At 42.8% G+C, this 118,444-nt stretch overlaps 8 protein-coding genes and 1 non-coding gene across 26 annotated transcripts; 7 read left to right on the top strand and 2 right to left on the bottom strand.

The window, feature by feature from the left end:
- The first annotated feature begins 16,202 nt into the window (after positions 1–16,202).
- On the top strand, positions 16,203–24,993 carry atg9a (ATG9 autophagy related 9 homolog A (S. cerevisiae)). Its single transcript, XM_076107740.1, has 20 exons — positions 16,203–16,369; positions 16,648–16,703; positions 17,287–17,438; positions 17,569–17,612; positions 17,751–17,815; positions 17,928–18,077; positions 18,258–18,399; positions 18,502–18,642; positions 18,774–18,894; positions 19,091–19,266; positions 19,364–19,486; positions 19,739–19,926; positions 20,473–20,626; positions 21,358–21,537; positions 21,714–21,920; positions 22,086–22,321; positions 22,550–22,667; positions 22,820–23,090; positions 23,276–23,424; positions 23,527–24,993. The coding sequence occupies exons 3-20, from the start codon at positions 17,336–17,338 to the stop codon at positions 23,533–23,535; spliced, it is 2,577 nt and encodes an 858-aa protein (XP_075963855.1). The 5' UTR covers positions 16,203–16,369; positions 16,648–16,703; positions 17,287–17,335; the 3' UTR covers positions 23,536–24,993.
- A 301-nt stretch (positions 24,994–25,294) lies between these two features.
- trnak-uuu (transfer RNA lysine (anticodon UUU)) lies at positions 25,295–25,367 on the top strand. The gene has a single exon. It is a non-coding gene; the product is annotated as a tRNA-Lys (tRNA).
- Positions 25,368–25,646: 279 nt separating this feature from the next.
- On the bottom strand, positions 25,647–27,607 carry cunh21orf58 (chromosome unknown C21orf58 homolog). Its single transcript, XM_076107741.1, has 8 exons — positions 27,563–27,607; positions 27,386–27,443; positions 27,144–27,217; positions 26,762–26,909; positions 26,425–26,562; positions 26,211–26,350; positions 25,878–26,109; positions 25,647–25,781 (listed from the first exon to the last, which is right to left on the bottom strand). The coding sequence occupies exons 1-8, from the start codon at positions 27,605–27,607 to the stop codon at positions 25,699–25,701; spliced, it is 918 nt and encodes a 305-aa protein (XP_075963856.1). The 3' UTR covers positions 25,647–25,698.
- Positions 27,608–28,781: 1,174 nt separating this feature from the next.
- pcnt (pericentrin) lies at positions 28,782–61,274 on the top strand. 10 transcript variants are annotated; one of them, XM_076108462.1, is made up of 62 exons: positions 28,782–28,969; positions 29,779–29,808; positions 32,084–32,260; positions 32,611–32,730; positions 33,586–33,732; positions 33,854–34,725; positions 34,813–35,166; positions 35,519–35,927; positions 36,130–36,537; positions 36,632–36,850; positions 37,020–37,115; positions 37,256–37,399; positions 37,672–37,900; positions 38,111–38,190; positions 38,298–38,595; positions 38,720–38,820; positions 39,348–39,459; positions 39,700–39,826; positions 40,049–40,168; positions 40,249–40,327; positions 40,425–40,529; positions 40,811–40,922; positions 41,032–41,072; positions 41,163–41,297; positions 41,404–41,650; positions 41,729–41,879; positions 42,194–42,647; positions 42,735–42,932; positions 43,044–43,115; positions 43,710–43,814; positions 44,132–44,284; positions 45,005–45,151; positions 46,643–46,803; positions 47,033–47,205; positions 47,329–47,510; positions 47,608–47,770; positions 47,891–48,133; positions 48,260–48,289; positions 48,606–48,838; positions 49,093–49,200; positions 49,467–49,487; positions 49,852–50,088; positions 50,174–50,347; positions 50,549–50,701; positions 51,055–51,234; positions 51,343–52,380; positions 53,421–53,591; positions 53,763–53,922; positions 54,165–54,499; positions 54,610–54,712; positions 54,905–55,077; positions 55,165–55,440; positions 55,518–55,675; positions 55,799–55,928; positions 56,136–56,927; positions 57,043–57,243; positions 57,385–57,603; positions 57,903–58,126; positions 58,209–58,288; positions 58,365–58,506; positions 58,611–58,738; positions 60,728–61,274. In XM_076108462.1, the coding sequence occupies exons 1-62, from the start codon at positions 28,922–28,924 to the stop codon at positions 60,769–60,771; spliced, it is 12,522 nt and encodes a 4,173-aa protein (XP_075964577.1). In that variant the 5' UTR covers positions 28,782–28,921; the 3' UTR covers positions 60,772–61,274. The 10 variants fall into 10 exon arrangements, with proteins under 10 accessions (XP_075964577.1, XP_075964576.1, XP_075964575.1 ...); XM_076108461.1 differs by having other exon boundaries at positions 33,583–33,732; XM_076108460.1 differs by having other exon boundaries at positions 32,611–32,739; positions 33,583–33,732.
- Positions 61,275–62,215: 941 nt separating this feature from the next.
- senp2 (SUMO specific peptidase 2) lies at positions 62,216–69,297 on the top strand. Of its 3 annotated transcripts, XM_076108477.1 has the most exons (17): positions 62,218–62,519; positions 63,621–63,682; positions 63,792–63,904; positions 64,452–64,518; positions 64,618–64,699; positions 64,830–64,992; positions 65,523–65,629; positions 65,747–65,829; positions 65,954–66,002; positions 66,082–66,154; positions 66,268–66,414; positions 66,500–66,631; positions 67,266–67,499; positions 67,732–67,811; positions 67,930–68,014; positions 68,104–68,199; positions 68,274–69,297. In XM_076108477.1, exons 1-17 carry the CDS (start codon positions 62,371–62,373, stop codon positions 68,334–68,336), a joined length of 1,785 nt encoding a protein of 594 aa, XP_075964592.1. In that variant the 5' UTR covers positions 62,218–62,370; the 3' UTR covers positions 68,337–69,297. The 3 variants fall into 3 exon arrangements, 2 of the variants coding, with proteins under 2 accessions (XP_075964593.1, XP_075964592.1); XM_076108478.1 differs by lacking the exon at positions 68,104–68,199 and having other exon boundaries at positions 62,216–62,519; XR_012959041.1 differs by lacking the exons at positions 68,104–68,199; positions 68,274–69,297 and having other exon boundaries at positions 62,216–62,519; positions 67,266–67,563; positions 67,930–67,998.
- A 531-nt stretch (positions 69,298–69,828) lies between these two features.
- On the top strand, positions 69,829–73,666 carry LOC142968560 (transformer-2 protein homolog beta-like). Of its 4 annotated transcripts, XM_076108481.1 has the most exons (9): positions 69,829–69,999; positions 70,538–70,579; positions 71,178–71,311; positions 71,458–71,617; positions 71,739–71,927; positions 72,139–72,254; positions 72,372–72,575; positions 72,673–72,743; positions 72,877–73,666. In XM_076108481.1, the coding sequence occupies exons 1-9, from the start codon at positions 69,967–69,969 to the stop codon at positions 72,885–72,887; spliced, it is 960 nt and encodes a 319-aa protein (XP_075964596.1). In that variant the 5' UTR covers positions 69,829–69,966; the 3' UTR covers positions 72,888–73,666. The 4 variants fall into 4 exon arrangements, with proteins under 4 accessions (XP_075964596.1, XP_075964597.1, XP_075964595.1 ...); XM_076108482.1 differs by lacking the exon at positions 70,538–70,579; XM_076108480.1 differs by having other exon boundaries at positions 69,871–70,579.
- A 1,130-nt stretch (positions 73,667–74,796) lies between these two features.
- ola1 (Obg-like ATPase 1) lies at positions 74,797–80,537 on the top strand. The gene is made up of 11 exons (XM_076108479.1): positions 74,797–74,919; positions 75,283–75,380; positions 75,508–75,651; positions 75,755–75,882; positions 76,537–76,712; positions 76,846–76,926; positions 77,672–77,769; positions 77,852–77,992; positions 78,286–78,382; positions 78,841–78,963; positions 79,070–80,537. The coding sequence occupies exons 2-11, from the start codon at positions 75,283–75,285 to the stop codon at positions 79,172–79,174; spliced, it is 1,191 nt and encodes a 396-aa protein (XP_075964594.1). The 5' UTR covers positions 74,797–74,919; the 3' UTR covers positions 79,175–80,537.
- A 1,354-nt stretch (positions 80,538–81,891) lies between these two features.
- Positions 81,892–89,253, top strand: LOC142968557 (transcription factor Sp3-like). 3 transcript variants are annotated; one of them, XM_076108473.1, is made up of 9 exons: positions 81,892–82,061; positions 82,354–82,453; positions 83,081–83,305; positions 83,396–83,974; positions 84,912–85,103; positions 85,224–85,428; positions 85,541–85,730; positions 85,928–86,124; positions 86,982–89,253. In XM_076108473.1, exons 2-9 carry the CDS (start codon positions 82,385–82,387, stop codon positions 87,230–87,232), a joined length of 1,908 nt encoding a protein of 635 aa, XP_075964588.1. In that variant the 5' UTR covers positions 81,892–82,061; positions 82,354–82,384; the 3' UTR covers positions 87,233–89,253. The 3 variants fall into 3 exon arrangements, with proteins under 3 accessions (XP_075964588.1, XP_075964590.1, XP_075964589.1); XM_076108475.1 differs by lacking the exon at positions 82,354–82,453 and having other exon boundaries at positions 81,892–82,021; XM_076108474.1 differs by lacking the exon at positions 82,354–82,453.
- A 1,103-nt stretch (positions 89,254–90,356) lies between these two features.
- Positions 90,357–115,054, bottom strand: uggt1 (UDP-glucose glycoprotein glucosyltransferase 1). 2 transcript variants are annotated; one of them, XM_076108471.1, is made up of 41 exons: positions 114,995–115,054; positions 112,991–113,129; positions 112,593–112,672; positions 112,138–112,268; positions 111,923–112,035; positions 111,661–111,835; positions 110,315–110,411; positions 110,119–110,197; positions 109,705–109,805; positions 107,255–107,354; positions 107,088–107,148; positions 105,678–105,769; positions 105,254–105,404; positions 104,641–104,760; positions 104,467–104,552; positions 103,988–104,123; positions 103,701–103,832; positions 102,955–103,119; positions 102,206–102,326; positions 101,886–101,984; positions 101,646–101,669; positions 101,034–101,128; positions 99,480–99,686; positions 99,148–99,279; positions 98,873–99,003; positions 98,668–98,763; positions 98,271–98,373; positions 98,088–98,167; positions 97,004–97,193; positions 96,634–96,792; positions 96,386–96,471; positions 96,182–96,266; positions 95,826–95,914; positions 94,839–94,943; positions 94,620–94,704; positions 94,008–94,190; positions 93,574–93,734; positions 93,020–93,134; positions 92,387–92,503; positions 91,782–91,926; positions 90,357–91,664 (listed from the first exon to the last, which is right to left on the bottom strand). In XM_076108471.1, the coding sequence occupies exons 1-41, from the start codon at positions 115,023–115,025 to the stop codon at positions 91,645–91,647; spliced, it is 4,617 nt and encodes a 1,538-aa protein (XP_075964586.1). In that variant the 5' UTR covers positions 115,026–115,054; the 3' UTR covers positions 90,357–91,644. The 2 variants fall into 2 exon arrangements, with proteins under 2 accessions (XP_075964586.1, XP_075964587.1); XM_076108472.1 differs by lacking the exon at positions 101,646–101,669.
- Between the last annotated feature and the right edge of the window lie 3,390 nt (positions 115,055–118,444).

The raw sequence follows: 118,444 nt of genomic DNA, 5'->3' as shown, positions 1-118,444 counted from the left end.
AGCAGTATGTTTGTGTATGTGTGTGTGTGTGTGTGTGTGTGTGTGTGTGTGTGTGTCTGATAAAGGCCTTGTTTCTGCTCGGGCGATCACATGGACACTCGTGCCATTTGATTGAGGCATCGCCCCTGAGACAGCGTCTGATGAAGAACCCCCTCCCTCTGAGAGACTCTCACGCCCCAACGATCCCCAAACACAGGATTAATGTCTGCAGGCATACACATGTTCTTAACTTCAAGCTGCAGGTTCAACAGCCCCTCAACTGAGCATCAATACACCTCGTTAAATAAAAGCACACAGACAGCACATACTGTATACAAGGGTCACTCTGAGTCAAGACGTGATCTACTACAGTGATAAATACTATCTCAAATATCCGCGTAAGTGTTTCAGTTGATATGGAAACACGAAAAACAAATTAAGGTAGAGGAATAGAAGAGCAGGGCACAGTCATTTAAGACCAAATAACCCTTTACACTGTGCCATTTTGGGTTGTTTGAGACACAAGTTCACACTCATGACAAAAATACGGTCAAATCTTTGGTCAGTCCAAAGACAGTCTGCAACAAAATCTTGACAGTGTCTGAAATTTTGCCCCAATGTCTAACAATGTGACTGCTGCTACAAGCAACAGACCAACCAGAATACAACACAAAATTACACAAAATACACTGGCTGGTGCAACATTTTGCAAAACAATGTAGGGGGCAAAAACGCATACAAACAAAAACAATGGAGGCGAAGCGAAGAAGGCGTCTGTGGTACTCTAGTGTCCCACAAATCATCAGTTTTTATAATTCCTCCTGAGGGGATCATTGAAGTAAATTCATTCAACAAATGATGAGTCATTTTAATTCAAAGCCACCTCATGGTGACGCCAGAGGGAAAGTCAAGGGATTGCCAAAGTCAGTAGGAGACATCCTCTGGGGACCACGATGTCTGCACAAAATGTCATGTCAACCCATCTCATGGATTCATCAGATATTTCAGTGTGGAACAAAGTGGTGGAATGAGCGACATTACCATCAAATACAGACATATGGCTTGCGGGCTAAAAGGTAGTAAGGATAAAGGTAAAGGAAAAAAGGAAAAAGCAGCACGGTCCCGGAGTAAAATACCAAGTCTTTTAGGGAGTCTCAGGAGAAAGGGACATAAAGAATGACACAAACAGAAAGAGAGAAAAAGAGTAACCCACAGGAACAGAAGCAAGTGTGACAGCCTGGCTATCATCGAGTGAGAGGAGAACAGGGGAGACAGACAGGAGACAGAAACTGGGGGGGAAAGGAACAACTGTTATGAAAGTACATAAAAGTGAGAAAATGGGACCAAAGGTTACCGGAAACTGAGGAATACACAGAATGACACACGGATAAATAAATTATGACAGAAACAGCTGACCAGTCACCAGCTAATGGAAGGAAACTAGAGACCAGCATGGAGCTGGGAGGACACTCTGGAGACTAAAGGTCAGGGGTGCATTTTACGATGAATTTGAATGGCTGTCTCTCTGGCTGGCTGAACTCATTAACTCATTGATTACAGTCACTACTACCACAATGTTAAAACAACAGTGGATACATATCCAGGACTCACTAAACACAACCAGCCATTAATAATTCAACATGATAATGTCTTCAATGCAACTCAGCTGCTTTTCTGTCTCCTTTCTTTTCTGTGTTGTGGCTCTTTCTGAAACCTCCGGCAATGATTCTGGCAAACGAGCATGTATTGTTTTTAACATTACATCTTACAGGAGAGTGGATGTGGGTGTGGTTGTTAAGTGCTTATGTGAGTTAATCAGGCGAGGAGGGGAGGGTCCTCTTGCCAATATGGTTGTTGTCCATCCTGGATGGAGGGCTTGTTTCTGTAGTTGTTGTTATATGGTGCCTTCAAGTGCAGTTGCTGTGATCACGAGATAAGTCCAACTGTTGTGATAGCTTCAAGTTAATATGATATACTGTCATGTTTGTTTTTAGAAAAGAAACCTACAAGCTACTAGTGGCAAAATGAAAAAGGATTACAAGACCATATAAAGCTGCTCACTCGGATGCTACTGTCGAAATGTAAATTATCACAATATCAATGTTTCCAAATTCTCTCAAATGTTTCCTGCCATACTTTTAGATTTAAAGGAACAGTGGGTAGCAATTAAGGGGATCTATGGGCAGAAATGAAATAAAATATTAAAAAGTATGTTTTCTTTAGAGTATTATCACCTGAAAATAAGAATCATTGAGTTTTTGTAAGCTTAGAATGAGCCGTTTATTTATAAAGATGGAGCTGCTCCTCCTCACAGAGCAGCTGACATGTTTTTACAGTAACCCAGAACGGACAAACACAAGACCTTTAACTATGAGACCTCTGTTAAATTCATAGATGCACAAAATTAACTTATAAACAGTAAAATTGTTGTCATCATAACTTCACCTGTTGTGAAGGTCAGGGTTTTGGTGGCTGTAATGGTCTTTCTGTGCACTTGTGGTGTTACAGCCCTGTAAGAAGCATTGGCTCTGATGGAGCCTATCGTATAAGAAGCAGGTTAACTTGTCCGTGTGTGAAAGGGACTCGACAACATCACTGTGATAAAGCTCTCTGATCCGTCTCCTCTGGTGCAGCCCGGCCTGTGTCAGGGACCTAAACTGTGTCAGTAATATTCCATTAAAGGTGATAATACAATCAGGACGGCGAGGCTTTCAGCAGATTATGGCGGCTGGAAGGAGAGTAACAACATGTGTTTGTGTGTGCGGGTGGGTGAGGGTCAGTGTCACCTGTCCTATATGAGTCACATCTGTCACTGAGAGAGATTACAGTTGAAATTTAACTAAAAAAAAAAATATCTGGGGGAATAAAGAAACAATTCTGGACAATTCTATATGTCAATATTTCCAAAACTGATAATTTCGTTGGTAATTGTTTGGTCATTTTCAAGCACCTATTATCTTTTAATCAAAGGTCTTATGGGATGGCTAACTATGATTTTGAGGAGAAAATAATCAGCAGAGAGAGAGAGAGAGTGAGTGCATTAAGTTCCCTGTTTGGCTGCTTTATTATTATTCTGGAAAATATATAAGCTTTAGACAGATAACCTGTCCTCATTTCCAAAACAAACACATGAATGATTTATCCAAAGTAAACCAGATCAGAGTATAATGCTAAATTACAAACAGGGATAAAGGCAGCAGATAGAATCAACTGTTAAGTGTGTGTGTGTGTGTGTGTGTGTGTGTGTGTGTGTGTGTGTGTGTGTGTGTGTGTGTGTGTGTGTGTGTGTGCGTGCGTGTGTGTGCGCGCGAGTGTGTTTGTACAGTGCAAATCCTCTTTGAGAGGCCAGTTTTGAGCAGTCTGCTAATTATCACATTCTCTCTGATCTTGGATTAAACTACAGTCACACACCCCCCACCCCCACCAACACCCTGGCAACAAGACTCCACGGCAATAGTGTGGAAACAGGGCACCATGGAAACAGCCTCTCTCCTATAAGCACTGGTGGATGCTGGGTTCAGGAGGAGAGGATTGTGGGATATGGTGCCCTGTGTTCTTTAATTTGATCTAACTTCATATTTACTTTTATTCTATTTTATATCATTTATTTGTGACTTTGGGTTACACATATACATTTTAATTGACCTCGCTGTGTACAAGGTGGAAAAAGATGAATGTTTTTAGAGATAAATAAAAACGTGGTGATGCAAATTCATGACATTATGAGTCTCAAACCAATCCAAGTTAAAGTCATACTGCAATTTCATTTTAAATAAATACGTTGTAATAAATGATTAATTAATCTTAGAATATCGACAATAAAATGACTATTTTGTCGATCAATTAATCATTTCAGTCAGTGTTTTTCTAACAGAAGGGCCAACAATTTAACGGTTCTAGCTTTTCAGTGTTAGGATTTCCCATTTTTTGTTTTATATCATTGAGCCACTTTTGGGTTTTCGACTGTTGGTCAAACCCAAAAAAAAGACATTTGAAGACGCCACCTTGGGCTTTGAAACGATGAACGTATTAATAGAGGAAGTAATCAGCAGATTAATCAATAAAGAAAAGAATCATTAGGTGAAGCCCTATATACAGTAATCAGTATAGTTTAATCAATCAAACAGGCAACAGTTAAGTGTAACTCCTGCTCTCCAAATTCTAAGAAATCCTTTACTAAAAGAGAAATACTCATTGTTACATTTGCTGTTATTGAACTTTTTGTAGCGATTTATTATGATATAAATGTTCTGATTCTGATATTGCCAAGTTCCATTAGAGCCCTTTTAAAAGAAGAGTAGGATTCTGGGAGATTTAGTTTAATTCACAGACTGTAAAACAGCTTTAATTTGGTTTGACTGAAGCGGAGCTATACTCTCACACCTACACAAGCAGAACAAGCCGGAGAATGAGACAGGAGGGGGAGCAGGAAGGAGAGGAAAGACAGAGCAGGAAAAACGCCAGAAGGAGGAAGGACTGGCAGAGCAGCATCGAAAGAGGTTGGTTGACTGAGATGGAGACGCACTAAGTGTGGCTGCAGGGAGAGAGAGAGAGCATCAGAGGGAAGGGAAAAGAGGAGAGAAAGAGAAAGAGAGAGAGAGAGAGACAGAAGTAAAGCTGATGCAGCTCCTGAGCAGAACAAATGTGTTTGGAGCTGCTGAATATAGGTCACACATCTCCAGTGACTGCTCCCATCCCTCCACTGAACCAGCCTTCCTGCAGCATGCACTTCATACAAAATCATGCATTTTTCTGGAACACAATCTATGGACTGCTAAATTCACGCCTATAAGCGTTTTACATCAAAATGCATTGCACAAAAGAAAGGACTGCATTTTTTACTGCAATTAGATGACGCCATCCGTGGTTCAAGCTCAAACATGGAAGCTGCTTTGAGATTTGCTATTTGTGTAGAGTGTTTCACAGCTTATATCCAATACAGAACGTATATGATTAATATTTTAGTGCTCTTTGCAGGAAAAAAATCAACTCAGTGAGAGAAAGCTCTTATTGCTCTACCACTGTCAGTATGTAGTGGCCACTCAACAAATTGCCTTTGAGTGGTAAATTATTTTTTTTACAGACTGAGGGAAACCAGAGCAAAGAAGAGGAAGAGGAGAGGACTGTGTACTGGCCAAAGACAGGACATAAAGAGAGGCTATAAACAGGCAGATATAATACAGCAACACGGCAGCAGGCTTCAGATAATGTGTCAAAGCTGTTCTTTCCACATTCACACCTGTCTATCTCCCGGTTATTGGCCCATGGTGGTTGTGCACCTGTAGTCCAGACCTATCACACACACACACACACACACACACACACACACACACACAAAATGCCACCCATCTTGCTCAGACACATATATACATGACATCCAGGCCATCTTATGTTAATGAGACATACTTTACACTGTACTGTCATCCGAACACAGAGCACATAATGTCACTGAAACTACCATATTTCAAATCTAACCAAACTAGTTTGAATATGGGGGGATTATACAGTAGACTACTGCCACCTGACATTTCATGCTTGGCTGGTCGGCCAGCTATCATGTTTTCTGCCTGGGTTGAGAGAGAGAGGTCAGCTGTTCACTCTTTCTGGTTTAAAGGATAGAGACAAGTGGAAGAGCGCAGTGGTATGAAATAAAGATTGCAGAGGAATGAAACTAAGTGGATGTTGGACCGACACTTCCCGAGAGAATTGCTTGCTCAGCTCTCCACTGCATGAAGTCAGGTTTCTGGGTATCAGATGTGCAGTTTATACAGGACTGCGGGCCTCAACATCATAACTCAATAAGTCACTCCATTTTCAGGTCTCACATGGGCTTTCAGAGTCTGTCCCTGTTTGCGATGCGGGGTTGGTGATGTGTGGTCTGTGAATCAATGCTATGATCAATATATTACACACAGACTGATGGGAAATGGAGCAGGAAAAATGGCAGTTGCACTTAGCTGTTGCTGCATGATCATCCGAACAGTTGTCATGACTTTTGTTATTGTTAAAATGACACATTATTACATTATTACCAGGATTCAATCTGTTTTGTTCCCCAGCAACAGCCAGAAAATCCAGGACCTCGGACACCAGTGCTTGCCATGGACCTACCCACACATATACCCACACAACCACTCACACACACACACACTGATAAATGGCATGACATCACTGCCAACGTGGAAGGCATTTAAACCCATATCAGATTAACTTAAGAGGGGGGAGGATAAGTAGCTTGGAGAGGACGGATATTGGCATCAAAGTCAGCGGACAAGACAGCGTTGCGTGAGACTGTGTGGATGCATGTGCCACTGAATGGTGCGCGTGGACCGAAACACAAATGAAAGGAGGAAAGAGGTAAGATGGGCTTGCAATGAAGACCCTACATGGAGGGGTAAAGGAATGGAAATACAGAAAACCCATCAGGCTTGGTTTTACAAGCATGAGAATGGTTTGTCAGATGAATCCCAGGATGCTGGAGGTGAAAGCCTGTGAGTTTTTTTTTCCCCAGTAGGCAGTAGAGGAATGCAATGGGCTGAATTAATAACCTCTGATTTATATTCAGTACCGGTTGTTAACCATTTGTCTCAGCTATAGCTTCCATCTACACACACACACACACACACACACACACACACACATATCCCTCCTCCTCCTTCACCCCCTCCTCAATTCTCTCAGCCGTGTTCCGACCCATATACCCACCCATAGATCCCTGATTGACAGCGCACTAAAAAGCACAGAAAGGGTGTCTAAACAGCAGCATGGTGTGGGAGAGCTGTTGCTGTGGGTCAACACGGTCTACCCTCCGTTAACAGATTGTCTTTAATCCGAGAGCCAGCTTTATGGATGCAAAAGCCCGTGTCAGCTCTCGTTTGGCCAATTTATCTGCAGCTCTGCTCTGAATTAATTCACCTAGCCGTCCGGCAGCCGGGCCCTGATGCTCTGCAGTGATAATAAAATAAACCTGGTGTTTGTTTTGAATCGACACATATAGGCATGCGGTTTAGACACAGGCCTATTGCGTGTGGGGGTGTGTTAGGAACTGTGAGGAATGGTTCCAGTCGATGGAGGCAAAGCAACACCTGCCGAAACCAAAAACCGATGGAAATCAAAAGACAAGCAGCAAAAGCATCTTTACACGTTGGGCCGTGCATCGGTGCAAATGCATAGGCAAATGCACGCCGTGAAAGGCTTAATCTGTCATCGGTGTTCAGCTCCATAACAGTGACACATATTCTCCATAGCTTACCTCTGTGAAAAACCCCTCCATCCTCCTTCTCCCTACTCCTCCCAGACGACGCGCGCCCGGCCCCGCAGAGCGCAGACACCGGCTCCGGTCTCGGCTGCACAAATCTCGCCGACGGAAGGGTGAGCGTGTTGGTCGGGATGGGGGAAAAGTAGCGGTGCCTCCGTGTTGGTGTTTCCCATTCACCGAGCGTTTGTCTTCATCTCCGAAATGGCTCAGTTGCTTAAACACACCTCGGCAGCGTCCGGGCTCTATGCGCAAAAAAGCCACATGAGAAAAACCCAAGGAGGCTGTGATGAAAAATTAAAAATGTCCACACCAGGGATCCGTTGGAGGAGCGTTAATTGACGCGCCCCGTGTTTCCAGGTCTTCCTCGTTTCAGCGTTCCAGTGTCTGTGTATGTGTATGTGTGTGTGTCTGTGGATGCGCGTGTGTGCGTGTGTGTGCGTGTGAGAGAGGCTGTGGGTAGGCTATAGTGCGTTCGGTTGAGCGAGAGGACCAGTCCGGGGGCAGAGTGAGCTTGACGCTGCCCACCTCACACACCGACGGGGCGGTGCAGACACAGCCTCCTCCAATGCAAACCACACGCATTCAGCTCACACACACACACACACACACACACACACACACACACACACACACACACACACACACACACACAGGGCAAATGAAGGGTAGTATAGGTTTTAAGGTTTTGTCAACGCTGACCACATCTGGAGTTTTTTTCTTCTTCAATCTGAAAAGTATTGAGGTAAAAAAAAAACTGGATCAGTGCAGTAGTCACCATGTGTAAAGCCTTCCAGCGGGGAATAAGTTGCTTTGGTGGGTGACTACTAGAATAAATGAAAGAGCCCAATTACAGTTGTTGATCATGAAATGAACCAGATTGTCTATCAGCAGCAAAAACAGGGGAAAGAGGATTTATGCAAAAGGAAAATGTGATTTTTTTCTCTCAACTTTCTAAAAATAGTGTAACCACATATGCATCTGCCTTTGTGCCATTCATTTATACCTAATTTGCCTTTTTAGGTATTTAATCCAATGTCTTGTCTGACCTCTGATCTTCTGAAAAAGAGCTGCAGAGCACCCGAACCAAACTTCATATATTAATAAATGAACAACTAAAGCTGCTGACTCACAAAGTTGTGAACCATTCATTGTCAATAGTCATACAACTTCTAAACCCTATAAAGGTTGATTTGTCATAAGGTGGTACAGCATTATGACCCCTACATGCCTACTTTTGCATGTATAATATACATTAGAAGTGATTCTTGAAGGATAAAATTATTAATGTTGACAAGTTGGCTTGAGTGAATATTAATATGTAACAACACAGAGAAAGAAATCCTCCTATCACTGACTGAATTGATGTCTAAATTAACCATGAGGCAAGAGCTGTCAGCAGTATTCATGTGTATCAAAAGAGAGCCTACAGTTGCATAGGAGAAGGAGGCTTGGTTACAGGGTTAGTCAGAGCCCCTGTAGGGTGAAAAATGATATCTCACAATACACACACACATACACAGACACATATATGCACACAGGATCAGAACAGCAGGGGGAAAAAAAACAAAATCAAGGAACATAACACACAATGTCCCCAAAGACACCAGTTTGTATGAATGAGCTAGAAATGGATAGACAGCTGGTTTATGTGATGTGGACCGTGTGTGGTTTTATTCTCCTCTTCAGAAGGCCAAGCTGAGGGGGCCAGGTGCAGCCATCAGGAGCCCAGTGGGGTGAGGCCTCTCTGGGGTAAAGCATTGTGAAGCTCAGCCTGTTCCCCCTGGAGCCCTGGAGGCATAGAGGGGGCCTCCTGTATGCATGCCTGGAAGTATTATTTGATGTGGCCCCCCCCATCTTCATCAGGGAGACATTTCAAAAGCTTTAGCCTCGACTACCCCATCTGTTGGGCTAAACACACACACAAACACTCAGGAAATGAGACCCGATCTTTATAATCTTTAATATGAAGTGGCTTTAAGGGAGAACTCCTATAGTAAACTTGCAGCAGAACAGACCATGAACACACATCATACACTCATGCTCACTCTAAACTGTAGGAAAGGTTGTCTTAAACGGGAGGAGTGGTGTATAAATATAAACCAGTATAACAGAAATCCCCCGTCCAGTTGGTCACCAAACCCAAAGATATTTTGGTGTTTCATTGTTAGAGAATGTCTATAGTCACTGTAGATATTCAGTAACATGCACTAAAAACAATTGCCAATGTTATATTGCAGTGGTGCATTCAGGTACCAGAGGCAGTTTGTTGACACAGGACTAACAGGGATTACAGCATTGTCAGCTTGATTAGGTGGCCTGCAGCGGCGCTTACGATTCATAATGGACTCTCAAATTATATCTCTCTTGTTTTCTCAGAAGTGTTTCTTTTCAAATTGAATGAGGCCTCGCTCTGAAGGCCGCTGACATCATTGGCCATTTTGTGAGAAAAGTGGGGATTAATGTTCTGCCTGTATTGGAAAAATTTTGATTAGACAATGCATTTACTGTATAAACCAGTCATGATACAGGCTACACACAAAATCCTAAATGCACCACAATCTGTAAGCAAATGTACATGCTTAACTATGTTTATTTTAAGCATTTTGTTTTAAATCAATGAGAGTGGTTTATCACACCGGAACCATTCAGATCATGTTAAGTAGAGCTGAAACGATTAGTTGATTAATCAAACAACTGATTACTTTGATAACTGTTAGATCAGTGAGTGAGAGCATTTCTGTTGCTCTCAGTCACTGATCTCAACATGGCGACGGCTGAGCTAGCGGCTCACAGCAAACGGTGCAAACAGCGCTAACAGTGCAAACAGTGCAAACAGCGCTAACAGTGTTTACCTGAGTGGAAACCGGAGGGTGTGTGCTACGCTTCCCAGATGACGCTGTGGGTCGGGACAGCGTTATCAGCTGTAAGAGCGCAGTGCAGAGCGGCGGCTGTGAGCTAGCCAGTGGGGCACACTAACATGCAATAGCATGCACTAAAAGCATGCAAGGCCCAGCTATGTCAACAAACCAAGGCACAGCTGGGATTACAATTTACACATAGTGTGAGAGCGACTTCATACTCCACTAAATAGCAAATAGTTGTTTGCTGCTATATTACTGCTCTGACTCCCTTTAAATTGCACCTTTTAAAAATAAATATGTTAACTAAAAGTTGGCAAAACTTTTGAATACCCTTCATGTTGTCTGCACTAAACCCCACTCGACTGGTACTCCAGGATGTATGAAACAAATGTACTGAACATATTTTTGATCTATATGAAAGTCAATAGCATACCGAATGCAACGGACACAAATTTGCACAGAAAAATCCCTGGAGTGGAAAGAGGGAGGTTGTGCTAAAAGCCATCGACCCAACTCATCTAACATGCACACGTATACAGGAACACACACACATGCATTGAAAAATGCATTTAAATACACAGACATAAGAAAGTCTGGGCTATTAAATTCTCATTACTTTGACAACACCAGGACTGTGTGACCCTCAGCTGTGAATTGTGGGACAGATTTTGTTCCCTGCGAGTCAAGAGCAGAACTCTGCTTACTCATCTGACCACAGCTCTCTGTCCCTCTCTCTTTCTCCTTGATGTCTCCTTCTCCTCTTACTGTTACACTTAATGTGTGTGGGGGGTGTGAATCAGAGAGAAGTGTGTGTTGTGGACAGATCATCAATAGGTCCCTCTGGTTCTCCAAGTGAAAACGCAGACAGATTACCGAAGAGCTCAACGCTGAGCCCACCCATCGCACAGTACTTCATCTGTACGTACACATCTATGGAACTGACAAACAACACTTACATACAGTTAAGAAGCATATCATTTAACACATGTTTCTGGTAACTGGTGGGTGAGTGGGTGCATGTCATATGTTGCAAGCGGTAATATGCGTCACTCACAATGTCACAGCCAATCAGTTTTATATCCGCGGCATCCATAAATCTCTCCTCATTTATTAACCTCTGTCTCTTTCAGTCGCCCCCTCCTCTGTGACCCGACGCTCTCCCTGCAGACACATCTGTTTATGGCTGTCTGAGAGGACACGCTGAATCAAAGGGATGCAGAGAAACTCAGTGTGACCTGATCATCAACCTTACTTTGTACTGGTTAACTGGTAAAATGGGACAATTCAAAGTAAGGCCTGGGGGCTAAATTTCAACAAGCTCTGTTTTGTTTTTTACAATGGTCCCAGAGATACAAAGATGCTTTGTTTGGTCTTATATACTTAAATATATGTATAAATACCCCCCATCAAATATACATTAAAGGATTCCCCTTGCTATATATTAAAAATAATCAAATATTTAATGGTTGATACCCTTCTTCATTCTTATATTAATCTACCAAGTTACTAAACTGGCAGTGCAAGACAAACTATGTTATAACAATCACTGCAGCAGCTTTATTAAAACATGTTTTCATTCATCTACATTAGGGTTTGTGACACGTTTCCCAGTGACACACAAACACACATAAACTCTCACACTCTTGAGGAAATGTAATATCGAGCAGATGAGGTTACTTAGTCTCTAATTTAATTTACTTTGAATGACTCAATATTAAACTTCTGCCGGCAGAGGCCAAACACTTCTGTTCGCAACAGTATGTTTCCACACCAGTCACTCAGATTCTCATCACATTAAATTAAAACAAAGCATTAAAGCACAAACACTTTTATACCACCTTTAAAGAGAGCTTCTCTAATAGTCCAATTATGGATAGAATATCATACCAGCTGAATCCCTCCGTTGGAGTTATGTTTGATCAAATTAAATTGCTCTTGTAAACTGATGGAGCAATAACATCCACCCAAGAATGCAAACAGGGGCAAACTGCTAGCCTGACTCCGTTCAAAGACAACATCCGCCTACCTGGCTGGACACAGTCACTTCCTGGAGTCTCCCCTGGACTGTCTTTGTGCAACGCTAAGCTAAACGGCTATTTCGTCACTCTTCTTATCTAACTCTCTGGAGGATGTTCCCCAAAATGTCCCACTATTCATTTAAGGGAAGCAACTCTATATATTGTTTAGTGTTTCTGTTATTTTTTTCCACCAGACAGTTTTTATCTGTCCTCACATGCCATCATCTTCCTCTGTATTGATTATCAACTAAACTGTTGATCTTGGCCTTTAACTTTTTTGTCTAGTGAGCAAGTCTGATGGACATCTGCATGTCTGGATGCCCAACTTTACTTCATTTATGATGCATTTAACAGTGATACAGTAACAAGAGAGTAAGGGCAGAGAGACAAAGCGAACATCGAGGCGTACAAAGATCTGAATTGTTGATTTTTAAGTTAAAATAGTAAATCATTGCAATAAATAGAAAAACAAACATTATTTTAATATTGCTACTCTATATTAAAAAGGTGGAAAAAGTGGGGAAAAAAGAATACAAAGATGCTCAGCCACTGTGGTGCTTGTGAGGGACAATCCATAAAGTGGTGTCAGAGTTCACCCCCCCGGGACAAGTAGGCTATACTGAACGAGACAATGATTCATACATTCATGTCTGATGCACACCTCCCCCCACACACACAGACACACAAACACACACTCTCAGAGAGTGATATGATGTCACCCGATGTGCATGACCCATGCAACACACTTGGCTCTGGATTCAAAATTGAATCACATTTCTCAGAATAAATGAGGATGAAGAAGGTCATTTTGGAAAGAAAGTTACTGACCAGTCGACTTTTTAAAGGGAACAAAATGTAGGTGCTCAAGTTATAATTACTATCAGCAGACCGTGAAGTGTGCATTATTGCTCCTATCCGAAGACAGCGGTGTACTTTTTCAAAAAACTCATTTGGCCAACAGTGCTATATCAGCAAACTATAAATGAGAGTTTGACCTCCTCTCCTTACAGGTAATCCCTATTTCCTTCACACACACATACAGACAAAAACAATCTAACTTTGTCAAACATCTCCAGTTAAATACAACCCGGACAGGAAATTGTTATTAAACTGATTCCTTCTGTGTGTGCGTGGGTCTGTGTGTATGTGTGTGCGTGTTATTTTCTGTCCACAAGTGTCCAAAACATCTTTCAGGTGAAATAAGGGACCACAAAGGTTGTGCAATATGGGGTAATATAAATATGGCAATAAACATAAGACCTCCTTCCACATCAATGTTCAGGTTTGGAAAATTGCAGGTTAATAATATAGCTGATAATCACACCGGACTGATTGACAACATTTTCAGGTGGCATATTTCAGGGACCACCATTAAGCTTATGTTCCTAGTAGGATCTTTAGAAACTTAGGGGTTTTACGGGAATAAACACAAATAGGTGGTATTTTGAGGCTGGTTGATATTAGTGCCTATCCAATAGTTTTGCTTTGGAGGATATAGAAGGCTTTGAAACAGTAGACTGCCATGCTGGGACATTGAGACACTAGACTGAACAAATGACATATGAAAAATAAAAGATTTCGATAAAAATGTAGGGGTCAGAAGACTCAGAATTCCTAAAATCCTGAGTGCGGTAACTATAAATTGATATAATTTAGATAACAACTGAATCATGATTTGCCTAATCAAAAAATAATTCCTCAAAATGATAACAGCAATAGATTAAAACAGTAATCTCTTGAATATTTGCCAAGCCCTACAGGAAGTGGGACAATTAGGGCTATGCTGGAAAACCGCCCCAGGGGTACCAGCAGCGAGAGGAAGACAAGCAACGATTACATTTTCATTTTCAAGGAGTCCAATGTTGCACTCTGTGTAAATTGTTTGTGCATGTGTGTGTATAGATTCCATACATGCTGTGTTGAGTTCACATGGGTGCAAGCCCAGGAAGGAGCTTGATCTGATTATATAGAGAGATGACATCATCCTGATTCCCTTTTCCCTGCCCCCCATCCCGGCACCCCCACCTGCCACACCCCACCCTACCCCTGCTATCCCAGCACCACCCATGGCAGCATGACAGCACGTCTTTGGACCAAATTAGCTGTCAATGCAACCCCCTAATTCCCAACAGACAGTGGGGTAATTTAATCAGCCAGCTATATAGCCTCCAGCAGAGTACTATCATGCTCACACACACACATACAGACACAACAGTCCAGAATCATAACATACAACACAAGTTATTCACAATGAGTGTCGCAACGGAAAGAAAAGAAAAAAGTAATTTAGTGGAGAAAGAAGTGGATGAGCTCTAACTCTAGTTTTAGCTTCCTTTTAGATCTGGAAAACTCAAACTATCTTATTTTTCAATTATCTATAATATGTCAATGCAATACTTTTTGGTTGTATTTTGTCTTTTGTAATCAGGAAAAAGGGCAAAAATGTTTTAGCTCAGTCAGGCCAGAAAAGTAATCCCAACATCTTTAGATTATCTGTAACAACTGCAATTTTACCCTTTACTTTTCCTGTACAAACGTCAACAAATTAAGTGAATTAACATAAAGTGAAGCAATGGAAGCACAGTCTAACAAGAGGCTGAGGTGAGAAACTTTGAGATATACATTACTTTTATATCTCAGTTACTGTTTGTGGTTTATCAGCTATTGAGCTCGGTTGAGACAGACTTTTTCAACTGGATTAAACTGTATGAAGCCTAATCCTAATCAGAACAGATTAAATTGCCCAGATCACTATAATAACTGGATTACACAGACTACCCCCTGCCTCAAGACACCCCTGCCCTTTTTTTAAAAAGCTGCACCCACACATACACACAAACAAACAGACACACTGTCAGAACAGGTTACATGATGGAAAATAAAGAAAATTAGAGAGGAGGGGCGAGAAAGAGATTGAAAAATGTATTGTGGAGGTGTTAAAGAAAGACAGATATAGCACAGAGAGCTGCCAACCTGTCAGACTGTTAGCATTAATGACTTTGTGTGCAATGAGCATATATGTTTGCGTGTTTGTTTGTCTTTTTGTTTGTGTGGACTGACTAGCCAGGTGTTTGTGTGTGAAAAACACACTTATATTCATCAGAGCAACATAAGGTGAGCTTGGCTTTGCAAAGCATCATCTTGGTGCTATGGAGTCATCTACATCTGCCCATTTACTGTATGCTCAAAGAAATATGATGCACAGGCAAAGCTTTAAGAGATCACATTATTTGGTATTAATAACAAAACATATAGAGGCCATGCTGCTCTTTTAATTCTCAACTTCTCAATCTGAGTCTGAATCTCAATATTTGCCAAGAACGTTATTAGGATCTTTAGTTGGTGTGCTCTCAGCTTCATTTGACATAGAAATAATGTATTTAAAAAATGTTTAAGTAGCAGAAACTAGCAGACATATTATCCATGGTAATGGCTGCTGTTCATTTTGGACATAGTATATTTTAGGCCTCTACAGCAAAAATACACAGTAATCACAAATTGAAGGTCCTTAAATCAATTAATTTGTGGAAGTGTATCAACTGACTACTGTCTCTATTTTCCTTATATTGCTATATTGCTTGAAAAGTTTCAGATATTAGAGGAAATAATTCGAATAAAATAAAGAGTTACCATTATTTTAATTTCTTTCAGTGCATACTGTATATGATAATGTTGTTCAGCTGATCAAAAGTCATGTTCTAAAGACTCCTTTTAAGATGTAAAACAACAATAGATGACAAAAATCAATTAAAAATCTGTGTAATAACAGGAATTGTCCCACGTTATTGTTTTTAATGTACATGTAGAATCCTCATGTAGCAGCATCACCAAGAGTACACTTGCAGTATGACAGAACCGTATTGTAGTGCTACTTAAAACGGCCAGGCGGTGGTAGTAAACACCCATTTAATTAGACAAATCACTGTAACTGAGGAGCCCGTCGAGGAGGCCCATCACGCAAGGCGTGTCGGTCCATATATACAAAACACGAATCCAAGAGCCCGCCTCTGACCGCACCTGATTGGTTGGCTCTTCTTACCGTTAGGGAACTCTCTTTCTGATTGGATAACCTCCCTTTCCCCACAGCTATGACAGACGTCACACGGCTAGCTGTTTCGAAAATGAAACTGGCTCGTGTATGACTCCCGACTTCGAGAGGCTGCCAAAGAAAAACGAAAACGAGACGGGTATTAGATTTTAAAAAAAAAAAAAAAAAATCCCGGGATAGGCTGCGGAGGTGGAGGAACCTAACGGTAAGAACTCCATGCGGCGACATGTTTTTTTGAGAGGGAGGCAGGCCCGTGCTGTCAAAACCACGACAACAACAACACCTGAATCGGTTCTCCTGTGTCGTCTTCGTACTCTGACGTGTTAATTTCCTGTTTCAAATAACCCCCAAACGTTCATCTCGTTTTTAGGTTTAGCCTCGTGCTGTACTGCACTGCCTCCGAAAATAAATATGACATAAAGCTCCGGTCCTACAGTCTGTTATGGTCCTAGAAAATGTCTCTTCCTCTTTTTTTTTTTACAGCTGGTAATGTTGAGTAAATACCACAGCTGGAGAGGACGTACTGCACTGCAATGGAGGTAAGATAATTTCTGATTCTGACATACACCATAGCTCTGCTTTGAGACAGCATATGTATGTTAGACGTGTCCCCAGTTAATAGATCTTTCAATGATCTAGTATCTCTTCCCACCTACAGTAAAGACTAACTTACATGTATAACGATAGTCCCTGATTTGTGGTGTAAGGACAGTTATCACACCATAAGATTTAGATGTTTCTGTTGTGTAAGCCAAAATAAGATGCTTCTTAACACTGTTGTTGTACTTCATTCCTGTTGGGTGCCATTGTTTTGTCATCATTGTGTTGTATATATTGTTTGTACTCTAAACCATGTAATCTTGGTCTTGAGTCAATACAATCTGTTGAGTCTCTTTTGGAACTTTGGTGGTTTCATGAGAGGCTGTGGTCTGTACTACATGTTTTCCATAATACAGGGCGTAAGTATTGAATGAGTTGATTATTGACATATCATATGAGGTGTAAACCTTTCTCCTAAGGCCTCTTTTCTTCCCCTCCTCTTCCTCGTCCTGTTTACTCGTATGTGTTCCTTCATCCCTCTTGTCCTCCCCTCATCTCTCCCTGACGTTCTCTGGCCTCTAGTCTGTAGCAGTGGGCTCCGCTACCTGGTGAGACGTAAGCTGCCGTCACTATGGCGCACTTTGACACAGAGTACCAGCGACTGGAGGCGTCCTACAGCGACTCTCCGCCTGGAGAAGAGAACCTGCTGATGCACGTGCCTGAGGGAGCCAAATGTATGACATGCGAACGCAAATCACAAACAAATCATGAAGTTATCACACACACATAACACACACATTACACTGATAGTGATGGCTAACTAACAACAACACTGTTACTAATGTTGTAATACATATTTTGCAGCCCAATGGCACCATATAGAAAACCTGGACCTGTTTTTCCAGAGAATATCCTTTTTACGTGGATTTGGCATGTGTTCCTAATGTGTTGTGTCCTTAATGTCCATGATGCATGAATTGTTGCTTTTAATACAAATTGTGTTGCTAACCTCAGATACATTCACAATATTCCTTAACATCCGTTACGTCTATAATCTGCACCAGAAGAATGGATTCACCTGTATGCTGCTGGGAGAGATCTTTGAGCTGGTGTATGTATCCTATCCATCAGGAACTATGTTTTTGTGTCTGTCTGTAAGAAGTCCGTATATGGCAGAGCTTGATGTAGCACCTTCTCTCCTCTTTCTCTCTTTCTCCTTGCAGTCAATTGCTGTTTGTGGTCGGCTTCACGGTGTTCCTGGCTAACTGTGTGGACTATGACATACTCTTCGCCAACAAGTTTGTAAATCACACCGATTCATCTAAAGTCACCTTGCCCGATGCCTTCCTCCCGGTGGATGTCTGCAGTGCCCGGTGAGTGTGACACTGTCATTTAGTCAATGATTATTTCTTGTGTTGTGATTGTGTTTGTGAGATAAAGAACCATCGACACTCAAACATGAATGTTTAAGATGTTCTCAGTATGTCGGGAGACCTTAATGCAGTTGGATGTATACGTCTTTGAATTATAAAAGTGAATATCTTCTCCCGCAGGATCCGAGACAATGCGTTTGTGATCTTCGTGTTGATAATCTCTGGGGTGTTTTGGCTACATCGCCTGGTCAAATTCATCTACAACGTCTGCTGCTACTGGGAGATCCGATCCTTCTACATCAACGCACTCAAGATGACCATGGTGAGACAGACAAAGACGTTTGTTTTAGAAGGGTATTGAATATTTTATTTGCTGGCATTGTTTACATTTATTGTACCAACTGGTGCTTTTTTTACTTTTCAGTCAGAACTTCCCTATGCAACATGGCAGGAGGTTCAGGCCCGGATAGTGGAGATCCAGAAGGAGCACCAGATCTGCATCCATAAAAAAGAGCTGACAGAGCTTGACATTTACCACCGCATCCTCCGCTTTAAAAACTACATGGTTTGTCCGCTTGTGATGACATCTTAATCCCACTGTTTGGTTTCTGAACTATTCATGTCTGATGCGGCTACTTGCAAACACAACAGAACAGTGTGACCTCAAACCAAAACGTTCTTCCTGCACTTCTCAAGGTGGCCATGGTGAATAAATCACTCCTTCCTGTGCGATTTCGACTTCCTGCACTTGGGGAGTCTGTGTTCTACACCCGGGGTCTCAAATACAACTTTGAGCTCATCTTCTTTTGGGGGCCAGGTGCGTCCGTGTTGACGATGTGATTAATTTTCTATGCACAGCATGTGTTTGTCTGTCTTTCTATGGTGTCATATTCAGGTGAAAGGAACCATTTGCATGCACACGCTTATATATTTGCCTATTTGTCAAGGTTTAGAATTACAAAGGAGCATTCTCTTTTACTTCCCTTTGGTTTTTATCCTTGGTTGCTCTGTAGGCTCTCTGTTTGAGAACGAGTGGAGCCTGAAATCAGAGTACAAGAGAGGAGGTAACAGGCTTGAGCTGGCCGACAGGCTAGCATCCCGTATCCTGTGGATTGGGGTTGCCAACCTGCTGCTGTGTCCAGTCATTCTGGTGTGGCAGATTCTCTACGCCTTCTTTAGTTATACAGAGGTAAGTGGTTCACATACACACACACAAAACCTTCTACATTTTATGTTCTCATTTAGTGCTCCAGACAATAGTTTGTTGTGTGTGTGTGTGTGCCTAGGTGATCAAGCGAGAGCCTGGTTCTCTGGGAGCGAGGTGCTGGTCTCTGTATGGTCGATGTTACCTGCGGCACTTTAATGAGTTGGACCATGAGCTCATGTCACGCCTCAGCAAAGGATACAAGGTCAGATGAGATGGTAGCTTGTCTCCTGCCACCAGTTGATGCTCCTTAGTTGCTTGTCCTCTGATACATTTTATAAACATGTCCTCTACGTGGCAGTGCAAAAACATCACTTAACAATAACATGGTTTTGTATTAATATCTTGCTCTTAATACTGATACCGGTGCCTCTCATCAACTGCCTGTAAAGTTAATAATTAAATCTACTTCCTCCCGTTTCTCTTCCTCTTCCTTTGTTCCTTTTGTTTCCTTCAGCCTGCATCCAAGTATATGAACTGTTTCCTCTCGCCACTGCTGACGGTGGTTGCCAAAAATGTAGCGTTTTTTGCCGGGTCTCTTCTGGCCGTCCTCATCGCCCTGACTATCTATGACGAGGACGTTCTCGCGGTGGAACATGTCCTCTCATCGATCACTCTGCTCGGAGTGTGTATCACAGTCTGCAGGTAGGGGAGTAATGTCACCCAGTTAGTCCGTCGGCTTTTCTGATACAACTAAAAAAAGATAGTACAAACATATAATTATATCATTGTTAAGTGTTAAGTTATTACCATCGTCACCATAAAACTGAACATCAGAATCAGAATATTAGACACAAATCTTTAACTACGTGGGATGTTCGGGCTGTTAACAATTAGCCATTTCTTTATTGCCCTTTTCAAAGCTACCCAGACTCGTAATCCCTTTAATGCTCTCCTGCAGCTTATTCTGCTCTATAACGGATGAGTATAAGAGGGTTTCCTTCCTTAAGTAGCTCTCAACTATCTGAAATCTTTTAAAACCTCTTGATTGAAATAATTAGATATTTGGGAACAAGAAAACCCAGTTCTATATCTGTATAATTTTATTTTGTACATTCAACAATCCAAGATATTCAAGAGCCTATCCGACAGGATTATTTATCAAGCACTTTTCCACAAACTAGTTAAATATTTAACCTCTTTAAGTTGTAAGACTTCTTCTCCATCACCTCTGTGTCTCTGTCTCTTCAGATCATTTATCCCAGATAAGCACATGGTGTTTTGTCCTGAGCAGCTGTTGAGGGTTATCCTGGCTCATATCCACTACATGCCTGACCACTGGCAGGGCAATGCACATGGATATGAGACTCGTGACCAGTTCTCCCAGCTCTTCCAGTACAAAGCAGTGAGTATGGATACTGAACTGGGAATAAATATCAAGAGTAATCACACGGGAAGTAACTTATCGAAACTGTGTTTTATACATGGTAGACATTTTAACATGTCATAACACGAAAAATATGAGGTGTAATTAATTAACATTAATGGTGGATGTAATCCTTTTAGATAATGCCGGTTTCAGTTTCCCTGCTAGTGTGTGAACTGGCTCATGGACATGGCTGTCTGGGACAGTTATAAATGCATTCAAGCCATCAATAATGTTATTACTTACACTATGACAACTCAAAATGCCTGCTGTGAAAAAGACATAGTTATTTTGTCAAATCCTCTCTGAACATCTATTTCTATAACTGCTATTTTTCTAGAGAATATTATCTGAGTACACACAGCTTCTTTTCTCTAATTACCCTCATTCTGTTATTTGCATTCATATCTAAAGAGAGTAAAACTAAAGATTTCTGCTGTTGGCTCTGAAGAAGATCCACTGAAGCAGTAGTGTTATTCTGAGGAAGCACCTTGTATTTGTTAAGGGAAGAGATTCCCTCTACACTCTCAGATTGTCTACACTGTCCAGATTTTGAATCTTAAATCATGAAGTCAGTTCCTCAAGATTTCATTTACATAACACACTCAACTTGCGAATCAGAGGCTCAGGATACCGTTGGTGTGATTGCTGAACCCTACTCGGCTACCTGAGTGTACAGTGTCAACCTTTCCCCGCTGTTTTTCCTCAAGGTGTTTATTCTAGAGGAGCTGATGAGTCCAGTCGTGACCCCAATCATCCTGATCTTCTCTCTGAGGAGGAAGTCTCTGGAGATCATTGATTTCTTCAGGAACTTCACTGTGGAGGTGGTCGGGGTAGGAGACACTTGTTCCTTTGCCCAGATGGACATCAGGCAGCACGGACACCCTGCGGTGAGGGACGGCCACATGAAGTGCAGCCACACAGACATACACCGATTGAAAACGCACTTGAAAAATACCCGAATGACTTATCTTTAGACTGTGTGACATGCATTAGATTGAAATACAAGTGAAATAAGAGTCAAGTGTGTGCATCTGTGGGTTGACCCTCCCTCCTCCCTCTGTAGTGGATGTCAGCGGGGAAGACAGAGGCGTCTATCTACCAACAGGCAGAGGATGGGAAGACAGAGTTGTCTCTGATGCACTTTGCCATCACCAACCCCCAGTGGCAGCCTCCCCAGGAGACCACACACTTCATCAGCCAGTTGAAAGAGCGAGTTCACAGAGAGGCCACAGGGGCAGACACACATCCACTCTCACTGTCCGAGTCTGAGGTACAGGGATAAACCAACATTCATGCTTCAGTATCACAGTGGTCATAAGTTAAATTCCATCGTTTATAGAGGCTAAATTTGAGTTACTCTCTCGTCTCTTGCCCTTCTCTCTCTCTCTCTCTCTCTCTCTCTCTCTCTCTCTCTCTCTCTCTCTCTCTCTTGCAGCCAAGGAGCCTCATTGCAAACCTTTTGGTGGGTCCCTCCACACTGACCTCCATTCACTTCGGCAGAGATGGCTCTTTGAGCATCTCTGCAGCAGCAGCTGGCTTAAGCGATGGGGCATCTGCCTTACGCTCCCTTTCCCCAATCAGCAGTAGTCTTCACCTGAGAGGCAGCTTAAGTGCAGCTCACAGGGCTTCGGGCAACACGTCTACCATGAGCAAAGCAATGGCAGGCTCTGGGTGAGAACATTCTCCTTCTGAATCATGCCCCAACTTCATTCCTTTTGAGGCTACATCTTTCTGTACAACACTAAATATGAACTGGAGGCTAACTCACAGTTCAAAGTGCAAAATATCGTTATATCCTAGTTTAAACCTTAATTTATAAGCAATACTCTCATCTTCTCATCCCTATCTCCTCCTTTGTGTCCACATTTTCTCCTCTTTTTTGCATTTTCTCCTCTATAGGACGGATGCCCGGACTGTGAGCTCAGGCAGCAGTGCATGGGAGGGTCAACTCACCAGTTTGTTCCTGTCTGAGTACGCCTCCACTGAGATGAGCATCCACGCACTCTACATGCATGAGGTAATTGGGAGTGAGCGTGTGTGGGGAACAGAGTAGAGGACAAAACTGAATGAAGTTTGTGTTGCCACATTTGTCTTCTCATATATCTCCCCAAACTTCTCCGTCTTTGGTCCTACCCATTCTTCCTCCTCTCTATTTTTTCCCCCCTGTAGCTACACAAGCAGCAGTCCCGTGGCGAGCTATCCCGTCACACGTGGCACAGGCAGGAGAGCGACGAAAGCAGTGACAGCATCCCTGATGAAGTGAGGAGCGAACCCAACCCACACTCCAGACATTTCCCTCGCTCACACACTTTCCCCACCACAGTTCCCAGTCCCAGTGCCATTCCCACGTCAGCTTCAGCCATCGGCAGTACCACCCTGGGCCGGGAGGGGGCGTCATCACACAGCAGCGGCCAGCGGCGTCATAGTGGATACCCCACAGGTACCCATCTTTTTGATTGTCTCTCCATCTTTCACACCACATACATTTGAATGTAATTCTTTTAAATGTCATTTTTTTGTAAATATTTTTGAATGACTTCTGTGCCATACAAAAAGCCCATCATCCAAACGTTCTTCTTAAGAAGTACTTTTCAACTCCGCTGTCTGTGCCCTTCTGTTTTCCAGACTCTTTTGGTGCAGGGGGGAAAGTAGTGAGGTCAGCCCGTGGTGTGCCCATGGGAGGGTGGGCAGAGGAGGGTCAGGCGGCACCGCGGCGCCACGACACACTACCAGAGGAGAGCTCGGAGGATGACATGCCTCCTTACATACACAAGGTGAATGCTGTATGTGTGTGATTGGAAGGACGATGTTAATTTGCCTGATGGCACTGAAAGTATAATTTAAATATATTTTTTTTCCTCCTTCTCTCACTTTAGATTACATAACCGAGCTATGTGAATGAGTATCAGCGTCCCACAACTCCACAGATATCCAGATACACATCCTCGTCCCTGACCTTAACCTTTTCCCAGGACTTACCGTCTGATCTGACGCAGATGGAGATGGACATGTGCAAGAGCGGTGCACCGTGATTCCTACAAACACTTAACGGGGGAATTCACCTGGTCAAGTTACGACTGATGCCACCATCCACCATTCAAAGATACTATATGACTTACTACATGCCTAAACAGGGTAAATATCGGAATTGTGGATCAGAAGAGGACCTACAGGATCAAGTTATTTATAATAGCCATCGATACCATCAGATTACGCTACGCTCTTTTATAATGTCAAAAGATTACATCATCAAAGTGCATGTATTACTGAAACGTGTGAACACTTCATTCTTTGCACTGTGCCGCTGTAGAAAAATACATACCAATTTGCTCACAATGTGATCATAATAATCCTAATTGTGCTATCTGTATTTTTCCCTCTTTTACAAATCAGATGACATGAGAGGTGAAATTTGAAGAATGTATGATGTCTCTCTAACAATACCAGCATTCACCAAAATGTGTTGAGAACGATGCTGGTAACACAATGACTTTCATTTTGGGAATCTGTTATTGTACCAGTAGCGGGAGGCTATGTGTCCCACCCTGTGCTCTGTATTTCAGCTGACATTCTGCCTCTTCGCAAAACATATGAAGGCCTCTAATTGTATCAAAATCACCTGACATTTTGGAACACGATTTAAACCCTGAGGGATTTCTGGATTTCTTTCTGCATGTATTGCATAACACAGTTCATGTGAATTTTCTCAAATGTTCAGAAACTTTTCCAGAGTCTAGCTCAGTTTGCACAGATTCTTGTTCAGAATATATACTTGTACAGCGTAGATCTCGTGCACTGTGTAAATATATATTATCAGATTACGTCACACAACAATCATTCAGTTTAATTAAATAATCAAATTTACACAATTAAAAGGCCAACATGTTGTGATGTGTAGTCAGACGTGCTGTATGCAAACACATTCTAATCTGATTTAACCCGGGGTTTTTATTGTTTACCGGTCATTGTTTTTCAAAAAGACAAGGCTATTTCAAGCATGTATATTGACTTCTGTGCGATACAAAATACCCTCAAGCACAAGTGCATGACCATCATAAACACATTCTTTTAAAGAGTTGGAACTCACCCCCCAAGAAGAATGACCATCCTCCACATCCTGTTAATTAACAGCATGACTTTCCCCCGTTCTCATTGTTGTCATTAAGCTGCAATTCTTTAAAAGAAGAATTATGCACTTTAATAATCTGTTAATGGAGAGGGTGTCACTTAACTTGGATTATTTGTATGTTTTTGTAAGTATGTATAACTTAATTATTTTATTTATCAAAGGGATGTGCCATGATGATTGACCGTTGTGAATAAAGTTTTGGTACAGCTGTAAATTCCTCAATTAAAGACAAAGCAATGGTGCAATGATTTAGTGTAGACTGAAAAAGTAACTGCCAAGATAAAATGACACGGATAGTGACTTGACTGAATATGCATAATATTTAGTTGCATTTCACATTGGCGTTAGCTTAGCCTAAGTTAGCATACGGCGGCTAACTAGGTTACTGTGGGTCGCTAGCTACTGTTAGCTGCTAACAACGCTTATAAGGCATTTATTGATGGAATGTCATGCAAAGAAGATTAGTTTTATTATGTATTGTGTTCTTATAACGTCTAATATCTTTCTCGGTCGAAGCCCGGATAGCTCAGTCGGTAGAGCATCAGACTTTTAATCTGAGGGTCCAGGGTTCAAGTCCCTGTTCGGGCGATAGTATTTTTCTCTTGCGTCCCATCTCCATTTTAGGAGATCTCTGTAGGTAGAGCATCCAGAGCATCGGACATCTATTCCTGGCCAGGGTCAAGGGTTCAAAACCCGTTTCGGGTGACTATACTTTTTCTCCTGCGTCCCATCTCCAATTGCTCTATGAAGGAACTCTCAATATTAATTTAACAACTATTGTGCTATACATATCACTTTGACCAAACGTTACTTCATTTTCGAATTGCTTTATTTAATGTTAATTGTTAGAATATCGCGTTAATATTTTTAAACTTTTTTTTGTTCCTTTTAAGATTTATGTTTGACCAGTCTTATGCAGTCAGGGCTTCACTTCCGAGGTCTCTCTGTGCCAAGCAGTTTGAGTTTGAGACAACGGGGCACTCTCAGAGAGAAATCTGAGTCCTGCAAAAACACACACATAAAATAGTTTTTGTCAGTAAAAATGTATTGGTTGAAATACTAGACACAAAATACCTGTGTGCTCTCAGTGAACCTTACGCATTGAGTGGTGGGAGTGTGAGAGGGGCTGTTTCGAGGGTAGATGTCCTCCTGCTTGTCCTGTTAGGACAGATGACACCTCTGGTGGCCATGTAGGGTGGCTGATGGGAGGCAGCTGTGGTGCTGCAGGGGTAGTACCATAGTGATGATGATGATGATGATGATGATGTACAGCACTTCCTCTTGGTTTAACATCTGGCCTGACAAAAATGTGGTTTCCCTGGTAACTATCCTGAAAATACAGATTTGGGACTTTCTTGAGAGACAGCGATGACAATTTTTGTAAAGGGTCAGAGTTAAGGCTTTGAGAGGGTGTTGTGTGTTTTTGTGTACCTGCCCAAGATATGTAGTTTGAGGGGCACAGTAACAGGGCACTCCAGGTGGCAACATAGGAGGCATGGCTTTCAGCATCATATTGTGCATTATGGTCTGGTGCATCTGGGCATTTTGCATCAGCATCAATTCCACCATGTCTATCAGAAAAATACACACATATTTGAATACAGCGATATTTAAATAAGATAGTGTTCTGTTTGCTGTTGCATACCCTCTTTGATGCTGCCTGAGCGTAGTGCCGGGTAGGGAATCTGAGTAATCAGAGGCTGATGTTGTGGCAGCTGTTGTATTATGGAGGCAGGCTGCTGGGGTATAGCTGCAGAGAGAGATAAAGGCGGGGGGGGGGGGGAATAATTGCATATTTTGCATATTTAATTTGCACTATTCTTACACCACTTGAACTCATTGTAAGTCAGTCTGCTATGGCAGTGTCAGTATAAATAACATGTAAAAGGAAATAATAGGGCTAAAAATAGAAGCGAAGAAGGGGATCGGGAGGAGGAGTAGAAGATTAAATACACTTAACAGACCACATAGAAACAGCAGATCTGGGGATTGGGGTGTTTTTGAGATTAATGCAGAGTGTCTCTGGTGGAGTGGGAGCGGTGGAAGGGAAGTGAAGAAATGTGACTTGCACTTTTTGTGTGACCCTCCCCAGGTGTGAGGTCTGTTGAGGTCCTCTAATATGTGCTGCTCCTATACACAAAAGATACCAAATGCCAACAAAACACTAACAATTACACGCTTCACACAATGACAAGACATGGGAAAAACATTAGTTAATTGTTCTAACTTATTGGGAATATCTTCCTCTAGTTTTGTAGTCTTCATCTTACTGTCTGAATGTATGGCACGTAAGAAATTATATAAATACATTAATAAATACAAGTTTGTATTCCATGAATACAAAGATAAATATTTTGTACAAACCCTGAGTCTTTTCAGTAGGTCCTGCTTTCGCCTCAGTGCACATTGCAGTTGATCTAGATGTCCATCATAACTCCCTGAACACAAAATCAAATTCTCTCAGAAACTTTCCCCTCTTGCTCAAATATCTTGGTGTGAAAATAAAATGTCTTCTACTTTTTTCATTTTATAACAGGTTCATTTGACCACTGAGTGTATTTAAAGTATGTTATAATATATTTTTCACTTGCCATGGGAATTCATACTTGCAGACTGAGTAGACTCTGCTTTATCGTCCATATTGTGCTTTTCATTTTCCAGTCTCTAGAAATGTAAAGAATATTTAAGATTCAAATTAAGATTTTGATATAACATTCTCAAGAAAAGCAGAACAAAAATGAAGTTGAACTATTTTCACTTGAGAATGCTAAATGACCAATTACCTTCTCCAGCTGTTTTAGTTTGAGTCTCGTCATTTGATCAACCATACATGTGCCATGCTAAAAGATTACACAAGTGTTATTTTAAGATTTTCTGCGTGCTGGAATGAACATGATTGAAATACTAGACAAACATGCAATGCAAGTATATGCTTTTAAAGTCTAATTTACCTGAAATCTTGGCATTTGGAGTCACACAGACTTGGTGTGTTTATTTGAGTCAAGACTAAAGCCAGACAGTGGTTGCCTGGGGACACACCTGTTTACTTGAGTAACTATTTGGTTTCTATGCTGAGAAAGAGAAGAGGGAGTAAGACTTTCAACATCATATATCCTCGCCTAATTCGTTTAAATTCCATTTGCTATTGATTGTATTTTTTTTTAAAGACTGGCCATGTAAAGCCCAGGCTACAGTGCCCAAATGAGGTACAGTCACGCACTGTAAATTATCAGATATATATATTCTGCTAAGTTAGGCCTATATTCCGAATTTCTTTCAACTAGAAAGATATGGATAATGAATGGTGGTAACTTTTCAACACATTTTTAAGACGTACTTTATTGCAAACACACCTCAGTTGCCATAAACTACGCTGTTCCATCGTCATAGAAGCTCATCAGACAGTGGAGGACTCCGTAAATTGCCCACTGCAATAAGACTTTATAATAAATCACCTCTGGCCAAATCAATCACACAACTATAACACCGTTACACTGTTGTTTGTTTAGTTGAATCTTAAAAACTTTGCACTACTTTGCACTACTACTATTGTTAGTTAGTTAAATTAATATTATTCTATTTTATTGTATATATTGTGCATTTTTATATTATAATTGTTTTCCTCTGCTATTTTTATTGCAGTAACGATCTATCTATCTATCTATCTATCTATCTATCTATCTATCTATCTATCTATCTATCTATCTATCTATCTATCTATCTAATTTCACTTTCAAAACAAAGAAGTGAGTGGAGGCATGGTTTGTATTGGCCTATCCTGATTGGCTATAAAATCCGTCAATCCGAGATTGGTGATTTGACGCAGCCATTTGATTGGTCGACTTGACTAGTTTTTGAACGACGTTCAAGAGATTGGAATATATTTAACCAACGCGAACACCATTGGCTGAATATGTGGAATGTAGTAATTTGATTGGTCCGGCCGTTCAGAAGAACTCGATAAGGGCGGAGCTTAGATGCCTTGGCGGCCATATTGAATGTTGTCTGTTGACAGTTGAGTTCTAAAGGAAGCTCAAGATTTTGTTTTAGCCAACTTATGCTACAAGTGAAGGTCTGGTGTGCTTTTAACTTGAATTAGGACGTATGTCCTATACTTTTAACTGTTTGATTCAAGACAAGAGATGGATGACGATGAACGGCAGAGGAAAATAGAAGCTGGAAGAGCGACGGTTTGTTGCTAATATTTAACGCACGCTAACACTGAATGCTAGCAGTTAGGTTAACGATAGCCAACTCTTTTGTCATAGCTTTGTCATAGTTTGTCCAGTGTTGACTACACCCACCTCCAACATGTCGTACGTTTGGTTTATCGTTGCTTAGATAATATTTGCCCGTTAAGTTACAAGTAACGTTACACGTAACTTTATTCATTTGCCGCGCTTATGCTGCGGGTTGATCATTAGCTGAGATTGCACTGAGCTAACGATAACAATAATATTTATGGGGCAGCGTTACTAACATATATCTAGCTATATAACTATATCTATATAGTTAATGAGTTTAATCACTTCTTAGTTCATGTACACTGAGTCCAGCAGGTACAGAAAGATTTGTTTCTCACCTGTAAAATAGTTAATGTTGCAGTTTCAGCCTTTTAAAACAATAAAATGACAATTTACAATCCCAATGTTAGATGTTGACCTTTTCTCATTATTTTCTTTTAAGCTTCCCACAGCTTTTTAGAAAGATAGTATATAACACTTACAAGAGCAGATGGCATTATGTTCTTAAGATATAGTGTTACTTCGGTTGGAGGCCATATTAGTAATGGGCCAATAATTAAGAATGGCCTCCCCTGTATTGATAACCAGGCCACGTTTAAAACTGCTACCTTACTAACGTGTTCAGAGTGTCTTATTGAATTGTATTTCTTTGATTTTTGTAGTTCACTTCCAGCTCATTGTAGGCCTCTTTCAAAACGTATGTGCATCAATATGATGCATAATATCAACTGAACCACTGATATTCCTTACGACAGAAATCCTCAAATATGCCCAGACGCCAGTTGGTAAGTATAGAAACTGGTGACTGGCAGAGACGTTCGACTTTGTCATGGGATCGTGGGTTAATGGACATTATTTCTTTGTGATTTAGGTCTTCTTGCTTTTTGTTTTGTTGTTTCTCTTGGCTGGGAAATCAGTGCCTTCTTCTTCTTCTTCTTCTTCTTTTATATTGGCTTTCAGTTTTCCGAGATTAAAAGAATGACTCTCAACACAGATGATCAAGACTGTAACCTTGAAAGCAAATCATGTTTTTGCATTTGCAAATTTCAATGTCTAATGTAGTTGCGCACCTCGCATGCACTGTCATGCTGGTTGCAGGCCATCAGGTGGTGCAGTGAGCCCATGAGATTTGGCTTCAAGGTTCAACACCATGCACTTGCACTTCACATGAATGGTGTTGCTATGGCAATGCAGTGCTGTCAGTTGCCTTTACTGTATTGGGTGCACTAAAAAGCTCAGATTTTTATTTTTCCCTCCCAATGCAAGGCATGTATGTATACAAATTACACACGCGGACAGACCGACAAACAAACATACATAAGATACTGTGAGGAGTCTTGGTGTTGACATTGTTGAGAACACACAAGAAGCCTTCAGTAACATCCGATGTGGCCACAATGAGCTGCATCTAGCCGGTTAGTCAGACTCTCAGAAACGGCCTTGGGCTAAACAATGCTCATCTGGCTAATATGTCTCTCTGAGACGTGATGTGTGTTGTGGCAGGCGGGCGGAGGCGGTGGACAGGGTGATGGAAGGACATGAAGGGTGGGGCTTTAAGGGATAATGGGTATAACCGCAGATGAAACAATGGGAGGTGGGAAGAGATTAAAGTGTGGTGGAGTTGAGGGAATGATTGTTTTTTACGCAAAGCTTTTTGGTTTTTGGAGTCAAAAGAGGAAGATGGTATGGTGGTGGATGCATCGAGTGGCGCTAAACGGGAGAACAAAGCAAATCCAGAATGTGGTTTTATAACATGTCATCGGAATAAACATCGGCTCAAATGCACACGGTGTTGTCATGCACCTGCATGTGACTCATCACACAAAGCAACAAGTAGCTCTCCCGGTGCCATGCAATCTCGGTTGGTATTGAGCATGCACACACACACAGATGCTGGAGCCCTGTCTCCTCCTCTCCATGTGAATGCATCTCCCAGTCTCCACCCTCTTCCTCTTAGCCGAGACACATGCCAGCCCCTATCCAGAGTTTGTGGATCCCTCTGCACTGTAACGTTGTGGCTGTGGCAGGGAGTTTGAGGATGAGGAGGTTAGCACAGTGTGCTGTTTGCCTACAGACTGCAAGATCTACATCTGGACTGCCCTGATGAGAAATAATGGGACAGGTCTGACCACCGGCAAGAAAGGAAATCGATGGTTGACTGTCAGTTATTGATGGAGGGATTCACGAGGGTCTCTGTCACAATGTGGACGGCTGTAATCTGATTTTAAGCTGCTTAAAGAAGAGAAATCGGCTGTGAGAGAGAGAGAGATAGAAAAGAGGAATGTGTTGCAAAGAGAAACTGCCTGAGATGGATTTCTACCAAATCAGTCCTTCTGGAATTCAAGCAAAATATCGTGACTTGTTTGGGGATGATGTTTTTCACTGTGAATGAACTTTTTGGGTGCAATTTCTTGATATATTTTTTCCCCCTCATGTCTTCAGAGAGGACTTTGTGATCCCTCAAAAAAAAAAACTCCTGTTAACCAGTTTCCCCGTCTCTGACTTTGACTTTTCTACATGTCAGAAAATGAAAAGACAGACATGGATGTGTACTTTGTAAACTCTTTGAACCTTGTTCTCTTTCTGCCGGGCTGAGAGGCTGTCCAATGTGTGTCACTAAAATCTGCACGTCTCATGGGTTTGACGTAGCTCTCTGGAGATTTGAGAATATTTAGCATCGTCGCCTCATTTTAAACCTGGATACCTTGTCAAGCAATGGTGAAGCCTATTTTTGGTATGAGTTTGGGATTTCTTCTTGCTTCATTGGGCACCGTCTTTTTTTTTTTTTTTTGCTGCACAACTCTGACTCATCAAATCTATGCCAAATCTATTTTTCTTTTCCAAAGCGGGGACTACCAACAACTTGTACTCTTATGTATTTATACTTTGCACAATGATTTCAGAATGATGCTTTTGTAACTTTTTTAAACTGAGGAGATAAATCTGGAATCCAGTTGTCTCTCCGCCTTGACCCCTGAGCTCCACCATGCTGATAGTGTGGTGGTGCTCAGTGGTCCTGACCTATGTGTCCGTCTACCTCTCGCTGTCCTTCCTGCGCAGCTTGCTAGCTTCCGACAGAAGCGGGCGAAAGGCGACGGTGCGGGGGCGCCGAAAAAGACGCAGAAGAGGAAGGGCAAGGCTGTCTCGCAGAATGACGGAGCGACGCAAGGCCGAGCCGTAGAACCGGCGCTGTCCTCGGCCAATGACGTGGAGCTGAGCGAGAAGACCGATCACGAGGTAACACAACTAATCAAGATTATCGGTCATGCATCATTGATAGTTACAGAAGAAACCATTAATTCACAGCTGGTCGTTTCCACTGCTTTACTGTTCACAGGTCACACTGCCTGACCTCCAGTGTCTGCTCACTGTATGTTTTAACAAGTGGTCCGTGCCCCCCCCCCCCCTGCTCAGTTAACATACATTATAGAAATGGGTCACTAACCATTACGTTGCCTGTGGGGCATGTTGTCATAGCAACCTGGTCAGGATTAACCGTGGCACTATTAACTGCAACATTAGATTACGCATGGATTGCAATGACAACAACAAAAACAATGTAATTCTAAAACTATTTCATCCTTTAGGAACCCCAGAACCAACCACCGAAGGATCCGCCCCCCCCCACCCTGGAGCCAAGATCGTCCGCTGTGAATGATTTGAGAGAAGGCGAACTAGTTGCACTCACTGGCAAAGAGCAGCTCAAGGTATACAGAGTATGTTTATACATTTACAGAGGATATCTTGCTTTTTTTTTTTAGGGTATGATAGCATTTTCCATAGTGCATGTTGAAGCATTGGAATACTTTTATGTCCTCTACGTAGTTCCTTTTGGCTTTTTTCTGGCTGTTGCTGTCAAAGACTCAACTGGGCTTAGGTATGACTCTAAATGACGAGCAAAAGGGAAGCATGAAGATGGGTTTAATGTCTTGAACGCATACTTGGCATTATGATCTCTGAATTCTCACATTGCAAACTGGTCTGTGAACTTATTCGATAAATCAGTGTTCCTGTTTACATTTCGTGATGAAGTGTGTTGAGATTTGTTTGGAGTAATTTGTCTTCATGCTTTGTTTACCCATAAGACGATGTGAGTTTTGGTGTGGTATTGCTGTGTGTACGATTTAAGATGGTGTGTGTGTGTATACGTGTTTCGTGTCATCAGCAACCCATGGGGAATGTAACTGTCTGCTCTTCTGCATGGCTGCTTGGCTGCACTGATCTAAAAATACTGCATAGCTCCCTTATATTATGTATGTGTTTCGAGGAATGAGTTTAAACTAGGTGTTTTAAAAAGCCTAAAGTTATGTTATGTGAATTAGGGCTGCACAGTTAATTCATTTTCAATTTATATTTATCAATATGACCTACTGCAATTGATATATCACAGGAGGTGAAATGTGTGTCAAAATACCATTTCATCTTAAATATTGTCATGCTGCTGAGTGGCCTACTCATCATATACTCGAGCATCTTTGTTTGGTGCAGACCCCCGCACTTGTACTCTTTAAGTGTTTATGTGCTTATAAAAACAACTCATACATGTATTCCACTTGCAGCAGCTCCAGCAGGCTGTGGAGAAGCGTAATGAGATAATTGCTCGGCTCAGCTCCAACCTGCTGGAGGCGCTAGCCAGCAGAGACCAGGTTCAACTGGAGGCTCAGTCGCTTGCTGGACAGATTCAGGCGCTGCAGAGACAGCTCCAGCAGGTCCGTGCCACTCAAAGCATGAATCTGTGTGCAGCACTTCAGGATTATTGTTGATATGCACGTCACCATTCATGTGCACAGCAACTGAACTTGCGTCTTCTCTGAATTGTCTTTCACACAGACCAGTGTAGAGTTTCTGCGCATCAAAAGTCAGTCGGGGGCTGAAGTCCTCAACACCCCACAACAGCATGGCCATTGCTTCCAAGATGCAGACCTCAATCAAAAGGAGGCACCATTGGAGGAATCGGGGAGTGCAGGTCCTGGCTTCCAGTCGAGTGTTGAAGGCTTTAGCACTGGCAATGGCGGTGAGACCGGCACTGTTTTACACAAATTGAGGGCCGAGCTGGTAGAAGAAAGGCAGAATTGCCAACGTTTGTGTGCTGAACTAGTGGAGGAGACGGAGAAACACCAACATGTGCTTTCTTTACTGGATAAGGAGAGGAAAGACAGGGAAGAGGAGCTACAAGACCTCCAGGCCCAGTTAAGCTCAGTCCAGACTCAGTGCCTCGAGATGCAGCAGTACAAAGAGGAGAAGGAGAAGCTGAACAGAGAAGTGCTCGAGCTGAGGAACAGGCTTCAGGAGGAAGACGACACAGAGAGGAGATTTAGTGAGGAGGTGGCCAGCTCTGCTCTTTGTCTCCAGAGACGGGAGGAGGAGATGCAGAAGCTCAAAGAGGAGCTGGAGGGAGTCAGGCAGCTGTTGGAGGAGAGGGAGAAAGAACTGAAGTTTAGAGAGGAAGAGGTCATCGGACTCAAAGCTTCGAAGAATAGGCAGAACCAAGCAAAAGCTGGTTTCAGTTGTGAGGAGAAGATGAGCACAGATGAGGCCAATCTGGAGAGCGGACCTGTGGAGGACAGCACGAATGTGTCGTTACTGGGAGATATTCTGATGGAGCGCTACCTGTCTGCAGCTCCTCCTGCACTCTCTCACTCTTCATTGGTCAATGAAAGCTTTGAACACTGCAATCAGCTGGACTGCTCTGCAGACTACAGGTTAGAGAAATGCTAATTGCTAATGGTGTTTGTGTGTTGTTTAGGCTAGTTTAATCCCCTTATGTGTCTCTGTGACTCTCTTCACAGTTTTGAGCTGAACAGTGAGGTGTTGGGAGATGAGCCTCTGTTGTCGATTTCAAACCGTTTCCCCGAAGAAAGCGTCAACCTCCAAAACACGTCTACCCCGCGGTGCTCGCCTGGCATTCCTGTGGAGGAAAATTCTCATCCTTGGCTTCATGACTCCTCTTCCGGCGAGCTGGAGACGAGTAAATTCTCTGAGCGGCAGTTTGAGGAAACTGAGGAAACTGACCTGGAAAAGGAGCTGCTGAATCAGCAGTGTGGGGAGCTCCGTGAGGAGCTGCTTCTCAAGGACAGGGACCTGAATGTGTTGAGGGAGGAAGTCATCAACAGTGCTGAGGAGCTGGAGGAGGCCAGGAGCAGGTAATGAAGTTAATTAGGGAAGGTGGTTCTTTTCTTTTCTCTGTTAAATGTGTTTGTATTAAGTTTTCATCTTGTGTTTTTTATAATATTATAAATGAAGTATTTATTGGTCTTTTCTCCACCAAGTAAAAAAAAAAACATTCTTGGTTCATTTAAAGAAAAATGAAAAAAAGTATTGCCACTGGTAAATGGCATTAAATTAAATTGTGACAATTATCTTAAAATCTGTTAACCTTTTTTCAAACTCATCTACAAGTTCTAAAGTGACCCTACGTTTCCATAAGTTGCTCAAAGCTATTCTACAATTTGAATCAACTTGATAATGTTTTTAAAACTCTCTTTGTACGGTCAGGTGGGCCCAAGTAACAGAAGAGCTAAAGCAGGCTCTCTGGGAACTTGAAGAAGAGAAGGATACGAGGAGACACGTAGAGGAGGAGATGAACTTGAAAGCCCACGATCAAGACAACCTGAAGAACAAACTCAGTGCCTTAATGGAAGAAAGAAAAAAAGAGAATGCAGTGATGTTGTTTGGAAAGGAGGCTGCTGAAACCTCCCTGCTGGGTCCTGCTACCTCTCCAACAGAAGGGGGAAATAAACCGGTAGGGGAGCTGAAAAATGAGCAGGAGAAGGAGGCTGCACTCCCGTCTCATCAAAAACAGCAGGAGCTGCTGTTTTTGTCTCTGCAGGAGATGAAGCAGCCTGAAATCTCTGCCAAACAGAGTCCGGAGCTCAGCCACGACAGCCGGCTGCAAACCCTACAGGTACACCAGTATGATGAGTGGGTTTGTGTCAACAGTTTTATAGAAATGTAAACATGCTAGTCTCTGTATGCAGCAGTTGATTTTGACCCCTAACTCACTAACGATTAATGGAAAGAATACTTTACTGCAGCAGCAGTAGTTTGAAATGGAAGCGGCAATAAGAAAAATTACTATAATGTTCCCTTTCTTCCTTTCCCCGAAGGCTCAATGTGAACTTCTCATGTCGGAGCTAGAGGAGACAAAAACAACGCACAAAACCATAACCGCCTTACTGGGTCAAAGGACTATGAAGCTGGACGAAACATTAAAGGAGCTCGAAACGACTCGCGCGCAGGTTGTAAATATTAGAACAGAAGTTGAAAGATTGCGGGAAGAGCTGGAGAAGAGCCAGGGCAGTCTGGACGATGCTGAAAAGGAGAAGCATGAACTGGAGTCTCAGATCTTCTGTCTGAGACAAAACCTGGCCAACCTGGAGGAGGCCCACGCCCAGGAGAGAGAGGAGCAGAGGAGAAAAGAGGAGGAGATGGATGACCGGATTAAGAAGATGGAACAAGTCTTAGAGGAGGAACTGGAACAGTTTGAGAACATGCTAAAAGTGAAGGATGTTGAGGTGAGATATATGATGTGACACCAGTTGATTTATTTTTCTATTGTTTACACTACTGTCAAGAGATCAAAATGATGTGCAAAATTGATTTTTACAGTTGGTCGAGGAGAAGGAGAAATGGGAGGAAGAGAGACAGGAGAAGGAGAACGAGCTCCTCGATGTGAGGCAACACCTGGAGGAGCAGCGGATGGAAAGGCAGGAGGAGGTGAAGGCTCTCCTGGAGAAGCAGCTCGCGGCTGTTGAGGAGGCTGCAGAAAGGCTCGAGACATTTCACCAACAGCAGATAAAAGATATGATGGAGAAACATCAACAAGAGGTGGGATTTAACAACCTCCGTGTAGCTGGATACAGATTGATCATCATTACATTTAAAATGAACAGAATAATAATAGGACTTTGCCGCATTAGTGGTGCTAAACTCTTTGTTGGATTGCCTTATAAGTCTTGTAATTTCCTTGATATGTTTATCTCCATAAATTCTTTAGATTTCTGAGTCCAACAATCATCTGCAGTCTGAACTGCTGAAGCAGAAAGCTATTATGGAGGAAGAACAGAAGAGACAGATCAGCCTAATCAAACAGGTATCGGAATTGATGAGTCCGAACACTTCACTCTAAGATAGACGTACTACGGTGGAATATCCCTTCGTTAGTTAGCATTTTTAGCATTAGCATTTATTGTATTTTCAGCTCGTCACTTCTGCCATTGTGTCTTTCCCCAGGTGACTGAACGTGAGCACGAGAGGATGGTTTCAGAGCTGACTGCCAAACACGATGAGGAGCTTAGTCACGTGAGGATGGAGGTGTCCTTGGAGCTGAGGGAGAGCATGGAGGCGGCCCACCAGGCTGAACTGCAGCAGGCACAGGTATATTACGATATACTGTGTGTGCACACGGCACCAAACATCTTCAGCCGATGCTTATATCTGTTTCCTCACAGTCAAGGGAATTAGAATGAATTTAGGGGCTTAGGAATTCAACTTGTACTCAATTGGCATGGGGGATAAGGGTGTCTGTTAAATGTTAATGTAACGCAACTGTCTTTTACCCCAAACATGCAGTCACTACTAGACTTTATACTTTATATACCTTTTTTACTTACATTTACCTTTTACGTTATACTTTTCATTACCTTTAGGTCCAAAAGAACAGCGAGCTTGAAGCCTTGCGTCTGTGCCTCACTAACGTCCGCACGTCCCAGCTGGAGCAGGAGACGTCTCTCACCAAGGTCTCTTCCTCCCCGAGGGAGACCTTCGCCCAGGAAAGTGCCCTTCTGCAGGCCCGGCATCAATTAGAACTGGACCAGATCAGACGGCAGAACCAGGAGCAGCAGGAGAGACTGTGCGAGCTGCACCAACAAGACATGAGTGAGTGCTTTTTCCTGTTGTTCAGTCGGTGTTCTTTTGTCTTTTACATGTCCCTGTAGGTGCACTCAACATGTGTGCCATTATGGGTGTGGGTGAGTCACCCTTATTCTTTAGAAAACATGTTCAGGGCAAAGTAGAGCACAATGACGGATGTAACCTTCAAATTCTTTGACGTGGGTGAATCTTTTCATTTGCTTTGTGTCTGTTCAGATGAGTTGAAGCAGCAGTGGGAGACTCGTGTTGCTCTGGAGAGAGCGGTCATGGAGGAGGAGCAGGCCAAAGAGATACAGGTCATTTCATTACTGTTAATCGAATGCTATTCAAACATCTGTACTGCTATTTCATTATTTAGCATATTTAGGACGTTTTACCATCTTTAATTCATCGTGGTCATCAGGCTCTGAGGTCACAGTGGGATAAGGAAGCAGAGAGCACCCAGTCGAACCTCCAGACAACTCTCTCAGAGACCCAGAGCAGCCTTACTGCCACCCACACGGAGCTCGCCAGCACCCGTGTCTGCCTCACCCAGACCAACAAAGCTCTAACTGAAGCCCAGACAGCTTTGTCCCAGACCCAGTCAGAGCTGCGGGAGTCATGGACCCGGCTCCAGGAACACCAGGCCTCCAGTAAGGAGCAGAACCAACAACTGGAGGAGGAGCTGAAACAAGCCTGGGCTGACAGAGATGCTGCTGCCCGTGAGTTGCCTACTTTCACTAAGGCTGCACAATCTAAATTCATTATTTTAATAATGAAAACGTACCATTTCAATCTATCTTCTGCATGGAAATAATAATTAAATGTTGTTGTTTTTTTGCTTAGGTGCTCTGGAGGAGCTGGTTTCTAGTCATAACGCATTGCTGAAGGAGAAAGAGCAGCAAGTATTCCACCTAGAGGAGAAGAAACAGCAACTGCACCTAGAGGTGAGTTCACTCAAACACATTAACATGTTGTTAAGTTGCCATTTATTTCTCATTTCAGTCCACAGGCCCCAACATTAAATAATGGAACTTCATGTTTTTTTCATTTTATAGACCTTAAGCAGGCATCAATCTATAAATGATAGGAAATTTAAAAATCTTAAACAATACAGTAAGTTTACAGCAGCTGTGGTTCCATTCACATATTTTTATGCACATTTTTAAGTATCAAATAAGATAAGATGTGTGGTAACCGCAAAATTTGATAAAACTTCCTAAATTGCGCATAAAGGTTTTTACGCTTCCTTGAGGTGGTTTTTACCTTTTATTTTATTTTATAGAAAAGGAAATAATACGTCAAATGGTTTATAGAAATGGTTTTGCCGAATAAATTCTGAGGTAGCGAACATTTAAACAGCACGACTGATCCGTTGTTTCTGCTGTCGCCATCTTCACTTAATATATTCATCTTGCGCTTTATAATTGAAGGGAAACGCACCTTGTAACAACGATTCCTCTCTGTAAACTAGGTTTCACACCTTCAAGAGGAGAAGACCTCGCTAAAAGAGAGGTCGGAACAAGAAGTAGGTCAGCTGTGGACCCAGCTGGAGAGCATGAGGACCAGTCGCCAGGAGTTGGGAGGTGAGATTGACGCAGCTTGACATCTGCTTGACGATGCTGTATTTTAATCTACTACATGTCTTTAAATACTTACAGTTAAGATATTCAAAATGTTCCATGAACAAGGAGTATAAAACATGTTGCGTTACTAACAATGGCTTTTGTCTGTAATGTGATATGACACACAGAGGAACATTTAACTTCATTCCAGTTACTGTGCCCTTACCTTTTTCTTTGTTGTCTAACCTTATTTCCTCACAGAGCTGAAGGAGCAGCTGCTCGCTCGCTCATCTCGTGTCGATGACATTGAGCGCCTGAAGACTGAGTTTAATGAACAGAAACGGGAAATCAAAGAGCAGAATGAGGCTGAGCTGGAAAGCCTGAGGAGGTATGAGAGCACAAAGGAGACACACACACACACACACACACAGTCTGGACGCATCATTGCCTACCTGCCTGTCCAGGTTTGAAATGTGATGCTTTAGAATAGAAACTGATATTAAAACTGTGGTGGTGTATCCTTTTTGTGGTTTGCGTTTTGGCCACAGTCTACAACATTTGTCAATTACCCCATGCCAGTCATACATGCTTTACCTTCATCCTCCTTTAGGTACTTCGAGCAGAGAATGCGGGCAACAGAGGAGAGCTACAGAGAAGAAATTGCTTTGCTTCAGCTGAGGCTGGTGGAAAGTGCCTTGGAAGAGTCCGTGCTTAAAACAGCAGATGACAGGTAGATCAGTATATAATACCAGATGCATGGACTACAAACTTGGATTAAATTCTTTTAATAATGTTACATTGTGGTTTCAGTTTCATATCTCAAGGCCAAGCTGAAGAGGAAAAAGATCATGTGCTCTCCGATACTGGCCTCAAACTGGAGAAACGCAAAGTATGTACATACTAAGTTTTAATTTTTCTGCACAATTTTGGCTGCATTTGTTTCTTGATCACAAGGTAACTTAAGTGTCGTGTTATTTCTCACTCAGGAAGCGCTCGATTGTTTGCACCTTCAGCTGGTGGAGAAACACACAATGGAGCTTGCCAATCTAGAATCTTCTATGGCTCTTTCCTTTAAGGAAGAGCTGCGACAGGTCAGACTTCAAGCTTTGATGCCTCCATTTACACAAAAACACAATACAAACCTCATATGTGAGAGGCTCTTGGCACACAAATGCTCCCCGTTGAAGGCAAAGGGAAACGTTGTCGTCATAGTTTTCAATATTGTTTGAATATGGGATATTTTTGTGCATTTAGTTTTATTACATAAAAACAGAAATAGTTGCCAAAAATGTCCGACAAGCAGTTCTGTTGGATTACACTGGCCCTTTTACTCTCTCACTTACTTGTTTTTACATTATTACTCATGCTTTAGGTGCGCTCAGACGTCACTGACCAGTACTATGAGGAGCTGCAGGAGAAGATGACTCGTCATGCCCTGGAGCTAGAGCAAATTAGAGCCAAACTTTCTGACCGTCATTTACAAGGTACTTCACTCTCTCAAACACACACGCACACAATTTTACAAACAATACAATCATGGTATTGAGAAGTTTCTACAGTTAAGTAACGACTCCTCAAATGTTCTTGTCGCAGAGCTTACCAGAGTTCGTTCAGAGGCAGAACAGCAGGTTGAGGTGAGATTTGAGGAAAGACGATCAGATAATCTTTACAATAAATTACATATAATGGTCTATATAATGCAAGATTGTGTTGATTTTATTCAGGCGGCGGTAGAACAGAGGATGTGGTGTCACACTGAGGAGCTGCAGACCAGGCTGACCATCATCCACACTCTGGAGAACAGACTGTCTGCCTTGAGTAAGCAACAGGATGCAGAAATGCAAAGGAACACACAAAAGGTACGCACTTGTATACAACACTGCATTCCAGAAAGGTGCAAATATACTGACGGCTATATAGAAGGACATGTGTTACTTATGTATACGTTCCTGTCAACTCCTGCAGCTGAAACAGGAGTTTGCTGGGGAGCTCGTTCATCTCGAGGAAGCTCTGAAACAGGAGAGGGTGCATGTTCAGGACGAGATGAAGAGGCTGAGAGAAGAGCTCCACGAGGAGCACGAAGCTCAGCTCTCTGCTCTTCAGTCAAACCTTCACAGAGAGACGGCGAAGGAGACGTCACGCCTTGAAAAAGCACTTCACGAGGAGGAGGAGAAGCTAAAGTCTCTACAGGCCGCACTGGACAATGATGAGAGTAAGATCATTTTATAAGACTCACGTGGGTTTTCAGTTGACTCTCTAGCTTCTAACACGGGTGTGTTTTGTCTTTTAGGCCCACAGGTCCTGATGGTGCGTCAGAGACTGGAGGCCCAGTATGACGGTGAGCTACAACGGGAAAAGAGCTGCATGGCTGCAGAACTCAAGGAGCTTACTGCTCTCCTCCAGGAGCAAGGGGAAGAGCGGCTACGCCAAGCACAACACAGGTGAGCTCTATGGAGGCTCAAGATCCTGAAGTCTTGACTGTAGCTGGAGGTCAATGGACTCCTACACACGAGTCATGTTTGTATTTGAGGAAAAGAATATCCAACATTTCAGCGACAGTGCTGCTATTATGGTCTGAAAAGTGAATGTTCTGCACCAAGTCACTGTGGACTGGTGTGTTTTTCCTGAAATCACAATAAAATCACCTTCAAGTTTCATCTCCATGACCCTTGAAAATGCTTTCTATTGAATGATTTGTGGTCTTTTTTTTTTTTTTTTTTTTTTTTTTTTTTTTTTTTTTTTTTTGTGTGTTCAGGTTCCAAGAGGAAAAAGCAGCGTTGGAACAGAATTTGGCCCAAAAATCTGAAATCTCTCTGGCAGAGCTACAGAAAAAACATCAAACTGAACTGGAACACGAGAGAGAAACACTTCTGAACAAACACTCCCAAGAGAAGCACGCACTCGATGCCAAACACAAAGCACAACAAGAATCACTTGGTGCCAGTCACAGAGATCGGCTTACAGCTACTGCCGCTGAACTTGAATCCAAACACAAAGCGGAGCTTGTCGCCTTAGAAGCAGCCCTCGATTCCAAACGAAAGGCTGATCTTGAAAGTCTGGAGGCCGTTTTGCAGGAAACCAGTCAGGCTCAGCTCGAGGCTTTAGAAGCCGAGTTGTCTCGCAAACACCAGGAAGAGGGGGATGAACTGGAAAAGAGGATGCTGGGTAATATGGACACTTTGGAGGCCACGTACCTGAAGGAAGTGCAAGTAAGGACACAGAAATACAATGCTGTCGTTGTTGTTCTAGGATTTAAAAGTACTTTTGAATGCCATCGTCTTTCTTTTTCAAATCAGACGCTGCGTGATGAAATGGTGCAACTTGAAGATAGACATCGTCAAGACATGACTCTCCAGAAGTCCCAACATAAGCAGATAATGGAGCGCCATGGAGCAGAGCAGCTGTCCGTCAGAGAGGAACTGAGGAAAGAGCTGGCTCAGGTGCACATGGAGAAGTTTACTGCCATGGCAGCAGAGCTCAGCCACGTTCACAAGGTGAGAAGGAAAGATTGGCTGGTGGTATAACAGGCATCAGTCAGATTATCGGTCAATAAGCAGAAATACAGATCTAAAAATGCTCTTATTTTTCACAATTTGTTCTTCCAGACTGAGCTGGCTGCTCAAAAAGAGGCCTTAGATACAGAACACTGCAAAGCGCTGGAGACTCTTAAGAAGCAGGTATTTACCCAATCGTCCCGACACTACCTTTGTTTTCTAATCTCTTTAAAAGCCCACATTTTAATTATCTTCCCATGAGGACACTGATGAAAATGGCTCATTAGTTTGAAGTTACCATGCTGATATAAATAGGAAATATTGATTATTTAGTTTTATTTGAACTGATCCAAACATTCAATGTCTTATTTGGATTTTTGCAGCATTGTAATAAAGTATCTTATATTAGGTATTTGATCCACTGGATTTATCAAACTTCCTCCTGGTTATTGTATCTATAAATAGTTTTTAAATTGGTTTTAGAAACTTGTATATAATTAGGTAAATTGGTAATGCAACGTGAAATGACATCACAAAAAATGACAGCTCATATGTGATATTGCAAACCCCTAAGCTGGCGTTAATTAGTCTAATAAATCAATCTTCCCGAAAGCTTTTGAAACTGAATTTTAGAGATAACCTGTTCGATTCCTTGATCATTTCATCACATTTCCTTTCCTATGGTAAATGTTGCCTTTTTTCAATCCTATTCCTTTCATGTTGTTTTGATGTTCAGCAAGATTTGATGCGTCTTTGCATCCTGTACACTTATCTCAGGTTTTGGAAGTGGAGCAACAACACAGCACTGCTCTTCAGGAGCTCTCGCATACCTACACTGCTGAGAAAGAGCAACTCATTGCACAGCAACAGCTCCAGCTCCAGGTGTGTGTATGTGTGTGTGTCGAGCATGAGGGAGCATCACGCTACCTCTTTGTGTGTGTGTTTGAATTTGTATTTTTTTACAGCGTGAGTTGACATCCAGTGCTCTGCCTGGCGAGTAGCCTCGTCTCTGTGGCTCTTACAGCCCATTGGAGAAGGGATTACACTGAATTATTCTCCATCTTTCATAATGGTGTCTTTGTGTGAGGCAAAGAGTATTTATTTGTTTTGTTTTTTTCTGAGATGCACTCTGAATCTGAACATTTGACCCAACTGCATATTGTGGTATTAAACAAACCCATGACATGTGGCTGCTCCAGGAGTTGAGGGCCGTCTCTGCGCGGGAATTGGAGGCATGTCGCAGGGAGCTGGAAGAGGAGTCATTAAGGCAACGTCAGCACTTCCTAGAGGAGGTGGAGCTCCTCAAAGTCCAATCAGAGGAGAGACTGCAGGACAGGATTAATCAACTGAAGGTAAAAGAGGAAAAAGATGACAGTGTGGATAGCTTCGAAGCTTCCTTATGATTAAGTGCTTTAGTATTTGAACATCTATTAGGCAGCCATGTTGCTTACATATAATCATCCTTTTTTTTGTGGAAAATATGATCTTTGTTGTGGAGTTATTTGACTTTGAGTGCCTGTTTAAAACAACATTATGTAATATCGCTGGATTATTGAGAGCTGTAGTGTGTGTGTGTGTGTGTGTGTGTGTGTGTGTGCGTGCGTGTGTGTGTGCATGCATGCTGTGGCACTGCCCTCTCTAAGCTCCAGCTGCACCAGTTCATTCCTAGGCATAGCTCTTGGTTGGACTCCCACTGGAGCTTTATTCAAACCCAGTTTCCACATAATCCCTCCATCATCATATATGTAGAAGTGTTCTTGTCCATCTGTCTCTCTGAATCTGTCCTGGGCTGTGGGTGTGTTTGTGTTACTGCCATCTACAGTGGCTAAATGGGATGGATCTAAGCTTTTTATCCTCGGATGCAGAAGGTTTTAAGGCTGAAGGTACTTTTTTTTTTCAGGCATTTGGCATTTGACCATCTGAAATGTGCAAGCCAGTAGTCAGCCAGTGAGACATGGCCGGAGATCTCTTTTAGCTGAGGAATAAATGAGCCAACACTGGACTGCAGCTTTTTAGGATGGTGATCTGCATCTTTTAATTGATGTACCAACATCACTGCTTTTTGTTTGAAGACGGAATTTGAAGAGCAGAAGGAGGCGGAGCTTGAGGACCTGAAGCGGAGCGTCACATCTGAACAGGAGGAGAAGGAGCAGAGCTACACGGGCAAAATGAGTCAGCTCACTATCCAGCTGCAGCAACTGGACGCTGTGGTGGCCCAGGTACCTGACGCACACACACATGCATACATTACCTACCCAGTCTAGTGGTTTTATAGGTTTTACGATTCTTTGTGCAAATAAAAATGAAATAAATAAACTGGCACCAGCAGCTTCACTTTGCTGGGGGACAAGATTGGACAGGCCTGAGAAGAATGTGTTGCATCATGGGTGTTGAGGCTCAAAGGATGAAATGAATGAAAATAATTGGTGCATTAGAAGTTATAGGGAATTAGAAGCTGTAAATACAATAAAGACAGCCTGGGAATTCAGAGTGAAGAGAGAATAATGCTGCTAAGGCATCCATAGGGTAGTTTTTCTTTGCATGAGATTACGTCTTTAAAAAAAAAATAGATTGTCGTATCGATGAAACTCTAATCTGGTGTGATTCGTGGTCCTGCTCTCTTGGTCTACTAGTTGGGTAATCGATTAATCGTTGGAATACTGGAACTTTAAACTGTTTACCATCTCTTTGGTTACTAATCGTTATACCCAGTAAAGCCTACGTTTATTTTTCCAAAAGACAGTTTATGGTTTTATCGGGACTGACTTCATAAATCAATGTGGGATTTCTCGTACTTACCTACACGTCTCCTAACTCTGTAAATCCATATTAGATGTTGGCACAATCGGCAATAATGTGACGTGTGTGTGCATCCGTTTCCATGGCACCTTCCTGGCTTGGCTCTCGATAGTGAGATATTACCCCCCCCCCCCCCCCCCCCCCCCATGAGGTTAGCAAAGGGAAGCTTAAGAGGGGTTGGGAGGGTGCTGTTGTCAGGGCAACAACATTGTTTTGTTGAGGCAGGTGGCTGCATGAGAAGTGTTTGATGGTTTGTGGGAGAGGGAATAAGAGAGGGAAGAAGACGTGGTGAGAGGAGAGGGAACAAGAGAGGGAAGAAGACGTGGTGAGAGGAGAGGGAACAAGAGAGGGAAGAAGACGTGGTGAGAGGAGAGGGAACAAGAGAGGGAAGAAGACTTGGTGAGAGGAGAGGGAACAAGAGAGGGAAGAAGACTTGGTGAGAGGAGAGGGAACAAGAGAGGGAAGAAGACGTGGTGAGAGGAGAGGGAAGAAGACGTGGTGAGAGGAGAGGGAACAAGAGAGGGAAGAAGACGAGGAGAGGGAGCGAATGAAGCGGTCGAGGAACGAAAGGTGAGATGAACTGAGCTTCAGAGACCTGGAAGAAAACTGGGAGAACGTGCAGAAGTTGTGCCTCAAGCAGACACTGACGTGGAGATTAACCAGAGTACGTCTGCCAACAATGCCTGATGATCACAGCCAGCGTGTGTGTGTATATGTGGGCTATAGGCTGGTTTTAATGGAGGAGGAGTGTGTTTTGTGTCTCATAGCTGATGTGATTTTGGTGCTGGTTATTGTCTCTGGCTCACGTGGATGTCTTTAACAAGTCATAGCACAGGTGGGAGAGGTGCAGGTAATAGGTGTGTGTGTTAAGTGTTGGTAGAATTAACCGCTAGCTCTGTCCCCGTTTCCAGCTGCGAGCAGAAGTTGGCTGTCTGCAGGGGGAGTTAGAAGGGAAGCGCTCAGAGATGGAGACTCTGGACACTCTCCTCCAACGAAGGGAGCGAGAGAGTCAAGAGGGAGGCAACCTTCTGAACATGCTCACTAGTGACTTGCAGACTGCTAAAGAGGAAAGGTAAGTGGTGTTGTGGACATTGTTCCGTGTTTGTAGCATTTACAGCTGGGTGAATTGTATACTTAATGGTGAGAACACCAGCTATCAGTTAATATTAGTTTTTGTTTTTTTTAACTTAAAATTGTATTAAGGTGAGAATCTGTTTTGACTTTATTGGAAACATCCAGACGCCGGTGTGTTAAATGTAGAAAGTGATTAGTTTGCACATGTGTCGCTTGTGCTTTCCCAGACGTAAACTGCACAAGGCCAATGAAAAACTGAGGAAGGTGCTGATTGAGATGATTCGCAGCACCATTACAACAGAAGACCTGATTGGACAAAAGATCAGTGCCAGAGCCCAAACATCTGAGCAGGCGACCCGTCAGAGGAGCTCAACGGGGAACAAAGATGCACAAGAATCCGGTTTGTTGGCATTCTATGCTTTATCTTATGCTCTAGTTTTTGTTAGAGATACAGATATACATAAACATTTAGTTCTTCAGACACCATGGGGCAATGATTACTTTTGACTTATTCATTTCGTAGGTATTTCAGTGGCGGACGTGTCTTCAGAAGACATGGAGCTGACCCAGCTGCTCTGTGAGAGCCTGCTGGTTTCAGATACTCAGATCAGTCCTGGGGGAGAAGAAGCGGCTCTGAACGCCTGCAGCCGACTGCGTCACACAGTCGAAACACTACTGGAACTGCTCAACCAGGCCAACGCACAGGTAAAGGATGCAGAGAGCTCCACACAAAACCCCCCCCCCCCCCTTTCTTCTTTATGGCATTGTCCGCTTTCTAACGGTGAGTTTCTAACCTCTCCAGCTGGAGCAGACTCATGATGTCCACCTTTCTCTGGAGGAGAAGTTCTCTCAGGGCAGAGACGACTCCGCCCAACTTATTGAGCAGCACAAGCTCCTGATGGAGCAGCTTGATCAGGAGGCGAAGCTGAAGAGTAAACTCCAGCTGGAACTTCACAAGGCAGAGGGTGAGCACTAGATACTTGTTTGCTCTGTTACAGTAGTTAATCCACTGACTGTTGCCACACTGTTGTTCCTCTGCCTATCCTAAAATTTCACCAAAACCTTTTTCCTTTGCATGTGTTCAGGGCTTCTGGAGGGCTATGTAGCAGAGAAAGCACTCCTAGAGGAGTCTCTGCAGCAAAAGGAGGTACAAGAGGAAAGACTAGCGGAGGAGCTGGAGGACCTGAAGGTGAAGCTGCACCAGATGCAGGTCCTCCCCACAGAGCTGGACAACCTCAGACTGAAGCTTCAGGAGCTCAGTGAGGAGCACACGCTGCTCCTCCGGCAGAAGGAGCACCTCTCCGCTGGTCTGGGGGAGAGGGAGAAAGGTGAGCGGGAGCGAGCGTGGAGTCATGCGTCTCTTGTCTTGCGTAAACATATTACATGACCTCTTTAGTGCGCTTGACCACACACTTATAATAATGTCTGTGCTCAGATGTGTCTTCTCTCCGTAGGCCGTTGGCTCAATTTAGATCCTGACGCAGGTTTGTGGGTCAGAGTGGAGTGTGATGAGGGGGTTGGGATGAATATGTGGTACATTTGCCGTGCTGTGTGAAGTGGCTGTTTGTGCCAGTAGTTTGTAGCAAAGACTCTTTTGAGTGCTGTGTCTTTTTTTTCTTTTTTTTACCTCTTACACAATGTTCTTGTTCAGAGCTGTCAAACTGAATGCATTCAATGCTTTTTTCAGGAAGAAAGGCACAGGATGTGTAATATGTATTTAACTCCTCTATTGTCTCCCCGGCTCTGTGTATATTTGCATTGACACAATTGCCCTAACATACCCGTTTTTTATTTTTCAAGCTCTGCTGGCAGAGACGGAGCATTTAACCCAGGATAGGCTGGACTTGCAGCGGCAGGCAGAGAAGGACCACAGCTCTCTGTCGCTGCACCTCAGGGCTCTGGAGAGGGAGCTGGAGGAGCAGGAAACGAAGGGCCTGGAGACGGAGCAGCACCACAAAACCCACACCGAAGACCTCAACCAGCACGTCCAAGCACTCGAGAAGCAGCTGAAACACGACAGGCAATTTATAGAAGTGAGTTTTTACAAATTAAAATAAATATTGCTTTAAATATCCTTTTTTTTAAATTTCATGTAAAGTGCAATTCTTTATAAATCTTTCGTTTGTCCCTTTAATTTGCAGTCATCTGAACACTTCCTATTATGATCTTGCATTCTCGCTTCACTTACTTCCTATTGTTTATTCGAGTGTCACAGCAGGGCATTTCTCATGTTGCTGCTTAAAGTTGCAGATGCAATCTTTCACATCACTTGTTCCTGTGTGTATAGGAGCAGGCTGTGGAGCGTGAACACGAGAGAGACGAGTTCCAGCAGGAGATCCGAAGCCTGGAGGCCCAACTCAGACAGTCGTCCAGCGTGGATAACAAAGGACACAGGGTGAGGCCCATTCATTTGTTAGCAAAGTATATACAGTAATATTTCGCATCTGGACAATATCTCACAAAACGCTTGTGTTTCTAGATAAAGAGTGCATTGCATTTGCAGTGTGTGCGTGTGTGTATTTGATGTGTCTATGACATTGCTCATGGGATTATGAAGCATACGTGCAGTACTTACAGAGGTTGAAGTGATGAATGCATTGTTTATGTCATGAGCCTGACTTTTGCCATGTGTTTATCCCTGTGCTCAACGGATTGCTGTAGTTTCAGGACTTGGTTCTGCAGGTATGAGATCTAACCGTAGCATACTTCTCCTAGCTCCTCTGACTCTTTTGCATGGTGTGTATTGTACATCATTAATCCATGCAATCACCCATGGATTAATTTTCACTGCTTATTTGTGCTCGTCATGTGTTCTACATTCATTCCTGTTCAATCCTTCGTTTGTTAATATTCATTCGCTTCTGTTTCGCACTCCATTTGTCTTTCACCTACGTGTCACTGCTCTCTGGAATGGCTTAACTTCCATGTTTGGTACCGGAGGCTGCAGATCTGGAATGGCTAATTTATCTACAAATGTAGTTTTCACTCCACTTAAAACTAGAAACTTGTCATCTGAAATGATGCCCCCCCCCCTCTGTCTCTGCAGGTGGAGAGTCTACAAGCTATCATTAAAGACAAGACCGATGACCACGCCTCCTTGCTTGCATCCAATCAGCAAACCCAGCGCGACCTTACAGAGCGCAATGAGGAGATAGACAAGCTAGCCGGACGAATCCGAGAACTAGAGCAAGCTCTGCTGAACAGCGCTGAGAGTCACGGATCCATCAGTCACCTGGAGCAAGAGCTCCAGAAAGCAAAGTTGAGAGAACAGGAGCTCACACAAGTAAGAAGATTGTACATTTGAACTTAACAGTCACTCTTAATATACCGCCGTTCTTTGTCCTCACAAACATACTCCCTTCTGTCAGGATAAGCAGGCACTGGAGCAGCAGCAGCTGTCCAACAGGCTTCAGATCTCCGCCCTGCAGTCCAAAGTGGATGAGACGAGACACTGTTACCATGAAAACACGCGCGACCCCACTCAGGAGCTCAGCGATGCGCTGGACACCGCGCAACAGAGCCTGCAGAGCAAAGAGCAAGAGGTCTGTAAGATTCTACCCAAAGCCAGTGTTTTGGGCTGATGAGTGCCGGTTGTTTGCATTTGGCTGCAGCGCCACCTATTGGTACAAATGTGTATGCAAACTTGATCCGTCTTTTTAAAAGTCACCACGAGGGAAAGACACTTTTTAACCCACCACCATAAACTGTGTTGCTTCTATATTTAATAAGTAATGTCTTTGCAGGTCGAGGTCCTGCTTGGCCAACTGGAGACGGTGCAGAGGGACCTAAGCCTCAAGGAGGTTGAACTAAAACACCTCGCACTACAGCTGGAGCTACTGACCAATCAGAATGCAGCTCAGGTTGACGAGTTCCAAGAACAGATTGCTGCCCTAAAGGTCAGCGCTATTTCATTATTTTGGTCAATTTTGAAAAAAAATTTAAAGCTGCTTTTTAAGCGCTCCTTCTCTGAGTTTATTTCTGTACCCCTGCCCAAAACGCATCTTTTTTCCAATTAGACAGACTATTGGAGATCTTACTTGACTAAAGGCACTTATGTATTTTGGAAAAGTCCCCTTCCGTATTTGTAATTGTATTTATCCATTTATAATCCCCCGAGAATATTTTTAGTTTTTCCTCTCATCTTTATTCTCTCCTAATAGTTAATAAAACAAGAAAGAACCGAAAAAAATCAGCTTAAAACTTACAATATAACTTAGAATTGAACTGGTTTGTACAACTCTGCTTGCAGGAAAATGTGTCCGCTCTCACCATACTCAAGGAGGAGCAGGAGGAACAAAGCGAGGTGGAGGACACAGAGGAAGAGACGCTCTCCTCAGCATTTCTCCAGGACAAGAATCAGGAGATCGACCAGCTCAACACGGAGATCCAAAAACTGGAACAGGAGTTGGAGAACACCGGGGACAACAAGGTCAGAATATGTGCACACAGAAGACATGCAGACTCTGTGGAAGTGCCCACAGTTTATGAGGAAAATTATAATTGTCTCATTAATTGTTCTCGTCTTTCTGATAAAAAGGCTTTGGAGGCGGAGCTTGAGGATCTGCGCTCACAGGTGGAACACCTTCGGTCTGAAGTCACGAGAGTGCGTCAGGACAAACGGGAAGAAGAGGAGCGCCTTCACGAGGTCATCAGCACGCTGCAGGCCGAACTCGCCACATTAGGCCCCAACCTGCATGAAGTCAGTGACTCTCAGGACGGTGACAGCATTAACCCCTCGCCGGCTCCCAGCCCCGAACCGGACCACTATACCATCCAGGGACAGGCGAGGAGGGGAGGGACGAACAGCCTGAAGCAAGAGCTCAGCCTGAAGCAAGAGCTCAGTCTGAGTCGCTCTGCCTCGTCGCGTTCCCTCCGATCTCGTCTCAAGGCCCTCCAGACTCAGCTGGAGACCGCGGTGGCAGAGAAGGACGGACTGGAGCGATTACTGCTCACCCAGGAGGAAGATTTCAGTGGACACGGGGAGGAGTTCGGAAAGAGGCTGACAGCTGAGCGGGAGAGGGCAGATGAACTCCAAGGTGTCCTCGCTGTCAAGGAAGCTGAGCTGGAGGAAGTCAAAGCCCGGAAAGAAGAAGAGACGGGGAAGAGGAAACTATCTGAAGAGGAGAGGGACAGTTGCGAAATTCAAGAGATGAGCGCACTGCATGAGAAGAATGTCCGCCTCAGCTCTCTGGTTATGGAACTCCAAAAGAATGAACAGGAGAGCGTGACCGAGATCGAGAGTCTAAAATCAAAAGAGCAGGAAATGCAAACCGAAATAGAAGTCCTTCGAGAAACCAGTCTCACTCTTGAGAGACAAGTCCAGGAGGTTAGGGCCGAGATGGTGGACATGGAGGCACTGGTTGCTGAGGAAAGGACAAAGCTGAAAACCCTCAAGACCGTGATGGGAGAGCTTTCTGCTGAACGGGAGGCACTGAGGAGGAGGGAGCGGCAACTCCAGGAGGAAATCGAAAGGCTCAGGCAGGAAGTGGCTTCCATGAGAGCCTGTATCCAGGACCTGATGGGTCGACTCAGTGAGAAGGAAACCAGTCAAGAAGAGGCTCAAAAGGAAGTGCTGGTGAGTGTCAATGCAAGATGCAAATGTACAGTAATATTTCAAATGCATATGCGTGACCTCCTTTTAACTTCCTCATTGAATTATAGGCCTTTCAATAAAGGGAATAAATATCTAGAAAATAAATTGATAACCTAATATTTTGATGGTGTAAAAAGGTTTGTTTACATCATTTCTAAGTTTATAAACACACTTTTATTTTCAGTTTCCGTAATTATGTCTCTGAATATAAATTTCTTAAAATGTATGTGGTAAATGCACTGGCTGTGCTTTTTAAAATCTGGTCATGAGAACCAGAACAATTCCTTTTCTTCAGCCTGTGCTCCAGTTTTAAAGTCATTCAGAAAACTTGGTAAACCTTCATCAACAGGCCTGATGTGCAGAGAGCAAATATCTTGCTGCTCTTTTTTTTGCTAGCGTACAGCTGTGCTAGCGACTGCAGGCGAAACCACATCTGGTTGTAGTTAACTGCCGTAACACCGTCACATCGCCGCGTCACTCCCGAGACTGCAGGCTCTTACTAACACGGAGGAAGTGACCTTAAAATGAGGAAGCAGCAGGAAAATCTTTGTTAGCTCTGTTTTGGTTTCTTTAAACCTCCAATGCACTTTATTTTTCTTTTTTTTTGTGTGATAACTTGGCAGGATGTGGTAAGGACACGTTCTAGTCGTTAAAAAAGGCTGCAAAGCATTTGTTGGGCTGCTGCACGGCTTTGCACTCGTCTGATTTTGATGAGTTGATAGTTGTTTGTAGCAAATGTAGCCATTGTTGTCGTTATGTGTACTAAAGAGGTTTCTAGCGGTATATAAAGGAATGAGTCGGAGTTAAAACACAGCATGTACATGTGGTACTCGTTAAATAGGTATTTACTTTGCAAATCTGCAAATCGGTTGTTGCTCTTATGTAAACCGTAGTTTTTCCAGGAAAAACAGAATGCTATGAACAAAATAAAGTTAGAAAATGGTGTGGATATATATATGTGGATGCAGGGTTTCATGAATACTAAGAAAGGCTGCTAATGAGAATGTTCCTCTTTGTCTCAGACCCATGCTGAGGTGACTCTGGCTAAAGCAGACGCTGCCTTGAGACAGAGGGAGGCTGAACTCGCCAGACTGAAGGAGGAGCATCGGGCTCTGAGTGCCGAGCTGACTGCGCTGAAACAGGATCTGAGTACCAGCTCAGAGAGGGCTGAGAAACTACACGAGGAGGGACAGGTGGGAACATATGAAAACTGAACAGAGTATTAGATACAAGTTGTAAAGCAGTGAGAGTAGATCTGTCTTTCTCTACGGATCCACTGTTTGTTGTGAGACCTAAAATCATGGCGGTAGTGGATTGAGTGTAATAAGCTGTATTTTAATGTTCAATGTATTTCTATCTGTCAGACCAAAGACCGTGCCTTAGTCGACCTGGAGACTGATAACCAGCGGCTGAAGGCGGAGCTTCGAGGTTTACAGGAAGACCTGGCTGCACTGGAAGAGGAACTATCCTATCAGCAAAGAGAACTACAACAACACCGACACCAGCAAGGATACCCGCAGAAGGGTGAGCACTTAGCAGTGCTGCAAACATGTACTCTGCTGTTATATTTGATGGCACATTCACACCAATGACATAGAAGTAATTGACCACCTATTTAGCATGTGCATCCTCGTCTGCATGCACAAGATGGACAAAATGTAGAAAAACAGCCCCATAGTGCTATTAGAGGGTCTAAAACTCTTTTACCTCTGTGGCATCACAACAGTAACAGGTTCTCATAATGATTTATTTTCTTCATCCATCAGATATTTCCCACAGATCTTTTGAGGATGTTGTGAGCGACTCTCGTGACGAAGCCTCTCTGAGCTCTCCCGAGGTTTTAAGGAGACTCGAATGCGCCGAAGACAGAATCCCAGAACGGTTCCACGGCTCGGCTCTCGGCTCTCGTCTGTCCGACTTCAGCGACCTGAACAGCACAGGCCTGGACCTCCACCAGGTCAAGAGCTCACCCAGGGTGGTGATGGAGCCTCCACACTCCAGGACCATCACACCAGATCCAGCCACACAGAGCACCCACTCCCCAGGCTCCGTGTCGGTGTCTGACAACTTCTCCATGCTCGACTCGCTGGACACTGATAAAGTACATTAGTCTAAAACTTCCACACATGCTTCCTTTGTGGCATTTGGTCATTTCGTTGGTTCAAATCTGGTTAAATATTTGATTAATGTTTTGTAATTCTTTTTTCTTAGGTGCGTGAATTGGAAGAACTTGATCTAACAGCACCTCCTTCCTCCCTGGGCTCCGAATCCTCCTTGTCTGCACCAGAATGGGCCAGTGATGGATATGGCAGCAGTGAGTATTACCTCTAGTTTATTTATTTTTTATAGTTTTTGGACAAAATTGGGTTTCATGGCAGAGAGAAATAAGATAGATAAGGCTTTGGCTACATAGACGATGCTTGTTTAGTTGCATCAATTAATTATTCTTTTCTTTTCATTGGCAATTGATCTACTTAACTCTTCTGTTTTCCTCTTGTGCTTTTAGATGTGAGTTCAGAATTGGGTGCGAGGCTGAGAGTAGAGCTGGAACAGACTGAAAGGCTGGACGCTCAGTTTCTTGAGTATCTCCACTGCCGAGGAATGAACCCCACAGTCAACACCGACAGTGCTGCAGGCAGTATGAGCTACAGTGATGACCTGTTGTCACCTGAGCTTCAGGTAGGCTTCAATTGAACTTGGCAGTAATTCTATTGATTTCACAATATGCCTAGACTTTACTCGGTTTCCTTCTCCGTCTTCCTGCAGGGTCTGTTGAAGAAGGTGTATCAAGAAAGCTGCCGAATTCTCACATTGTCCCAACGCCGCGCCGCGTCCTCAACGCAACCTCATGTCTCGGACTTGAGAGCCTTCTCGTTGAGTCAGAGAGAGCATCGTTCTGAAGATGGCGCCATCACACTGGACCAGCGGGACAACGCCTCCTCCAACCCCCCCATGAGCTGGCAGCAGGAGAAGAGGGCGCTGCAGGAGACTGTGATTGCTCTCCGAGAGCTGCTCTGTCGAATGGCCCAGAGACACACACGCGTGAGTTTCTGTGGTTTTTAAAGAGACATTGAAATTGAAATCTTTACTTGCTGATCACCTTCTTCTTTCTGCCTCAGACTGACTACAGAGATGAAGATGACGGGCACAGAGATCAGCTCCAAACCGACGGACAGGGTGACTCCCACCTGAGGACTGAGCTGGAGGAGAGCCAGAAACAACTGAAATGTGCTCATGACACTCAGCAAGAGCAGAAGAACAAAATGCAGTCAGTCAGGTATGTTAAGTATTTAAGTATTGGTGTTGCTAGTATGAACTTTCGCTCTCTTCTCCATGTTTCTGTTACACTCACACAAACATGTAAAAGTCAGGTTTGGGTTGTGCTTTTTTCCCCCTTCAGGATGGCTGTAGAAGAGGGTGAGGAAGCGTTGACACGGGAGCAGATGAGAGTCCAGGAGCTTCAACAACAACTGGAGCAGGAGAGAGCTCTGAGTCTCCGTAAGGACAGAGAGGAGGAGGAAAGGAGAGAGGTAAGACGAGGACCTAACGCATGCATACTGACTGTACTGTCTATTTTCATATAAAAGTTGGTGTTCAAATTATGAAATAATTGCCGTGAGCCAGCACGAACATTTGAAGGCCGGTCATACAGATTGAGAGGTGTGGAATTACGTGTCGTCAACTAAAACAGCACATAGTAATTTTACTGACAGATGACTCGCCTCTTCCCTCTCCAGGCTGTGCAGGTTTCCTCTGAGCAGCAGAGGTCAGAGGTCACTGCTCTTAAGGGTCAGGTGGAACAGGAGAGGGTGGCCTGCAGCAACCTCAGACGGGAGCTTCAGATTGAACAGTCCCGCAGTGTGCTGCTGGAGAAACGCCTAGAAGACACCCAGAAGGAGCTGGAAGATGAACGCCAACTTTCTGCTCACCAACGAGAGCTCAACTTGCAAGACAAGACTCTTCTTGAGCGCCTCCTGACTGAAGCACAATCTTGCCAAGTAGAAATTCACTCCAAGCTCGAAAATGCTGGCAGGAAGTTGGAGGAAGAGAGAGACCGTTACTCCAGGCAGGTGGGTGAACTCTGCCGCAGACACGAGGCGGATGCCGCCAGAGACGGGAAGTTCCTCTCCGACATGCGTGCCCAGCTGGAGCAGGAGCGAAGGCAGGGGGAGGAGCTGGTAGTTGAGATGGACAAACTGAGAGCTGAGCTACTGCAGAGCAGGAGGAAATGGGAAGAGGAGGACAGAACGAGGAGGGTGGAGCTGCAGAGGGAGCAGGAGGCCGCCGCTCGACATCGTGTAGCTATGGAGACCTCGAAGGAGCAGAAACGGGAAACCAGCTGTGCTTTAGAGATGGAGCGAGAGCGGTCCAAGCGCCACGGGGTGGAACTGGCCGAGCTGAAGGAGAGACTGCGACTGCTGAAGGACAAAGAGAGGGAGAGGGAGGACCAGTGGGAGAGAGAGAAGAGGAAGGAGAAGCAAGAGCAGATGGAGAGGGAGCGACGACAGGACAGGACCAACAGCAAACTGGTAAAATATCATCAACCTACTTCTTTACTTTGCTCAATGCCTTGACAAATGCAATGTTTTAAGAAAGTTCTGGATACACACGAACACGCTTCCTTTCAAACATTTCTGACTTTAGTGCGAGTTGGAGCTGTTGAGGCAACAGGACCAGCAGCGCATGCAGGAGCTACAGCACACTCTGGTAGAGCTGGAACGAGAGGAGAGAGAGATGGCTGCTCAGAGGCTGTCTGGACGACCCACAGGGCAGCATCACACGGCCGCATCTTCACAGCATCGCCAAAGCGACTTCCAGGCCGGCAGTGTGCAACTAAACCAGCAGGTACACAAGTGGTTATTACACGAACACCACAGGACAACCAAAACTTAGTGCTGTGCCACAAAACCCTGTAGTTTATCACTGTTGGATGAACGTAAACTCACTGGGCCGTTTGTAAAGTTCAATGTACTTTTCTCGCCGTAGACATCGTCCGTGCCGTCGTCCCCCAGTCTGCCGGAAAGGTTGCTGAAGGAGAACTCTGAACTTACAGAGCGAGTGACGTCCCTGAGTCAGGAGAGAGCCGCCCTCAAACACACACTCGCCTGCACGGAGCGACAGCTGCGGCGCACAGAGAACGAGCTCGCTAAGCTCACCACCGAAACTGAGAACAGGCCCATCAATGATGTGACCAGCAACAGCAAGGTCAGTACGAAACACATTGTACATATTTTTAATAAGCTGTCCAGGAACAGATTTGACCAGAATAATCACTGCAGGGTTTTCTGTACTGTTGATGGAAGTTATTAGCCCCCCCCCCCCCTGAGAGATTTCTTGTTTTGAGTAGTAATGAAAAGGTGCAGGGGGCCAACTTTGGTGAATCCAAATTATTTAATGACTATGTTGGCTTAACTGTAAAAATCAAATTCCAATGTCAACTTGAACACCCGACTGTAACGCTGATATACAATATCATACAACCTGTGTGTTGTATTGTTTTTCAGATGCAGCGCTTGTATGAGCGCTACCTCCGCGCCGAGAGCTTCAGGAAAGCTCTGGTGTACCAGAAGCGTTACCTGCTGCTGCTGGTGGGAGATTTCCAGCAGTGTGAGCGGGACACACTGTGTCTCATCGCTCGCATGGGGGCCCGGCCGGCCCCCCCACTCTCCCACAACAGACCCCTCGGACGATTTAGGGCTGCCGTTCGAGTCGTCATCGCTGTCTTGAGGTAGGGAGCTTCCCAAGATGGAAAGATTCAGGACTTAACTCGGACTCGTCTATGGATAACACTAATCTCACCTTATTTTCAGAATGAAGTTCCTGACCAGGAAATGGCAGAGAGCAATCAGAAGATTATCTGTATCTGGGACCGTCAATGGGCATGCTCAAGGTCAGCTCAGTGAACACGTTTAATGATGCCATGTGTGTATGAGTGGGTGGATGTTTAATCTTAACGTCTCTTACAGGGTCTAAAGCTGAAGTTTTAAGGCAACAACATCCAAGATTAAAGTTCAACTCGCCACCAAACAGAGACAGCAGTGCCGTCCACAGAGACACGGTGTCGGCTCTTGTTCCACCCACAAAATCACCCTTCAGGTTGCACAACAGGTTCGGGCTCTTTCTTAAACTCTCCATTGTTAAGTGGATGTCTTCACAAATATTTGAATGAAATTCCTGTCATTTTTCATCATTGAGCTGTCTTCTCTCCACAGGGTTTACTCCAGCACCAGTCTGGGCTCAGAGCATTCAGGAGGAACGTCTGAGGATCCAGAGAGATCTCTGACAGAATACATCCACCATCTAGAGAAAGTCCAGCAACGGTTGGTGGGAGCGAGACAAGGTGAACAGCATTAAGTATAAGGAAGGGGAAACTGGTGGATTTCAGCACAAAGGTGGATGGCATTTTGGTGCAGACTGGAAACACAGGGTGTCGGGTGAACACTGAGTCCATTCATCGGTTATAAGATTGGGGGGGACCTCTTGGGTTTCATTCATTGCACTCTAGTCCATGTTTGTGTTTACAATGTATCAGTGATTGGGCCTGAGCAGCGAACAGTTAGGTTAGACATTATACTGGTGATGGTGATGGTGATCCCACTCCAAAAACAGCCAAATTATGAAGCACACCTTCTTGGGTTCTGAGCCCCATAATTATAGTTGTAGCGAGTGATATCACACTGGGAGATGTTACAGGGCACTGGGTTTATGTTTTATAGCTCTTATGCCGAGATCAGACCACACATCAGCCTGGTGAGGGCTCAAACGAATAAAAAAAGATCCAGAATATATCAGAGCCACTAACAAGTCCTACAACTTGCCCTGTGACATTGCCCCAAAGGAGCACAAACGGCTCTAAACATGGCAAAGTGAGGAATTATGTCTTTCACTCCTGGGTCACAAGCATTATACCAAATTAAGACACAAATATTGTGTAGTCTGATCCCAGCATAAGATGCATGTCTCTTAATTCGGTCACTAATATTCCAGAAAGTTTTTTTTTTTTTCCATTGATCAGAGAAATATACACAGAAAATACACTACTGGTGACAGAGTTCATTACAAGACTACGAAAAACATTTATTAAATCCCACAAAACCTGTGTGCTCTGTCATCTCCCAACCCTAGTGAGCGAGACTCATTTAGCCCCGCCCCCTAAAGATGAAAGGAGGATACAGTCAGCCTGTTCCCCTGATATGATTGGTTATCGGCAGCGCTGGCTGCAGGAGAATAGGACGTGGCTGTACCTGAGCTGCTTGTCGCCCCTTTACCTGAATGGTCCAGGTGAGTGTGAGTGTAAAAATACTCACTCCACCAAATGTCAAAGCAGCGTGATACACCTCTCAGAACGGGTGCTTTCCATCGTTCACTGGGGGCACTAGCGGTGGTAGCACTCTGGTCTGACACATGCATGCCCTGCATGTTTATGATCCCCCTATATTTATGTTAAAAGTCCATTGTCTTCAGATTGCACATGTAGAACTCATTTTTAAATGTTTTATGCAGACTTATCCAGCCCGCTATTTGTTTCAGTGCATGTCAGAATGATTCAGTCAATTAACATGGTTTAAAATTTAGTTATAAACATAATGTTCACATACTTTGGACGTTATGATCGTGCAACAGGTATTAAATTGCATACTATGTGGTATTCAAAAAGTCTTTTGGTATTTGATTTAACTCGGTGAACCCTTCAGAAACCCTGAGAAATGAATGCCGGACTGATTTGGTTCATAGCCCAAGTTTTAACGAACCACTGCTCCCTTTTAACAGCAGTAACGTGCAATGCTTGCTCTATTAAAAAGCTCTACCGTAGCTGATTCACTGTGAGGGATTACCTGTAAACCTGGTTTCATACATACAGACATGAACTGAAACGGTAGGAAAAAAAGGCATTAAAAAGATAATCCTGTAAATTTAAATATTACTCATACTTTGACTGAGACATTCAAACACCCCATTGTAATCCTCTAACGCTACAATAACAAAAACCTGCAGGACATTTACACTGAAGTACGACGGACTGTCACGTGTGACTCTTCTCTTCACATGTTTGGTTTTATAGAACTGAATATTTAATCTGGTGATGATATTTGGGGGTTCTGCTAACCTCCATTAGCAATATTTACTGATGTTTAAATTAACTTTAAGTGTTAAAGATTTTGGCAGTAGAGGCAGATATTAACCCTAAAAAGATGTAACGGCTAATGTGTTTTTTTCATGAAAATCGTTGCTACCATCAGCGGTAGTTTTGTCTTTAACTTTACGATAGTTTGTGTGGATTTTATTTGTCTAAACTCTGGATGCTAATCACCTTGTTTTGTTCTTTTAGGTTCGTCTGCTTTCCAGCACGACCCGAAGTTATCCGACCATTGATTGAATGAATGAACGTCTGCATATCGTTCCAAAACTGTAGAAAACTGAAATATGTAGAAAGGAATATTGTGTTACCTTTTTTTAAAGAATTGATTTTTATAATTAAATTATTTTTCAATATTTTCTATTGTCATTTTTCTATTCTCTGTACAATAGTGTTTGAAGGTCAGCTTGAGATGTTGCAAGAACAAATGATTTTTCTTTATTTTAAATGTTATTTTTTTTATTGTCTTTATATTTTGTGCTTGTAAATACAACTGATGATCATTTTACATTTGTCCAAATTTGCACTGATTTTTCTTTCTTTCTGTAAATCCATGATTAACAAAGATAGTGAGCACATTATTGCATAAAGTTGAACAATATTTGTTTTTTGTATTCTCCATGTTTCTACCATAAAGTTGATAAATATTTTAAATGTGTAATGAAGGTGTAAAGACTGTTTGTTTTATGGCACCTCATTATTGAATTATATCCTGAAGTATAAAATTCTTCATATTAGATGTTTGATTGTTGTGTGCTATTTATTTAGTTAACCTTAATACGGGATAAACTAACATAAATACTACTTTTATACAAATACTCTGACCGTTACAATAACGGCAACAGAGCAGAATGTTTATGTCCAGTAACGGATAAAGATAAAATCTGTACACGCTCATTGTTGGGATGATAAAACTACAAATACTCATGGGAAGTCACATTTATGAGATGGTAAGTCATTTTCATTCCAAAAATAATGAGATAATTGTAAAGAGTTGCCATTTGTGGCACTTGGAAATGACCGGTAATGGAAAATGTAAACTATGCTTTTGGTGTCTCATTTTTACATCTTTACTAAAGATTTCATTCGACTTTTTATGATTTTATTTATTTTTTAATACAAGATCAACCAAAACACAGAAAATGATCTTGAGTAGATAATGAGAATAAATTACATTTAAATCTTACTCCAAACCTATACAGTCAAATTAATCAGGTTTGTATTTGAATCAAATTACTAAGCTGCTTTATCAGTTATTTAGTAAAAATACATAATTTTTACTCCTAATTTAGATTTATCAATGAGTGTTTAATATCTTCATATTTTATTTTCCTGAAACGGGCTTGCCTTGATTTTTTTTTTTTACTGATTACTCTTGTTTGTAATTAAAATGTAATCAACAATATCCTCCCCATTTATTAGTTTGTTTTCTTGAGCATTACGGAGATATATAACAGATCAACATCTGAGAAGCTCAGCAGCAGCCAGGTAGTTTGACCTGACGCTGACGCTCTTTAAACTCTCGATCAGGGGGTTCGTTTGTTTATGAAGTCAGCAGAAGCCGCTGTGTGGCGTTCCTCCATTTATTGTCTTCCATTCCGATTATACTTTATAACTCCGCCCACTCTGTTTTCCTGTAGGCGCGTAAAACGTTCGCACCACGTGAGACATCAACACATGATGACGCACATCCTTCGAATATCAGCACAGTGCTGCTAACGGCTAAAGCTAACGAGCCAAACGGCGGGCGGTGTGTCGTAGATCGGTGTTTGACGTCTTTATCTGTGGTGAAATTAGTCCTGGACCGCGATACACTTATCTCGTATTTGTCTGGGATGTATGGATGGATAGTGGACGGAATCTCGTCGCTGTTTGAGCCCGTTACGGGGAAAGGTAACGTGAGCGAGGAGGTACCTACGCGACCTGGCGTGGAAGCGCGAGCGCAGGAGAGCCACAGCAGACCAGCGAAACGGAACTACCAGAGGTCGGTGGTTGAAGATCAGAGACTGTTTATTTATTTACGGATTCGATTAACGTTATGTCAAATTATGTATCCAGTCACAATGAGGAGGTTATTGACTATAACGTTAAGTCATTTAAGACAAGCTAGCTCTTGTTAACCGTGTGAATAGATATATAGTTAGATACTTTATTAATCAATTTTATAACAGAGTAAAAAAATATCAAATGCACAATATATACAATAAGAATAACAGTAAAGTATTAGATATAAAATGCACAATATATACAATGAAATAGAATAATATTAAATTAACTAAACAGTAGTGCAAAGATTTAACCAAACAATAACCAGTAACATAAAATAGTGATGTGACATTCAGTTAATTTATATGAAACGTCCATATTGAAACACCTAAAGAATATATTTAATATTAGCTTGCTTTAACTTCTTAAAGGCACAGACAGCCACCCAAATGACATGTCATGTCACCCTAGCTACACTCCAGCACCTAACGTTAGGTGATGCTAATGGAGTCACATTTAAATGATGCTAATGCAGTCAAATACAACAGACCTGCAATATATTATGGCCTTCATGGTCATTTACGAGGCTGCAGTTCATGGTGTTGATATCGGCCAACACAGGGTGTTTTGGAGGCTGTAGTTCATGGTACAGTTGAATTGTATTATATTGTCGCCCCAATATATATCAGAGAGGTATAACAATGCGTTTAGATACATTTCACATTGACAGAATTGGCAACTGTTTTGAATATTGCCTAATCACGAAGATTAAACATTCTCTGTTTTGAACCTCTCAAAAGTGAGGTTTAGCTGCTTTTCTCTGTTCTTTGACACTGAAACTGAATATCTTTGGGTTTTGGACAAGACAAGATGTTTGAAGACGTCCCAGATAAACGTTGCAGGTTACTCAATAAAGACAATCATTAGTTGTAGACAGGTGTACCTAACGAAGTAGACGCTTAATATTCAAAATATAAGATAGGCGCAAATTAAAACGAACCCAAATCTGTCATCACGTTGTTGATGTAACGTTACCGAGTCAGAAATATTGTGATATTGTCAATATCCCTCATCTCAAACTGAGTTCTTCTTGTTGCAGTGTTGATGTTGCAGACGGTGTTTGCCAGAGTGACCAGGTAGAGGCGAAAAGACGGCGGCGAGGTTTGTTTCAAGAAACAGATTATCCTCATATTAATGAAGTCTCGCACAGAAGGAAGACTGTTGTTGATTTGGGGCGTCCTGTGTGTGTGTGTGTGTGTGTGTGTGTCAGATGTAGTCATCAGCTTTGTGAAGAAGACGGTGGCCGGAGTAGCAAACCTGCTCAGGCTGAAGAACCCGCTGACGACCAAGTGTGAGAAGCCCGGACATTATGAAGACAGGCAGGTTTGTGCTCCGACTCCCTCGTCGCACATGTGCATTTGTGTCCAATAGCCAAATCCAGAGTTATTTTTCGTGCTGCCATTCATGTGAATGAGCCCTAGGGAATGAACTACTACTAGTGCTTTTTGAGCCGTTTTGGCTTCATGCGCCACTGAACAATTTTAATAAGAATCGACGGTAGCCGTCCAACACTGTATCCGGTTCTCTGTATACATCCACGATGCACGGCTGCTAAAAATGTTCAGTTCACATCTTGTCTTGTAAATATCAATCGTAGTGCTCACACTCTGTACTTAAATGCTTCCTGGGTGACCACAATTGAACACTTCTGGATAGAGGTGTTGCTATATTTAGTATGTAGTACAGCATGAACATAACTGTCCAGCTAACTCACATTTGTAGCGTGCTTAAAACTGTTTTGTATCCTGTAGAGTTTGGACACGTATATCAGTAACAGGGAGTAAGCACAATTTAAGTTTGATTTACTGTTACGTCTGTGATTTGTATCGTCTATCTTTTTAATTGCTCTGCGTTTCCTGTTGGGATGCAGCCTGTTACTCTGATGGGGATCGATGAGCTCCACACCTCATGGCTGAACAGTACTGAGTGGAGAATGAGTAAGTGAGGACGGCTGTGATTTATGTCTCTTTGTTTCAGTTGCACTCTTTGCTGAGTGGTCCTCTCATCCCTTTATCCCCGTTGTGATTTGTCCTCAGGTAAACCAGTAGCCGGAGTGAATGACAGGAGCGGGAAGAATCCCTTTCAGAACTCCTCGCCTCCTTTAATGAGGAAATACAGGCAAGTCACGGTCCAGTTCCCTTCACTCATCCAATATGCTGTGATGATACCTACAGGGCTGTATAACCATCAGTATCACCTTTTAAAAAAAATGCTTCTTTGCTAATGTACATAACCTTTTTGAATCCAGCGGAGCAGGGCTGTCTGCGGGGCTCCCCGACAGGGAGAGGAGAGGCTCCCTGCAGCTGCTTCCCTCCAGACCTGCTCTGAGGGTGGGAACCACTAACCCCGATCTGAGCTGCAATGGCTTTGGGCACCACCGCTGCTTCAAGCCCAGTCTAACTGTGGAAGAGGTAAAACAGTCCTCAGGTTTTTATCTGTTGGGTTTACATAAGGATACTTTACAAACTGGCATCGTTTGTACAATTTTTTTATTTGTTTAGAAGTCTTTAAAATCACGACTGATGCTACGTTTTTTGAGGCCGGCACTGAAAAATCTATATTATTTAACATAAATGCATAAATAATCTTGATATGGATCGATCCCTTAGATTTGTTTTTGGGAGGGGAAACAATTAGATTAAATTAAATTACCTCAAACCCAGGTTGGCATTTCTTTACTGCAATTCCTTGTTAATTATTGGCCAATTTATACACCGATACAATATATCAGCAACAAGCTAATATAGTCTGATTTATCTTTAGTTAGATTATAAAGGGTTGTTGAAACAGACAAGAAGTCCCGTAGAATAGATTCACCCTTTTTTGAGTACAGTTACCAGTTAACTACATGCTTATGTAGTTTATGGTATATTCACCACTAATCATGCTTTCTGTACCACTTGACTTTGTCGGTGATCATGTATTTGGGTTCTCCCTTCAGGCCATAAAGCAGAACAATAAAGAGCACTACAGGCGTCTGCTGGAGATGGTCTCAGAGAAGTACAGCAAAAGCCAACCACTACCCTTCAACCAAACAAAACCGCAAGAGTGAGTACAACCCCATTGTTCATGTGGAGTATTTAGATATGTCATGAAGGTCCATTTAACAGCTCACTGTCGGACATGAGCTACTCTCATATAGCTCCTTTCTCCTTTTCCTCCCAGTGAGTCGCTTTCACAGGTTGATTACAAAACTGCTGCTTCAGGAAAAGCCTTTGAATCAGTGTCCAGGAAGACGGGATACACGGGTAAGAATCATCTGCATCTGTAAATGTATTTGTTTGTGATGGGTGGTTTTATGTGATGTTTATATTTCTGAGTAGTAGTTGTAGAATTAAGTTATAATTATATCCTACTTGTCCCTTTGAACAGCTTCCCCAAGCGTGTTTACATGGAGAAATGCATCTGCACCCAAGGACAGGTTAGTGTAGTAACGTGTGTGTGTGTATATACAGTATGTTGATTTAATCTGCTTATTGTTCTAAATGATTCATTTCCAGGTGGGGTAGCTTGACGTTTAGTAAGACTTTCAGTGGATTTCTTGAGGACACACAGCCTGTTAGATGTGCTAAGGTAGTCATTTATCTCGCTCATTCATGACACGTCAAAGCACCGTTTGAGTTATGATTATTGGTGGAAACAGAAGTTTGTTACTTCCGTCTGTTTATGTCGACCCGTGAGTACAGCAGAAACAGGCAGAAGATTTGGACCTTTCCACAGAAGTAGCAACTCGCCTCAATCTAGTGGACCGAGAGACTCCTGCTGTCAGTCTCCCAGACACACATTCTGCACATACAAGGCACAGTGATGAGGACATACCCAGGCTGACCAAGGTGAGGTGGTGTTGTCAGTCACCGTGTTGAAGAACCTGTGCTGACAATTTCTTTTCTTGAATGTGTTCGTCGTCTTTGTGTGTAGGAAATGGCAGCGGAGGTGAGTAGTGCTCTGGCTCAGAGCGATCCCAACCTTGTTCTCAGTGCAGCTTTCAAACTACGCATCACACAGAGAGACCTGGCCACTCTGCAGGAAGGCGGCTGGCTCAACGATGAGGTAGGTGCTAGGAGTCAGTGCGGCCGTTTGAACTGGACAAGGAAGCTCTCACGTTTTGTAGGATAATCGCTTGCTCAGTGTCCGAGTCAACCAATTGGGCTGTTCACACACAGAGCAGCGAAGGTCCTCGGCCGGCCTACAATCTTCAGTGATAGTTTAATGCGTCTGGTCTATTTCCTCCATGTGCTGCGAGTAAAGCTGGCAAGAAAACACATTGATGATCTGCTACAAAAGATATATATTATACGTGATTATACATGATCTCATTCTGATGAATAACATATGCATCCCATGCACGCTTTGACTCTCCTCCCCGCTGCTCTCTTAGAGTTTCAATTACCCCGGTTCCCCTCTCACATTATCAAATTTCAAAAATCTATCTTCGATATTTATTAGAAAGGACCTCGACATAGCTCTATGCTTTGGAGCAGTCCTGCCTCCAGTGAGATCCTGGCGTTAATCTTATTTGGGCTCACCCGTAATGTAATGCCGACTGGCAACATACTGTATCATCCATGTGCTTAAATTAATAAAGAAGCAGTCCCATTTTCTCAGTGAAAAGTAAGAGATAATAAATCATGTATTATGTGTAAAAGATGTATTGTATTGTGCCTCATCTGTTTCATTTACCAAGGTGATTAACTTCTACCTGTCCCTGGTTGTGGAGCGAGGCTCCGGTGAAGCAGCAGCAGCAGCAGGATTGAAAATCTACTCGTTCAGCACCTTCTTCTTCCCGAAGCTGCGAGGTGGAGGAGGCGGGCAGGCCGGAGGACACACGGCTGTGAAGCGCTGGACCAAGGCTGTCGACCTTTTCCTCTACGACCTCATCCTGGTCCCTCTGCACCTTGGCGTCCACTGGGCAATGGCTGTGAGTCAGAACCACAACCACTATACATGTTTGTTGCCATGTCACAATCCTCCTTTTTCAGTCGGTGAGTCTTCACAGTGCCTTAATTGCTTTAGCAGTTTTCATCCAAGAATTGGGGGGAAACTTGTGTTTTGATAATCAATTAATGACTTTGTCACTTTAATTATAAGTATTTCCTTTCCAAGGAAGGTTGATTATGCGTCATATTTAAAAAAATGTTCTCTCTTTCCAGGTAATTGATTTTAAGTCAAAGACGGTGAGGTCATATGACTCGATGGGACAGAGGCACGAGGACGTCTGTAGTCTTTTACTGTGAGTCCTCATTGTGTTCTTAAGCTTTCATTATCGGGCCTTTTTTAAATACCTTTTAAAAAACCATAGGTCGCCCTATATTCTTGCATAATGAATCATCAATATTCTCCTTTTCCAGACTCTACCTTAGAGAGGAGCACAAAGCAAAGAAAGGCAGAGAGCTGGACAGCCCCAAATGGACCGTTGGAAGCTTGAGGCCCGCTGTAAGTAAAACTGAGATGAATGACTTATCACTAAATAGAATATTTGTACTGTGAGATGAATGCTTTGTACACTGCTCATGCCTCTGTAGGAGATTCCCCAGCAGAAGAATGGCAGTGACTGTGGCGTTTTTGTCTGTAAATATGCTGACTATATCGCAAAAGGAAGGCCTCTCACCTTTAGACAGGTGAACACTTTATATTCACCTAATATAGTGACACTTAAATAAACACAGAGTAACATTGTTCTCTTTGTCTACAGTGCCACATGCCTCTCTTCAGGAAATTGATGATTTGGGAAATCCTCAATCAGAAACTGCAATAGAGGATCGCAACAATCTCAATGAACGCCTAACAACAGTGACTCTCTAAACGGGAGCAACATCTGTGTACAGTGACTACATGGTGAAGAAAAATAAATGAATGGGCCAAAGAAGTGGACTCAACTGACAGAAATCTAACCCAGTGTAGCTGTTCTTGTCTGGAGAAATGATAACACTAGTCTTAAGAGGTAGTTATGTCGGGGACGTATTGACACTTTGTAATCTCTGAGTTGTAATTGGAGACATTATCGGGATGGAAGAAGTGTAGGTATTACACAACACGTTAGCACTACTGACTGAATGGCTTTTTTTATTGACTTTGGATTGTTGGGTTTTTCTGTTTGAAGTTCTGCCGGAAGTGCCTTCAGCCCTTTAACACTGAACTCAACTTAGAGCAATGCTTTTGCATATTTTTGGAAATTGCTTGGTCACATACAACTCCAAAGCCTGATTTAGAATTTGTTAAATTGGATTGTTGCAGTGATATGTTCTTTTCCAATTATGATCAACAGAGTGGACAGCAACTAACTATTATGTTATTTAATCATGAAACTCAATCTCTCTGTAAAATAGACAATGAAAATCAAAATACCTCCTTTCCGGTCCCCTTTTGAGACAAAATATGCATGGTTGAATGCTTGTAGTATGATTGTTTTGCTATTATTTATGACTTGACTGGATAAGAAAGTGTTTTGGAATGTGTTTATTGTTTGTTTTTCTCCATGTGAGTGGAGCATTAATAGTTGTTTCCCCACATGTAACTTAAGGCGCTGTTACTTCTGTGAATCTTTTCCATGAGCATATTGCAAGAGGCTACTTAGGGCTATTACATCTGCTTACAGTATAGTATACTGCATAGCACTCTACTGTACACACATGCATGTTTGAGTTCATGCTTTAAAAATGTGATTTTTCTTTTTTTTCTTCTCCCTGTAATAAAGTATTTCGTTTTGATATATTAAATGACTCCTGCAGTGCTACTAAAGGCTTCATCTGGAGCAGGATGGTGTCTGCTAAAGTCTATATTACAATAAATTGTCACATTTACTCTAAATATTACATTACAGAGAGCGAGCACGCAATTTCTACAACTTCTGAGAATCATTATGGGGCAATAAACCTGCAGTAAAAGGTTCTCCTTTGTATTTTATACAATACCCCAGTGTGTATTTGTATGTTGCATAACTGTATTATGTGAGATCTGCATACACCTCGCGAGAGCGAGTTCATCAGGCCGATTTGTCATTTTTATGGAAAATTCTCGATTTTTCCTTCAATGACTTCCGTGTAATGTGACCCAGCGTTTCTTACAGTGTAGATATGAAACGTCCCAAAATGGCATTTTTTTTTTGCTCAACAAATATATTATTAAACTTAGTTAATACTTATTTATTCGGCCTTTATATAACATGCTTTTCGATCAAATAAATGTTAGAGCGAAATTTTCAGCTTTTATTGTGAAAAACCAGAGCAGGAAACCGACTGCTTCGCTGACGTTACGTCATTAGTCGACTTAAGGCTAGCTCGTGCAGAGCCAACGTTTGCTGCGCGCTAAATTTTTGCGGGCGATACAGTTGAATAACTCTTGTTTACCACGTGCTTTTTGCTCATCTGCCGCCTAGTAATAATAACATGAGCGACACCGAGAAAGAGTTCAGGGAGCAGGTGAGTTGTGATTAGAAGTTGAGCTAACAGCTAGCTAGCTTAGATGTTAGCTGCGTCTGCAGGTCAGTTAATGGCAGTAAATACGTTTTGATAACAGGCCTCAAACCTGAGTGAAATGTGTCTATATAGCGTTTATTTGAGTAACGTTGACTAGAACAGTAGTTAGTGTTTAGTAAATGTTAAAAAAGATATAACGTTGAAGCCTACGGCCTACAAAGCATAGCAGAGATGTAACGTTAGCCACCCGTGCGCTTGCTTTGCTACTTTTAACTTACTGACTTGTTACGTAACCTTAACTATAGAAATATTGACTGCCGGTAAACATTAAATAATGACTACAAGTCAATATTTAATGGCTGTAATGTTCATATTTGTATCCGTACAAAGTCATTTAGGTCCAGTCAAGCTAACCTAGACGTGTAACGTTATTCAGCTAAGCTAATGTATGTTGTTTTTCCTGTTTTTTTATTTATTTGTGTACCTTTTGGCTCTTACAGAAACCAACTTGCCTTATCACCCTTGTTTGTTCTTTGTTAAGGTTGAGGTTGGAAGAAAGAAAAAGGCGGAAGACGTGTCAGATGTGAAGTTGTTATTATTTGCCGCTGATGGTGTTGATGCATGCTAATGTATTGGATGCTGAAAAGAAGCAATCAAGATCTGTCCCCACTACTAGTGTTGTAATGGCAGATGGTAAATGGGGGAAGAGGAGGAAAAAGAAGTCATTATGTCAAACTGAAGAAAGAAGAAATGAAGGGTTGTTATGAAGTTAAAGAAGTTATGAAGTTAAGATCAGAAGTATACCAGGGTATGATTAATTTTCCTAACAGGATTTCCTATGCTACTCTTTTTCATCCTGTTTCTTTCTCTTAAGCATGAGCATTTTGTTTTCTCTCTATCAGAAACGTCACTGGTCAATCCCTCCAAACCTTCTAGGTTTTACTTTTTGTGCAATCTTGTCTTCAGCTAAATTACGTAATATATTATTTAATTATGTATTGCTTTTTATGACCTCTTTATAAACACATTCCTAAAAAAAGTGTAGTGTCAAACCTGTGATGAAATGTCATGAACTCTCTCTGAAGATGTAGAGGTCAACGCTGTCACCTCCTGGCCCTTTTATTTATTTGGCACACAATTGGCTTTAGAGGGTTTCTTATTTTGGTGTCTTGTCTGCCCAGGACTCGCAGCCTGGCTCTAGGAGTGCGTCCCCTCGGGGCTCAGCAAAATCCACCAGCCACTCACCAGCACGCTCTAAAGAAGGCTCCCGCCGCTCCAGGTCGAGATCCCGATCTCGATCCAGATCCAAATCCAGGTGAGATGGTTTTCATGTGCGTATGAAGGAGGTGTTTTCAAAGTTAGTGTGGGGTATGTGGACTCTTAATCTACATTTTATAAAGCTTTTGTACACGTGACACAAGTACATTACATACTCGGAGTTAAGTTAATGTCCGTCCACAGGTCCCGTTCCCATCGAAGCTCACGCAAGCATTATTCTCGCTCCCGCTCCCGCTCCCACCGACACCGGTCCAGGAGCCGTTCTCGTAGCTGGGAGTACCGCCGGCATAGGAGCCATAGCCGCTCCCCCATGTCAAATCGTCGCAGACACATTGGAAACAGGGTATATATATTCTCTCTGGTCAGACACCCAGGTTGCTGATTTGCTTCAGAAAAGCAGGATTCTTTGCAGTGATGTGACGGGTCATTTGCCCGCAATATTTTTACACTCCTCTCTTTAACAGGCCAACCCAGACCCACACAACTGTCTGGGTGTGTTTGGACTGAGTCTCTACACCACGGAGAGAGATCTGAGGGAGGTTTTCTCTAAATACGGCCCTTTGAGTGCCGTCAACATTGTTTATGACCAGCAGTCGCGTCGCTCAAGAGGCTTTGCCTTTGTCTACTTTGAAAACTGTCAGGACTCCAAGGAGGTGAGGAGGATAAAACAGAGATATCACAGAGATCATTTTTATAATGTTGACTCTATGCATTCAATAGACCATGTCTTACACATGTATCTGTATAAAAAGGGGATTTGACTGAAGTCTGTGCAATGCATTGCATTCAGGGCAACGGTTAAACATGACAACTATTTATCTTATTCGGAAAAAAAAGTCTCCTAACTGTTGTTGTGGGTTTTAGGCCAAGGAGCGTGCTAATGGGATGGAACTTGATGGGCGCAGGATCCGAGTGGATTTCTCCATCACAAAACGAGCCCATACACCCACTCCTGGAATCTACATGGGACGTCCCACATAGTGAGTGTTTCTTAACCCACGCATCTTTGTCTTTGGGGACATTTTCTAGAAGCTACTGTGCGTGTGTGTGTGGTATCTTACAAGGTGTCACTGACGTTTATTCTGTGTGTTTTACAGCGGCGGTGGCGGTGGTGGTGGAGGTGGTGGCGGCGGCGGCGGTGGCGGCGGCGGCGGCAGCGGTAGCGGCAGTGGTGGTAGCAGTAGTGGTGGTTCATCACGACGGCCCTCGAAGGACTGTGACCGGGGCTACGACAGAGGTTATGACCGGAGTTATGATCGTGACTATGATCGCTATGAAGACAGAGAGTACAAATCATACAGGTAAGTTGTTCTCCCCGTAGCCTGTTTGTCATATTAGTCTCTGATTAATGGTTAACAGTCTAAAGGAAAGTGCTGCGGTTTTGTTTTCCCTCTACAGACGCAGATCTCCGTCTCCTTACTACAGCAGGGGGTACCGCTCACGATCCCGGTCCCGGTCCTACTCGCCACGTATGCTTAAACCATTTTTCTATCATTACACCGCTGGGCTATATTGACATATTTATAGTATATATGAAATTAAGATATTTATGTAACCTTCTGAGTCTGGCACTTAATCTCTTCCCCTGTCTTTTTTTCACAGGTCACTACTGAGCAGTTGGAGAAGAAGGCTACAGTTTCAGTGTTATTGTTCAGATGCTTTCTTTTTCTTGACTTTTTATGTTTTGTTTTATTTGCTTTGTTTTTAGATAATGTATGTTATATGAATTCTGGATTTGTTTATGTATTGAAGGTCTAAAAAAATGTCAGTGGTGAATTTATCATAACCAAATTTGTAGGCAAACTCGTGAAAAACCTAAAATTTCAGATAATAGGTTCAAGTGAAAATGAGCAACGCTTCAGATCTGCACCAAAAACAACCTGTGATGTTATTTTTGGGTATCCTAACAGCTGAAACAGAAAATGAAAACTTGTTTGCTAAATACAGAAAGGGCTGGGTTGTTTATGCTCAGCTCAGACTTGTTTTTATTCAAGCAGGATTTTCTTTGGCAGTTATATTATAGTTTCTAACTTTGCTGTTTGTACATAGCTGTCAAGATCCCAGTTTGCACGTATTTAATGTTTTAAATACCAACTCTTCTATTTATTTTTGTGTTTTTCCGGAGGAAAGTTCTTTTTTTGGGGTGTTGTACATACACAAAATGATACTTTGGTCAGTTGTTCTGTTGTCTAGTGACAGTTTGTAGTATACTGTGATGGCCGCATTGCCCCGTGGTTTTAGATGCAGGTATTGTACCATGAAGTCCCATCACACAGTTTATTTGGTGTGTTTTTTTTCTTGACAAATAAATAAAAAATATTCTGCTTAGACATTACGCATGCACCCTGATTTGAGTGATCTTCCATAATAAAGCCGTTTTGTCACAATTTGAGTTTTCTACAGAATTGGGTATTTTATGAAATGTATATTCAGGCTATCCTGGATACATAAATCATTTTGGTAATATAAATACTGCATAAATCAGATGGTTCAGTGACTACCTTCAAGCTGCCCATGTACTGTCTTTAATGCTCTGTCAACGTCCCAGAGGACATTTGCTTTCTGTTTTGGCCGCAGTGAGACAGTTTGAGTTTTAGTTTTTAGCGACAGACTCAAATATAAAATATAATGTGAGGCAATTATCTGAAAGATTGTTTACACTACACTCAATAGAAAAAGATGTGTGATACGATGAAAAGCTCCAGCACAGCTTCATGGAACAATATTTTGTCATAGACAGTTTCCAATATCAAGAATATACTTCCGTTCTGAAATGTTTGTTTGTCTGAACACGAGCCTATTATGTATTGGTATGTTATTATGCTGTTATGTCTGTGTGCATGTCCTTTAACATCTCCGTCACCACGGAAAGAGCGGCAGTAAAGTAAACTGAAAAGATATAAACCCGACGATTCCCAAATGTGCTTAAGAACGGTAAGATTTTACATGTGTAATATGCTTTTTTTTAAAGTTAAATATTTAGTATAAAATAACAAAAAAATAAAATGATTGACAAGATATACAAAGAATTTAAATATTTGCAGCACATACAGAACAGTTAGAATGATGCACATACACACAAAATAAAGATTAAAGGTCAATTACCTTACAAAAAAAGTTTTCTAATAGGTGTTAACTTTTTTTGTTACATTTGAAGAGAAAATTATAAAACATGGGAGTTAACTCGAACATGTCTGTTTATTAATAACAAATGTGACATAAAATAATGAAATTTAGGGCTCTGTCATCTGGATTTGCATAGTAAAATAAGATATATAAAATATCTTTAAGGTTAAAAGAAACAGGGCGCCTGTTTGCTCCCCGGGCGCCTGTCATTGGCAGCCCACTGCTCCCTATATACAGGGATGGGTCAAATGCAGAGACAAATTTCCCCTTCCGGGATCAATATAGTATAATAAATTAAGATTAAATTAAAAAATTTAAACAATTAAATTAATAAACAGGTCTGTCCAACGTAACTTCATGTAGTCTGTCAGCGCACTTCTCTCCGACCAATCACAGATCACTTCCGGTTAAACACTTCCGGTTTGATCCAGCACTTGCCTTTCCACCCAAGCGGCTGGTGTGTGCAGATATCAGAGGAGTGAATACCACGTTGACCAGTGGCTAAAAATAGACATTAAGGTACTAAAAGAGTAGTTTTTCAGCTAATTAACTTTTAGTGTTATTTGTAAATACTGGGAAATACAGACGGTAGTGTTTGTTTAGTTAAATATTCTAGCTAACAAGTAGCTAGGAGTGGTCTCAGGTAACCACTAGCTTACGTTAGCATGCTGTTTTTGAATGAGCATATGACTGGAGCCAGTCTGTGACTGGAGCCGCCTCAACACGCCTTAAGTGGAGGTAGTTGAACAGGAATGAGCTACTTGGTGATACATGTCCATACGTAACTTTTAGCCGTAGCGAGATGTTGTTACGTTACAAATAAACCTGGCTTTAGTGAAATGTTTTGACATGGGGTAACGGTGTAACTTGTCACTCTCGCAGATGCCACCAAAAAAGGCAGAAGCCCCCAAAGAGCCTACATTGATTGGACGATTTGGAACCTCACTGAAGATTGGAATTGTGGGATTACCTAATGTTGGGTATGTACATGAAATAAGTAATGGATGTAAGCTAAGCAGTATGTTATGTGAGTGAATGAACAGATTCATCATTTAGGGTTGATTATTGCACTGCTGTTGACACTCTCCTGACTCTCCGTCTACGCAGGAAATCCACCTTTTTCAACGTGCTGACCAAAAGCCAAGCTGCTGCAGAGAACTTCCCATTCTGCACAATCGACCCAAATGAGAGCCGGGTACCGGTGCCCGATGAGCGCTTTGATTTCCTCTGCCAATACCACAAACCAGCCAGGTCTGTGTTATGTCCTTACAGCTGATTGGTTGTTGTTGTTTTTGTCCATGGATTTCTGTCTCATCAACAATCCCTCCTTGTCTGGCTGCTTTTGTTTCTTTAGTAAGGTTCCAGCTTTCCTGAACGTCGTGGACATTGCTGGTCTGGTGAAGGGAGCTCACGCAGGACAGGGACTCGGAAACGCCTTTCTCTCCCACATCAGTGCCTGTGACGGCATCTTCCACATGACTCGTGAGTTGTCAATACTACTGCCTGCAGCTTCTGTCTAGTAACAACTGAGGAGAGGGGACAGGTGTTAGTTGAAGATAATTTGTTATGCCCGTGGACCAGACAGGATGATATATTCTGTTCTATACCAAGTTTTCTAACTTTTGGTCGAACTCGTAATTTGCCTTTTTTATTGTCAGATCTCATAGTTCCTGATTATAATACAATTTCAGACCATTTTATTGAAGCAATTGGCTTTTTATGGCTGCTTTTATTGAGACAACTTTTAACATTTGAGGACTGATGAAATGGAGTGAATGGGTCGGTAGAGACGCATGTTTTACTTTTCTCGAAGTGATGTATAAAATAAATATTGTTTTGGTTTCAGTTCAGAACATTTAAACAACATCCAGTCCAAGTGGAAGCTTTTACATTTGTGATTGGCCTGTCGTGTAAAATCAGAGTCAGAGATGATGCAAAATAGATTTTTCAGACCAATATGAAGTTTATACATTATAGCATTTGTAGAATTTAGGTTTTACCTGGGTGCACACTCTGATTTAAAAGTGTTAGGGATCAACAAAATAGCTTTAGGAAATACTTACATGGTCATACATACCGACTGAACTGCTCAGGGTTTTGGACTTCACCTGTCGTCGCTTGTGTTTTTTTTTTTAGGTGCGTTCGACGATGAGGATATTATCCACGTGGAGGGTAACGTTGACCCGGTGAGGGACATTGAGATCATCCACGAAGAGCTGCGACTAAAGGACGAGGAAAATATTCCTCCGATCCTGGACAAACTGGAGAAAATGGCCGTCAGAGGAGGTGACAAAAAACTCAAGCCCGAATATGTAAGTATGTATATATGTTTGTGCGATGCATATGTTGCCCTGTGTCACGATGCGTCGCAATTGGGGGATAAAGGAGATGATAACCCTGCACTCAGTCTGCAGACTTAAGTTAATCTGCTGCTTCTTGCTGCAGGATATCATGATTAAGGTAAAGAACTGGATAATGGAGGAGAAGAAACACGTCCGATTTTACCCTGACTGGAACGACAAAGAGGTAATGATTTGTGTGTGTGTGTGTGTGTGTGCTTGAATTAGTGTGTGTTAGGCTTGTGTGTCTATAAGTGTTTGGTGTAATTAGGGCTGTACCCAATGTCATTTTTTACATTCAAAGCTTCTATTGAGGTTTTCAAATAAGGCTTTAAATGTCTGTTGTCATCATCCTAAAAAAAAGTCCTCAAACATGATCCTCAATTTGAATGTGTGATCCATCGGATTAACTGTGTTCGTCTTTCTTTTTTATTATATCATCTTTCTTTAACTTCTTTTCTCGCTAGTGGGTTCCTCCATTTGTGTCCGGTGAGCCGATGAGCAAAACAGCTTTTGACCAAAGTGAAAGTTTTGTAACGGCAACAAATATCAATTGTTGGATCCCAGGAGTCTGAAAACAATTCTCCGCTGCTACCACTGGAATCTAATTCTACAAATAGTATAATACTAATAATATTAGTGTCCACTGATCTTCATGTTCAAATGGAATTAATAGAATGAGGGGGGGGGGGAAGCTGCGCAACATTTGAATGTTAAGATAGGATTTTAAAGTTAATGTTATGAATGAAGCTTTGAAATATTCGGTACAGCCCTTTTGTGTGTTTTTGTCTTTTGATTGTTGTAACTTTGTTGTCGGCTTGTTGTCCTGATGGACAGAGTAGTCTGACTGCTCATCACTGCATCAGGAGGTTGTACATGATGTCATTAGTAGGGTGTCCCCTGAGCTGTACCCTTTAACATTCTCTCCACAGATTGAGGTGTTGAACAAATACCTGCTTCTGACATCCAAGCCCATGATCTACCTGGTTAACCTCTCGGAGAAGGATTACATCAGGAAAAAGAACAAGTGGTGGGTTTGCGTTCACCTGCCCGTTGTGCATAAGTACATGTTGCAGCCATTGTTTGAACACCCTGCTGCCTGTTCTTCTCAGGTTGGCGAAAATCAAGGAGTGGGTGGACGCCCATGACCCCGGTGCTCTGGTGATTCCCGTGAGTGGAGCTGTGGAGTCTAAAATGCAGGACATGGACGAGGAGGAGAAGAATAAGTACTGCGAGGAAATGAAGACGCAGAGGTGAGACATGAACTCGCAGTGTATCGTAAACCAGGTGGAGAAATAGTCCCTTAGGGCTTTGTTGATGAATCTCTCAATTATTATCATTATCACTTGTTTGCAGCTAATATCAATGTTATTAATTACTCCGGTGTTTTCCTTGCTGTGACAAATCAAAGTCTGCACCATTTTATAATTCAGTTTGAAGATACAATAACAGATAATAACAGATGCTTTTATCATTGAATGCACCTTTTTTATTGGACGCATGTCTGCTTGAGCTGCTCCATCGTGACTTCTCTCTGTGTTTCTAGTGTTTTGACCAAAATAATCAAAACGGGCTACGCAGCACTACAGCTGGAGTACTTCTTCACAGCCGGACCAGACGAGGTGCGAGCGTGGACCATCAGGGTGAGTGCTGGGAAATAAATAACCCGTCTTTTAAGATCATTATTACCGTATGTTCTCAAAAGTCAGTGTTTTATTTCAAAATCCTCTTCATTGTTGTTTGAAAGCGTAATTTACAGTTGAAGACATTTTCTGTAAAATGATCATTTTGTCAAAATAAAGTTATTAGCAAACAAATATATGAATTAACTTATTTATAATAGGAAGAGCTCTTGTTGTCAAATGGGAATATCACATATTTATGATGAGTTGTGGGACAAATAATTCTCTCGTGTATTATATGTTTACAATGATGTGAGTATGTTTCTACACATTAACTGGTGTGTAGCATTGAGTGATTTAAACATCCTGGAAATTCGCGCCACGTTTGCATTCTTATCTGTGATAAAATTCTTCAAGGTTGCAGTGTGTTGAGATATTCTGAGTTAATCTCTGGTTATCTTCTTTATTTGCTGCAACAGAAAGGGACCAGGGCTCCTCAAGCTGCAGGAAAGATCCACACTGACTTTGAGAAAGGCTTCATCATGGCGGAGGTGATGAAGTACATTGACTTCAAAGAGGAGGGCAGTGAGAATGCAGCCAAGGTGTGTGTGTTTTTATAGAGCCTCGTTTAAAGCTTGAACTGGGACTGAATTTCTGCCAATAAAAACCGCTCTTGAATACAATTTTTAAATGTGTCCTCTCTTACAGGCGGCTGGGAAATACAGGCAACTGGGCAGGAACTACATGGTGGAGGACGGCGACATTATCTTTTTCAAATTCAACACGCCCAACGCACCTAAAAAGAAGCTGTGAGACCACACGATCACCAGAGGGAGAACTCGGAATACTGTTTAGTTTGCAAAGAGCTACACTGTGTGCTGGTTTTCATGTTTATCTTTTGAATTCAGAGGATCAGCTCAGCAGTTATTCACTCAACTGGCCTCACAGATCTGAATCAATTGGAATTTTTTCAATATAAAAACATTTCTACACAAGCATAGCTGTAATATTTGGCACCTTCTGTACCAGTCAAATATTTTTGAAAAGATTATATTCTAGCTTTCATGGTCCCAACGGAGAACAGGTATAACTGAACTGAGAAATGTATCATTTCTGATTTTATAGGAAATGGCCAATTAAGAAACTAACGGAACACAAACTGCATGTTGCTTTATGATTGATGCTGTCCATGTGTTTTTAATATGCATCAGAGTATCACAGCTTGTCCCCTTTTCTAGACGCTTTTTTTAAACATTCAAGCAAGAATCAAAGTCTTTTTTTTTTATCTTTAGGAAGATATTTGATCCCTCCAACAATACCAGCTTGCCTTTCTGTCATTACTCGACAATTACCTTCATGATGACTGCTAATTAATTGGCGAGCTCTCGCATCATATCGACACGCTTTATTTCAGCTCGGCGTGCTCGATCTGTAAATCAGCTCCTATATCATACAAAAGTAATAAACAGTGCCACCGTAAGTGATAATATACAGCATGTGTTGTTTGGTACAGGCGCCTAATCAGCATTAATTAAGTAACGGACATCATAAATGAGTCTACGGTGTTTTTCCCTGGAATTAAAAGGACATGAACTATTTTCTTAGTTAATTCATGCCTTTTCCCTCAATTCAACTTTCTGCTATTCACGATTAAGTCATAATTCCTTTTCCAATTATGCTGAAAATGATACATACCTTTGACTGGTGCTGTGTTACCTATTAAGATAAAATGAAAAGCCATCGCTCAGTGTGGCATTTCAGGACAGAACTGTGCTGTATTCTGAGGGGAAGGATATTATTATTTTAGAAAGAGCAAAGCAGGCATCCCTGACAATGCAGAATAAGACGCCCGAATGGATCATTTTATTATACACACTGCTTTTATTGACTTTGGTTTGGGTTGGTTAAAAAAAAAGGACAACATTCACATTATGAAGTTCACGCTGTGTCAAGAGATGAGGCTTCAGTGTAAACCAGCTCTGTGGATCTTCTGGGCTGCACAGCTTCACAATGCTTCTTGTTTCATCTTTCTGCCGCCACAGTGTGAATGTCTTTATTTTCAAGAGTCCCCTCATTTAACATCTCGTGGATAGAAAATGGACCTAAATGAGCCCAGATACAATAAATGTCATCCTCGTCAATATGCATGTGTCAATAAAAGGAGACAAACCTGTCATTGCTTTGTGTCTTTCTACTTTTTCCTCACGCTGGAGGCTAAAGTCACAACATGAGAGAATGAATGGACTGTAAAAACTATAGAAATATAATAGTAATGTTATTAACAGTTTAATTATGATCACTTAATAAATTTATATATTTAAACAAGCTGTGAAGAACGGAATAACCCAATTTGTCTTTACTGATGCAGTAATAAGCTTCAAGTAAGACATATAACCCATCTGTCTTATGTAGTGATCACACATTTGCCAATTATATTTTCTTATTTAAATGTTAAATCAATTCCATTTTAAAATGGAATTGCAAAAGGGGCATTATCATTTTCATTTTATGTACTTGTGTCTGCCTGTTTTAAAACAATCTCGCCACAAAATCCACTCAGTCGCTATTCTGGAGCCTTCGATCATATCAGCAGATGAAGATGTAGATGTTGAAATTTGTGTCAATTCCATTTCTGGTTGATTTATAAATTATATTTGAGTGAAAACAATGAAATTGTGCTTCAGGTTTAGTCTGGAGTCTCTGTTGTTTTAGGTTTAGGTTTAGGGTCCTTGGACAGAGGATGTTGAATGCCGTACAGGTTGTAAAGCCCTCTGAGGCTAATTTGTAATTTGTGATATTGGGCAATACAGATGTAATGTAATTTAATTTGTCGATGCATGAGCTTCAAGCTGTCAGAACTGTGTACATAATTCAATTTTTAGTGACTACAGCGTTCCAGGAATATCACCACAAACATATTATACTGCAAATACTTAAATATTGCCATACTTTCACCAGTGGGTAACTGTGTCATAGATCATGACTTATTCAATGAAGATCTTCTGAGATTGACACTTTTAGGACTTCTTATACAAGTTGATTTTTAAACGTTGAGATTCAACGTTTCATGTGATTGTTTAAATTCAAAAGTATTTACAATTTCATGAGATAACTTTTGAAAAATGCCTCGTTGTAGAAATGGAGGCCAAATGACAATTTACAGTGATCACAGAACTTTAAACGCTAAATCGTCTATTGCACGTTATGTGTAATGGCGAAAAGAAAACAGTATACATCTTAATTTTACATTAAAGTAATTAAAATAAATGGTGTAATTTCCACAGAAACGCCGCTGTTTAACAAGTATCTCAGTTGGGGGATTTTAACAACTGCATTCCTTCTCTTCACACGCTCAACAAACAGGAAACACACGTCCTATAAAAAGTGAGTGACGTTTCAGTTAGCCAATGACGTCCCCCGTACCCCTAGTTTAGCCAATCGCTTTAGAGAAGAAGGGCGGGACGTCCTGAAATGTGATGCAAATTCGAGCGTCAAGCCTGTTAGTCCCGCCCTTTTGTGTTTCCCGCACCGTCAATCAAAATAGAAAAAAATCGACCCGAATTCACCGATCAACACTAGCCCGCCTTTGATAAAATAATCATGTTTGGAGTTTAGTTTACCCGATAATCCTCCCGGTTACTACCACTCACGCTATGACCGGTACGTAAACGTTTACCGCATCGAAGCGTGCAACTAATCGGTGAGTTTGTGCAACCTACAGCGAAGCATGCTGCGTCTTTTTTATCTTTTTTGCTCTGCTGCTAACTAGCTAGATATGGTTAGCTAACGGAGCTAGCTGGCTAGCAACGAAGTTGACAAAGTAAACACGTCAATCTGGGCCGAAATTGCCACAGAATCTGCGCTGCGAAGTTGAGTTTCACAGTCAGCTCCTTTCGGACTGCAGAGTGGGGATGCTTTGCGAGCTTTTCTGTCAGGCAGGAGTTGAACATTACAGAGTTTTGCTGAGTTCCCCCCCCCTGTCTCTCTGCTAGCGCCAGAGCAGCCTCTCTGAAACAAGGAGAAATGGCGTCCGCGGACGTGGACAGCAGTCAAAGCGAGTTTCTGCAACCCGGCGGCGCAGCGGAAACACAGGTATCCCGACATTTTCGAGCTCGTCTTACTCGCTCGCTCGCTTTCGATTGCTGGGTTGTGTTTTTTGAGAGCATGAAGTTCACACGTTTTAAAAATTTGATGGCATGGGGTGAACGCCGTACACTTCCTGTGTTCCCCTCAATAACGGCCACCCACTTTACCCCTGTAAAACCCGCCCATAGTGGGTAGGACACTGAAGTCAGTCACTTGGGTCGGCTCGCTGGATAGATAGCCGGTTTACCTTACCGGGGTGTGATACTACTGCAGGGAAAGCGTCCGTAATCACAACAGTAGCGTTCAATTGTGTTGTAATAGCTGCCCATCCCCCACACCCATGCACTCGGTCATTTCTGAGCCTGTTATCTACACTCCGTGTGTTGGTGGTTGCTTCGAGGTTGTGGCTGTTGCATCGTTTGCATCAGCACAAATCCTATATGCCCCCCCCCCCCAATCACTATGATTTACTCTCTTTGATGTAGCAGCACAATCTCTGAATCCACAACTGCTTTTCAGAAAAATAGCCCGGCTGATTCTCCTTCTTTCCCCCTGTGATCTAATCTAAAGCTGAGTCTTCTTGTTGAAGTGTGATCTGTTCTTGTTAATCTTTGTGTACAATTTGACTCCCAGACCACAGACATGTCTGCCATTCAGCTGACGGGTTCAGACCGATGGGAGGTGTTAACGCCCGTCTCAACCGGGAAGGAAGATCAAGGAATTGTCCACATTCAGAACTCTGGGATTGTCACCTCAAACGGGCAGTACATGCACATTGGTCTCCCCAACCAGCCCATTTATGTCACAGCATCCGGGAATGAGGCTGCACACAATGGAGTGTCAGGCATTCAGTATCAGGTAAAAAAAGAGACAGAAACAACATGTTGGATACTGTGTGTGTTCTGTTACGGCAAAGATCTTGATCACAACGATGGTTCATTCTTCCAGGTCATCCCCCAAATCCAAAATGCAGATGGGACCCTCACAGGATTCACACAGGGACTGGACGATGGCACAGGTCAGATCCACCTCCTCCAAGATGGCGGCCAGGGCAGCATTGGAATCAGCTGTGCCACGACGTCGACCACAGACCTTCTGACGCAGGCAGGGCACGTACAGTCGATCCAAGGCGTCTCGCTGGCCGGGGGGTCGGCGTACACCGGCACAGTAGGGCTGCCCGGCAACATAACGTTCGTCCCTATAAACAGTCTGGATCTGGAGTCTCTGGGGCTGACCGGAGCGCAGTCGGTCCCCATCGCAACGGGGGTAACGGCTGAAGGGCAGCTGATCATGGGCGGCCAGACGCTGGACGGTCACGGCCAGGACACTGGCGTCAAGCAGGTGACGGTGAGCGCCGCAAACCACGAACTCTACGTGCCAACCACCACGCCCTCCTCTAACTCCTCCCATCTTCCGGAGACCATCGACGGTACCGGGGTCCTGACCCAAGCAACCGCCGTGTCTGCGGGCGTGTCCGACCCGTCCTCGGAGAACTTCAACTCCCACAACCACCTGCAGCAAATCCAGGTCAGAGTGTGTGTCTTTCACGCCACGTCATGTGTATGTTTAGTCAGGTCTGCGTGCTTTAAGGCAGTGGTTCCCAGACCGGGATTTATTTTATTTCTTTGCGATATGCTCGACACGCTTACCTCCTCCGGACTCTAAGGACGGGGAGGTACCCGGGTTATCGGCCGATTAATCGGCTACCGGCCTTTTCCTATCATCTTTGTATCGGCCGCGCCATTGTGTGATTCTGTTTGAAGACGCAATAACAGAGAGACCGAATCGCAGACGTGAGGCTTTTTATCATTGAATGCACTTTTCTTTTTTTAAAGATACGTGTTTGCTTGAACTGCTCCATCATGGCTCGTCTGTGTGTAGTATAGTTATTGTATCGTTCTTTAAAAATCTGAAAGTAACCTTTTAAAAGTCAAGTCTTAAATCTAGAAATCACCAGCCTCAGCGATGAGGGCTATTAAGTAGACAATGATTTGATTTAAGGGGCCTAACAAGTCAAATGTTTGGAAAACATTGCTTTAAGACACCAATAGAGCTTATTGTGTCACTGTGTATTTAACCTCAGTGTGTCTATGTATCCAGAGTTTTACACGCTTACATGGCCGGCCCACCTAGATTTGGCTCATAATAGGGATTAGTTTGTTTTGTAACTGCGTAACTACAATTGAAAGTTCAGACTGTACTTCAATCGTCGTCACATGTCGGCTTGTGAATGCATTGCTGTTGTGCAACAACCTCTCCAGTGTTTCGGAGCTCCCCGCCCTGAGGCTCCACAGCCACAAATCAGTTCTTTGCTCGTGGTGAAATGCTCTAGCTTGCAATTTCTGAACACGATTAAGACTAAACTATCCACTGTACCGTTGAACCAGGACCTCCTGCATCGAAACATGACATGAGTGCGGCTCCCTTAGCCTTTTTGTGTGTAATTGTATTTTATTTTCTGCAGGTCTCATCCTCACACGCCACCACTCTCTCGCAGCCCATCCTGCAGCTGTGTGGGGACAGTCAGGTTCAGGGTCAGGACCTGAATGCAGGAGGTCAGACTCTACAGAGCGTGCAGCTGGTCAACCCGGGGACCTTCCTCATCCAGGCCCAAACCGTCACCGCTACCGGACAGATCCAGTGGCAGACCTTCCAGGTAACCCGATCAGGACCGTTTGGGAAGCGGCCTACAGAAGTTGTTGAGGTCTCGTTCTGTGAAAGATGTCAGATTACTAACAGGCATCTCATCTCATCTCATCTCTCTCTCTCCGTATAGGTTCAAGGTGTCCAGTCACTCCAGGGGCTTCAGCTGCCCCAGGGGCAGGGGCAGGCCCAGCAGCTGACCCTAGCCCCGGTCCACACCCTCCCTCTGGGTCAGACGGGCCAGGTCAGCCTGCCCAACCTCCAGACAGTCACGGTGAACTCTGTGACACAAAGCGGAGTTCAGTACACACAGGCGGAGGACGCAAACAGTCCAGCTGGTATGGGGAACACCTGCACATGCTGTACTCTCACACATAATGTATTCATTTGAATTATTGCATCTCTTAAAGAGGCCCTAAATCTTCACCTTCTTCTTCTTCCCTGCTGCAGGCATCCAGATAAAGGAGGAACCGGACTCCGAGGAGTGGCAGCTGAGTGGGAACTCCACGCTGAACCCCAGCGACCTGAACAACCTGCGCGTTCAGATCGGAGACGAGGACATGGATATGCAGGGCGGGGAGGGCAAGAGGCTCCGCAGGGTCGCCTGCACCTGCCCCAACTGCAAAGAGTCCGGAGGAAGGTGGGCATGTCGGGAAAACACACACACACACACGTTACAGATACCAGGAGGGGCTGGTGATCAGCTCACCGTTAACCAGCTTTACATTTCTGTGTTGAAGCGGTTCAGCGGTTTTCTGCCTTTTGCATTCATTTATATCACAGTATTTGCGTTTTTGTACTCATTTTGCGTCCCCCCCCCCCCCCGGCCTTCCACAGAGGTTCGGGCACGGGGAAGAAGAAGCAGCACATCTGCCACATCGCCGGCTGCGGGAAGGTCTACGGGAAGACGTCTCATCTTCGAGCTCACCTGCGCTGGCACAGCGGAGAGAGACCCTTCGTCTGCAACTGGATGTTCTGCGGGAAGAGGTTCACCAGGAGCGACGAGCTGCAGAGACACAGGAGGACACACACAGGTGAGACACTTTTATGAACCGCCTCGTAACACGGTTATACAGCTTCATGTCTGGAGCTAGTTATACGTGGTGAGTTCATGTTGGATGAGTGACATCAAACCATTGAATTGTTGCTTTCTGTCCATGATACAAACTTTAAAGGCACATATTCATTTTTTTCGGAGATGTTTCTGTTGTTTGACTGCAGTTAAAACATAACAGATCCCACAATATATTTCATATTTGTCTGCAACTGGTTTTGATTACACACTGTTCAGTGATGAGAGGTGTCGAGCATCATCTGTGAAGTGAGAAAATGAAAACTTGCTCTAATGCTGCCCAGGAAGTCTGGAGCGCCGAACACTTCATTTCTTGTATAATGGGGATAAAAATAAAAAAAAAAGCTATGCACCAATATTTGGTGGAATTGTTTTAATTTATGTTAAGAAAAATGCATAATGAAGACCCCTTCGCCCCAAATTTAAGAAATCCCAGAATTTTCGTACTTGCCTTGTGTTCTGTGTGTTGTCTGGATAAATCACAGTAACCAGCACACTGTCTCTACACAGACACGTTGCTGTTGAGTGTTTGTCAATGTGATCTTTTAATAGTTGGAGCCTCACATGGAGCCTTTCCATACAAAGACACACATTGTTCTTTAACTGTTTACGATCTGAGAAGATAAACTCGTCAGTGCTCTCTGGTGTCACCTTTTTCTAAATGACCCCTCAGCAGATTTTGGGCTTCTCTGCACCGCCATTGATTGTTCCTTATTGGCCAACATATGAACTGATTGAATTGACCGGCCCGCTTATATCAGTAGTTGTTGATGTGTGTTATCTTGTCTTGACATTTGTTTGTTTCCGCCGCTCTCTCAGGAGAGAAGAAGTTTGTGTGCACAGAATGCTCCAAGAGGTTCATGCGGAGCGACCACCTGGCCAAGCACATAAAGACTCACCAGAATAAAAAAGGCATGGTCCCATCCTCCACGTCTCCGCCCACCTCCGACACCGTCATCACCGCTGACGGAACCACACTCATCCTCCAGACCGCCACCCACGACCTCCTGGCCAATCAGGAGATCCCATTGCAGCTGGTCACCGTGGCGTCCGGTGAGGTCATGGAATGAGGGCGTGAATTTGGGTGGGTTTATTTTGAGAACTGGCCTATCACAGGGACCTCTTGGGCTTTTCTCTTTCCCCTCTAACCTTTTTTTTTTTTTTTTTGTTTGTTTTTTACATATGAATATATACGTAAATATATATGACAAATATATATATTTTAAGAGTTATCATGACTTTATGTTTGTTTTTTGCCGTCTTTTTATAGGTGGGCAAAAAGAATAACATTAAAATGTGGTTGCTATTTACACATGTACATACACGTACGTACACACACACACACACACACACACACACACACACACATACATGCATTAACACTCAACATGAATACTCAACACAATGAAATGCCTTATTTTGTATCATAATCTTGTATAAAATGCTGGAAGTGCATGTGTTTTTTAAGCTTTGCAGATGATGTAACTGTACCGGAGATAAATGTGTTTGTGAAATGGCGATGATGAGGAGGAGTTTGTGAAAGAGAGAAAGGGAAGTAGTGAACTTCTCTGGGATGATTGGATTTTTGTCGCTGGAGAGTTCTGACAAAACCAGCGCTGCTTCCACGCTGAACTGTTGCACTGCTGCTGCTGCCGCCACGACCTAAAAGTGGTAGTTTTTAAAGGAATAGTTCAAGATTTTTGGGATAAATGGTTTAGATGAGAAGATCGCCACCACTCTCCTGTCTGCATGGTAAATATGAAGCGACTGGAATTGGGGAAACGGCTAGCCTGGCTGACAGAATCTGTCCGTCAGCACCTCTAAAACGTCACAACTCCAACACGTAGCTTGTTTGATTAAAAGGTACAATATGCAACGATCTCCTTTAAAACGATGTATAGACTGGAGCGTGCGGTGGTGTCTGTATCTGCAGAGACCCGGCCCTCGGCCTGTATTTTCTCTTCTTCTTTGGTGTCTGGACGTGTTCTTATTCCCAGGTCAAACACTGCCGCTATGTCACACAATCGAGGTACACAGGCAGGCAGACGGGTGCCTTGGTCTTCGCGACACCATCATACACAGCATACAGCCACGTGAGTGCTATCACTCGTATCATCTCGCTCTTAAGAAAGCAAATAAGCGTATTTCCCCCCCAAATTTTGAACTTTCACTTTGATGAACCCCGCAGCAGGGCGCTGACACCGATGTCATAGTGTAGTGTGTGCCGCTTCAAGCAGAGCAGGAGGTTCAGCTGGTGGTCAGAGTAGGAACTGATCAGAAGTTGTCGTTTTCCACCTGGAGGAGGTGAAAATAGATGCAAGCCGCTCTGAAAAACAAAAAGGGCAACTTCTTCCAGCATCTGGTCAGTGTGAACAGAATGTCTCATCTTGTCTTCACGAGCACACCGTCCGCTGTGCTTGTCCACGTCAAAAAAAAAAAAAAAGTCTTTTTTTCTTTCTTTTCATATTTTTGTTGTAAATTCACGTTGTATATCAGTTTCCTGTGTCTCGTCACCAATCTGCACGTCGTCTAAGCCGATGCCACACGATGGTGACCGCAGCAGGGCGGAGCGGTCGCCTCTGTGCTCCTGCGGGGCTCTTCGTTGCCATTGTCGGCTGCACGTGGCTGCAGGGGGATGCACACGCACCGACGTTGCCGTGTGGAGAAAACAAATGCAACAAATCATAAAGCCCGCCCCACCCGAGGGTGTGCTTGTCATCGGACATTCCAGTTGGACACCAGATGATGTGGGATTAGTTTCGCAATAACGGCCCTGTTTTAATTGTGGACGGCTGTCACTCAAGTCAAAAGGAAAACAATCAATCATGCCATTTGTTGTTTTTTGTTCTTATTTTATTTTAATTAATGTAATCCCTTTCCTCAGTTTGTCCTCGTTTGTAGCATTCATTTACATGTATATTATCTTATTTTCACATTGTTTATAGAAGCCATTACTTAGTTAACTGAATTTGTTGTATCAAAACCTTATTTTAAGTGATTTTTTTAAAGAATTGGTGTAAAAATTGAATGTTACCTTTTGTAAAACCTTTTTTCAAATGGATCACAATAAAAGTCTGAAACCTTCCAATAACGGGTTTTGTGTGAGTCGAGGAAAGCGTCGCGGTACCTCCCACACAGAAGAGTGAACCTAATCTACGCCACACGGAGGGTTACACTTTTAAGATTTATTTTTGCATTTAAAGCCGGAATCAAACCGCGATACGATCTGCATCCTAACGACTGAATCAACAGGACGCCGCTAGCGTTGCATGTGCAGAAAAACACAAGTTCCTAACCTGCTTTCAGGCGTATGTACGACATCAACAAACCCAGCTTGTTCTGCATGTTTTAATTTGATTTTAAACTGGATGAAACGGTTAAATTATGTGAAAGTATATACTTCATGTTCAATGACTTTTATATAACACTTTTTTTTTTCATGAACTTTCTTATGACATACTATGCTGTGACTTTTTAAAATATTTTAAAATATTTTTACGCGACATACTATACTAGGATTTGTTAGACTTTTTTGATAACATCTTATATTATGATTGTTTTCATGAAAATGTTATGACAAACCATAGTGTGACTTTATTCATGAAATTCTTGACACAATATACGATGACATTTTTGATGCCTTACAATACTACGATTGTTTTTAATGAAACTTATGACATACTGTGCTTTAACTTTGTATGACAATTTATACTGACTTTATGACATTTTAAAATCTCTTCATCCATTTATTATAGTTAGCTAACTATTTCAACCTCTTATCAATTATCTATCATTATCTTTTGACCTAATTCAACAGTTAGCCTAACTTAAAGGTAAAGGCTAACTTATTCAACCCGTCATTCATTACATTAAGCTCATTTCAACTGTTTATCCAATACTTATATATTGCAGCCATGTAGCCGCTACTATTAGCTAACCACTTCACCCATCATCTTTAGCCAACTGTTTATCCATCACTGTCCGCTGGTCATGTCTCTCATACTTTCACATGCAACGCACGGTGTTCAGGTGTTACAGCCTGTTTAAATGAATTGCGTCTGTCCAGTTTTACCACGTACTCTGTGGCACTGCAGAGGTCCCCTTTGGGGTTAGTTTGCACATTCATAAACATTAAGTAAAGAAATATCTTTAGGCAAATACCTTAAAACATGCATGAATCGGTGCCACACTGGATCACTTCTTAATTGGGGATCTTTATTTAACAAAAAGTGAAACAGGATGATCCTGACAAATCAACAGATGTGTAACCAAGAAACAAAAAGTTTAACATTTTTCAGCTCAACTCTAACATCATGGCGACTCCTCCCTCACAGTACCACAAACACTCCCGCGTCTTCACGTTTGTATTTTATGCTGCAACCCACACGAGCTTCAAACATCTTTCCCTGAGAGTCACAGTGACGTTTAGCATCCAGAATAAACGGGGGATTCAATCGAGCCTGCTGGTCTCGTGCTTCATCTTTATGTCAAATACCAGATGATGAGTGTAAACATAACAGTGATCCCATACATGTTCCCTTTAAGTGTTGTGGAGTTTAGGTTGGGCACTAACCATCTCCTACAGTTTGAGGGGATTCATAAAAAGATGACTCGTGGATCCCCCCCCTGGACATAATGTATATGTTGATAGGACCTACATTTGTAAGACTTGCCTATTATTTCAGCATTTTATGGGCTTCCCAATTTATAATTCGTGGTAAACTACAAATAAACAAACAGATAATTGTGAGGTGATGAATAACGGGATCATAGTTCCCTGCATGTGACACCCTTCTGATTATAAGTGATTTTGCATTAATTTGCGATGCGGATATAAACCCCTGAACTTATTAATGTCATGATATTGACTTCAAACATCTTGCCCAGCTCTGGTATTAAGGTGTGAAATGTATTGAAGGTGAACTATCAATGATTGTTCTCCTTCATATGAACTCAGTCTAATTGTAAACCTTAACCAATTTAGAGGAAGGCCTAATAGCTTTGTTTTTTTCCCCGTGACTGAACAGAAATCCCTCCCAACAACACACGTTTCAGAACAAAACCCAAAGTTAACCAGCAGTGAGATCTTCTACGGTCCTTCTTCCCCTTTGTGCTTTAAATCACGGGCCACACCAGAATCCCAATCAGTGCAAACGTACAGACTGACTTCTATCACAGGGGGAATAAAACTAGACTGAAAAATATTAATGATTCGCTTCACAAAAGACATTCTCACCACTTGCGCACACACACGCACACACACACACACGCACACACACACACACGCACACACACAGAACAATCTCTTAAACCCGACTCCTCTTCACACGTTATAAAAAGAACAAAAAAACAAAACCGTCTCAACCATTTAGCGCTGGTTTGTGGTCAGTCCGTCAGCAGTCTGCCAAGGCAGGAGAGGAACCTCTTTAAACTCTTTAAACAGAGTCCAGTTCACCACCTCATCACAGCCGCTGCAGGATCCTCACAACTCTGTGTGGACGTCTGGACAGAGAGACAAAGAAACGACGTGTCAAGTGGACGAGTGTGTTCGGGTTAGAACAGACGTGTGTTCTTTCTATTTCAGCCCATATTTACTGGAGTGTTGGGCGTGTTCAGTACCTGTGTCTTGCGGTGTTTTCGTGTGGTTTACTTTCTCCTTGACTCTGGTCTGCAGACGTTTAATCTCCTGGTCATAGTCGGTCCACTCGGCCACGATCCTCACCGCGGCGTGCAGCTTGGGCTCTTTGGTCATGGGGTTGTTACACTGAAATCAGGAACATTGAGCTGTGTTACTACTTGGTTTGGTAATCTCTCAACAGGTGAGAAGAACAATGCTGCATCTTGTGTTGCAAATAATCGTCCTCTGCTCCAGCCTCTGTGATTTCAGATTATCTTCAAAATAACTTTTCAGCTCAACAAACACTATTTAGCATCTAACCCAAAGTTGAACCCTAAACATATTGTTCAATGAAAGATTTGCTGTTTTTGTATCTGAATCACTTGATTTTTGAACTCATGCACAGACTCGGTACTCTATAACTTCCTCTCAGTCGGCCTGTCTGCCCTCTAGTGGCTGTTCGGAGGCGTGACGCTCTCTTCACTCGGTAACACAGCTGAACTGTGCAGGGAGCTACAGATCTACGACACTGTGTCTTCTGTCTTTTCTTTGAGCGTTTCGTCCCGATCCTATCGCCGACGTCTCCGGACAGACAAACTGTTGTTACCAGGTCTATCGTCTTGGCGCTCTTCTTGGTGCTGTCATCGCACCAGGTCTCACACCACAGCCACTCCTGAGGCAGAGACTTGATGGGCACCTGGTGGATCATGTTGTTGGGCAGATCCTGAAAAAAAAAAAAGACGGACAATGAGACTAACGATGGCGGCAAAGACGGGAACTCTTTTAGTTGTTACAGTGATGTCTTTGTTTGAATCAAACCAGGAAACAGCACGTTAAAGCTTTAGATTCATTTAACTTTGTCAAACCTTTAAAATCATGATATCAAGGTTGATCTATAATATGCAGACAAGCATCAAAAAAAAAAAAAAAAAAGCATCTTCTTAATTTACCCCCCCCTCTCATTCTGCTGCCCTGACATAAATACATTTAATAATAATAATGTCAAGGACATTAGAGACTGATGGCTGCTGTACGATGCATTCACGTTGTGTTGTCATAAAATCATAAGCAGAGGCACAAAAAGGTTCACATAGGTGAAGGTTTTCACTACCTTCTCAAAACCACACACAAAAAGATTAAAGGCAACAAACGTGTCCTTTAAAAACAGCCTCATTCTTTACAATCAGATCCCAAATGCACAGTGAGATGAAATATGTGGACAGCGAGTGAGAAGCCGGACCTGGTCGAGGTTTGAAAGGCTGTTGGGGTCCTGGCTGAGCCCCTGGTACTGTCCTCTGAGTCGATCTCCTGCAGCTATCTTCCTGAACTTCTTCAGGTCGACCACGTACAGCGCACTGCAGAGGGTGAACAACGGGAGCACGTGACATAAGCATGAAAGTATGAAAAATGTATTCAATAAGAGAGTAAAGGCCGTCCTTCACCAGGGGCGATTTCTTTTAACTGTTGATTTTGTCATGAATGCTGTCACACAGAACACACAGAACACACAGAACACACAGAACACACAGAACACAAGGTCCATTTGTCGGAGCTTTCACATCTACCAATCACATTGTGCGGAACGGGGGACAAAGGCAGCAGAGATCCACTCCTACCGTTGTTACCTTTCACAATAAAAGCCTTAGACAATATTTGCAGGAGAGTATTTTGCACTTTAGTGTCGTTCATTTTGACGTGCGCTCGTTGTAACAGCCTTAAGAGCGCGTCTGTGTGTGCGAGGGACGTTTCAGGGAAACTATTAGAACTCGGCTGCGCTGTCGGAGTCGTGTGTACCTGATGTGGTATCTGCGTCCAGCGAGGTGGCTCGCCCAGTAGCCGGACTTCCAGAAGCGGTAGCCGTCCATCTCCCTCCGGCTCTCACAGAACGGAGTGTAACCGTACGGAGCTCCCTCCAGGTCGAAGTCACGCAGCTCCTTCAGGTCTGTTCGCACAATCTGAAGGAGAGAGAAGGAGACATGAGACAGAAAGAAACATGAGACAGTTCAACATTTTACCAGATCTAATCATAAAACTTGCAATTTTCTGAAATGTTTGGATAACTTTAGTTCAAAGGAAGTCCAGAAATTATAACTAGTGCTGTCTTTTTCACATTTATCAGTTGATAGTTTATTAATTTTTATTGCATCAGCTTGCAATCTGAAAAGTAAATAAAAAAGAACAAATATTTGGACGGATGAAACACGTTGTACGTCTCGGCGCGAGCTAACCTGGTCAGCGTCCACAAACAGGAACTTGTCGACAGCGAGAGGAAACAGCACATCCAGGAACAGGATCTTGTAGCCCCAGATGATCCTCTGCTTCTCGGTCTGTTGGTGTAGCCAGCGAGGCCACTTGTACTGGACCAGCTCGTACTGGAAACCATACTGCTGTGCCATGTGGGGGATGAACTCCTGCAAAATGGCCACACAACAAAAACAGGCCTTTATACCATGATTTGAGCCGATCGCCTGCATTCATTGAACTACAGCTATTAAGGAGTTAACTATGGAAACGAGCTGAGTGGGAATCTGAGATACGAAACAATCTGTGACTTTAACAAATAAAAAGCCAGAAAGCGAAGCGTATTGCAGGAAAATGAGGCTTAAAACTTAAAACAGTCACATAAACAGGGGTGATGATGATGATGAACGAGCCAAGAAGAGCCCTGAAGTCTCCTCGTTCGTCAGGAGATTTCCTTCAGAATCTAATCCCTGCTTCATGTTTCACCTTGATTTTCAGATCTTCTGTTTGAAGCTCACATCACTGACTGACTGAGAAAATCTCCTAAATGATAATATGCCAGCTCGTTCCCCCCCCCCCCCCAAGTAAATAAATCCTACCTTAAACGTCGGGGACAGGTAGTTCTTGAGGAACCAGAACTTGACGGGAGTTTTGGTGTTTTTCAGAACCGACAGCATCATAATCCTGAGAGGAAAGGAAGGATAATAATACTGGTGGCAACAGAACCGGGAGAACAAAGGCGCTCAAATGAAGCTCAGCTTTGATCTATTTTGGTTGATACAACAAACCCCTCCTCTCCTCACATCTCTGACGCTCACCTGAGGAAGCGCTCGTACAGATGCCCCGAGGCCACGGAGAAGATGTTGATCACGTCGTCCTTCTCCGGCTTCAGCTCCTCCGTCTTGACTCCACCTGTGAACCCTCTGAAAGACAAAAATACCAAATGTTATAGTTTTAAATAGATTCAATCTTTAAATCCAAAGAATTAATTGTTTGGGCCCTGTTTCAGAGAGCAGGTTCAGTGAGACTAGGAGTTAGTTAACCCTGAGGTGAGATGAGGGAAACTCTGGGGTTTCAATTACAGAAAGAAACCAAAATCTAAAGTTACTGCTTTATTTTGCCTTCACATTCAACAATTACATCGGAGTCAAATCACCTGATGTCAGCGATCGAACATAATCCCTATAACACTGGAGACTATATGTTAATATTTCCGAGTGTGGTGCAGCTGTAGGACGTAGTTTGAAAGCGAGTCAAGATCCAATTAGATGTCTGACATTTAAAATCCACTGTATTTTAAATCATCCAAAACATTATTACTGGATCAGATTGTGAGTTTACAATCACGTCTCTCGTGTCTATTAATAATAATAATAATAATAATAATAATAATATGTATATTTGACATCTTCAACTATATTTTAAATTTTCAGTTGCTGGCCTTTGTGTGTTTTTCCCCTCATCAGATTAAAGCTGAACAAACATATTTAATATGTAACGTCTGGCCTGAGACATTGTCAGATTCCACCACTTCATAATCTGGTAGATAATGAATTATTAAACAATACTGAATAAAACGTGAATGTGTTAACTTATAAACACCCTCTCTGACTAAAAGATAGATGTGCACAGTCCACATATAAATGCATTAATATCTCTGCGTCCACTGGATTCAAATGTAGCCTCTGACTCTTATTTACATATTTATTGAACAAACTCTGATCAGCTGTTCTGGAACCGAAAAGTTTTCAATCTCAGGGTTAATCTGAGAGTTAGTAACGAGACATTTTGAATCAAAGCTGCACCTGGTCAGAGATTTCCAGAAGCCGGTGTCGTTCTCCTCGGTCACGTCGCTCAGCAGCTCCTCGTTGAACTTGTCTGGTTTCTTCTGGACCTGATCGACAAACAATTTGAACCCCGATTAGCTGAACAACCAAAGTTAAACGTGTGATTAATCCACGTGATGCAGCGATTAAACAATATCTTCTCTAGCTCAGATTCTATGGAGAACCAAAACGGTGTCGTCGTACGAAAGATACATTTTCAAAATAAACAAAAATATCTAGAAATTAGACTAGAAATAAGTAAAGACCTTCTGGTAAACATTACAGTAAGCAACACAAGTTTCAGGCTTTTATACCAGACAGTCAGGTAAACGCACCTTGACTTTTATGATCCGGCTCTTGAAGTTGTTCAGCACGACTACAATGTCATCGGACTCCGCTGGAGAGTCCGTGCCGTCATGGCTGCAACAGAAGAAAGACGAGGACAGGACAACAGGAGGTTAACATCTAGTTTGTAGATCAAAGACTACTAAGGCATTGTAACTCTCCGACACCATAGAGCCAGTTTTCCATGTTCTCACCTGTAAATCTTGTAGATTTCATCAGAGCGTCCTTTCCTCATCTTCAGGATCCAGGCGCCCGGGTTTGCCTTCAGCTGAAAGTAACCCTGAAGAGCAGAAGACAAGAGATTAACAGCGTTTGTGACTAGAATAATAAATCTAGAAAATAAGCTGTGTTCCATCTACAAAAGCATAAAAATGTATCAACAAACTGTAAAAATCAGCCACTTTCTGCTCTAGAAGTGTTCTGAGACTCATCGGTAGCTCACCAGGTTCGCCATGACTATTGTGTCCATGATGACGGGCTCGGAGGCGGTTCCCAGGGTGAACTGGAGGCCTCGTGGCGGCTGGCCGGAGCTGACGTCAAAACAATGGCCTTCCAACAAAAGGTGCTCCAACTCGTACTCTGCAGCTACAATGTTCTCCACCTGCAGGAACATGGAGTCCAGACAAGCAAAGTAAGTAGAACAATATCAGTTAAACCCGCTGATGACTGATGACACTTTAAAACACGAACCATTGGAGCAGCGGTAAAACATTGGTTCAGAGAGCAGGATAGAGCGGGGAGATAACGTCAGACTTTTAAATATTTCACACATGTCGATGCTGATGGGACCCAGACAGAACTCGTTGCTTTACCTCCTCCAGGTAGATGTTGTCCAGGTCGTACCGGGTGTGCACAGACTCCACCATCCAGCTCTCGGGAGTGTTGATGTTCAGGGTGAAGAGAGGAGACTGAGGCATGTCCAGGAACTTGGCCAGAGGGCCGGCGGAGAAACTACCGTCGGCCTGAAACGCCACCTCGGGCTCCAACACGTGGCGGTAAAAACTGGAAGAATGTTTACACTCAATGTTACCCACCAAAACACATCGTGTACCTGAGGAATTCAACAACTGAGCAAACTCCATCCAACTCCAAAAAGACAGTATTATGTGTTTGAAAACTCTGGAAAAGAGTTTGGTGAAAATAGTTTTAAAACTGGTTTTGTTTCCCCACTAGAGCTGCAATGATTAGTCAATCAATTATTCAAATCGACAGAAATATAATCTCCAGTAATTAAACTTTTTTTTTTGATAATCTATAAATCGGTTAAGTAACAAATCCCCAAATGGTAGAAAATGATGCTGTTCTCTGTTCGAGATCATATAAAAGTGAATATCTGACAAAACAAGACATTTGAAGACCTCACGTTGGACTTTGAGGAACTGGGATGGACATTTTTTATTACTTAATTCGGACATTTTTTTAAAACCAAACGATTAATTTATCAATCTAGAAAAGAACTGGCAGATTATTGATAATGAAAATGATTGTTAGTTGCAGCCCGAGTCCACACAGATCCAATACAATTATGTTTCCTGCTGCAAGAGCACAGTAATTAATTAATTAGATCAATTACAGTAATTACGTTATTAATCACAATTTAAAGCAAACAAGCTCTTCATGTGACTCTGATATCTGATAAATGACTTCTGTAAAACAGACTGAAAAGAAAAATAGGAACATTGCAAAACAAGAGCTTCTGATTATACACCAGAGTCCCTGTGAGTCAGTAGAAATACAACATGTTTAAACTAGTGTGTGCACTTTCAACTATATAGTTAAAATAAAAATGTATCCGGACTATAAATACGGCATAAAATAAGCACATTAAGAACGGTAAACCTCTAGCCAGAGAAAGCAGGGACACACGTATATATTGGACCAAGGTTCAGTTCTCACCTCTTGAGCGGCATTTCTGACAGTTTGGATTGGCAGTTCATAAAGACCCGTAAGTTGACGTTTACCAGCTGCGTCAGAACCTGCAGGAGGGAAGACGGTCAGGTGAGACATAACATCTGGACAGGGTCGAATAAATCAACTGGACCGATCAGTGAGAAAGACTGAAGACAAGATTCAACCCACCAACAGGAGAGGAGCTAGTTTCTGTGCGTCTCTGGTTACGGGATCTACCACGGCGACGACATCGAAGTACACCTCTCCCTCCTTTGGGCGGATCTTCACAGCACTGACAAAAAAACAGCAAATCAACGGTGAAGTGACGCAAACACAAACTACAGATTGTTTAATGCTGTTGCTGGCTGCAGAGGACACACTGATTTCAACTATTTATTCTGCATTCACAAAAAATGCAAAGCGACAAATACAGCATTTGCCTTTTTATTTTATAATTATTTGCCAAAAAGAGAAACAACACAGCAAAATACATTGCAAAAACCTCACGACCCTGCGGGAAAACAGGGTCTCCCCTCAGGCAAGAAGGCTTGCTTGTAATAATTATGCGCATGTAATGCTACTTTACCTGTATCGGTCATTGGCAAAGTCATACTCTACCCGGGCCTCTCCCTTAGGCTGAGAGGAGAGCAGAGAGTCCACCTTCATCACAAGGTCGCTGGCCCTAAAAGAAACTCGGCATTAAAATTCATCAACACACCGCAAGAATCGAAAAACTCAAGATTCAAACCTTGTGAAAAACTACATATATGCAATGACGGTAAATAAAATACCGGTCTTCCTCGATCCCAAATTGTTGGACTTTGCTTTTGATTCGCTCTCCAGATGTTTTCAGGATGATGCTCTCCAGAAGCAGGAAGTCATCCTGGTTGAACAGCTCGTCTTCCTCCAGTGGGCCGATAATCTGTAAACAGGAAACAAAGGTGTTGATTGGATTGCTACAGTAACTGTGGTTAAAAAAAAAAGGCAGATTTGATCCATAAATACAAACGATATTTGTTCAGGATGTGACCATATATTCAGTGTAAGAAACGAGACTGTGACTCACTCTTCCGTTGCTGATGACTGCATTTTGTCCTTTCTTCAGTTTGAGCACGTCTCGGCAGTAGGCCGCGTGGGAGCGCAGGAAGTCAAATTTGGGACCCTCGTATGCATCCTTGAACAATGACACATCCATACCCTGAAGGACAAAAACAAACAAAAACTTGTAAGCAGCGGATAAAAGGGAAAATTAAGAGTCAAAATGAGGGATAAATGTTGTTTATCAAGTCAGGAAGCCGGACGAGGGCGACGTGTTTCAACAGAGACGACAGAATGAAACATGATCATTGTGATTCATGACCCTGAATAGATGAATGAAGCCGTCCGCCTCCCTCTCACCCCGACAGCGAACTCCCCGACGTCGACTCCCTTCTCCAGGGCAGCGGCGGTCTCGTCTTTCGCCAACTTGGTGATGAAGTTCTTGGCATTGTTGGCGGACTGCGTCTGCATGGCGGCCCAGATGGCTCGGGCCACGCGGCTCGTCTCGGCGGACGGAGCGGCGGACGGGTTGTTGATCATCCCCAGTCGGACGTTGTTGCTGGTTTTCTGTCGTGGAGCGAGTGTGAGTGTTAGCGAACGATCTGTCACGGCTCTGAGAGCAGAATAACAAAACAGCTGATCTTTCCAAACACATAATGACACTTTGAGATATTCTGGTCAAGGCCCTTCACAAGCGTGCCCCCGTTGGCATCTTTCTGAACTTCTTCATGGGCGCTCACCCTCCCCGTACTTTCAGATCCTCTTGAGCTGCTCGCCACACCATCTGTTCGCTCGACCACCATGGAGACTAGAGCCTTCAGCTGTTCTGCCCCTCGTCTTTAGAGCTCTCTCCCATCAGACAGTCACAATAAATATCTCTCCACCTTCAAATCATGTTTTAAAACTCACCTTTTCAAACTGGGATATTCAGTCAGATTTTGTCTCTACATTGAGTTTTGCACTGGTGACAATTTTTCAGTATTAACTTATTATTTTAACTGTGCCTGTAAGGTATTATTATTATCATCAAGGTGTTCCTTATTTAATTACAATATACACCGACACTGTCACAGCTTAAATCCTACAGTTTGCAGGATAGTCGGGCTAAGAGGTGTGGTTAAAATCAACACCGCAAAATGAATAACAATATTATTCCATCCTCATTATTAAGGCAAATGTATGTACGTCACATAGGTTATTAATCAATCCTTTGATTACCGTATTTTCCGCACTATAAAGCGCACCGGATTATAAGGCGCACCTTCAATGAATGGCCTATTTTAGAACTGTTTTTATATATAGGGCGCACCGGATTATAAGGCGCATAGAATAGAATAGCGTCGTAAGCGTGTCTCTTGAAAGGTGCCATTTTGGGGTCTTTATACACACAAGTGGTGTTGGACTAGGAGTAAGCACAGTACCGGTGTTTACCGCGGTGCGGCTTTGTAGTTTACCAGTCGTACTGAAACATTTTGACAGAGCGCCGTGTACAACCAGTATGGATCAACCAATTAACCAATTGATCCATATATAAGGCGCTCCGGATTACAAGGCGCACTGTCGTTTTTTGAGAAAATTAAAGGCTTTTAAGTGCGCCTTATAGTGCGGAAAATACGGTACTTTAGAATTAGATAAATTCTTCATTTGTGTGTTTGATCTGTACAGAAACTGAAGTGTAAGAACACACGGTGGTTTTACGGAGACGGGGTGTTTTTAGCAAGACCTTTTTGGCCCATCATCCAGGAACCAGAACTTTACGTCGTTACTGTTCAGCTTTTGACGGAGGAATTTGTTTGAAATCATTCATTTGGACAAGAATATTTCAGAGAGAAATATGTTCATTGTCTCGACAATAAAACTACAATAATAAACCGAAGGTCCCGCCTACAGAGACAGTATAAAAAGATGTCGTACCATGTGTCTGATGGCGTCATAAAGGAGCTGACGTCCCGAGGGCTTGTCAAAGTCTGCGACCACCCAGAAGGTCACAGGGCGGACGTAGCCATCATCTGACAACCACAAAGGAATAAACAGGCGGTCAGAATAAATGAACGAGGTGTGGCGACACATGAGGCTAAGGAGATGGGCCACCATGTTTTGGTGGAGATAAAGTCTCTATGTGGGTAGCATACTTAGCTGCAAGAATAAAACATGAAATAGTATCTATGTTCTTGGTATAATCTGCTCCCAAAATCTTCACACTTGAATTTTCTCTCATCTATCTCATTCTCCATGCAGCTGGAACTAAATGACACATGCTCTCCTAAAAATTAAAGAAAAAAGCTATGTTAGAACTTAGTGAGCAGTTACGTAAACATATTTTGCGATGCTTATATTTCAGATTTCCTAATACACAATCATCACATGCTTGATTAGTAATTAGTTTCCTTTGAGAAATGAAACAGATGGGAGAGTAGTGGCGGATTCACCAACCAATCTAAACACTGCCAGCAGCGCAGTGCACAGAGAACAGAAAGAAAAAAAGTGATGAGGAGCAGGAGTGATGCGGAGGAAAAGTGTGATTACCATGCCTGTTGGTGGTGGTCATCCCTGATGTAGGGACATTTTTAAAATCACATGAACAGGAGGAAGAGGAGGAGGAGGAGAGGACAGAAGGAGAATACACGAAGATAGATTTTAGACTTGAAGGTGACTAAATTATCTTCACTAGAAACAACAACAACAAAAAACTGCACAAGCATTCTCATTCAGAGTTTGTTTGTTATACAGCCAGCTGTCTCGCGAGGCCGTCCTGTACACCGTTACCTTTCTTAGTCATGTAGTTCATGCTGTTGGCCACAGCGGTGCTCTTCTCTTTGGTGTCGAGAGTCGAGAAGCGAGTGTAATCATCTACAAAGTAATTGTCTGCAAGAAGAGAAAAAAATGGGATTAACTGAAACTCATGTAGCAAAAAATATGCCAAAGATCATATTTTCTAAGACTGCCAAGATGTACACGTGTGAATGTGTACTCGTAGCAAAGCTACTACCTGTATACGTTTGTGTCTGGAAAATATCTGATCATTAGGTAGAAATAATGGCTGAACAACATTAGTCCATATATACATAGTACATATGTGTACTTACTGGTATCAGACAGATCCAGGTATGTTCTGCTGGTGGACAGCACTCTGGGGTTGATGCGAGGAACAACGTTGGGCTGATTCATGATATAGTCCACGACGTCATGATCTGTGGCCAGCTCCCCCTGCGAGCCACAAGAGCACACAATCAGGATGTTAAAGGAACGCAGACACAAACGTCACACGTTGAATATATCTTCAACTACTGATTACTTGTGTATCCGCCGAAAAGTTTTCCTCCAACAAGTTTGGATTAAACATTAAAAATGAGGAAAAACGAGACTGACGACTAAGAAGATGTTCACCCCTTGAACTGGTACAGCGACTGAACTAAACTCTGCCGCTGGAACTGTGCTTCAAGGAGTAACAACAATTCAAACATTTGGCTCCTCAGAGTGCTGGACTGGCATTAAAACAGGAAATCACGGCAGATGGCATTCTGACAGAGATCTAGCTCAACAGAAACATGATCAATCACGAGAATCCAAGAGAGTCTACTTCCCAAACAAATCACCTGGAGCTATTCTACTCGTTTCATTTTTCTTTCAACTTTGTTGCAAATTAAAAAACTAATTCGCACATACAGCCACTGGTATTATCACTCTCAGTAAACACGCAAGTTGTTCCTTGTTCTTAAGTAACTTGTTGATGAGAGTAAACCATTTTTAATAGAGTTAAATCAGGTGATAATGAAACCCTCACACTGTATAACTAAGTGTGCGTGTAGGTGTGTGTGTGTGCGCTCTAACTGACCAGGTAGACGGCTCTCTGGTAGAGGGAGGTGGTCTCCAGGATCTTCTGCATGGTGACCGTCTCCAGTTCGTCCGGTTCCAGCTGCTCCCGCTGGTAAGGTATGCCGTTGTACATGACCACGGGCAGCGGGCCCACCCCCGTCTGCTGGTAGTACGCACCCGCTTCCTGAAAGAGGAGAAAGAACAAGGTGTGAGGAACATTACACCGGTTCTCAAGTCTCTCCAAGTCCGAAAACTAATTTTAAATGATACTGTACTAGGACCAAGAGCTCTTATCTGACTCGTGCCTGCAGTTCAAAACACAGGGAAGATGCATTTTGTCACTACACACTACACATCCTTGGAATAACATCCTAGATGATCTTATGTGCGTCCAACTAAGATTCGTCCACTGTTGCCTGTACAATAATGTGTCTACTTGTTGTTGTTTTTTTTTTAAATTTATTGTTCTCATTTTTAAAAGGAACAGTTTGACATTTTGGAGATGTATTTCCCTTTCTGCCGTAGAATTACATCGGAAGATCGATACCACTCTCATCTCTGTGCAGTAGATGTGAAGCTAAAGCAAGCAGGCTTGGCTTAGCACAACCACTGGAACCAGGGGGGGGGGGAACACCTCAATTGACACCATTTTAAGGTTAAAACCTCTGAAGCTCACCAATTAACACATCATAACACGCATCATTAATCTGTACACGAACATAAATGTAACCACAGCAGAGCGACATCACATTCAGCCCGTCTCACCTTCCTGTTGCTGTCGTAGCTTGAATCGGCTCCCAGGACGCTGCTGACCTCCACATAGGGGAACCTCTTCTCCAGCACCTTCACCACATCCCCAACACTCAGCTTTCCACCGATAGCCACCTGGTTAAATATCTAGAAGGACATGAGGAAATAGGAACCGAAGGAACAGAAGAGGGTGCAGAATATGAGTTAGACAAAAGTAACACAACGTTACCATTTCTTAGAGCAAAACTTGAGTTTGTGTTTTTACAAGAACCCGTTCTCCATCAGTGTTCAGGTCGACTCACCGAGATGACAGCTTCAAATGCACTCTGACTGTCCACCTCGTCGCTGATGTAGTTGTAGGCTCGGACCAGCGCCACACCTGGATCCTGCATGCCGTCTATGTCATCTTCATCCGACACCACAAACACCAGCCCGATCCTAAAACACACGACAAATGAAGTTTCTAAAAAAAAAAAAAACAGACTCGTGTGTGTTTATTGGACGGTTAAAATGCAGAGCGTGTGCGCCGTCTGCTTCATCAGCATTCAAACAAGCTGACCGTCCCAAGACGCCACATGCGGGGAGGTATCAAAGGTCTCCTCACCAGCTGCCTGACGAAACTCCTAAATTAAAATGGATTTTAACAACCCGCATGACTGCAACTGTTCTGCTGTAAAGCAATTAAACATGTAATGGAATCTATTCTAAAAGCCACTAAAATATCCACGTCTAATCTCCGGATAGTTTACAGCTCACCGCATCCCCGACGACACCAACAAACCTGAGTGGGATGTTGTTTGCGTAGAACATCTCTGCAACACTCAGCAGCTCAACAGTGTTCTCCTGAGTTGGGTCCAGAATGATCACCTGCAATTCCCACACACACACACACACACGTTAATGATTCAGATCCATTTGGATTCACAAGGGGTTGATTATTCAGGTGTGGACGGACCAGATTGTGGAAGTTCTTGCGGATCTGCCTGATGACTCCGGGGAAGGTCGGTCGGAGCAGCTCCTGCACGTTGTAAGGCCACGAGCTATACTTGTGGTCCGTTTCCAAGTTGTTAATCCACTAAAAAAGGAAAGGAAACTTTAGGAGATGTTTGAAAGCAGCACCATGAGCCCAACAGCAGGTCAGTGTCAATAACAAATTATTTTACTGCAGCTAGTTAAAAACTAGAGCTGCAAATTAATGACAGTTTTCACTGTCTATTAATCTTTCTTATATCATTCTCAGTTAAGTGATTTATTTCTGAATCTATGTAATTTTTGCTTCAAGAATGACTTAAACAATGAGCTGATTATCCAGTGCTGGAAAGTAACTAAGTACGCTTGTTGAAGTAGAGTACGTAAGTACAGCTTTGAGGAATTTGAGTATTTCCGTTTTCTTCTACCTCATACTTCTAATCCACTAGAACTCCGTGGCAAACGTTGCATTACAGAGTTGCAGCAGCTCAAGGATTTCCAGGACATGTGGGAACAAGAACTGACGCAGTAAAACACAACCGTGCATCAGTGTCTCGGTAAGGCTGCTAATTTTTGGTTTTGGCGTTGTGATCTCTTACACTGATGGCGGGGTTACGGATGTCGACAGCGTAGTCGGAGTCAGACGGCTGGACGTTGAGCTTCAGGATGTCGTGGATGTAGGGCGTGTCGATGTGCAGGGAGCGCAGACCCTCCATCACCCTCGCCTCACTGCGCAGCACCTCAAACACACTGCAGGGGACAGAGTGTGGTCCTCTACAGTTAGTGTGTGTGTTTATGTTTATGTTCATGACTGAATATGAGAAGGAAAGCACCACCACTACTACTGACATCTGACAATGTCAGCAAGAGGTGTACACCCAGGGCTCATTGTTTGTCAAAAATAAATAAATCAAAACATGACGAAAATGGGTTAGTTAGAAACGGATGTTACACAGCCAATTAACAGTTTGATAATATACCGTATGTTAATTGATAATGATGTGTGTGTGTGTGTGTGTGTACCTGAAGATGTCTTGTGTGTCCAGATCTATATGCAGCCCGTTGATGAACAGGGCTGAATCCCCCGGCTGCAGGCCCAGAGTTCCTTTGAAAAACTACAGAGACGTCAACATTACTAAACATCCTGTTGACATCAAACCCTTAAACTCCCCACTCAACTCCTGCTGAGCAGATCGCCACGCTGTGTAGCAGGTAACGTCAAAGCCAGCCATCGCCAAGTCAATTACATCGTAAAACCAGAAGCAACAGTCAACACAAAGCCGTAATAAGGAACGCCTACAGCTCCAAACAAGTACTGACAGCTCTGTTTAAAGTCGGTCTGTTTAGAACAATCAAACCCCACACTAAACAAATCTAATTATTAGAGTGCGCGCGATCCAGAGAAGTTGTGTGTGAGTGTCTGCGTGTCTGCACATGTCAAAGGAAACCTCAAAGTTGTTCCGGCGCAGTCAAATCTCATTACGGAAAGACAAAGACGTCAGATTATTCATACTCCAGACACTGCAATTACAACAAGACATGATTAACACAAATACTGTGTGTGTGTGTGTGTGTGTGTGTGTGTGTGAGAGAGAGAGAGAAACGTCTGCATGCAAGTGCATGTGTCCAAACTACTTCAATCAATAATCATTTCGCGCTGCAGGACTCAGTGCGCCTGCTGAATGAATCACCGATTCAGTAATTAGGACGTTTGGTGCTCACCCCCACCGCCCGCCCAAAACTCCTGTCTGCACACCAAGATAATGTGAGCACAGCTTGAGGAGGGGGGGGGGGAGTGAAAAAAATATTTGACAAGAAACGGAGTGATTACTTATTCCATTAGCAGGGCAAAGCCAAACACATTGTCAGAAACTGAACGCTTTTCAAGTCAGACGCTGTTTGCAATTTATCACATAATAAAAAAGGTGAGAGGAACGAAAGGAAAACAGGAAGGGCAGTTCTCATTTTGAGATATTTCCCTAAAGGCGGCTACGAGGCGGAGGAGGGTGCGTGGGTGAGGCTGCATGCAATAACGCTATCTAGTGCTTTTCTTTATTTTCCCTCTTTATTGGATTAGATTGGGAAACAGCTAAACCTAAATTATCCGTGACCACCGGACAACACAATCAGCAGGAGGGGAAAAGCACCAGCATGTTGCATAAAGACAAGACGGGGGAAGGGAAGAGGATGTCAAGTCACTATCCGGGTTTCCATTAGCAACAATTTAAACAAATTTATAGAAGAGCAGCGATTACTATTTCTAATTATTCTTGTTTAAGTGATCTCTGGTGAAAAAGAAGTCTCTTCATGGGATTTATTGAAAATAAGACAAATATGGGAGAAAAAAAAAGCCAGGCTTATCCCGTTATGATAATCTGTTTGGTGGTTTTTTTTGAGGATATTTTAAGAGGAATGATCGACAAACAAACGTACCTTTTGGTTATCGTCAATCTCTTTGCGTATCTCAGAGTGGACCACTGTTTTAGTGATGGACCTGTGAGGGGAGAAGGGCAGACAGAACTAGAACACTGCAGACTTGTCGATATCTGTGCAAACCAAAAGTTCTCACTGAAGCTACGGTGCGAGTGTTTCTTCTTTACCTGGCTTTGGTGGGGAAGTTCTGACTCAGGTCTTTCATAACGGTGAGGGCATCGACAGCGGGAGCAGCAAGAATGCGAGCTGCTGTCTGGAAACTCAGATCTATGAAAGAAAGGGTGGGTGGACGGGTAGGGAGGCAAGGAGGGCAAAACAAAAAAACAAAAAAAGAGATGAGTGGACAAAAGTAGAGAGGAGATGAGGAAACACACAAGAGGGTAGAGAGACAGAAGAGCACAGAAAAGAACATTTCGACAAAATAAAAGCAGTATGAGCAGTCTGTAAACTCACAAAGAGTGGACGCTCAAGTGTCCGAAGCATTAAGTTTATTACATGTCGTCCTGAAGAGGGACATGAAAGTCTGAGAATCACCGAAGTCATCAGGGCACATGGTCTGGTCGCCATGAATGTGTGTAGAAAATGTCATGGCAAGCCATCTTATTGTTGTTATTTCATTCTGGACCAAAATGGCGCATCTACCGACCGATGGACGTTTACACCCCCGGAGCCACGTAGTTAACATGGTCAAAAGAAAGTCATCAGTTAAGCTGATTAACGTATTAATTAGCAGATAATTCCATGTTAACCTGCTCGTCCGTGCAGCCGAGGCATTAATTACTGCCTCGGCTATCTCAAAAGGTTTTAAGGCAGGATTAAGAATACAGACTAGAATATATCAAACACATGTAGGAGTGTAGAGACGATAACGTGTAAGAGCATACAGAGTGTTTTGCTCGCAAGCAGATAGTGAGGACTATTTCAATGCAGTGAGCATCGCCGTAATGGTGTTGTAGCTGGTGTGATTATTAGCCCCTGGAGGTCTCCCTCTCTTTGTAAACAGGCGGAGATAACGAGCCCCAGTGGGGTAGGAGATAAAGACAGATGCCCACATGGCATGTTTGACAGCGGAGTTCGACCGACTCTCGCATCCTTTATTCACCACAGTCAAAGCGGCCTCACGCCTACGATAGACATTTGCATGCAAAAGCACATAAACCAGGAATAGTGGAAAGAAATTGTTTTGAACTATGTAAACTGCGAAAGTGTGTTTAAATACGTAATCCAATAGATGATGTCATCCTAATCAATAATGCTTTTATGCTGCAGCAGACAATGTCTTCATATCAAATGTATGAAGAGGATGCTGATCCATTGATCACAGAACTAGACTGATGAATTTTCCGCAGCGTGTTTGGTTCACTGCTCTCACTGTTAAAAGCAACACAAGCCTATATTAAGTTCTGTTTGTTCATTCATGATCAGCGCATAAGTAGAATAAATCAAACTAATGAAACCAGCGACGGCACGTCAACAACTGGGACGCAAATTCTCTCAAAGTAATTAGTTATAACTGCAAATGCTTTTTTTGTGCGCCACGGAATGATTACAAGAAAGATTTAAAACTGTTTTTATACAAAAATAAATCAAATGTAGTGTAGTAGAACAATTTAAGAGTTTAATTTATGCGTTTGAATCCACAGAAAACTAAATCAAAATGTTGCTCTCATTTTACATCAAGGGGATCACTTTCTGCTCCATTTAATTAGTGAGTTATTCCACACTGTGTGACAGCATCAAACAGGTCTACACACATGCTGCAGCTCTGTGATGTTTACGCTGACTGACATATTCAATGTCTTGTGCATCATATTTTAACACTTTGAAGATATTGAAGTATGCAGATCCTTTACTGAGAGCGAGGCAATCAAACGTTTGAAAGAGGAAATAACACGTTCTTTCTCCTACAAATGAAAATTGATTTCATAATAACCTTTGCAAAATTCACTACACTCAGGGGGTCCTGCCTTTTAACGGTGTACTCGAGTAAAAATACAGAGGTGTTATGAGCAAAAGATTCTTAAAATATTAAATTAGTTATGCCGAAACATGCGTTTTGTATTACATAAAGTAGCAATAATGTAAGAATAGTTTGTCACGGTGGAGCTGTTTAAAGAGTTCTTTGGATGTAAAACAAAGTTTGGCTGCACAGTCTGACTTTGTGGTTTAAAGCAGAGAATCTGTAAAAACGTTCCCACAGATTTCTATGAAATTCTAAGGAGAGGTAGACCTCTGGAAGAAATGGATCATATTTTGATGGGGTTGGGATTTCTGCTATTAGAAATAATTATCTCTTGTCAACTGTGGCTGTGAAGCCAATGGACACAGAGCTCCGTCCAAGTCCTGCGGGCGCATTTACAGGATCATAAAATCAATTCGCTCAAAACGAAAAGTGACAGGAATAATGCCAGCCGGTGTTAACAGTAAGCCGAGGAAGTGTTCAGCTTTGGTGCTCAGAGCGCCTCGCATTCATTCATTGGCTCGGACACTTTTACATATCTGTTTGTATTTATAAGGGATGTAATGCTGATATCTCTGACATGGACTGTTTGTATCTACACACATCCAATAATGGAATAAAATCAGAAACTTCGCAGGAGTTGGAGAAGAGACCCACCTTGCATTTGCCAGACTTTCAAAGGGGCCATGTCATTGGTGCTTTCGACCAAATGTTTCCTCAACTCCTTCAACTGCTCTTTAAGCTCTGGGTAAACCGTCCTGGTGAGAGAACAAGAGAGAGAGAGAGAGAGAGAGAGAGAGAGAGAGAGAGAGAGAGAGAGTAATTGCATCTGCTAAATGCCCTAATTGCTCATTTCGAGTGAGTTGTCAGATTTACATATTGATTTGTTTATTTTGAGGTTAGTTAATCAGACATAAAGGGTTTACGGTCAGCACTTTGAGGGAGGAAATTGTAGAGGAAAAAAAGAAGGGGAAGAAAAGGGCTCGGCTGGTGTGGAGCGTGGTGCTCTTTCTCCTGGAGCTGATCCCAGCTTTGAGTTTTTAAACCTTGCGCTGACGCGGAGTCACTCACTTCAGTTTGCCAAAAAGGAACCCCTGGACCTCGTCCACTGGATCGTTCTCTCCCATCACCGTAGCGTTCACGTCCGCCCCTGAAACCACAATCAATGAACTCGTTATTCACATGAGGACTCCTCCAGGGTTACACCATCGTGGGCATGTGTGTATCGATAGTGTGTGTGTGTGTGTGTGTGTGTGTGTGTGCGCACCTTGGACTTGTGTGTCGTCCTTTGCCTTGTACTCCTGGCTTTTGATGGCCAGCTCCACTCCGTACCCCGACAGATAGACTTTCTTCTCACCTGGATTCTGGAGGGAAAGGAGGAAGCATTGTTAAAAAAAACGATGAGAGGGAGAAGTCGTCCTTTTCTCTATCACGGGTGTGTGAGATTCCTTGATGTGCTTTTATTCAGCGAGAGATCAGGTAGTATTTAATTGCAGCTACACTCGTAGTGAACTTAATGTTTTCTGTCTATATTTGCCCGAGCGGCTTCGGCTGTTGTAAACTTCTTTGAACACATCTTCTTCTCTGTCGTAAACAAAACAAGCGTCTCACTTGCATCACAAACAAACGTGCTTGCACACAACTTTGACAGCTTTCAAGTGCAGACAACCAGCTGTTGCTGGCTAAGTGCTGGAGACATTAACTGTAACCCTGATTGGCCCCGAAGCGTTGAAGTAAAAATAAAAAGCGCAAAAGTGTTACAACCTCTTTCGTGCACAGGACTTCGTGCCTAACAGACAGATGGTGGGAATACATTTGCATAATTACAGGGGGAAAGCAAACTTATCGGCTCTATTTGCATGCGAGGGAAGAAGCAATCAAACTTCAACCTGACATAATGACTTGGAGAAGCACTTCTCATCTCAGGTGAGACTGAGAAGCCCAATTAAACGGTAGAGTTTTCTTATAAAGATAAAGACAAATAAAAGCACAAGTGCTGTTTTTTTTTTTTTTTAAATCAACACCCTGCTTCACGTTCACTAACAGGTACAATCAGTATCTTTGGTCGTGGGGGCTGTGCAGTACTTCTACACACCAAAAAGAAACTTTGGGATTTGACCTGACAACCTCTCTGGTCACAAGGACAACACTTAACAAAAGTCACATTGAAACCCACAATGGTAACAATGGAGACTTGGTAAGTAATCGACATGCAGTAGTAGTGCATCGATTTGTAACCTTTAGTTGTTTTGGTATTTCTGAGTAAGTGCAAATGAGGAAACAGCTCAAACACATTCAGATGTAATGTGTATGCGGACAAGCACTCATCTAATGGGTGTGTGTGATTGTGTGGAGATGTATTTGTATCTTTCATGCTCAAATTGTTTCGTTTTTTTCCCCTACACCTCTTTATTAGATGCTGTTAACTGTATCTAGTGCAACGTCCTCATCTTACACTGCACCAAAGCAACATTAGTCGTTGCTGCTTGCACACACAGACTGTATATATATGATATACTGCTAGCTTTTTACTGCAGTTGTGTCATTGTGTACTGTATTACTGCATCCACCATTTAAAGTTACCCTTGTCATAAGAGTGTGAGAAACACCTACAGCTAGGTAGTGGCGGAGCACATAAGTCGCCAGGCCTTCGTGGACTTTGGACGATATGACTTCATGAAGCCTCTGGAAATCCTCTTTCCCCATCTCAGCGTACAGAATGACAACGGGAGCTTCTGGATTTGATCCTGGGTATTTGTGATCGCCTTTGAAAAGGAATGGCTTTGGCCTGAAAGAGAGACGGTGAAGTCAGTTATAAGTCGTTATTTTACTGGTTTATCTCCCTCGTGCCTGACTGCAATGCGTCCGTAATTACCTCGACAGTGCGGTTTTCAGCAATGCTCCTAAACCTTCTTCGTCACACGTCTTTTCTCCATGGACGCTGAAAAATGCTGAGCAGCCAGCTGGAGGACGCTCATTGGACGCGATCTAAAAACACAACAAAAAGGCCAGCAGGATCTTTCACTCACATTCACTCCTCACATGCATGTACAGGCCTTCAAACACAAAAGCAAAGCATCCTCCCGTTACCTGCTGGAAGGAGTGTACTGTTGAAGAGTAGGCTCTCAGGGAGAGGGCGAACTTGAGCATGTTCACCTGGACGGAGCTGAGCAAGGCACCAGCTTTCTTTACGATCAGGTCATAGTAGGCCTGATCTGTGTCTGCATGTGGACAACAACCACAAACAGAAGTAATGCGTCAACAGTGTGTTCGGTCAGTCTTTATCTCACTCTGTTTAACTGTTTTACATTCTTTAAATCTGTCACAGGAGTTACGGTTTAACTGTTTTGACACAAATAAACAGAATAAAAATACAGTTTGCAGCTTTGTTCCATCATGTTGCTGCTCGCATCAGTGTTTGGCCAAAACACTGACACTGCAGTTGCTTCCAAGAGGCTTTCATACACATCATTAATTCAGCTGCTCCCGGCACAGAGAGTGAAAGTGGAAACTGGTCAAGAGTGGCTGAAGCAGCTTTACTTTACCATCATGCTCTCCTTCTATGTTCTGATTGGCCTCCACAAAGTCCCAGAACTTCTCCTGGCTCTCCTCTGCCAGAAACTCGCTGAGGAAGAGGAAGGTGGCAATTTAATAAGCTGTGCACACTTACTGTCTGTATGTTGTTAACAGCTACAATTAGATGAATAATAAAAATAGACTTTTTTTTTGTTTTGTTTGCTCGCCAAAGTCAGAGCACATAGTACTATTATATTATCATCTGGCTATTAGCATCAGTGAGAGTTTAAACTCACTGGGAGGACATCCTCACTAATCACCCCACATGCCCTCAGGACATTGATTTATTTATTATCCGCTTCCCAAATGTAACGTAAGATGTAATGTGGTTAAATGGCTGCTACTACTGAGCGGTGCGGTATCGTACCTGGCCTCCAGCAGCAGAGGGGTATCTTCCCATTTGGTTGTGAGGGTGGTGGTGACAGCCTTGGAGTCTGCATCCGCAGATACTGCAGACATCAGCGACAGCAGCAGGACCCAGAGAAGCCACATCCTCAAGCCTCCACCTGAGAGATGAGTGGGGGGGGGGGGGGGGGGGGGGGCAAATGAGTTGGAGAGTCAGAGAACTGACAGGATAATGAGAGCTAGAATATGTGTTACACAGCCAGGGAGGAAAGCTCCGTCCTGTTTATATATACGGCACAAAAAAAAGCATCTTGGGAGACACATGGACATCTGAAATGTGTGCGACTGCACACTGAGGGAGCACAGGGATCCAGAGAATCAGTCCACATGTGAAACACTCAACTGTTCATCTTTGATGTGTGGGTATCTGGGCTGGGCAACAATTGATTATTACCCTTTATTAACTTTAAGCAGAGTCGTATCATGTTGGCATTCTACAAATGTCTCTGGTCCAAATTATTGATTTCAGTCAATTTAAAATATAGTCAGTTATTGAAGTTTTTGCTTGATTGTTTGAATACGATAGTTTGCAACCTGTCACAGGGTGGCCCGCCCTAAAGTATACTCTGCTTTATTGTCTATTTTACTCTAATTGGGACCATGATTTACTAAATGAACATGCTGTATTGAAGAAGACTTGAAACTGGTGATTGAGACCATTGACTCATGTTTACAATGTTTACTGAGGGAATAAATCAAGTGAGCGATAAAGTCATTTTTCTCATAGACTTCAATACAATCGGACTTCTTTTTGCAACCAGAGGAGTCGCCTCCTGCTGGAGTTTACCTTTGTGTTTTGGCATGATTGTATGAAATATACTATATAACGACTTTGAGCCCATTGCTTGTATCATGTTACATGGCCGCTTGTTTTAGAGAGTTTTATTCACACCTGTTGGAGATCTGCACTCCTCTGAGTGCACCTTTCTAGTTTTATCTGTTATTTTCTGTCTGTATATACTAACATCGTAATACTAGATTTCAGCCACATTGACAAACAATGACATACTTGCCAAACACATTAGGATACTACACATTTACCTTCGCCATACCCCTTCATGAGCATCACCTTGAAGCCTGTTTGCTAGCTGTGCGTCTGAACGCAACGTGTATAGCTTTATACTCAGCGGTGGTCATTCTCAGTGAGATACGAGAGGGAGGCAACATCTGGTCACAGGAGATGCTTTAGACACGCTACAGTTGTTTTACAACACAAGTAAAATATCAATAAGTGTGGGCATTGTTCCAATATGCCATAGCCCAGTCCCAAGACCCTTACTTTAAGTTAGTTTATATTAGTTAATATCGTGCTCACATTGTGCATCTTCCCAAATCACTGTTTGATGCAGAGTGAACCTGGGGCTAGGTAGAGCCAGACCAACACAACAATAGAGCCCACGGTGACATGTCAAACACACCAAAGTTAATCCGTTTTTAATCATGTTTAGACGAGGAAAAGCTACAAGTTCTCACATTCAAGTCGATGAAGTAATTGAGTAATATTTGCAGCTCTATAGTTGTACTACTATTACTATAATTGTAAACAAAACGCTGAATGAATCTCTGACCAATAGGAAAGTTTAGCGTGGCTCCTGCGTCCAATGAGCGCACAGTTCGTACTTCCGGCTTGTTTCAATGACAATCCTCAGAGCTGTTAAAACAGCGTCACTGTGTTTCTAATATGTTTCAGTGACCTGCACTGATATCGGTTACAGTTACATCCAGAACCAGTAAACCGTTGGTGAATCACAGCGAGCGTAACGCTTCCTGATTATTGACGTTAGCCCAAAAAGACGTAGTAAGCTAGCTAACTCCTGCTACACAACAAGGAAAAACCCACGATTTTGACTTGTTTCGGTTTACTCTCCGTTAGCTAATGCCGTACTCTATAAAAAACAATAACACTCAGCTTCGGATGCAGTCGTTTATAGCTTCATCACACAATAAGTGAATGATATATTCTCACCGAAGCCGGCTCCGTAGCTTCCTACAGTCATGATGCACTAGCTACTGACGAGTGAGTGGGTCCTTCCAGATAGGTAACCGCAATGCTGCCTGTTCAAAATGACCAAATCCTCCCAAACAGTGGTCATGAATCCTCCGAGCATTAAACTATTTAACAACAACGTGACTTGAACACAAAATAGTCCATTTCAGTCAGAAATAATTAAAGACTGAAGTATGAGGAAACTGAAGCTAATCTAGCGATTAACATTACCGCCTGAGCAATGCCTCCCCCCACATAACATAACGCTACTTAAATATAATACCTTTTTTATTTACCCAATTAAAAAAACAATTATTCAAGAGAATAATGATACTAAAAATAAGCATTTGGAGAAGAAATAACATGTTTGCAGCCAACATTTATTTAAAAAAAATTGTTAGACTGATAAATCATAAAACTATCCCTGCTAGAAATTAGACCTTTACTGTATTTAAGAATAGAGATGTAAGTGGCTGGAAAGACATGATCCATGACAACAGATCTCATCACTGGATTGTTATATATCAAATATAAAATGTATGCTTAGCTGTGGTCAGTCGTTATTTGTATCAGTTATAGGAAAACCCCCACCCCAAACATAATTTACATTGTACCATTCCAGTGATTTTGGACAGTAAAATCAATATTTAGTGACATACACAACTGTCTCTCCAGCTACAAATCAGGGCAGGTGTCACTTTTATCGAGCTGGTCATTTCGACACTTCATTAGCGGCAGGCTTTATAGTTTCCTGGAAATTTGTTTACAGCCCTTACAGGTGTGAAACAAATAATGTCTCCATGATGCTGTTTTTACAGTCTATGGTGCAGATTTACAGGATCATTAAAGTCACATGGCTCCCATAAACCCAAGTATGTTAAAACACACATCTTGTGTTTATCATTTTTAAAGAGAGGCGTCTATACAAAGCAGCACAGCAATCATTTATTTTTGTATTTATTTATGTAACAAAATGAACACAATATACATAATAAACACTATTAAAGCTGAGCTGTATAACATAATATATATAATTGAATACAATTTTAGGATGGATTTGATATTTAAATGGAGAAAGATTACAGAAAATGGGTTGTGTATAACTGTGTGCATGTAGATATGTTTAGGTAGAGATATATATATATATGGGACCTGAGAAAACAGCATGTCAATTTGAGAAATGGAAATGAACGTTGCTGTATGCATGGTGTGATAGCCATGGGAAATAAATCCTGTAATTAGAATAAGCCAAAGCTGTCCCTTTAGTCAACAGTATTTGTTATGTGGTAATGAAAAAGTAGAGAAAGTGAAATCCCTCTCATTTTGCAAAAGGCACCTGGGATTCCTCGGGTCCATTTTGTAAAGCCTTACCTGAGGTTGTGTGATAGGCTGTATCTTCCTTCCTTCGGGGCAGGTTGGTAAAAAAAAAGTGTCACCTGTTGTGTGGTCTTGATAAAAGAAGATGAACAGGAGACTCTGTCCCAGGGTGTGGAAACGTGGGTCTTGCTTTTTTTCATTTACTCGCTCTGCAGCCTAAATTAAATTGGACAGCTGATCCTCCAGAGGGAGTAGTTCCAGGGTTTGATTTGACATTATATAAAAAGCAACGACATTAATTATCCTGCTGGATTTGACCTTCACTATGAAGTGCACACGACACTTCACGCATAGATGCACGCACACAAACACATAGACACACACACACACACACACACACACAACGTAACACAAAAATCAGCTGCAGGACTGAGGACAGGCCAAAACGTCCTCGCTAGACAGTCCTTGCAAGTATAGCTAAACTCATCCTCACGCACGCACACACTGTGCCCACAGGGCCTGCTCATCTGTCAGAGAGGTGACATCTTCAGATGAATTATGGGAGATGGTTGTCATCTTCTCCGGGGTCACATACGAAATGGCGAACCCGGGCTGTGGGCTCCCTCTCCTCACACTATCACACGTCAGCCATTTTAGAGGTTGAAAGCCTCAACGGGGGACCAAAACGACCCCAATTAAACCTCCATTAATATTAATACATTTTGTCGTTTCACGTGAGTTGTCGCTAATTAAATGTGTCCCTGACTGTATAATGGGGGTCAGACAGGGTCTCCCACATGAAGGTAATTCACCACATTACAGCCACCAAACATTGGGCCGGTCTGGGCTCAAATCATAAATACACAGAGCAGAGCGCAGTCTTGAGTACCACAGTGTTGGTAACAGTTAACACTTATTCAGCGAAAGGAAAGCTTTTTTAATTGGGATCAGCCACTTATTTATTTTTTTTACACAGTAAGATTTATGGTTTTCATTTGTGTGCTCTGTTATGTGTGCATATGTCGCTGCATGTGTATAAAGGGAATGTATCAACGCTCGAACAGCCTCGAGTTTGGCGCTGACCCAGTGTTTGTATCCCGCCACATCAACATATATAAGACTTTTATGAGGTTAATAAGTTTGCTGCGGATCAGCTCTTTATGAGCTCCTGGGCCACACACACACACACACACACACACATACATAATAAACACACCATAATGGGATTCCTCAGATTGTACTCCCACTGGTGTCAGTCCGCACGAGCTCCGGAGCCGATTGCTGCCTGGGAGGTTGGATTCTTCTGTTCAATCCTTTAATATCATGAGAGATGATTTGGTGTTGACCCGGGAGGTTAGCCAAACCTGGAGTGGTAGGTCAGATAACTGCCCCAGTTGTCCAATATAATCATATTTATTTTATTGCTGAAGGAAAAATGTGCACTCCCACACCCACAGAGCTCTCTCGTCGCCCTGTGTATTTAATTTTTTTTTTTGACGAAACAGGGTATTGAAACTCTGCAAATTGTTTGTGTATAGAGATTCATCCACATTGTTGTGTATTTTGACGAGGACGGTCTAAGCCATGCCACTGCTGGAAATGACTCAACCAGAGACAGAGGACCAAACTCCATGGTGACCAGTTCCAGCGCCAAAAGGGCAAACCTCCAGAACTACAATAGCCATGGCTCTGAGGCATGTGAGGGAGGCACTCAATATGAACTTATCTGCAGAATTCCACGCTGAAAATAAGCGATAATAATGCCAGAGCTTCTTTGTTTGCATGAAAGAAGCACAGGACCGGCAACGAGGAGCTGCAGCCAGTGTGACCTGCTAATAATGGACGGCAGCCAGAGTCCATACAATCAACCCGAGAGCCTGGATTCCCACTGCAGGAGAGAGCAGTCACTTTCTCTCCAACACTCGCATGCACATGTTCACCCAAACAAAGGCCGTCCAGCCCTCTGCAGTAGCTGAGCCATTATTGTGCGTTTAGTCCAGCTGCACTTGAAATGACAGCGACCCAGAGCTATGAGGAGGATTAAAGACTGCGTTCAGTCCAATACACAGCTGCCAGAGAGGCTGCACAGCCGTCGCTTTCTCTCCCGCTCCC

Source organism: Anarhichas minor, unplaced genomic scaffold (genome assembly GCF_050575085.1).
Source record: "Anarhichas minor isolate MPS153535 unplaced genomic scaffold, ASM5057508v1 ptg000040l, whole genome shotgun sequence".
In the NCBI taxonomy this organism is placed as follows: domain Eukaryota; kingdom Metazoa; phylum Chordata; class Actinopteri; order Perciformes; family Anarhichadidae; genus Anarhichas; species Anarhichas minor.
Note: the sequence above shows the minus strand (reverse complement) of the source record. Positions and strands in the feature narration are given on the sequence as shown.

Excerpts from the sequence above, each read along its gene's own strand:
- pcnt (XM_076108460.1), top strand. The coding sequence starts at position 28,922 with ATGGATGACGATGAACGGCAGAGGAAAATAGAAGCTGGAAGAGCGACG. Across the intron at positions 28,970-29,778 it reads TAGAAGCTGGAAGAGCGACG|AAATCCTCAAATATGCCCAG; the intron begins GTTTGTTGCTAA and ends TCCTTACGACAG. Across the intron at positions 42,933-43,043 it reads AGCTCAGCCACGTTCACAAG|ACTGAGCTGGCTGCTCAAAA; the intron begins GTGAGAAGGAAA and ends TTGTTCTTCCAG.
- atg9a (XM_076107740.1), top strand. The coding sequence starts at position 17,336 with ATGGCGCACTTTGACACAGAGTACCAGCGACTGGAGGCGTCCTACAGC. Across the intron at positions 18,895-19,090 it reads CATCTTCTTTTGGGGGCCAG|GCTCTCTGTTTGAGAACGAG; the intron begins GTGCGTCCGTGT and ends GTTGCTCTGTAG. Across the intron at positions 20,627-21,357 it reads AGCTCTTCCAGTACAAAGCA|GTGTTTATTCTAGAGGAGCT; the intron begins GTGAGTATGGAT and ends TTTTTCCTCAAG.
- uggt1 (XM_076108471.1), bottom strand. The coding sequence starts at position 115,025 with ATGACTGTAGGAAGCTACGGAGCCGGCTTCG. Across the intron at positions 111,836-111,922 it reads CTGAAAACCGCACTGTCGAG|GCCAAAGCCATTCCTTTTCA; the intron begins GTAATTACGGAC and ends TCTCTCTTTCAG. Across the intron at positions 104,124-104,466 it reads GCAAACAACATCCCACTCAG|GATCGGGCTGGTGTTTGTGG; the intron begins GTTTGTTGGTGT and ends CGTGTGTTTTAG.
- ola1 (XM_076108479.1), top strand. The coding sequence starts at position 75,283 with ATGCCACCAAAAAAGGCAGAAGCCCCCAAAGAGCCTACATTGATTGGA. Across the intron at positions 76,713-76,845 it reads AAAAACTCAAGCCCGAATAT|GATATCATGATTAAGGTAAA; the intron begins GTAAGTATGTAT and ends TTCTTGCTGCAG. Across the intron at positions 77,770-77,851 it reads ATCAGGAAAAAGAACAAGTG|GTTGGCGAAAATCAAGGAGT; the intron begins GTGGGTTTGCGT and ends TGTTCTTCTCAG.
- cunh21orf58 (XM_076107741.1), bottom strand. The coding sequence starts at position 27,607 with ATGGTTGATCAAATGACGAGACTCAAACTAAAACAGCTGGAGAAG. Across the intron at positions 27,444-27,562 it reads AACTAAAACAGCTGGAGAAG|AGACTGGAAAATGAAAAGCA; the intron begins GTAATTGGTCAT and ends TTACATTTCTAG. Across the intron at positions 27,218-27,385 it reads AGAGTCTACTCAGTCTGCAA|GGAGTTATGATGGACATCTA; the intron begins GTATGAATTCCC and ends TTTTGTGTTCAG.
- LOC142968560 (XM_076108480.1), top strand. The coding sequence starts at position 70,445 with ATGTTGTTTTTCCTGTTTTTTTATTTATTTGTGTACCTTTTGGCTCTT. Across the intron at positions 71,312-71,457 it reads CGATCCAGATCCAAATCCAG|GTCCCGTTCCCATCGAAGCT; the intron begins GTGAGATGGTTT and ends GTCCGTCCACAG. Across the intron at positions 72,576-72,672 it reads AGAGAGTACAAATCATACAG|ACGCAGATCTCCGTCTCCTT; the intron begins GTAAGTTGTTCT and ends TTCCCTCTACAG.
- senp2 (XM_076108477.1), top strand. The coding sequence starts at position 62,371 with ATGTATGGATGGATAGTGGACGGAATCTCGTCGCTGTTTGAGCCCGTT. Across the intron at positions 66,415-66,499 it reads ACATACCCAGGCTGACCAAG|GAAATGGCAGCGGAGGTGAG; the intron begins GTGAGGTGGTGT and ends CTTTGTGTGTAG. Across the intron at positions 66,632-67,265 it reads GCGGCTGGCTCAACGATGAG|GTGATTAACTTCTACCTGTC; the intron begins GTAGGTGCTAGG and ends TCATTTACCAAG.
- LOC142968557 (XM_076108473.1), top strand. The coding sequence starts at position 82,385 with ATGGCGTCCGCGGACGTGGACAGCAGTCAAAGCGAGTTTCTGCAACCC. Across the intron at positions 83,306-83,395 it reads TGTCAGGCATTCAGTATCAG|GTCATCCCCCAAATCCAAAA; the intron begins GTAAAAAAAGAG and ends TCATTCTTCCAG. Across the intron at positions 85,104-85,223 it reads TCCAGTGGCAGACCTTCCAG|GTTCAAGGTGTCCAGTCACT; the intron begins GTAACCCGATCA and ends CTCTCCGTATAG.